Here is a 144,179-nt window from a genome sequence, read left to right on the forward strand (position 1 = left end):
CCCTGGGTTGTCATCTGACTGACAAGGACCACCCAGAGCTGGGGATGCAATCTCTTCCATGGCGTGGTGGTGGCTGGGTTACTTCCCTGGGAGCTGCAAGCGGGCCCCAGCCACTGCCGTTCTCAGGACTCTATGACCAGGTTGGGAGCCCGGGGGACATCATGCAGTCCCCCACAGGGGCACTCCAGCCCCTCCCTGCCCCATGGACTCCCCCTTGCCTCCTCTGTCTTTAGGACACTGCAGATGCCAGGTGTGAAGTGGTTTGGAACAAAAAGGGAGGAAGACACGACAGCCTCACCGAGTCACCTGTGTTCCTACCTCCTCCCCCAGCAGTGGCCAGCAGAGCAAGCGGCATTTTTTATGCCCCCAAACGGAGTCATTCAAATTTGCAAAGCCTCAGTCCCAGCCCTCGGGGGTCCGAAGGTTTTCCCTAACCAAGTGATCTCCCCCAGTACAGAGGTTATTGTTTTAATACAATGAAAAATGCAGTGACATCAAGGGCGCACAATAGCCCCCATCTTTCATCCTTTCAAGCCCTCCTGCTAGTGTATTTAGTAAACGAATAGAGTAATCAGGGATCGCAAGGCAGGCTGCTCTATTTTCAGGCTATTATGGAATCAGCAATGTTTACTTTCTTATTACAGTTTTCCAATTAGCGGGAAAGCAGTGGCAGTAGCCCAGCCCGGGGTCTCCAGGGAGGTGCCTAAAATTTTACATGGGACTGAAAGGGGTGGCGGGAGTTGTCAGGGCTGCAGACTTGTGCTAATCTTCCCTTTTCCCCAAGGGATTAGGGGGGAGGGTTGTGGATTTGAAATTTTAATCAGAGGAGCTGCTGGAAACATGCCTGTGGCTCCTTCCCTCTTTGATGGAACAGGTCACTGGATCCTTTGTGCTCAGGATCCAGGATTATCAAGGGCTTTCTGGAATTGGCAGCCCTGTGGTCAGCTGTTTCTGGCTCTGAGTCTGATGAACCTTTCCTCCACCCCAGGTTCTGTGCCCCGCGTCCCTCCGTGAGTGTGGCGGAGAACACCGTACCTAGCCGGGCGCCTCGGCTGCTCCAGTCAGCCTGGCAGGCCTTACCGCCTGTGTCCATCCTCTTCCTGCAGTGATGTGTCTCCTTCCTGTCAGGCTTCTATTAATCTGTCAATGGATCCGTGCTTCTTTAAAAAAAAGTAGAGCATGTTGAGATCTGATTATAAGAATACTGGAGTGGGTTGCCATTTCCTTCTGCAGGGGATCTTCCTGACCCAGGGATGAAACTCTGGTCTTCTGCATTGCAGGCAGATTCTTTACCTTCTGAACCACCTGAGAATCCAAATTCATTTTAGAAAACGCCGATAACATAGAATATAATATAAACCACCATATAGCTCGCTGGCCTCAAAGGTGATCTTTTTTAGCTCCTTAAGCAAAGATTTTCATATATACATATTCAGTTATTTTCCTCATTTGACAGTGTGCCATGAGCTTTTCTTCACGTCATTAAGTTTTTCTACAGCATTGTTTTAAGTGGCAGAATGCTGCTGCTGCTGCTAAGTCGCTTCAGTTGTGTCCAACTCTGTGCAACGCCATAGACCGCAGCCCACCAGGCTCCAGCAGCTCCTCCGTCCATGGGATTCTCCAGGCAAGAGTACTGGAGTGGGTTGCCATTGCCTTCTCCAAAGAGGCAGAATAGTATTTTATTATATGGATATCTTGTTACTGTTTTATTAGTAAAATCAATTCCGTCTTTTGAGTCATTTTAGAGGCTTCTAAGATTTCTCTCATATAAACTGCAGTGATGAATGTCTTTGCACGTATCTATTATTATTATTAAAAGGAGTGCGTCAAGGCTGTATACTGTCACCCTGCTTATTTAACTTATATGCAGAGTACATAATGAGAAACACTGGACTGGAAGAAACACAAGCTGGAATCAAGATTGCTGGGAGAAATATCAATAACCTCAGATATGCAGATGACACCCCCTTATGACAGAAAGTGAAGAGGAACTAAAACGCCTCTTGATGAAAGTGAAAGAGGAGAGTGAAAAAGTTGGCTTAAAGCTCAACATTCAGAAAACGAATATCATGGCATCCGGTCCCATCACTTCTTGGGAAATAGATGGGGAAACAGTGGAAACAGTGTCAGACTTTATTTCTTTGGGCTCCAAAATCACTGCAGATGGTGATTGCAGCCATGAAATTAAAAGACGCTTACTCCTTGGAAGAAAAGTTATGACCAACTTAGACAGCATATTCAAAAGAAGAGACATTACTTTGCCGACTAAGGTCTGTCTAGTCAAGGCTATGGTTTTTCCAGTGGTCATGTATGGATGTGAGAGTTGGACTGTGAAGAAGGCTGAGCGCCGAAGAATTGATGCTTTTGAACTGTGGTGTTGGAGAAGACTCTTGAGAGTCCCTTGGACTGCAAGGAGATCCAACCAGTCTATTCTGAAGGAGATCAGCCCTGGGTGTTCTTTTGAAGGAATGATGCTAAAGCTGAAACTCCAGTACTTTGGCCACCTTATGCGAAGAGTTGACTCATTGGAAAAGACTTTGATGCTGGGAGGGATTAGGGGCAGGAGGAGAAGGGGATGAGATGGCTGGATGGCATCACTGACTCAATGGACGTGAATCTGAGTGAACTTTGGGAGTCAGTGATGGACAGGGAGGCCTGGCGTGCTGCGATTCATGGGCTCGCAAAGAGTTGGACACGACTGAGCGACTGAACTAAACTGAACTGATTATTATTTCCTTAAGGTAACTTCTTAGAAGCAGAATTGCTGAGTTAAAGTGCATATTTTGGAGAGTTTTGAGTAATATTGACATTTCATTCTCCATAAACATTGTTCAAATTTCCTTTGGTCTGGTAAGCAGTTGTCGGAGAAGGCAATGGCACCCCACTCCAGTACTCTTGCCTGGAAAATCCCATGGACAGCGGAGCCTGGTGGACTGCAGTCGATGGGGTTGCAAACAGTCAGACATGACTGAGTGACTTCACTTTCAATTTTCACTTTCATGCTTTGGAGAAGGAAATGGCAACCCACTCCAGTGTTCTTGCCTGGAGAATCCCAGGGACGGGGAGCATGGCGGGCTGCCGTCTACAGGGTCACACAGAGTCGGACATGACTGAAGTGACTTAGCAGCAGTAGCAGCAGCAATAGGCAGTTGTATGGTTACAACTGCTCCCTAGTTCACCAGGATAAGCCTATAAGTTCCTAAAGGGTGGGAACCACACCTCCTCCTTTGGTCCCTGCACCAGATGTGGGGACTAGGTCTCTTGTCCATGCCTAGATAATCAAGGCTGGGCCAGGTGAGGAACTCAGTCTCAGGGCTGTACAAAGTGTCAGATCACACCTGGTCTTTATTTATGGTACTGATAGTTTTCAGCATGGAATTTGGGGGCTTCAATTTTGATTTTTTTTAATTGCATTAAAATATTATCTCGATTATTAATTTTTGGCACTCCCTTGAGTTCTGTTCCCACAGTGACTGCCTCGGTCTCCTCATCCTATTCCTCCCCTGTGCCGGCTTTCAAGGTCTGCCGCCTGCAGTGGAGGGCCTTGATCGTGCTGTCCTCCATGAGCTGACCGGCAGCTGAGCAGTTAGCTGTGCCTCTCTGGGTCTCTATCTGCAGCTGTCTCTGTGTCCCATCCCTCGTGGATGGAGGTGATGAAAACGGTGGCTCTAAGGTTGAGGTCATCTTTGACCCACGCTTCCCTCATGGGTGTCTGCTGCTTCAGGAGGAAGAATGATTCAGGGCAAGAGAACGAGAGCCATGCTTCTCCATTCCAGGCTTCCCGTGAGCCGAGGTTTAATGCTGGCCAGCAGGCTCAGACACCTCCCAGTCATTCTCCCTTCCTTCCCCTGCTTTCTAAATCCTCAGGCATCCTGCCCCATGGTCTCAATTATTTAATGGCGGGCTTCCCCGTTGGCTCAGTGGTAAAGAATTCGCCTATCAATGCAGGAGATGTGGGTTCAGTCCCTGGGAAGGGAAGATGCCCTGGAGAAGGAAATGGCAACCCACTTCAGTTTTCTCACCTGGAGAATCCAATGGACAGATGAGTCTGGCAGGTGACAGTTCATGGGGTCATAAAGCGTTGGTCACAACTGAGCAACTGAGCATGCATGCAGTAAGTATGATAATGATAATAATAGACACTGTTATCAAGCCTTTACTGTGTACCCAAGCGAATGCAGCCAGGAGGAGATGGGGTCCTCATTTAAATGTGTCACCTGACTACGGCAAAGTGATTGCAGATCATAGTGACTGTAGTTCTGGACTTAGTCCTACTGCATTTAAAATCTAATTTGGCCATTTTCAAGGTGGATGTGTGTGTGTGTGTGTGTGTGCGCGCACACACACACGCATGCGATTAGTTGCTCAGTCATGTCTGACTCTTTGCAACCCCATGGACTGGAGCCCACCAGACTCCTCTGTCCATGGAATTTTCCAGGCAAGAATACCGGAGCAGGTTGCCATTTCCTTCTCCATCAAGGTGAGCGACTTGGGGCAAATGACGTAAACCTCTGAACTCCCCTCCCATCCAGGCTACCGCAAAACATTGAGTAGAGTTTCTGTGCTATCCAGTCGGTACCTGTTGGTTATCCATTTTAAATATAGCAGTGTGTACATGACCATCCCAAACTCCCTAACTGTCTTTTCCCTTCTTCCTTCCCTCTGGTAACCATAAATTCTCTGTGAGACTGTTTCTGTAAATAAGTTAATTTGTATCTTTTCTTTTTGGATTCCACATATTCAGGATCTCACACAATATTTCTCTTTCTCTGTATGACTGAATTCACTCAGTGTGACAGTCTCTAGGTCCAGCTTTTTCAAAGGTTGCACATGTTAATTGAGCTCCTGCTATATGCTGAGCCATGTGCAGACTTGAGGAAAGGATAGTCCTTGCCTTCCTGTTCTCAAATGGGGACAGAGACATTTGTGAATAGCTGGAATCAAAGAGGACCTGAGTTGGAGCTGTGATGTAGACATAAAGAGGACAGGAGAAGTGAGGCCGACGTGGGGAAAGGTGGCCACACCCTGGCTGTCAACCCCTAGGCCATCCGTCTTGCTTCTTCACCACCAACATCGTGCTAATATTGTGCAAGTATGGGGTGATCATGGCCTTTAAGGGAATTGGAACTTAGGTAACTGGCAACCTGAGCAAGTTATAGGAAAGGGAGGATTTTAACTTGCTCAGAAACATCACTGTTGGCAATAATCATATTCCTTTTTCAGCTCTTTAAAAAATCTATCTCCTCCCACTGCAGTGGAAGACTTGTGACAACAGAGATTCTGCCCACCTTGTTCTCCATGGTAGATATTCCCATGAAATCTGCAGACCTATACAGTCAGGCAGCTCATTTCAATTCTGTAAATAAGTATTGATTTTCTGCTATGTGCCAGACCCTGTGTTGGGCCCTGGGGATGCTCTGGTGAACAGACACAGACTGGGGAAGACAAACACAAAGCAAAGCACCACAAGTGTGGTGAGGGTTAGGGAGCGACAGATCGCAGGCTGTGCTAGCGGAGGAGTTTGGTGTAGTGAGAGCCTTACATTCGATCAGAGGTGCCAGGAGAGGCATCCCTGAGGCTCCGAGAGGAGTGAGAATTAACCCAGATAACTGGAGATGAGTGGGCAGGAGGCAGAGCTTTCCAGGCAGAGGCGACAGGGAGGAGACTAAGAAGAGAGGGAGCACCGTGCAGGTTCTAGAGCAGGGAAGATGCTCAGAGCTGTTGGAGGACGGGGTGGGGTCGGGGCGGGGGGGAGAGGGGTGACATGAGGAGGGGCAGGGGGGACCAGGGGGACAGAGCCGACCGAGACAGAGGGGGAAGCAGGCAGCGGAAGGATGGGGACCAGGGCTGGGTGACCTCGGAGGCCCGCCTGGGGGTACCTGGCGCTGCGTGCAGGGCACTACAGGTGCTTGAGTCACAGTGTTGCTTAGACCCGACTGCAGGGCGTGTTTCCCCGGGGGGCCTGGAGCTCACCGTGGAGTGAGGAGTGTGGATTCCATGCTTGGCCACTTGGCTGGAAGAGCCCTGGCGGGAGAATCACCCCGACTCCACAGGACCACCACCGGGAGGGGCTTCTGGGGCAGGAACGGTGGTGGTGGTGGGTCGCTGGGGAGCAGAGCCCTGCACGTTGAAGTGGCCTGCCAGTCTGACTGTAACCAGGAAGGGTTAATTTTGAATTTATGCTGAACCTGCTACTGGGACTTTAACCCTCCTTTCCTCTTTTGTTATTTGAGCATACATAATGGCCTGTGAAACTAACACACCCCCCTGCCTGAGGCTTGCCATTCTAGGGGGCATTTGCAAGGATCCAAAAGTCTTCCTACTTTGTTTCCTCACCTCACCACTCCCCGCCAGTTCTGATCCATAAAAGAATCGGGCAACCAGGCCCTGACAAGATGGTTCTTTTGAGGCGCTAGCCTGCCATCTTCTTGGTCAAAGTCCCTTCTTCGTCCTGACACTTTTGTCTCAGATTCATCGGCTTTTCTCGCGAGACAAGCAGAGAGAGCTTGGACTCGGTAACATGCCCTTTTAAGAAAGCGCTGCATTTATTTCTCTTTGTTTTACTGCTATTTGCCTTTAATTTCAGTTAGAATAGCAGGACAGAAATGTCTGAGGCTTTTCGCTAAGCCCCGTGGACACGTCCCTCCCTCCCTTGGGTCTCTCTCAACAGATGGTCTTTGTCCAGGAATGCTTTGCGTTCTGGCAAGATTTGGCTGTTTCAGCTGAACTCAAGAAGCATTTTGAGTTCTGGAGCACACACTATTCAAAGGGGGGATACCAAGGTATCAATAAATGAGGCGGTCCTGGCCCAGGGGACCACACCTTTGGGGAGAGGTACGTGATTGCCTGAACCGTGTGCAGCAGGGAGGAACTGGGTGCTCTGACGGGTTTGAGTAAAGTGCTTAGAGGAGTGGGGGACCTGGGGGCAGGGAAGGACGCCTTGAGGGGTGACTCCCCTGCTGGTGCTTGGGGGAGGGACAGGCAGTTGGAGCGGAGGGAACAGCATAAGCGAAGGCCCAGAGGAGTCAGCCTGTTGCAGAGAAGAAGCCAGTTCTGACTCCGTGTTGGAACTGCTTGCTGGATTTGCTTTTCCTTGCTTTTGTTATTATAATCATACAGAATGGCCTGCCTCAGCGAACCCTGCCGCTCTGCCTGACTGTAAACTAAAGTGCCTTTGTTCAGAACCCTGTCCACCTGTAGACGGCAGGAAGGAAGAGATTAACACTCTCCCTGCCATTTTATTTGCTAGATTAATGACCTTTCTACTTTGCTTCCTAACCTCCCCCCGTCTCTGATCTATCAAAGAACCTGGCATCCAGACCCCTAAGATGGTTATTTTCAGGCACTAGCCTGCCACGTTCATGGTCAGCAGGCTCCTGATAAAAGTCTTTCCTTGCCTCAACACCTCATCTCTCAGATTCATTGGCCTGTTGTGCATCGAGCAGAGCTAGCTTGGATTTGGTGACAGACACACCCCAGTGTCTGAAGCTCAGAACATGTGGAGGGCCACAGCCTGAGAAGTGGCAGTGACCCCCCCTGTGATAGCTTTACATGCCACGGTCAGGGGTTAGAGTCGCCTCTCATGATGGTGGGGAGGTGTTGAAGGAGGGTAAGGGACTCAGTCTGACTGTATTAACCATCACCTTTCTGATCGAAAGGAGGATTGGAGAGGCAAGAAGTTGGAGATATGATGAGGTAGGGGACGGATGAAAATGTTAGTACCTAGGTAAGCAATTGGAAAGGATCAGTGGGACTGGAACGGAAAGATTAAACACTTGCTCTACAAGAGAGCTGCTGCTGCTGCTGCTGCTGCTGCTGCTGCTGCGAAGTCACTTCAGTCATGTCTGACTCTGTGCAACCCCATAGACGGCAGCCCACCAGGCTCCCCCGTCCCTGGGATTCTCCAGGCAAGAACACTGGAGTGGGTTGCCATTTCCTTCTCCAATGCATGAAAGTGAAATATGAAAGTGAAGTTGCTCAGTCGTGCCTGACTCTTAGCGACCCCATGGACTGCAACCTACCAGGCTCCTCCGTCCATGGGATTTTCCAGGCAAGAGTACTGGAGTGGGGTGCCATTGCCCTCTCCGTCCAAGAGAGCAGTATTTATCAACCCCACCTGAAATGAAGCTCATAAATAGTCTAACCACGCTACTTTCTTAATTTCAGAAATTGTAATGCACTAAGTGTAGTATGAGCGTCCCTGATGGCTCATAAGTAAAGAATCTGCTTGCAGAGCAGGAGACGCAAGAGATGTGGGTTCAATCCCTAGGTCTGGAGGATCCCCTGGAGAAGGAAATGGCAACCCACTCCAGTATTCTTGCCTGGAGAATCCCATTGACGGAGGAGCCTGGCAGGCTACAGCCCATGGGGTCTCAAAGAGTCTGAGACAACAGACTGACTAAACACACACACACACAAGTGTAGTATATGGGAGAAACACCACGACAGTCATTTATATCAAATAACGTGTATTTCAGTGTGAAGTGGTCCAATATCCTCACCCACACTAACATCACTGCAGAGGTAACTGATGTTGCCGACGGCAGATACAACATAATGTAAAGTTGGACCTTTTTATGTGCGATTTGAATCCCTTGAGGGAATGCAGGAAATGCAGGACAGTTCTTGGAGAGCCAGTGATGTAGGGGGAGAATCAAGTGGACACCAAGGTGGACTGAAAAAGTCAGGGGAGGGTAAGGGAAGCTGTTAAGACACCGCTGGGTTTCTAGTCCAGGTGACCGAGAGAGAGAGGTTACAAACTCGGGACTGGAAGGTTCAATGAGGATGCTCCTGTGCAGGTAGAAGAAGCAGGTCGGCATCGACTGCGGGTAAAAGCTCTATGTGAGATGCTGAGTGGACCTCTCTGGCTAGGGCTCAGGAATTTCCCGGAAATCCACGAGCCATCCACCCATGACACCACCTGTGGCAGAGAGTTTGAGTAAAACAAGAGGCCGCGGCGTTTGGCAATAGAGGCAGTTTGTGATGAGAGAGACCTGAGATAGTACAGTGGTGAGGGATGAGGCCAGAACGCACATAAAGGATGACGTGAGTGGTTAAGGAAGTAGCAGCTGCAGCTTTTAAGAACTGTTGCAAGGAGTGCAGAGTGGGAACGTAGTTTGGATACAGAATGTGTGTGTTGTGTGTATGGAGGTTAGAAATGGGTGGGGAAAGAGAGATAGGGATAGATAAGGTGACTTACTATTCATTTAGCATGTGTTGTATTTAGCATTCGGAGAGTTATACCCTAGCCAACATTTTATAAAATTTGTTGAATTAATAAAATACAATATCAAAGCGTTTTTTCCCTTAAGAAATTTCAAAGGCATCTGGCCCAGCCTTCCTGGTACGTATCATTGCCACTTTATCATTGGCAGTTAAATCTAGGCCTTGACTGGCTTTCCAGTGAAACAGAGGTACCTGGTTAAAGGACACATTGGCAATTTAATTATTGCTTTCTAATGACCAGGCCAAGCGCTTCCCTGGTGGCTCAGCAGTAAAGAATCTGCCTGCCAAAGCAGGAGGCTTGGGTTCAATCCCTGGGTCAGGAAGATGCCCTGGAGAAGGAACTGGCAACCCACTCCAGTATTCTTGCCTGGAAAATCCCATGGACAGAGGAGCCAGGTAGGCTACAGTCCATGGGGTGGCAAGGAGTTGGACATGACTTAGTGACGAAACAACAGCAGCAAATGACAGGCCAAGGCATCTCCTGGAATTGGTAGGAGATCTGTTGGGCTAAGGCTCCTTGAGGAGGCAGATCACAGGTAATTTTCCATTTGGACATGGACCAAAAAGAAAAAAAATTGATTTTTTTTAAAAAGGTCATCTGCCTAGTACAAGGGAAAATGCCTGTGTAGGTTTTAGTCATTTGATTCGAATATGTAGAGGCTGATCTTCGAGCTCAGTGAGCCCTCGGTAGGAAAATCCTTATAATTCCCTTTTGCATCTCTGACCTATCAGGCTGATTCCCTGGCTTTTCTCCCAATGGTTTCTATTCACCCAATTGTTTCCTACAACCGAATCAAGCTGTCGTTTTGACAGTAAACTCCAGGATGGGGCGAGTTTTCAAATTTGGTGTCTTCTTCCCTAATGTGCTTTTCACTGATTCCAAGAGTGGCTGGAACAGCAGTGGCTGGTTTATAATTCCCAGGCAGGGACTGAGACGGTCTTGGGAGCTGCTGTGTGAGAACGCTGTCTTCCTTTGTACAAAGATGGCTTAGATTTCTTCACAGCTTCTTTCCCGCGGCAGCTCAGAAAGTGTAAATGGGGTGGGGGATGGGGCGTGTGTCAAATGGAAAGGTTTTGTCATTTCAAGGCAACCTAACAAAACAGATCCTTCAGAATGTGGCAACCTAGTCCCGGGCACAAGAATCGCCTCCTCTTCCTGCATCTGTAGCCTTTTGCAATACCCTGTCACTAGCAGAAAATAGGATTTCTCACCTACAGATGGAGAAGAGAGACGAGGCTAGCCAGAACATTAGGTAGAAATTACTTGTCAAGTTTGATCAATTCAGAGAAAATCCAAATCCCCTTCGAAAACGCACAGTTGATATTCGAAGATGAGCAGGGGATGCCCTTATAGGTCCATTGTTTGGCTAAATTGTCTGCATATGCAGCATGTTTGCTAAATGAATGACGCATTTGCATCTAAATGGTCCATAAGTAATTTGATTCTGCTCCAGACAGGGTAATAAACAAGCCCCTTCCCCACTGTTGGCCTTGTGAGCCGGGTGTGTGCCTGCACTCCTGTCTTATTGCTTGGATTGTGCTATTATTTGACAAGGCACCGGGGAAGAAGTACATGAATCTATTAAGGGGAACCAATCTCCATTATGCGCTGAGATTTGAGGGAATGGGCAGAGAAATCTTTCATGATGTACAGCTTTTGGCCTCCGGCTCTCTGAGCAAAAATTAGAAAAAAAAAAAAAAATCAAAGTTGCTGCCACTGTAGCAAATCCTCTCTGCGCGCTGGGGACAGTGAGGCGTTAATTACCATCCGCATGCTGCTTTTTTATGAGCGCGTTAAGTACCTGTGCTTCCTGTCCAGCACCTGAGTATTTATAGCTCATGTGCAAACGTGGGATCCACAATCTGCGTTTGAGTTGGGATACTCTGAGGACATTAGCTAGATCACAAGCTTTCCCTCCGTGTCCAAGCTGATGAGTTCCAGCTCTTAATATGGGAGGCAGGGGGCTTAACGCCAGTTGCCAGTTTCCGTCTTGCGGTTATGTCATGCCTGTTATGTCAAAACCGTGACTCTTTATGGCCTCTTTTCATGAGATTTGTGACGCTCCATTCTTTTAAAGGCTCCAGGGGGATAGTACACCTTGATTTAAGAAAGCTCAATATATTAATCCAGCTTCACTGGAGAGAAATATAGGAGGATGGTTATTCACTTTGCAGAAGGATCTACAATGGAATTCTTTAAGTTGTAAATATTATATGGGGCGCTTAGCTTGTGATTTAGTTCATCATTTCAGGAAGAGGTTCTACTGGCACAGTGCACTCTACTTCTGGGATTTTGGTGTTTCTTACTTAAGATGATTCACCCCTTGCTTCCCAGCCCACACCAGCTTGGGGACAAGCCAGAACTCAGGCGATCATCCCAGGGGTAGCTGCTTCGAATCCACAGATTTGATCCTAGAACTCTAAGCCTCTCATCCTTTATCGTGACAGGTCGTATAAGTTGGCTCATGTAGTACAGATTCTAATTGCTTTTAGTTTGCTTTGTGGAGCTGCTGCTGCTGCTGCTAAGCCGCTTCAGTCGTGTCCGACTCTGTGCGACCCCATAGATGGCAGCCCATCAGGCTCCCCTGTCCCTGGGATTCTCCAGGCAAGAACACTGGAGTGGGTTGCCATTTCCTTCTCCAATGCATTAAAGTGAAAAGTGAAAGTGAAGTCGCTCAGTCGTGTCCGACTCTTAGTGACCCCATGGACTGCAGCCTACCAGGCTCCTCCGTCCATGGGATTTTCCAGGCAAGAGTACTGGAGTGGGGTGCCATTTCCTTCTCCATTTGTGGAGCTAGAGAGTCTGAAAGCTAAGACCGATTCTGTCCAGTTTCCCTGGCATTAAGACCTTCTCCTATGATTTAGGGATTATATCTCCTGGCAAGTACAGTGGTAGGGATGTCTGACCCTAGTAGGGGAGGAAAATACTGTCCCACTACCATCACTGACTCAATGGATATGAGTTTGAGCAAACTCCAGGAGATGGTGAAGGACAGGGAAGCCTGGTGTGCTGCAGTCCGCAGGGTTGCAAAGAGTCAGAAACGACTTAGCAACTCAATAACTACTGAGTTCTTGGCTTCTGAGTTCTTGGCTAAGACTCCTGTAATAAAACACAGATGTCCACGAGAAACAAACAGGAGTTTGTTAACATGTCTGCCTCGTGTATACATGAGAGACACCTGGAGAAAATGAGTACCTCAGAGAAGTGGCTTAGAATTCAGGCTTGGACTTCCCTGCTAGTCCAGCAGTTAAGAATCTGCCCGCCGATGCAGGGACATGGGTTCGATCCCTGGTCCGGGAAGATTCCACATGCTGTGGGGGCACCTGAGCCCACGCCCTGCAATTCCCGAAGCCCTCAAGCTCCAAAGCTCATGCTCCACAACAAGAGTGGCCCACACGCTGCAACTAGAGAGGAGCCCCTGTTCACCGCAACTAGAGAAAGCCCGTGTGGCAATGAAGACCTAACACAGCCAAAAACTAATTAATTAATTAAAAAAAAAGAATTCAGGCTTAAATATCTTAACAGGGACAGGAGAGGAGGAGGAAGTCCTCCTCTTAATGGGAGGAAAAACTGACTTCTAGGAAAGCTGAACAGACCCTTGGAAGAACAGATAGGAGAGAAGATAGTTTGCGCTGCAGTTTGTCTGAGCGAGATGCCGACTTCTCTCCTGTGATACAGTCCATCTTCCCTGGTTGGTGAAATTCCTAGGGAGATGATTTATGACAGTGGACATCTTCTGGAAAATCTGTCTTTAGGTAGATAAGGGAGTTCAGAAAAAGCCTTCTCCGGGTATTTGCTATTCTCCAAGTGCCCAGGGCTCAATATAATCAATATGTCCAAGTGGCGTGTTTCGGGGTGCTACGTCCTGAACTCCTACAGCCACATTTTGGGGAGCCATATCCTGCTACCCCTGAGGCAGCCGTGGCCGAGTCTCTGACCCCAGCGTCCAGTGTCCTGGCATCAAGGTGCTGAGAAGCAGAAGTCGACACAGTGGTATTTCTGCCAGAAGAATTTCGTCCCATATATAGCTAGGGAGTTTTCGCTGGCTGCTCTGTCCCCGACTGTATGTCTCTCTGGCCCTCCTGTGAACTACCTCACATCTTCTTTGCTTAAACTAGCGACAGTAGATTTATTGGCCACAACCAGAAAGCTTTACTGATATACTCCCCGATTCCTGTGTGTCCTGGGTGGTTCGCACTCTGGGCTGTGGGGCCCTGCTCAGCTCCTGGGCTGTGGGGCCCTGCTCAGCTCCAGAGGACACCATTCACACGGGCTGAACCCTTTTCCTCATGAACTGCTCTGGTCTCGCCAGCCTCTTACTGGTCTCTCAGCTCTGTTTCTCCCATTGTCTTAGTTTGGGCCTTACTGCCCAGCTAGTACTGTAGCCACCCAAGCGTGAAGGGAAAATTTTCTACAGAGATGACAACTCTATCAGCTCTCATGACCTTCTCCAAGGGATTAAAAGTCTTCAAGGCTATAGTTTCTTCTGTCCAGACACTTAGGACAAAATATTCCAGGGACTGGGTGTATTAATCCTGAGTTTTATTTTCAATATTTTATGATGTTTTGACATGTTGGGGACTTGAGGACCCCGGAGAGGGACAGCCCTTCTGATAGTTGGATGAGTCATTCCTCAAGAGAGTAAACAACGTCGCTGAGAGCCCTTGATGTGTAAATCAACCAATCCTGAATCCACAATACTTTGGCTACTTGATGTGAGGAGCGATTCACTGGACTAGACACTGGGAAAGATTGAGGGCAGGAGGAGAGGGGGCAACGGAGGATGAGATGGTTGGCTGGCATCACTGACTCGATAGACATGAGTTTGAGCAAACTCTGGGAGATGCTGAAGGACAGGGAGGCCTGGCGTGCTGCAGTCCATGGGGCCGCAGAGAGTGCAACATGGCTGAGTGGCTGAACAACCACGACCTTCCTCCTTTTATCAGGCATCTGCCCTAAATCACCCCAGGGGACAGTAACCTCGAGGAGGCGGCTGAGATTCAAATACCCAGTCCTCAACCCCTCAGCTGCGTGCTCCGCCTCACCCAGCCCTTCTCAGGAAAAGCACAACAGTGGCTTTTGCCCACGTTGCTTCACCCCCGCTCGTCTCCTGTCCGCCCTGATGTCTCCTTGTGTGGCTCTGGGTAGCGTGGGGACACCCCTCCTCTTGGAAATTTTTACATAGTAAACTTTTCACTCACAGGTATTTGTCCCTGTGTCTACCATCTTATCATATCTGATTAAAACAAATCCTGGGTGGTTGAGAACACTGGGAAAGAAAGTATTTGAGCAGCACTACATAGCGTCACGGGCTTCCCACGGGGCTCAGCGGTAGAGACTCCATCTGGAATCAGGAGACGCAAGAGTGCGTGACTGACTGAAAGTCGCTCGGTCGTGTCTGACTCTTTGCGACCCCGTGGACTATACAGTCCGTGGAATTCTCCAGGCCAGAAGACTGGAGTGGGTAGCCTTTCCCTTCTTCAGGGGATCTTCCCAACCCAGGAATTGAACTGGGGTCTCCTGCATTGCAGGCAGATTCTTTACCAACTGAGCTATCAGGGAAGCTGAGATGAAAGAGACACGGGTGTGATTCTTGGGTCTGGAAGGTCCCTTGGAGGAGGAAATGGCAACCCACTTCAGTGTTCTTGCCTGGAAAATTCCATAGAGAGAGGAGCCTGGTGGGCTACAGTCCATAGGGTTGCAAAGAGTATGACATGACTGAACACACACACACATAGTATCATATTCCAAAGTCTTTATTTCTTATGATGAACTGGACTTCTCAAGACAGAACCCTTGTATTTTGATTGTCTTCTGCTTCAGCGAAGTTACTTGAAGGATTCCCCCTCAGCACATTCCCTCTCATTGTTGGGTCGCCGACCATCAGATGCAAAGTCTCTCTTATCATTTATTTCAGAGAACCTAAGAACTAACATGAGTAAGGCTCTCTGTGACCTAGAATCTCTAGCTCTTCTAGAATTTTGGAGGTGAATGCGTAGATTAAGATTCTAATAGGACTCTACATCTGGAAGAAAGCTCAAAACCCCTGTAGAGTTTATAGTTACTCTACCAAGTCCCTAAACAATTATGGAATCTTAGAGTGATGAAGGACCCTAGGAATTACCTAGTCTAGATTCCTCCTCTGTGACTCTCTTCATCATTCAGTGTTTGCTTATTTATTTTTCGACTGCGCTGGGTTTTCATCGTGGCACGTGGGCTCCTTGTAATATACAGACTCACTGGTTGCAGCTCACAGGCTTAGTTGTCCCACGGCATGTGGGATCTTAGTTCCCTGAACAGGGATCGAACACATGTCCCCTGTGTTGGAAGGTAGATTCTTAATTGCTGGACCACCAAGGAAGTCCCTATTCAGTGCTTCTTCATCCCACATTCTTCCTGTGGAATGAATCCCTTCTGCCATTTCTGATGGTCAGTAACCTGTCCCTTTGATCATCCCATTGCATCTGTGTTAAAGTGAATTGCTGTGTATTCTAGTGCCGAAGTTGATGAACTACAGCCCATCGGACAAATCCAGTCTGCTGCCTGTTTTTGTAAATCGTGTTTTATTGGGGGACAGCCATGCTCCTCCATTCAGCTGTGGTCCAAGGCTGCTTTCACACCACAAGAGCAGAACTAAATAGTTGCCCTAGAGAACATATGGTCCGGAAAATCTCTGGTGTTCACGATCTGGCTCTTGTCCTAGCAGATAGAATGGACTGGAATCTTGGACATTATTTACGAGTTCTTCAGGGACAATGCCAAGTTATTTCTCCATGAAGCATGTTTTAATCATAATAGCTTCCATCAAGTTCCTCCTCAAACCATGTCAGTTAAAGTCCTCATCATTTCGCTAGCTCTTTTTTCTTCAAGGCTGTTGAGAGAGGATGGTCCATGAATTGCTCATGTTTCTATACGTCTAGGCATGAAGAGCCAATTTGCTCTAGAACTGTCTTTTAAGGAATGTTAATGTAAATGTGGAGACAATGACTCCTTCTAGAACAAATTTATTTATGTTCCTGGGTAGTAAAAATAGAAGTATTCCCTCTTCAGAGAGATTTGCTTATATTCCAGGGTAATACGGATTCCCTGGTGGCTCAAATGGTGAAGAATCTTTCTGCAATGCGGGAGACTCAGGTTCAATCCCTGGGTCAGGAAGATCCCCTGGAGAAGGATATGGGAACCCCCACCAGTATTCTTGCCTGGAGAATCCCATGGACAGAAGCGCCTGGCTGGAGGCTACAGTCCTTGGGCTTGCAAAGAGTCAGACATGACTGAAACACACAGGGTAATAAAAATAATCTCTCCAGAAAGGAAGATGGGCAGACTTCCTAAGATCAGAGTCTCCTAATCTCAGGGTTCCTCTCCCTAATGCTCCCCAACTGTGCTCAGGCAGCACCTGTTCATCATCCTATTGGAAATGGGGCTCAGGAAAGTGAAAGTGAAGGCACTCAGTTGTGTCTGACTCTTTGTGACCCCATGGACTATAGCCCACCAGACTCCTCTGTCCATGGAATTTTCCAGGCAAGAGTACTGGAGTGGATTGCCATTTCCTTCTCCAGGGGATCTTCCTGACCCAGGAATCGAACCCAGGTCTCCTGCATTGCAGGCAGACGCTTTACCATCTGAGCCACCAGGGAAGGGGCTCGGCAAACCCGGACTCAAATATTCTTCTTGTTGTAAATAATAAATTGTCTAGGGACTTCCCTCGTGGTCCAGTGGTTAGGAATCTGCCTTCCAATGACAGGGACACGGGTTTGATCCCTCCTCGGAGAACTAAGCTCCCACCTGCCTCGGGGCAACTAAGTCAGCGTGCCACAGCTAGAAAGAAGCCCATGCACTGCAATGTAAGATCCCGCATGTGGCAACTAAGACCCCATGCAGCCAAAGAAAAAAGCCTGTCTGGGCTCATTGTCTTCTTCTGACCAGAACTACGGATGCATGTCATCCAAACCAACCAAATGCCACTGGGCTGCTGCTTAGGAACTTCTGGGCCATTAGACAGTTGCTTGATGCACGTGTAAATGTATTTATTTTGTCTCCTTGAGTTCACTACTAGGTTCCTGAGGGCAGGGCCCAAACTGTTCTTCCCTTTGTATCCTCCAGTAAGCCCAGCACGTGTAGACAATCGCTACTATTTTGGTGCTCTTGCTGTAGGCTCTCGTACATCCTGTCCTGAAGTGCTCTCCCTGATGGCTACCTGAAGACTTGGGACTATTTCTAAATTGCCATGGCTTCCGTGTGCCCAGTTGCCTCAAGACTCTGGGCTCTCAAGACACCCCAGGCTTTGTTAAACAATGGAGGCGAGTTCCAGCCCCACCAGTGCCCACCCAGAGGGCAGCCCACCGTGGATGCAGGAGCAGAGCCTAGGGAATACAGCCCCACCAGCCCTGCAGCCAGAGAGTTGGCCATACACGTGGCTCCCCAGCTTAGGGGCAGAATGAGCGAAGGGCGGCACTGCCCATGAGGGCTTGCTGTGGCTAGTAAACTCACCCATGATAGAACAAACGCACGTTATGGACTCGTTCCTCTTAGGTTTGCCAGATTTAGCAAATACCCTAATATTTTTTATATTACTAAGTGGTCCTACTCTCGGCACTCTCCCCTCTAGAGCCCATTCCCCAACTGAAGCCTTGCCCTCGGGGTGTGGTCATATCACTAAAGCAGACCCAGTGATAACGGTTTTCCTGATTCTCCTTTTTCACAGAGCCTGGCTCCTGGGCTGGTGAAGACGTAGATCTGAATGTTCAGAGGGTGGGCCTAGACCTTCAGCAGACCTTCCCTGAGTTTTGCTGGCCGCCTCGATCTTCTGTCATTGTTTGCAGGAAGCAGGACCACCAGGTAGGTGGTGGGCTCAGCTTTTGAACGATCTGGAAGCGTTTCCATTGCAGGAAGGGGGACCCCTTCCAGGGCCTGAGGGTGGGATCAAACACTCGGAAATGAATGATCAGAGGAGACACATGTGCTGACAAAGCAAAAGACTTTATTGGGAAGGGGTGCCCCGGTGGAGAGCAGTAGGGCAAGGGAACCCAGCTGTCACATGGCTCACTGTCTTGGGGTTTGTGGTAATGCAGTTGGCTTCTGGGTCGTCTCTGGGCAATCATGTTGCTTGTTGCCCCTGTGTGGTCTGAATCAGAGTCCTTCTCAGCCAAGGTGGATTCCAGTGTGAGAGTTTCTGGGAGGTTGGTAGGATGTACCGACTCCTCCTTCCTCCTTTTGACCCTTCTCCAATTCTCTGGTGAGTTTTGGCTGTAGCATCGCATTCTTTATTGGCACCTCCTGTTGTGAGACAACTCAGGCAAGCAGTTTATTTTCATGCCCAGCCAAGGCGGCCAGTTTCACTCAACAGTTCTCTAACATTTCGATGTATTGAGGTGCTCGATTTCCTGTTGAATGTGTTTTGTTTTTTAAATCTGTAATTGCCAGGATTGTGGGTCAAGTCGGATATAGAAATCAAGAAATGTCTATCTCTGTGTGTTAACAAAAGTTGATACAGAACCTAGGACGAGGCAGAGAGAGGGGAAGATGGAATTACCTCCTGGATGGGTGATAATCCACGTCCCCAGCTTTGATCCTTAATAGATGCTTTTTCCATGGGCCCCTTTGCAGAGGGGATACAGAGTACACCCTGTCTACCTCTAGGCTAATAAGAACCTAGTTCAGTGATTTCCTTTCCTCTCGCCCCATAGGCAAGACTTATGTGGGGCTTAGTTCTGAGCCGCTGCTGAGAGTGGCCTGATAATTCCCATCCCCCATGGACGGCTCTGGAACAGTGACACCTGCTCATGCGTCCTGGGGAGAGTCGCAGGATAAATAAATGCCTCCCTGGGGATTTGAGAGGTAACTCCCTGTCAGGGCTAGGGGCAGAGATTTAAATATGAATTACCGTCTCAACCTGGCAGGGGTTTATAGGATGAGCCCCTTATGTGCTCATGGGGAAGATTTACACAGTCCTTTCATCGGCACCAGGCTGCCGGAGTTGTCACTGCGTGACACTCGGCACTGGGGACCCTTCCGTGCTGGCTTCCATCCACCAGCCCCGGTCACGGCTCCGGCATCACGGCTGGTGGCTTCCAGCGTCCTGCCTGCCCAGCTCTCTCCTGTGCCTGCCACCCACCACCTCTGCCTCCAACGGGCAGGAGAGCAGAGCTCCCTCCACTGCTGCTCCAGGGAACCCCCGCCTGACTCCTCTCCTCTCTGGACTCCGTTTGCTCCCTGCTCCTCCATCCGAATGTAACCCGTCCCTTCCCGTTACCTTCTTTCCTGCCTTCCTCCCTCTCCAAGAAGGACCGGCTCGCTTCTCCAGGAGGTTTTATCTGCTCCTTTGCTTTCTGTGGCCCCTGTTACCACCAGTGTACTCGGCTCTGGGTTTGAGAATCCAACCATCGGTCACATAACCCTTGCAGAATCCCGTGGGGGAAAGAGTGTTAAAATCAGAATCCGGGGTTCCACTCTGAGTCTCCTGAATGAGAATCTCTGGTTTCTGGATTTTAGAAATCGAGTTCTGTTGATCACTGTTTATGTACACACACACATACACACACACACACACACATACAGAGATATACACTTAATTTACTTATTTTTGACTCTGTCAGGTCTTCGTTGCTGCTCAGGCTTTTCTCTAGTTGCAGCGATCGGGGGCTTCTCTCTAGCTGCGGTTCAGAGGCTTATCATAGCTGTGGCTTCTCTTCTGTGGAGCATGGGCTCCAGGCGTGAAAGTTTTAGTAACTGTGGCGCGCTGGCTTAGTTGTTCGGCAGCATGTGGGAGCTTCACGGACCAGAGATCAAACCCGTGTTCTGTGCATGGCAGGCGGAATCTATGCCACTGGCCTGCCAAGGAAGCCCTGTTGATCATTCTTAAGCACATTCTTAAGCACACTGAAGTTTGGGAAAGAAAGCTCTGCATCCCAGGGAGGGTTCAGGGCTGGACCTCCCTCCCTGGCTGAATTTCTCGATGGGTGAGTGTCCCCCTTCTTTCAATGGAGTCTCTCTCTGGCACTCAGCAACCTTACTGTGCATCTTTAGTGTACTTTTAGGGCAAGGGAAAGTATTTGGGACACCATAGGGTGTAGAACGGTTGCAAGAGAGGCCATGGCCTGACAACTAACCTGGTTCATGAATATTCATGCTGGTCCTGTGGTCAGTTTTGATCACTCAGCTCAATTTAAGGCACTCTCTATAAGCCTCTGTGAGAGCAGGAAGCAGGTTCTGGGAAGAGGGACATAAGGAAGAAGATGGAGGTTAAGATGAATTGACAGGCAATAGGATTAAAATTCTTGCTCAATCCTGATCTTGTGAGTAACTAACAGTGGCCTGAAATTAAAGAATTAAACCATGAAGGCTCCCTTGACAACTGATCTGATAGGCCCAGAAGTAAATTTCAGGGACCCTTTTTGTCAGACAGAGGCAGGGGAGAGCTCAGATAAGGGGTGCTGGGAGGAAGGGGCTGGGCAGTGATGGCCATCGGGGAAGGCTGTGGTCCCTCTTCTCAAGGCAGCACCAGAGGCTGAAATAGTCCTGGGGGCACATTAGTTGCCAGGGCTTTTAATCACCTTCAGAAATACTTTCCTCCTTGCATCCAACTATGACTTTGAAATGGAGGCAAAAAAATGAAACGGGGAGAAAGATAATGAAACATAGGTCAAATGTGGCAGCTGGTGAATTTCTGATAATTGCACTTTCCCATATAGCATTTCATTTCTATTCCCTGAAGTTGCACAGAACCCTGTGGGGAGGAAAAAACTCCAGCAACAAACAATAACAACAAGCAACTCTGAAGGGTTCAAGGAAACAATATCAAATGCAATTTAATGACATTTTTTATGGGAGACAGGGTAGAGATAAAGTGATATTCTAAGCCTGCTTCTTCTAACATCATAAGAAAGCCTAGAAAATTACATAAACATGAATTTAGGTCAAGTAAAATGATCCTTGATTTCCTTTCTGTCTCTCTCATCTCAGTACCCCCAAGAAAGGTTAAAAAGGGGAGAGGAATATTTATAGTATAGTATTCTATATACTGTACTATATTAGAAAAGGCAAACTCTAAGCCATGTAGATAACCTATGTAGTAATCTGATTTGGGGGGAAAAATCAATGCTTATCTACAACAGATTGTTTGGATCTTGTTACAGTGAAGTATTTCTTGGCTGGCTGTTCTCCAGGTTAACACAATGGAGAGCTCAGCAATTCTTAAGGAAATCTTCAGATAAAATCATCTGAAGGTCTAACAATCTACTAGGAGACTCTGCTCTTGATGCTGTTTGTAGCTGAACTTTAATCAAAACATAATTCTTTGATGTCCCAACCATGATCCTTTCCCCTTCCACCAGAAATTGCATCCAAGTGGAAGCTTCAACAAGCCTCACTTCTTTCCCTTACACTGAAGCCTCTGGGATCAGAGTCACTGATTCACTATTGGCCTTGGAGATTCTGCCTCTTACCAGGTACTCTGGAGTTTCACTGTGACTTTTATCTTAGTGGGAACCAGGCCTTAATGTGAAAAGCGTGCTGGCCTGGGTAGACTGTGAATTGTGAACGGGGTCCTTGTTGGGTTGCAGTGAAGTAGCCAGATTAAGCTAGATTAGCACTGGGCTCCACTCTTCATGTAACATCCTCTGACCTGTTCCCTCTCAGTCCCTCAGCTTCGTGCATGAGGGTCCTGTTTTCGCATTCACACGTGTTATGCCATGTTATAGTCGCTGCCCACTGTGTTATTCTCAGATGGTGGATATTTCCAATCTCTTGTTGCAAAGTGAAGTATTTCTTTAGGCTTTGGTCTACATATGGAGTAAGAGAGATGACCAATAAGAACAAGTAACGAGAGACTGTACTTTTGTAGAGTTGGGTCTTCTCTTTAGGACTGGGATTGCCAACAGGCTGGTTTTGTGAGGCATAATTTTTCCATGAAAGTCATCAGAGAGAACTTTCCACACTAACTACAATAGGGAAGGATCTGGAATAGAGAAGGGAACGCCCTGGAAGCTGCCTTAAAGCCTCAGACTCCCTTCTCCAAAACAATTTGCACCTTCCCAATAATTTGCTATTTGGCTGGCTTGGCTGTCATTTCTGTCCTGTCACTGTGGCCACTGGGATCTGATTTCTCCTTCCAAAATCCCTTTTCCCTATCCTGGTGTATGCATCAGAACTGTCCATGCAGTGATAATGCTGGTAAATGTTTAATGATTAGTTCTTCAAGTGGGAAACACCGTGGCTTACAGCACTGCCAGTTTCCATGATGTAAACACTGCCACTACAGCCAGTTTTAAGCTGTTCCCATGAGATCACCAAACATGGGGATGATAGCACATCATTATATACCATGTTCACCATACATATGTGATCAAGGTAAATAATCTCGAAAGCATGGAAAGTAAGAGTAGTGAAATAATTAGGAAGTGATGAGTTTTGAGTATTTATTACTTTTGTTTTAATAGAACTTAACTGTAAATTTATATACTTTAATTTTTAATCATGGCTATGCTTAACAGTTTGTAAAATTCCTAAAAAATTTAACAACTGTTACACAAGCCAGCTCTAACATACCACTCTGTCTTGGTCTGGGAAAAGATGGAGTAAAGGGAGAAATGAAAGGGTGTATTTTAATACTAAAGTACTAAAAGGCCCCCATGCCATTCAGACCTTATGCCCGGCCCTTCTGAGCCGTGGGTCCAGAAATTCCTAGAAATGTCATAGTTGGTATTGGTCCGAAGCCAGGACTTTGGGGCAAGACACACTGAATTCCAGTCCCCGCTGTACCATTTGCTAGCTCTGTGACCTTAAACAGTCGGGAAGATCCCCTGGAGAAGGAAATGGCAACCCACTCCAGTATTCTTGCCTGGAGAATCCCATGGACAGAGGAGCCTGGTGGGCTACAGTCCACGGGGTCGCAAGAGTCAGACACGACTGAGCGACTTCACTTTCACTTCACTTTCAACCCCTCTTTGCTTAGGTTTCTCATGGGTGAAATAATAGTATCTGCTTTATACGGTTGTGCGTGTGCGTGCTAAATTGCTTCAGTCATGTCTGACTCTTTGCAACCCTATGGACTGTAGCATGCTAGGTTCCTCTGTCCATGGGATTCTCCAGATAAGAATACTGGAGTGGGCTGCCATTTCCTTCTCCAGGGGATCTTCCTGACCCAGGGATTAAACTGGCATCTCTTACCTCTTCTGCATTGGCAGGCGGCTTCTTTACCATAGTGCCACCTGGGAAGTTGTAATGGAGATTAAATAAGATAATATGCTCAAAGTACTTAGCCCACTAAGCTACATAATAAACCCTCAATAAGTGGTAGCCATGAGTACCACTGTGATTAACCTGATCAATTTCTAAAAGGTCCACAGTCTCCACAGGTGGTGATGGGATCTACCCTAGATGCAAGTGCATGCAGAGAAGAATAATTAAGGCAATCTTCCTTGCATGGTCTGACTCCATTGTACACAGACCATTTATGTAAACTCAGCCTCTAGGCTGGGATGTCCTTCTCACCACACTTCCTGCTTGAAGATCACATGCTGGTAACTCATTTCTTGCTGTGAAGGGCTGCTGTCTTCCTAGGCCTACTTTAAAACACAAATAAAACTGGTCCCCCACATCTGTGGGTTCTGACTTGACTGTACTGAGCCATTTTATATGAGGTACTTGAGCATCCATTGATTTTGATATCTGCACGTTGGTGGGGGGCGGGGTGCTTATCCTGACACAGACTCCTGAAGATATAGAGGGCTGACTGTACTGTTTAGACAGTGGGTAATAAGTTTGCACCCAGGTGACCAAGTGGCAGTCAGATCCCAGGGCTCTACATTGAGCTGACTCCTGGGAATCTAAAAACGAGGAGCCTGCAGTGGGTGATGGGATGTGGAGTGGGGCCTGAGGCCACTGAGGACCCCACTCTTTGGTTCCCCCTCGCTGCCATGTCCCTCCCCACACTTCCAGGTCGACCAGTTCTTTGAGCTGAGATGCCTCTAAAATCAAAGCCTCTTCACACTCTGTCTCCCTGCTCCCCCAGGTCCTGGAACTAAGAGCCAGTGGACCCTGGGGCCCACAGTCCACAGATGCGGTGGGAACATGCTGCCTCTCTGGGGTTCATCTTCCTATCGTAAGAACACCAAGTCTCTAGTTAGTGGACCAGGTTCAAGTCATGGTTGTGACCTTGGGAAGGTCATTTCATGTCTTTGAACTTCTATTATTATTATTTTTTTTAAGCATATTAAAGATGCTGATGAGAATTTACCCAAGAATCAAATGAGGGAGCAACTTTGTGATGCTAAAGCTCAACACAGCACACATGTTGGTACCATATTCTGTCCCTGCTCATTGATTTTAGTTTGCTCCTTTTTCTTGCATTCTTAATGCATGGCTATCGAGACAAAGGCCTTCTTGGGACCACCGTAGATGGATAACAATAACACATCTCTACCCTTTAGCCTAAACCGTTTCTGGGAACCAAAAATATCAGTTCCTGTCTGGGCTCACTTATTCATAATACAGTCTTGTATGCACTAATAATAACCTAACGCTATTCTCAGTTTGGCTCACATAACTTGGCACTACAGGAAGGCAGAGATGATGTCTGCAGGAGCCCTAAGGCCCTGTGGACAGTAATTAGACACTTGCTGAGGTTTGGTTTGTTTATCTTGGGCACCTGTGATGCTGCACAAATGTTTCAAAGTGGTGGAGGGCCAGGAACCAGAGAAGGAATGCAGCTTCCGGAGGCAACAGACTTACAGCCAAGCGGGGAGGGTCTTAGGTTCTGGGGAAGGGCCTGGGGGTAAAGGAAGGAGCCAGTCTCTCCCTACATGAGCCAACCAGTCTCGGCTTGTTCTGTTCTTGGCGGGAGATGCTGGCGCCTTGTAGGATGCTGTGACGGTGCTAAGAGAAAGCAACCCACAGCTCTTTCCTTGGGGCTGCAGAGCTGGCGTCTGCCTCCATCAGTAACACGATGTTTATTAGCCTCCTTACGGCTCTTCGAGAATAAAACTCAGCTCCCGGGCCCCAGCGGTTACTGTGTAAGTAACAGGGGCTGTGTTATGCACTCCTCTATGGACTGGCACTGCCCTTTTGGGGCTGGAGCTGGAGGTTGACAGCGCAGGTGACCACAGGATTGTTGGGGGAAGGTTGCTGTTGTGTTTCAGGATCAGTTATTTTTGGCTGAGAAAAGATGGCTGATGCCCAGCCAGGGCAGGCTGCCAGAAACTAAGTCCTCAGTGGGAGGCCTGCCAGGACCCAGCCGAGATGGCCAAGGTGAGGGTATGGGGCTGAGAGCAATGTCTGGTTGGCAAAAGGTCCACTAGTGAGCATCATGTGGGGCTCGGGGGTTCCATGCTTCTGGTGCGGCTGGGGAGTGGCCAAGGAGAGAACAAAAATGATAAGGAGGTAGGAGAGGACCGCCTGGGAAGACTTACAGGTGTTCAGCTTCCATTGGAAGAGACAACATTGACTAAACGCGCTTACTTTCTTCAAAAACCCGAGAGACTTCCACAATGAGACGTTGGCATATTGTTCTGACAGCCGGATTAAGAGACAGCCGCTGCCCCTGCAGGCAATGTGGGTTTTTGTGGCCTCTTCTTTCACCCTGCAGCAGGGTGGTGGGTGCAGACTGGCTGGTGATAGCATCTGTGTGCTGAATGGGGCCCTCAGGATGTTTCATGTATTTATTTTTTCAGCTACATCACGTGGTTTGTGGGAATCTTGGTTTCCCGAGCAGGAATCGAACCCACGCTTCCGACATTGGAAGTGCAGAGTCTTAACCACTGGACCACCGGGGCATTTTAGAAGAAAGGAAAGGAAAGAGGACCCTCTCAGGTGTCTAAGTGATGGGGCCAGGCCTCCGGGCCAGAGGACCAGGTGCACCCTCCGAGTTCCTTGTGTCTGCTGGGCTGCTGAGTCATGATTCTGGTTATAAACTGTCGAGAGCACAGAGGAATCCTTGCTGGATACAAAAGCACTCCACCCCGAGGGAAAACACTGATGGATTTGATAACTTGATAATAAAGCTCCCTCCGGGGAGAATGCCCTCCCAGAGGTAGGAGATTAATTTTATCTTTTGCTCTTTTTGGCTGGTTCTCTTCCCCTGTGTCTTGCCCATTCTTTTCTATGACTTGCTCAACGAAGGGCAAAGAGGTTTTCTAGAAAGCACCAAACCCTTGAGGCCTTTGATTTCAGAGCAGGAAAAAAATGGCCTGAGCTGAGGGCAAGCTCACAGCAGCCTGCCAAAAGAGGGTTCAACCTCTTGCCTGCTCCCCTGAACCCCAGGATCAACCCAGAGGACACATGGCATGATGGTACCTCCAGCCCCGCACCCTGGAGGAGACACCATCTCGTGTCTAAGCAGCGTGGCCCCCGAGGTTCCTGGGAAACCTCGGGGCAGAGTTGTGTCTAGCTGGTCTGCAATACACACCCCTGAGCTGGCCAGGTCCCCTTCCATAATCTGCTATCTCCACGCCTTTCAGAGTTAGCTCAGTCTGAAACAGACTAAAAGGTGGAGGGGAGATGATGTGGACACTCAGACTCCTTTCAGCCCCAAGAGTCTGCCTCGTGACCTCGGTGACTGTTGCTCGTTTGAGAAGCAGGAGAGAAGGGAACTGCGGGTGGTGAGCAATCACCATTCTGATGGAATCCGATTAAGAAGCGTTCTAAAAAACTACACCAACAAATCAGGACAAACGTCACACCAAGGTCTTGCATCACAGGACGTTTACATAATATAATGCCCGTGGCACACAGATACCAGATACCACAAAGTACCTGAGACAAAAAAACAAAAAGGAAGAGGGCAGGAGGGAGAAGAATAGAAAGGAGCCCGAGGCCTGGCACGCGGAGATCTGAGGGCCCAGGCAGAGCTTCTCAGTGGAGGGGTGGCCGCACGCGAGTGTCCGGTGGCCTCTGTCTCACATCTCAGCCTCTGAGGAGCAGATCTCCGTGGCCGCGGAGATGGCGATCCCGATGGCCAGGCTGCCGTTGTCGGAGAAGTGCTGGGCCAGCGAGGTGCCGATGATGAGGCAGTCCCCGTTGGTGATGACCGAGTCCACGCACTCCAGGATAGACCGGGGCGTGGCCTCCCACCTGAGACATCGGTGGTTTCTGTTGAGCTCCAGGCGATAGGTGAAGCTGTCGGCCTGGGTGGGGGTCCCGATCAGCATCATGGTGGCGAAGAACTGGGGGTGCCCTACGTGCCTCTCCTGTTTCCTGAGCACCAGCAGGAAGTGGTGGCCGAAGCAGGAGTGGATGATGAGCCAGTCGGCCGGCGCCGGGAGGTGCATGTCCGTGGCCAGGAAGACAATGTCGGCCCCGTGGAGGATGTCCACCCTGTGCATCTGCCGGAGGTGGGGCACCACCACCTCCAGGTGGCCCTCCCACTGGCAGGAGAACAAGGGGCACAGGCAGGGCATCACCTGCGCGGCGGGCGGCCCCGCCTCCTGGTGGTGCAGGTGGTGGGGCCGGGCGTGGTGGCAGAGGCGGTGTCGGGGCTGGCGGGGGCAGTGGTGGTGGCAGTGGTGGGGGGGGGCATGCGGAGGCGGGTAGCTGCTGGGCTCTGGGGCGCTCTGAGTGACGGCATGTCGGCTGGACACATACTGTAAGAGACGGAGGAGAGCCTTAGTGGGTTCGTGGCCGCGAGATCAGTGTCTCTGGCTGAGGACCACCCCCCGCCGGTGTCCCCCCAACCCGCCACCAACCCGCAGGTTCAGAGTGTGGAAAGCAAATTCACCAACTCAGTCGTGCCTGACTCTTTCAGACCCCATGGACTTTAGCCCACCAGGCTCCTGTGTCCTTGGGATTTTCAGGCAACAATACTGGAGTGGGTTGCCCTTTCCCTCTCCAACCGATACAGGTAGACAAAAGCTTTATTTTGTGAAAAAAAAAAAAAGAGAGAGAGAGAGAACCGCCAGACTGTTTTCTGAAATGGCAGAACATTTTACATTCCCATCAGCCAAGTAAGAGGGTTCCGTTTCTCCATGTCCTTGTCAACACTTGTTATTATCTGTTTTGACAAATAGGTTAATGAGACCGAATTCATTGTTTTGCATATTTTGCCAAATTTAGATGCTGAAACATCTGTACATCTGCATGTCATTTTAGGAGAGAATGTAAATTTACCCAATTGAAAACAGAACCTCCTTCAAAAGATTCCTCCTGCAAGAAGAGACTTTCCAAATGTATTAGTATATTACCAAAAAAAAAAAAAAAAACTAAAAAAAAATGAGGGACATGGTGGATGTCTTGGGTGGTTGAGATTCTAAAAACTCAGTCCAAGAAAATGCAATATTTATTTTTATGCCTTTCTGATTCTTTAATAAGTTACTCAAACAGGCAATTTCCCCCTTCGAATAGGATGCATTATGATGGTCCTAAGTAACAAAGAAATCAATTTTTTTGTTCTTTTTTGATATTGTTGATATTTTTGTGCAGGGACTGGAGGTCAATGGATTTCTCCCCCACCCCATTTTATCATCAGTGTTATTTTTAGAACAAAATTTCGGTAAATACCAATTTGTCCTTCCAGGGCTGCCTGGGATTGGTACTATCTGGGGTGCCCTTCTGGGTTGTAAAACAAGCATGGCATGCAGAGCTGACTGTGTGCAGCTGGACTGTGGTCCCCAGGGCGGGAGTCTCAGCTGTGACTCCTGGGACTTGGCTCTACCAGGCACACTTCTGTCCTGCTTTAGACTCATTGTTAAAGAACAACTTACCAGGGGCTCACTACCAGGCTTCCTAGGTGGCACTAGTGGTAAAGAACCCACCTGCTGATGCAGGGACACATTAAGAGACGCAGATTCGATCCCTGGGTTGGGAAGATCCCCTGGAGGAGGGCATGGCCACCCACTCCAGTCTTCTTGCCTGGAGAATCCCATGGACAGAGGGGCCTGGTGTGCTACCGTCCATAGGGTTACAAAGAGTTGGACACGGCTGGAGCGGCTTAGCAAGCACACACGCAGTATTGATATAAAATCAAAGTAAGGAGGGAGTTAGGAAGAAACACCACGGCCTCCCTTTCCTCCCTCCATCCAGCCTCTTGCTGGTGCCTCCTGTTGGCTGGATGCAATCAGAAGGAAGCCCGGGAGATGCAATCAGCCAGGGTCAGCTCCCCTTGGAAATGTGCTTGTGAAGAGGGACTGTCCACCTGCATGCAGACGCCTCAGTCCCCTTTGTGATGTTCCTTGATCCCACCACACTGGGCTTCCTCGGCTGGGCTTTGATAAGGCTGATGAGGGGGAGGTAGGGAGGGCTGATACCTGTCCACAATCATTAAGCTGTCTGATGAAAATGTATACACAACCAGCTGACACGTGCACCGCCTGGGCATGGGCTGAGAATACTGAACAGGGTACGATCCCTGCTCCCGTCTCAGCGGCTCACTGTGATTAGTGTAACATAACACAGTGCAAGGATGCAGGATGCTGGGAGGGACTCTGCGCGTGCAAAGTGGGGGCGGTAGCTGTTCTGGTCAGTGCGAAGGCTGTCTACTCTCGGTGAAGCAGGAAGGGCGATGCTCTAACAAAACGGGCAAAAGGTTTGTGAGTAACAGGTTCCCAGGAGCTGGATCTGAAAGAACATGGGATGTCTAAGAAATGAGAAGTTCCAAGTGGCTGTTGCTAGGGGATCTGGCAGAGATGGCAAGGAGCAGGGCCGGAGAGCAGTTGGACCATGTTGCCAAAGAGTGGGCACGGAGGTGGCACCCAGCCCTAGGGGCAATCAGTAGGAGGGCCCAAGGGCTTTAGGGAGCCCCCTCGGGCAGTGTGATGCCCCAAGCCCAGCAGTAGAGCTCACACTCAAGATGGGGCCACAGTGGATTCCTGGCACTTGTCCAACCCCTGGACTCGAGCCATGATCGTCCTAGACTCTCCCCTTCCTTCCTTCTGGCCTCATCTTCCCCTGGCCTTCCCATTATTTAATTGCTGCAGGGTAACAAAGCCGCCAGCGGTGTATTCCAGAGTGAATGACTATGCAAATACGTCGTAAACTCACAGAGACCCCTGCACTTGCTTGCTGTGCCCTGGGAAGGTGCTGAGAATAAACACAGCCTTAATCCTTCATTTCTTCCTGCTCCTTCTCCTGATGCAAAATATGTTTCATTTATATACACGATCATCGGGGTGAGCGAGGTCACAGGGCCGCTGGCTGGGAGAAGGGATTCTTTTAATTGGCAAAATGCTAATCGTTTTGGAAAATGAATTCTAATCTTCCCATCTCATACAGTGGATGTGTGAGTAATTACTTTCCTTCACTAAACTGTTAATGCAACATTAGTGATTACACTAATTAAAACTAATGAACTCTTCCAGGCTGATAAACCCCTCAGTCAGTCCGAGGAGGCCTTCCTTCCATTGGCTGTCCTTAACTTGCCATTTGGAAGAGAGATCTTGAATTAACCTTTAGAATAACTCGCAAAATTGGGTTTAGAAATGTTAGGCTTTATGGACTGGGTATAATTCTCTCTGCAAGCATTAGTGAGACCATTTCCACTGAGGGTGTAATTGAATTTAAAGACATCTTCCTTAATTTCATCAGCTATACTCCCATGGTTGGTCATGGCTATCCCTCCAAATCCTGGTGTCCAAAGAGGAAACCTGGCCCTGAAAATACCCCGTGACCCCTTCTCCAGCCTCTGCTCCCTCTGATCTGTGAGCTCATTTGGAGGACTGCTCTGTCCTTCTGCCTGATGCCAGGAACAGTGCCATGCTAATGGAGGCATTTCAGCTGAAGGTGGGTTTTGCACCCAATTTCAAATGACAGTCATGGGTTTTGAGTTTGCTCATGTCCTTATTTATGAGAGTTAATGAAGTGAAGCTTTCAGTACTTTCAGCAATGCTATCGATGTATTTCACACACAGGAGAGAAGATGGGGAGGACGTATATTTCAGGGCAGGTATCAGAACGTTGGAAAAGACCCCGATGCTGGGAAAGAGTGTAGGCAAAAGGAGGAGGGGGTGGCAGAGGATGCGATGGCTAGGTAGTATCGCCAAGTCAGTGAACATGAATTTGAGCAAACTCCGGAAGATAGTGGAGGACAGAGAAGCCTGGTGGGCTGCAGTCTATCGGGTCACAGAGAGTCGGACATGACCTTGAGACCGAACAACAACAACAACCAGGACGTTGGAAAACAGTCAGTCATGGCCAGAACCTAGCCGGGCATCAGGTCTGCAAAGACGGAAGAGTCATTGTATCTGCTCCAGGTCCCACTCTGTAGTGTTTAAAAACTCCCTCTGTTTCTGGGAAGGATGGTCAAGGCTGAAGGTTTAGTGTTTCCCATTCCATTTTCTCACCTCCCCTCCTCTCAAAACCTAACATGAGTGTACATGTGCACACAAAACCCAGGAGGACTCTGGAAAAGCTTCCACCAAACAGTCAAGAAGTAAGTTACGCTGAGATAGAAAACAACGATGGGGCTTTTATTTCCACTAGACTGTCTTCCTTCAAAAATGTGTCTTATGCTGCTTTTTTCCCCAGACTGTTATACTTAGAACACTGAATGAATGAGATCTTCATGTGGGCAGCATGATAATGTCTGTAATTTTCTTTAAAATGCTTCAGTTGAGAGATTGTGATAGAAATGTGTACATTTTTAACCTACACTCCAGGGGCTGTCAATTCCCTAATCAGGAATTCACACTTCGAGGTGATCACCTAACATTTTATCTGAAAGGCCACACTTCAGAGATAATGACTACAATTGCCTTCCTTAGTATCCATATTTCTGATCCACACCAGATGCTGCTAATTAACATTTCCACAGAGGTTTCCATTGGTGAAATTAGTAGTTTGTTAATCAGCATAATAGATGTACTAAGATTGGGTAAAACATTTCAGATTAATTCTGCACTTTAAGGATGAACTCAGGAGTTTGTTCCATAACTATTTCTGAATCTAGCCACTGAGTCAAGGACTTAGCATGGTCTGATGCCATCTCTAAGAATATCAGAATCTTTTTCTTGTTAGATCACTACATACATACAAACTTTTCTTGCTGGCAGTCAAAATTATCTAAATTGAGCAAGGAGACATTGGTTAGCAAATAAACAGAAACTTTGAGTCCTCAGCTATATATGCCATGTGTGAGTGTGTGCTAAATCGCTTCACTCATGTCTGGCTCTTTGCAACTCCACAGACTGCAGCCTTCTGTCCATGGGATTCTCCAGGCAAGAATCCTGGAGTGGGTTGCCATGCTCTTCTCCAGGGGATCTTCCCAACCCAGGGACTGAACTTGCATCTCTTATATCAGCAGATGGGTTCTTTACTACTAGTACCACCAGGAAGCCCCATATATGCCATAACTAATTAGAGAAGAGGGAAATGAGTTATTACTGTGAAAAGAGGAAGATAAAAATTTGGGTGGATAGATTTTAAAAACCAAGGTCTGTGGGTGCAAAGGGGTGAAAGGTATCCATACAGGTGTCTACACAGGTACTGTACCAATGGTCTCAAAAATCTCCTGACCAAGCATATCATCTTATAAATCCAGACCCTGGCTGTGTGAGAGGCTGGGAAGAAATATGTGGACAGCACTGTGAGAGCAAAAATATAACTCAGTCCTCAAGCACCCTGGGCCTTTCTTGAGTTCCTGGATCCTGGCCCGTGGCCGCCCAGCAGGTGTCCACCATGGTCCCAACTGGTCTTGTGTCTTTGAGACCATCAGCCCTAGTAAGACAGAGATGCTCCCTCCCTCCTTGACCTGCGAAGTCAAGCAGCAGTTAAGATCTGTCTATACAGTTCACTACTGCATTTATTTCAACTCATTTGGGAAAATCATAGGGTGGGTGGCTTTCTCTCTTTAGGTAGCTTGGAAGTCAAAGAGGGTAGGGATTGTGTTGACTTTGCTCCCTGTTTGGTCTGGTGATGGGCAAAGCCAACACTGTGCAGTGTCTGGCATCTGCAGACTCTCACTGAGTATTTGCTGCTTGAGTGAATGGATGAATGAGTGGTTCGTATCTGGAGCCGTGTCCTGGAGCGTATCCATGCAAAGGCCACTGGCCTTCGGTCAGAGGCTCTGTCCTCTACCCTTCTTTCCTGTAGAATTATGTGGGTGTGTATGTGTGTGCACATGGGTGAGCATGAGTTGATAGCTATGGGCTCATCAGTTTGGTCTCCTGGTGGTTCCTTCCCCAGAACTCGACAGTGACAGGACACTGGGACCTGATTCATGTCCAGGCACTGGTTCGTGTCCAGCTGCCATCACAGGAAGTACAGTAACAGTGCTGAAGAAGCAACCTGTCCTGCCAGTTAGGCACTCTCTTTGCTTTTACTTTTTACAGCGATTACTCCCCGAGTCTCAGCATCCTCTTTATTCATAGCAGATGATTTCTTACCATCTGGGAAGGATGGTCTGGGGACCGTCGCCCACCTGTTAGACTGATCTGGACCCACTTTCCCCACTAGGACCAGTGACCTAACAGAAGGCTGGATGCCCCCATACCGCCTCATTCGTTTTCTGTCAACAATCACCAAGAAGCAACTTCACCCCAAGATTACAGCCCGCCCCCAGCTGCTCCCTCCCCTTTAAGATGAGGGCCTACTGGCCCTCTCACCCTGAACTGGCCCTTCTAGGCCACACTCCAGATAACAGGGGTCCTAGAATTCCCTACCCAAGGACTCTTGACTCAGCTTCCAGGAGCCTGAGCTATTTCTAGGATCCAGTACCAGAAGGCGGGCAATGGCAGACGTGAGGTGTGGCCAGTGGGGGACTGGCTGGAGCTTGGATGGGTGGGCTGGGGGTGTCCACTTGCCTCTGTCTTGGGACTCATCGCAATGCAAGACGAAACCTCAGTAAGAAGAAAGTGAGACAGGCTGCTGGCCGGTGACTCCGGTCTCCGGATCATCTCAAAGGGCTAATTATTAAAGCAGGCGGGTACGACATATTCAAAGAGTCGCTTCCCTTGATCTCTGGCTTCGAGGTAGCCAGACAGGCAGCGTGTGGGCGTTGGCCGGCTCTTTGACCTCCAGCCCCGCGAGCGTTAGGGGCGGGTCTGCGATCAAACCGCCCAGCGGAGGAATCCCGCACCAGTGGCGGAGGGATCGCTATTTCTTCTCCGACTCCGCCTTTCCTCCGTGGGGTTTTGAGCATACTAATGAGTTTTATGAGTCATATAGATGAAAGACCTTTCCTTAAAAGCAACTTTTGGAGTCATCAGATTTTTATATCTGCAGCCAGCAAGTGAATCCCAGGGCCTCTAGGGAGCCGTTGATAGGTTAAGATTTAATTACCTAAAGACTGTAAGCATCTGTATGGGATGACTTCAGGACCCCGGGGTGACTCAAGGGCAGGGCTTAGCACGCTAGGAGCACAATCTCAGCCAATCTGAACAACCTCAGGTTGTGGGCAACGGTTTTGCTCGTGTGCCTGGTGTCGCTATAGGTAGGATCAGAGCTGTCACCTTAAGGGAGGGGGTGAGCTGCTAAAAACAGTTACACATGTCAAAGCAAACTTGAGCAGCACCCTGCTCAGCAAACTTGCGCAGCACTCAACTTTGGCAGGCTATGCGTGGGTGGCAGTTGGTCCTGGTGGTCTGAGACATGCTGATGGCCAGGCTGCCCCAAGACCTCATGCCACCCTTGTTTGTGTGGTTCTTTAAAGACATCTTGACCAGACATTCCATAAGTTCAGCTCTCTCCAGCTGGGCTCGCTACCCTCCCCATCGCCCACCTACAGTGCACGCTGTGGCCTGGCTAAGTTGTGTTCCTCTTTCCAGTGTTCTGTGCTGACCAGGACAGGTCTGTCTGCCCTGCGTTCCTCTGTCTGTCTGCCCTGTGTTCCTCTGTCTGTCTGCCCTGCGTTCCTCTGTGACACAGGATACACTGAGCATCCAGCTTTGCTGCGGGACTGTGATGTGAACTCAGGTCCCTGAACATTGCATCTTTTCTTCCCTGCTGTATCCTCAGTGCTGGCAGAGCTTGGAACATGGTTGGTACCCAAGAAATATTCCTGGAGATGCTGAGTGAGTGACTCTCCCCCATTGAGCTCTCACCCTAATACAGTCCAGCCACTCACCATCTGGCTGCCGCCAATCTAAGGCAAGTCAGCCTCACTGCCTCTCTGGGCTAAGGTGGCAGCCTCCTAACTAGTTGTATTGAGTTGAAAGGTGACCCCCAAAAGATAGGTCTACATCCTAACCCCTGGAACTGTAAATGTGACTTTCTGTGAGAAAAGGGTCTTTGCAGATCTAAATAAATGAAGGATTTCAAGAGGCGATCACCCTGCATTATCCAGAGAGGCCCTAAATCCAGTGATAAGTGTTCTTGGAAGAGACAGAAGGGAAGAAGACATAGACACAGAGGAGAAAGCTGTGTGAGGATGGTGGTGGAGGCTGGAGTGGGGCTGCCACAAGCCAGGGAACAGCTGGAGCATCAGAACCAGAAGAGGCAAGGGAGGATTCTCTCCTACAGCCTGCAGAGGGAGCATGGGCCTGTTGACAACACGATTTTAGCATTTTGGCCTCTGGAACCATTGAAAATAAAGTTCTAGTATTTTGAGCCACCAAATTTATGGTAATTTGCATGGCAGCCCTAAGAAATGAATACACAAGTCTTCCTGCATCCATTCTTGGCCTCATGCGGACTGTAACTTTTATCACAAAATCTTTTAATGGTCTTCCATCCCTGTCAGGATGAAACACAAACTCCTATGTGTGCCATCAAGAACCAACATACTCTAGAAGACCTACAGGTGGCCAGTAAGCACATGCAAAAATGTTCAGCCTCACAAATTCTTAGAGAAATGCAAATCAAACAGTGAAATCACATTGGTCAGAATGGCCGTCATCAAAAGGGTCTACAAATAATAAATGCTGGAGAGGGTGTGGACAAAAGGGAGCCTCCTACATTCTTAGAATTTAAATTGGTGCAGCCACTACGGAAACAGTATGGAGATTCCTTTAAAAACTAAAAATAGAGCTACCATAGGATTCAGCAATCTTGCTCCAGGGCATATATCCAGAAAAGATGAAAACTCTAATTCACAAACACACCTGTAGCCCAGTGTTCATAGCATCACTGTTTACAATATCCATGACGTAGAAGCAACTTAAATGTCTATAGACAGATGAGTGGATTTAAAAAATGTGGTATGTATATATATATATATATATATATATAAACACATTAAATATATAAGGCAAAATTACTCAGTCATAAAAAATGAAATAATGCCATCTGCAACAATATAGATGGAGCCAGATATTACCATACCAAGGGAAGTCAGACAAATATATGATATCACATATATATGCAATCTAAAAAAGTGATAGAATGAACTTATTTATAAAACAGAAATAGACTCACAGACGTAGAAGACAAACTTATGGTTACCAAAGAGGAAAGAGAGGAGGAGATATAAACTGGGAATCTGGGATTAACAGATATACACGACTGTATATAAAATAGATAAACAGCCAGGACCTGCTATATAGCGCAGGAACTATATTCAATCCTCTCAATAACCTACCATGGAAAAGAATGTGAAAAAGAATATATATATATTCTTCTATGCATAACTGAGTCACTTTGCTGTAAACCTGAAATAAACACATTGTAAATCAACTGTACTTCAAAGAACAAAACCCCACATTCTTTGCATCATCTTTTTTTTTTCTCTGCATCCTATTTGCTACTCAGCCTAAGCACATTGACCTCTTACTGTTTTTTTGAACACGCTATCCACACACTTGCCCCAGGGCTTTTGCACTGTCTATTCCCCTTACTTGAAACAATCCCACATACCCCCGTGGCTCACTGTCACACTTCATTCACATCTCTATCCCACAACTGCCTCTACTCTGAGGCTGTCCTTCACTTAACTGTTAAAGAAACCCTCTCAATCCCCTTACTCTGCTTTAGTTCACTTCCTAGTATTTTTCAGTTCTATACAACTATATAGTATAGTGTATGTAGGTCATACATTTTTTGTATACTGTCAGTCTTCCCTACTGCAATGTAAGTTTCTTGGGACTAGGAATTTGGCTGTGTTCACTATTGTATCTCTAGAACATTATCAGGTACCTTAAAGAGCTCAATAACTGTTTTTGTTTGTTTTTTGTGTTTGAATGAATGGTTACATTCCTTTGGGTCTTAAACTTTTCCCTCTGGGTCGGGAAGATCCCCTGGAGAAAGAAATGGCAACCCACTCCAGTATTCTTGCCTGGGAAATCACATGGACAGAGGAGCCTAGGGGAGTGGTGTGTACAGTCCGTGGGATCACAAAAGAGTCAGACACAACTGAGCGACTAAACGGCAAAAACGATGGCTTTCAGGCCCGTCTCGTCCTGGCTCCCAGTCCGTCTCCAAATCTCCCAGCACTGAGGAATTCATGCCTACACGTCTGCATTCCTCCAAATATTCCAGGTCCAAGATGATAGAAGCAAGGGTTTCCTCTCTGTCTGCTTAGGACCTCTGCTCAAAATTCTGGTTTCCTCCCTGAGGCTTGCTTTAGGATGACTGGGACAGGGAATGGTCTCACTGTCAGGAAATGTCTACAGCCAGATGTGGATGTAGCCTAGTCTTTCCCAGAATGATTGTCAGCTCAGTATCCCTGGGCTAACACCAGCGCTGCATAAATCTAGAGCAGAGAACCAGGTCATTTCACATACCAAAAAAAAAAGAAAAGAAAAGAAAATCCATCTTCCAACAGCACACTTAATTCCCAATAATCATTTTTAGCAAATTGGGCCTTCCGATAAGCCTGCCCCTAAAATAGGAAGTGTGTCGTTTGACCAAGGGTGGATGGAAAGACAGAGCTGCAGGGAAAGAGAAAACACTTTTGAAGGCAGACCCGCCGGGGTATGAATCCTGGCTTTGCTATTAAAAGCTCTGAAACCGTGGGCTCATTAATTAATCTCTCCATTCTTGTTTCTTCCTTTATAAGATGGGAATTGTAATATCTCATAAGGTTGGAGTAAGGACTGAATGAAATACAAAATATTGGGTTGGCCAAAAAGTTCATTCAGGCTTATCCATAAGCTGTTACAGAAAAATCCAAGTGAATTTTCTGGCCAACCCAACATATTGTATAGTGCCTAAGCCAGAGAAAGAAGATATGGTTATCATTATTGCCATCATCACTATTATTATCATGGTTATTGAATAGCTAGCTGCTGAAGATGTAAGCTAAGGAAATTCACTCTACATAATTTCTAGACTCATAACTGAATTGGATGGAATCTTAAAAACACCAAAACCTTTCCAGAGCCCCCTCAAACCTCCCTGACAGCTCTCACTCCAGTCCAATGTTTGCACTTGTAGAAAGCTTCTTACTCAATATTTTCATCTCGTCACTAGCCAATGGATGCTGGCTGCAATGTACAGAGTAACTTAATACATGTAAAGAGCCTAGTTGAGTGCCTGAAACATAGGAGGTACTCAATAACTGATTGTTATTATCTTCATTATCATCATCTACTTGGACAGTAAGGAGATCAAACCAGTCCATCCTAAAGGAAATCCACCCTGAATATTCATTAGAAGGCCTGATGCTGAAGCTGAAGCTCCAATACTTTGGCCACCTGATATGAAGAGCTGACTCGTTGGAAAAGACCACGATGCTGGGAAAGATTGAGGAGGAGAAGACGGGGTGACAGAAGATGAGATGGTTGGATGGCATCACCGACTCAATGGACATGAGTTTCAGTAGACTCTGGGAGATGTTGAAGGACAAGGAAGCCTGGCATGCTGCAGTCAATGGGTTTACAAAGAGTCGGACATGACTGAGCGACTGAACATCACCATCTGCTAGCATTTGGGGCAGTGCAAAGCTGCTGGAAAGTTCAGGCAATTCTATGAGCACATTGGTCCCCCCAGCTTCTTAGAAGCTCATCCCTTTCTCCTCCATTGATTGAGCATTTCTCCTAGGGCCTGTCACCCATGGTGGCCGGGCCTAAGTGGCATTATGTAAGGCAGTGCCCTCCCCTAAGACAGGCTCTCCTTGCTTGAGAGAGCCTCTTCCTCCCTTTCTATGTCTTTTTTTTTTTTTTGGCTGTACCACGAGGCATGTGGGATCTTAGTCCCTCGACCAGGGATCAAACCCACAACCCCTACATTGGAATCGTGGAATCTTAACTACTGGACTGCCAAGGAAGTCCCTTTCTATGTCTTTAAAATATGTTTCCTGAGAGAAGATTGCCCTGTGTGTCTGCTTCCTCGAGCCTCATGCCTGTACTACCCACGGCTTACCTGGTATATGGCTATTAATATATAGTTGACAAATGAAAATTTGGTAAAGGCAATAATATTCATGTTGATCTGAACCATCATTTTAAATGACCTCTAAGCATCTGCTATGTGGAAGAGTTCCTGAATAAACAAAGGCATGGCCACACTGGGATGGCTTAAATGAAACAGATCAACAGTACCATGTGTGGGCAAGGAAGTGGAGCAGGTAAAACCTCAGACACTGCTAATGGGAGTATAAATTGGTACAGTCACATTGGGCCACTTTTGGGGCAGTATCTGCTACAGCTAAATACAAGCCAGCCGCTTTGACTCAGCACCTCGACCCCTCAGCATTCATCTGTTGGGAAACAGTTCTCCGTTGAACTCTTGCGTTTCTGTATGCCTGGCAAGCCAGGCATTCGGTGTCCTTTGTTTCAGACTGTTTTCAAGGATGTTTGTATACTGAACAGCCTTGAGACAGAGAGATATTGTTTTCCTCTGGAGCAAAAGACAGATTTGCTTGCAGCCCTGGGACTCAAATGGGGCTTCCCTGATAGCTCAGTTAGTAAAGAATCCACCTGCAATGTGGGAGACCTGGGTTCAATCCCTGGATTGGGAAGATCCCCTGGAGAAGGGAAAGGCTAGCCACTCTAGTATTCTGGCCTGGAGAATTCCATGGGCTGTATGGTGTATGGGGTCGCAAAGAGTCAGACACCACTGAGTGGCTTTCACGTTCTTTGGGACTCAGATATTGTATCTCCCTCTAGAACTAAGGGCAAGCATACTTACTGTCCATTATAAAAAATTACTTCCTGGTGGTCCAGTAAGACTCTGTGCTCCCAATGCAGGGGGCCTGGGTTTGATCCCTGGTCAGGGAACTGAAAGTTCGTGAGCCGCAACTGAAGATCCTGCACGCGGCAAACAATCAGAGATCCCACGTACCACAACAAAGTCCTGGCACAGCCAAAAAAAATTATTACTTTTAAAAAAATTAGAATTCCCCAAGCATTTGTAATGCACCCTACTGTGGGTGGGTGTCATTTGGCCTTCTCTGTGTTAATTACTCTTTGGGGATTGAGTCTCAAGGAACTGGTGCAAAAATGCAAATATTCTGGCTGCTGCTGTAGCTGTGGGTGAGAAATTGCCTGTCATCTCTGACCCAGGAGTGTTGTGTCTTCTGCCAGCCTCAGTGAAACAGGTAGGCTACTTTGTGAGCCAACCAGTTGAGTAAAATCTCAGGCTCCTTTTGGTTACATTGAGCCCCTGACAGAAGTGAGCAAAGTAAGATCAGCAAACATACATACAGATATTTATAGAAGGATTAATTCACAGTAGCTAGAAATCTAAAAACCACTAAGGGTGCCTTCAATGGATACACTACTGTATAAGCTGGGATGCTGTCTAGCTGTCACAAGACAATGAAAGGCTGCTACAAATATGGGTCCATTTCAGAAGCGTCTTGGTTAACAGAAGCTAGACACAGAAGAGTACATCCTGAATGATCCCATGTGTATGAAGTTCAAAAACATGTACAGTTGACCTATGGTGAGAGGTTTGTGTGGGGGCGCATTGACTAGGAAGAGACGTGAGGGAATCTCTGGGAGGGGGTGGGGCTGGAAATGCTTTAGTGGTCAGCTGGACGCATGTATCTGTCAAAATCTGTCTGGTTATGTACTAGAGATTTGTGTACTTCACTGCCTGCTATACATGAAAAAACATAAACCAAGCAACAAATAGAAAAGAAGAAAAAAGGACTTCCCTGGTAGTCCAGTGGTTAAGAGTCTGCCTGCCAACGCAGGGGACAAGGGTTCCATCCCTGGTCTGGGAAGATCCCACATGCTGCAGAGCCACTAAGCCCGTGTGCCACAACTACTGAGCCTGTGCCCTGGAGCCCAGGCTCTGCAGCAAGGGAAGCCCCCGCTCACTGCCACTAGAGAAAGCCCATGCGCAGCAATGAAGACCCAGCTCACCCAGAAATAAATAAATTAATACATTTTTTTAAAAAAGAATCTTATCGTTAAGATTTTTAATACGGATTTTTAATCCGTATTAAAAAAGAATAAAGAAGGAGCCTGGGGGAATGGGTGTGAATGGCTCTTGTCTCCAGGTCACAGTTAAATGGGCATATTGTACGGTCCTTAAGGCAGAAAACTTTTTTTTATGTTCCCACGTGTTCATTTGCTCCTCTGTGGATCTGGGTGCCTGTGATGCTAGTAACTAGGGCGACTGGAGGACAAGGATGGGAGTTACAGCAGGGCCAGGCGCTGGGCATCCACGGGGAGTGAGAGTCCCTTGGGCTTGGAAGATGGGGTCACGACTGACACCTCCGGGGAGACTGGAAATTAGAGGAAAGGATTAAAGGGATGCACAGCCATGCCTGGAATGGGCAGGGCCAGCCCTTTGGTCCTGGGAGCAGAAGGCACTTTCTTGAGTCTAGATGAGGGGCTAAGGACTGAGACTAACACCGGGGCAGGGCCGAGAACTAGAGGAGACCTGCCCCCGGCTGTGGGCCGAGAGCTCCGTGAGGCCCCCCTCACCCCTGCTGACGGCTCAGACTCAATCCCCTTGAGCAAAGTAGGGGCAGGTGTTTTATTGACTCTAAAGCTCTCCCAGTCGCTGGGTACATATTTAATAAAAATTTCAGGCTTAAGGGGGCTGACATGGGAAGGCAGGAAGGAGAATTGCTGCCTCCTGGGCTTGGAGGGTGAGCAGTCTGGCCAGTCCCTAATAACTTCTTCATCCAATATTCATCTCTGAGTTATTACGGTCACCATGCGTCTCTAAGGAACATGATTATTAGTGTCCACTAAGATAATTAGTCCGATATACTTCAAGGCAGTTGAAAGTGTCCCCATAGTTGTATTTCTTTCTAGAATTCACCGTGGCTGCATTTCAACATTGGTCCCGTTTTGGTCCCATTTCCCTCACTTTCTCCCAGAGTCCCAAACACTCCATCTTCTAAGGGGAAGTTGATCACGGGGCCCCAGACTCCAGCTGGGCCCTCTGTAGGCTACACTGGTTGAACCATGCACAGCACCTGCAGCGTGGGTCTCCTCCAGGGTCACCCCAGGAAGGGGGCTGGGCTGGCTTTCTATCGCTGCATCATTCCCCTCGCTCTCAGGGGATGTTCTAGAAGGGCAAGCACATGCCCTGCACTTGTGTGAACCTCCCATCACATCCCTGGCAGTTCCATCAGCAGAAAAACTCCCCTTTCACTACTCCATTGAGAGGGGGCTGGACCTGTCTAGTTCAGACACTGCAGCACGCATGCGAATCACCTGGACATCTTGGGAGAAAGCAGACTCTGACTCAGCAGGCGTGTGTAGGACTGAGATTCTTGGATTTCAAAGCTGCCGGGTCATGGACCACAGTTTGAGAAGCAAGGGGCTAGACGCACTCTTCCTGTCAGCTTAGATCCTACTGGGCATGTCTTGGACTCAAATAGGTGGTTCTCAATGGTCTCAGACATTTCTCTTAACTCTCTGGTTCTTTAACAAACTTCGAGGGCACCTTCATAATAGGCTCCCCTCTTCTGCAGGATAACGACTTGATCTGTCAGTCATGCAGGGTCCCCAGTATCCAGGCAGAGCCTGGTAACATGGACTTGCTTCCCAGGAGGGGCAGAGGGGGAAGAAGGGAAGGCAGAGCACTGAGGGAATTTTTAAGCACAGAGTGGGAAGTTGGTTTATCTTCTTTATTTTCACAGTATTTAAATTCATTTTTTAGGAGAGAGTTTAGCTTTAATTAATAAATTCTTCACTTTTTTATAGCTGCCTGTAATTTCCCACTATTTAGTTTAATTGGGTTTTCATGGTCAGAATTTAGAAGCAGCTTCCTCCTCCGAGTTTTAAGTAGTAAAACATAAACGAACAAATATCACCCTCTCTAGCAGGCCCGTTGATTTCCATGCTGTTCCGCTGTCACACTTCTTGTTGTTCAGTTGCTAAGTCGTGTCTCACTCTTTGCAGCCTCATAGGCTGCAACACGCCAGGCTTCCCTGTCCATCACCAATTCCCAGAGCTTGCTGCCGTCACATAGTGAATTCATTTCTTCACCCATTCATTCAACAAATCTATATTAAGCAATTAGTATGTGCCGTGGGAGGTACTCAGGGCAATGTAGTCTCCATCTTCTCAGAGCTGACTTCTGAGCAATGGGACCACGTACTCATAGGTGTCAGGCAGGGATTTGTAGAATGATCAGGGTGTTCTCTGTGTGGTGTCTTGTAGAGAGAAAGTGAAAGGTGAAGTTACTCAGTCGTGTCTGACTCTTTGCGACCCCATGGACTGTAGTCTACCACACTCCTCCACTCCATGGATTTTCCAGGCAAGGGTACTGGAGTGGGTTGCCATTTCCTTCTCCAGAGGATCTTCCCGACCCAAGGATCAAACCCAGGTTTCCCGCTTTGTCGGCAGACGCTTTACCATCTGAGCCACCAGGGAAGAGAGAAGCTGAGAGCAAACTGCCCTGTCCTTTCTGCGTCCTCCTCTGGTTAATGTCAAACCCAGTGGTGGGGGTGGGGTGCTTCCCTGATGGCTCAAGCAGTAAAGAATCTCCCTGCAATGCAGGAGATGCAAGAGACATGGGTTCGATCCCTGGGTGGGGAAGATTCCCTGGAGGAAGGCATGGCAACCCACTCCAGTATTCTTGCCTGGAGAATCCCCATGGACAGACAAGCCTGGCAGGCTACATTCCATGGTGGTCGCAAAGAGTCAGACACCACTGAGCTACTGAGCATGCACACGCTGAGAGAACTGGGGGGAAAGAAAAGCAAAGAGGGTAAGGAAGGTGGCTTGGGTGGGATGAGGAAGGAGCTAGAATCCATGTAGACTCTAAGGGTCTGATCTCTGTATAATTCCTTGCAGGAAGCCAGGTTTGGAAGGACTTTATCCTCCTCCCCAGCCCTTCCCCATATACCACCCACGGCCAAAAAAATTCTTCCATGAATCTAACATCCAAGTATATTCAGAAGGGAGATAAGTTGATGATGGCAGGAAGGCCTTCCTTCATAAAACATAGGAATGACAAGTCCTCAATCCTAGCACTGCCAACGTGCCAGCCTCGTGATGAAGAGTCAGCGTGAGCGAAAGTCTCGTCAGTTTCTCCCCATTTCCGGAACTTGGCATATCCACATCACTTGAACTTGGCCAAGCAGTTAGACAGTAATTTCCTGGCTAATCATCGCAAATCTTTGCAGACAGATCTCCAGTGAAACTTAAATGTCTTTGTGAGGGCTTAGAAAGGAACCGAGGTGTAGAGTGGAAACCCCACCCCCACCCCCTCTGCCCACCACGTGTGATGCGGAGGTGGGTAGCCATCAAGACTCCTGCAGAAATGCGATGTACTCCCAATTGTTCCACTCCTTCCAAAACCAGAAGCAACTCTTATGTGTTTTTTTTTTTCGAGGCCTTCATTTCCATGATTGTAAAATGAGAAAGTTTGGCACCTGCCCCTCAACTGGAGGATGTGAAGGAGATGTTATGTTAGAATGTGTTTTAAACAGTGAAATCCATTTGGAAGAAAGTATTATATGGATGCAAATCAGGCAGGGGCATGCCCCACTTAATTGTCTGGCAGACATCTGCCGAGGACCTGTGCAAAGCGCCTTACACGCGTCACTCTCCTCTGGGCTCCAGACGTGAGAACCGTTATCACTAGCAATTTGCATCCCAGGAAACTAGAGCAGCAGAAAAGATAAGGGTCTTTCAAGACTTTGGGGGTTAGCAGTAGTGAAGCTGTGTTTCAATCCTTGGGAATCCGGCTTCCAAGCAGGGGAACTGAGCCCACCCAGGGGTTCCTGCCCCCTCTGTGTGCAACTGAAGCTCAGTTATCTGCCTGTGGATTATCTGCAGCTCATATTTCATTTTATTCCAAGCTGACTCTTTTCTCGCCATCCAGTTCAGCTCATTAGTTGGCAGGGGAGCTCAGGGACTTAGAAGTAATCCTAATATGAAGTAAAGAGCAAAGCCTATTTAGGAAGATAAATCTTCTGGGGAAAAAATGTATGTAACATATTCCAGAGTTAAACCTGGGTGATTTTTCCCATCTTCTAGATGACCTACACCCGCCTCACCACTGTCCTCTTTTTCTAGCCCAGATAACTATGGATCTTTTTTTTTTTATGGATTTTTTTTTTTCTGATTAAAAGGAAATGTATCCTGATCAAAGAAATTTCAGAAAATTCTGCACAGTATAAAGAAGAAAATAGAAAACTCAGAAGACCACCGTCCTGTCAGTAGCACTATTAATGTTTTGGTGGGTGCTTTTTTTCAATGCCTTTTAAACATGAATATCTAAACATTGTATGTATGCCTGGTGGGCTAAAGTTCACTGGATCTCGAAGAGCTGGACATGACTTAGCAACAGAGCACACACAGATTGTGTATGGTCTTGAACACTTTTTTTTTTTTTCCCATTTGAGAGCTCATGGAACAATACATGTCAAAATATGCTGATTGACACCATCATTTTTATTGGCTCCAGTGGTCTCAGAGAACTCATGGAGAACTCATATGGAGGTGGCATAATTGGTTTTGTTCGGATCTGGCTAAGAGAGACACCGTTGCGTGTATTCAATCATTGATTGAGTCATTCATTCAGCAGACCTGCCAGAGACTGGCATGAAAAGAAAACTAAGATTCAGTTCAGATCCTCAAAGAGTTCACTGTCTTGTCTCAGAGTCTCTGGATCTTTCTCTTTTGTGGCCCAACCTGCTTGTCCTCTTGTTGTCCCCTCTGTCCTTGTCCAGAGAGTCCAAGAAGTAGCTTTGTCCCTGGAAGCAGCCAGGCCTTATTCGCTGACCCTCCCCCCACTCCATTCCCTTCCCCCCTTTTGCCTCTGGGTTTAACAGTAGCATAAAACTAATTTATGGCTCTTGCCAGGAAGAGGACAAATTTTCATCTCAGCCCGTCATGCGAAAAGCTCCAGCACAAAATGAATAATTGGTGACCCATGCTACCTATTAGAGATTGTGCTGGGGTCACCTCGTTTGTTGTTTTAACACAAGAAATTAAGGGCCTGGCAAGGGTTTCCACGGGGACTGAATTGGTAATGAGGTAGAACGTTGTCTTTGTGGGTGACCTCTCCCAGTGCCATGATCACAGCGGGGGTGGGGTGGGGAAACTCGGGCCTTGCTTCCGCAACCATCCCACGAGAAGGGCTGACTCTGCCTGTACCCACTTCTGCCTACAGGCTCAGGGCCATTTCCCCCCAGGGTCCTTATCAACCAGCACAGCTAGGATATGCTGGACATGGTGTGATGAGTTGAATGGGACGTAGACAGAGATGTTGCTGTTTCAACCATCAGGGAGTTCGCCAGCACAAGCCATATGTGAAGCCATATGTTTCTATGATATAAGAGAGTGTGGAGTGATGCAGGCTGCCTTCCCTGCAGGATCAAATGGCTTGAGTTGTAGGAAAAGCCTTGTGCACGGGGTGACCCTTAAAATGGGCCAGAAATGAGAGATGAGAGCTGGGTGGTGGAGAGGTGGGAAGAGAGAACTCCTGGAAGCCAGGGAACGGCTTCAGCTTGGTGAGGAGCTAGTCTTTTCATGGGCGGGTGAAGCCTTAGCAGAATAATGAGAAATAAAGGTTTGACAACATTACCAAGAGCTTTGAAAGTAAGTTGGGGCTTGGGAGGTGTGGCATGGGGGTTCATTTTGGATTGGTTCTGTATCCTGGGTACATGATCCGGATACACAGGGTAGACTGAGTGTGCCATGCTTTCTACTATGAGGGACTGGAAATCATGATGGAAATAAACTGTGTGTGTAGGGCTTTTCACCCAGCAGGGGCTCAACAGATATTGAATAACATGTTACATTACTCATTGCTTTGCCACCTCTTCAGTGAAGAACTATCGCCTCGAATCATCACTTTAGCATTTTAAAAGTGTTTTCATACTTAGGGTCTCATGTAATCCTGAATATAGGGAAGGTCAGGTGCACTTGTCAGGCCACTGATGACATTTGCTGGTATTCTGTATGTTCCAGGCATTGGTCTAGACAGCAAGTGTCAGAGAGGCTGAGCTTTGGTGGAGATTCTGCCAGTTTATGCTGACTCTGGAAGAGACGGGGAGCGGGAAGGGGAGAGGCTTTAAATGGGAATTGGGATAAAAGAATCAACCAGAAAATGGGTTTTAAAAAACAAAGAGTTTAAGGTTCAATGAAGTGGCAGAATGACAGGAGTATAGTTTTTTTCCCATGGCCCCATGACGCAGGTGGGGAGTTCACAGAGCGAAGGGGGGTGAGCCAGGGCAGGGACTGGTGAGGAACGTTTGCCTCTTGGATTATGGCCCTTGAGCTAGAAGGAGGGTGGGAAAATCTTCAGGATGATTAGGGTAATTCTCAGCCAAATATTTATACACTAGACTGAGGGGTCACTTCGGCTGCCACCGTTCGTGTTTCAGGAGAGGGAGTGGGGCTGCTCTGGGAGGATGCGCTATTTTAAAACAGAGCAGTGGCCTCGGTGAGCCTCATGCAAGTGCCACGCTAGCTCTAGCTGTGAATTCAGCACATGCTGTCCCAGGTGGCTCAGTGGGTAAAGAATCCACCTGCAGTGAAGGAGATACTAGAGACATGGGTTCAATCCCTGGGTTGGGAAGATCCCCTGGAAGAGGGCATGGCAACCCACTCTAATATTCTTGCCTGGAAAATCCCACGGACAGAGGATCCTGGTGGGTGACAGTCCACAGGGTCGCAGAGTCAGACATGACTGAGCATGCCTGCTGTCCCCAGTTGTTTGTGTTGAAGCAAGCAAAAGAAGGCAGAACCAGGAGTTCTGGGTTGAAGCAGCCTTGCACCAGAAAGCTTGCTCACTGGAGTGTGAGCAACAGTAATGTACTCTCCTAAGTAGTTTGAAAGTGGGGACTGTGCTTTATATAACTCTGACTTGCTTGGGTCACTGATAGGTATGTTCGGTTAAGTTCAGTTGCTCAGTTGTGTCTGACTCTCTGTGACCCCATGGACTGCAGCCGGCCAGGCCTCCCTGTCCATCACCAACTCCCAGAGTTTACTCACACTCATGTCCCTCAGCTTGGTGATGCCATCCAACCATCTCATTCTCTGTCATCCCCTTCTCCTCCCACCTTCAATCTTTCCCAGCATCAGGGTATTTTAAAATGGAGTTTCAGCATCAGCATCAGTCCTTCCAATGAATATTTAGGATTGATTTCCTTTAGGATTGACAGGTTTGATCTCCTTGCAGTCCAAGGGACTCTCAAGAGTCTTCTCCAGCACCACAGTTCAAAAGCATCATTTCTTCGGCACTCAGTTTTCTTTATGGTCCAGTTCTCTTTCCATGCATACTGCTGCTGCTGCTGCTGCTGCTAAGTCACTTCAGTCGTGTCCGACTCTGTGTGACCCCATAGATGGCAGCCCACCAGGCTCCCCTGTCCTTGGGATTCTCCAGGCAAGAACACTGGAGTGGGTTGCCATTTCCTTCTCCATCGCATGAAAGTGAAAAGTGATGTTGCTCAGTCGTGTCTGACCCTCAGCGACTCCATGGACTGCAGCCTACCAGGCTCCTCTGTCCATGGGATTTTCCAGGAGAGAGTACTGGAGTGGGATTCCATTGCCTTCTCCATTACATACATGATCACTGGAAAAACCATAGCTTTGACTAGATGGACCTTTGTTCGCAAAGTAATGTCTCTGCTTTGTAATATGCTGTCTAGGTTGGTCATAGCTTTTCTTCCAAGGAGCAAGCGTCTTTTAATTTCATGGCTGCAGTCACCATCTGCAGTGATTTTGGAGCCCAAGAAAATAAATTGTCACTGTTTCCATTGTTTCCCCATCTATTTGCCATGAAGTGATGGGACAAGGTGCCATGATCTTAGTTTTCTGAATGTTGAGTTTTAAGCCAACTTTTTCACTCTCCTCTTTCACTTTCATCAAGAGGCTCTTTAATTTTTCTTTGCTTTCTGCCATAAGGGTTGTGTCATCGGCATATCTGAGGTTATTGATATTTCTCCCGGCAATCTTGATTCCAGCTTGTGCTTCTTCCAGCCCAGCATTTCTCATGATGTACTCTGCATGTAAGTTAAATAAACAGGGTGACAATGTACAGCCTTGACGTATTCCTTTCCCAACTTGGAACCAGTCTGTTGTTCCATGTTGGGTTCTAATTGTTGCTTCTTGACTTGCATACAGATTTCTCAGAAGGCAGGTCAGGTGGTCTGGTATTCCCATCTCTTGAAGAATTTTCCACAGTTTCTTGTGATTTACACAATCAAAGGTTTTGGCACAATCAATAAAGCAGAAGTAGATGTTTTTCTGGAACTCTCTTGCTTTTTCAATGATCCCAGCGGATGTTGGCAATTTGATCTCTGGCTCCTCTGCCTTTTCTAAATCCAGCTTGAACATCTGGAAGTTCACGGTTCACATACTGTTGAAGTACATGGAGAATTTTGAGCATTACTTTGCTAGCATGTGAGACTAGTGTGATTGTGAAGTAGTTTCAACATTCTTTGGCATTGCCCTTCTTTGGGATTGGAATGAAAACTGACCTTTTCCAGTCCTGTGTCCCCTGTTGAGTCTTCCAAATTTGCTGGCATATTGAGTGCAGCACTTTCATAGCATCATCTTTTAGGATTTGAAATAGCTCCACTGGAATTCCATCATCTCCACTAGCTTTGTTTGTAGTGATGCTTCCTAAGGCCCACTTGACTTTGCATTCCAGGATGTCTGGCTCTAGGTGAGTGATCACACCATCATGATTATCTGGGTCATGAAGATTTTTTTGTATAGTTCTTCTGTGTATTCTTGTCACCTCTTCTTAATATCTTCTGCTTCTGTTAGATCCATGCCATTTCTGTCCTTTATTGAGCCTATCTTGGCATGAAATATTCCCTTGGTATCTCTAATTTTCTTGAAGTGATCTCTAGTCTTTCCCATTCTATTGCTTTCCTCTGTTTCTTTGCACTGATCACTGAGGAAGGCTTTCTTATCTCTCTTTGCTATTCTTTGGAACTCTGTGTTCAAATGGGTATCTCTTTTCTTTTCTCCTTGCCTTTAGCTCCTTTTCTTTTCACAGCTATTTGTAAGGCCTCCTCAGACTGCCATTTTGCCTTTTTGCATTTCTTTTTCTTGGGGATGGTCTTGATCATTGCCTACTTTACAATGTCATGAACCTTCCTCCATAGTTCTTTCGGCACTGTGTCTATCAGATTTAATCCCTTGAATCTATTTGTCATGTCCACTGTAAAAGTGTCAGGGATTTGATTTGATTTAGGTCATTCCTGAATGGTCTAGTTGTTTTTCCCTACTTTCTTAAATATAAATCTGAATTTGACAATAAGGAGTTCATGATCTGAGCCACAGTCAGCTCCTTTTCTTGTTTTTGCTGACTGTATAGAGCTTTCTCCATCTTTGGCTGCAAAGAATATAATCAATCTGATTTCAGTGTTGACCATCTGGTGATGTCCATGTGTAGAGTCTTCTCTTGTGTTGTTGGAAGAGGGTGTTTGCCATGTAGAAGGTATGTAGAAGTGATCAAAGAGTGTCTGTCGATTTGCCTAAAGCTGGAGTGTATGGATTTTGTTTTATTCATTTATTCATCACGCTTTATCAGCCATCTTCCATGAGCTAGGAGCTGTGATATATCCTGATGATATGTCTATCATCATTTAGGTCTGCCCCTAAAGAGAGCACAATCTGATGGAGGGACAGGTTGGAAAACAGACACGGCAATACATCTGTGGGCAGTGCTGTGTTAGAAACAAGCCGAGGGAGGGGTGGGAGCAGAGGGGAGACTGGGAGAGAGGTCCAGCCAGGGAACGTCTCATGGAGGAGGTGACAGCTAAGCCCAGCCTTGACTGACAAATGGGGACTGTCCTGGCAAAGGGCAGGCTATGGGGAGACAGCAAGGACATTCAGGTAGACACGAAGCTAGGACATGTCAACAGAGTTCAAGGCTACAGACAGTTCAGCCAGTCTGGGAGGTGGAGGTGGTCAAGGTGATTGGGGATGGTGAGAAATGACACAGAAGAGTCCTTGGAATACGTGGATGCCCTGCTAAGGAGTTTGGATCTCATCATAAACACTTTAGTAGGGCCACTAAAGGATTTTAAAAGAGAGGCAAAAGGGGCTGACATAAACTAATTTATACTAAAAGTTTGCCAGGTGGGTGGGTTAGGATGTGAAGAGGGATATAAAGTTAGTAGCAGTTAAAAGTGTGTATTTTTATCCAGTTACACACACCCCTTTTTAGAGATGCATATAGTTGGACACTGAAAACAGATGGATTCCTATAAAATAATCTGTGGTTGAAACTTTTACAAATAGAATGGTTTTACATATTACATCTTTAAAAATAAAATCACTTTACATGTTATTTAGGTGAGTTCATTATTACCATTCCTATATTACTATATTAATGTTGTTATAAGTATATATGAATTAAAACAAAGCTATCTCTAAAAAGCAAAGACTCCTTTTCCATTGCATATACTCTAAGGCTGTGATGTCATACATTTAAGTTTTATGTACAATATCAGGTATTTTTTAATAGTTTTTCTTTCAAACTCATTTAATTTTTTTAAAATATTTTTTGTGGGCTTCCCAGTTAGTGCAATTTTTTTCTTTTAAACTCATTTTTAAAAATTTTATTTTTCAGTGGTGGAAAATTGCTTTATTATTTTGTGTTGGTTTCTGCCATACAACAGTGTAATCAGTCATAATTATATATTATTATATATATATATATATAATATATATATGTACATATAATATATATATGTATATATATCCCTTCCCTCCTGAACCTCCCTGCCCTCCTGCCATCCCACCGCACAGGTCATCACGGAGCACTGAGCTGAGCTCCCTATGCTGAATAGCAGCTTTCCACTGGTTATCTTTTTCACACATGGTAGTGTGTATACGTCAATGCCACTTTCTCAATTCACCGAACCTCACCTTCTTCTGCCATGCCCACAAGTCCATTCTCCGCTAGGTTCATCAGTACTATTTCTCTAGATGTAGAGAACCAAGTTGCAAAAAAAAGTCAGAGATTTCCCATGTACCATGAATGCAGCTTCATCTATTGCTAACAACTCATACAACCATCTTGCTGTGATCAAAATCAGGCAAATAAAATTGGTGCAGTGCTCTTAACTATTTACAGATCTTATTCAAATTTAGGAATATGTTATTAATACTTCCTAAGTCTTGATTGCCGTGTGTTTGTTCAGGGAATCACTCACAGGGAATGAGGGGAAATGAGAAGAACATTCACAAGAATGAGAGGAAAATGGCTCTTGACTCATTGGAACATGGATCGTGTCCTGTGTGCAGAGCCTGGGTTGAGCGAGCAGGGTCTAACTTCTTGTTTCACATTCGAATTGATCCACCAGGTCTAGAGTGCAAAGGTGGGACACACAGAGGGGTCTCCTTTCTCCCAGGAATACCTTGAGTCATTACTAAGGACAGTGTACAAATATGAAATGAGAATAAACTCAGACAGAAAGGAAATTTGTAAAAATTATAAAATTACTTCAGCCTAGATGGTGGCTGCAGCCATGAAATTAAAAGACGCTTACTCCTTGGAAGAAAACTTATGACCAACCTAGATAGCATATTCAAAAGCAGAGATATTACTTTGCCAACAAAGGTCCGTCTAGTCAAGGCTATGGTTTTTCCAGTGGTCATGTATGGATGTGAGAGTTGGACTGTGAAGAAGGCTGAGCACCGAAGAATTGATGCTTTTGAACTGTGGTGTTGGAGAAGACTCTTGAGAGTCCCTTGGACTGCAAGGAGATCCAACCAGTCCATTCTGAAGGAGATCAGCCCTGGGATTTCTTTGGAAGGAATGATGCTAAAGCTGAAACTCCAGTACTTTGGCCACCTCGTGCGAAGAGTTGACTCATTGGAAAAGACTCTGATGCTGGGAGGGATTGGAAAAGACTCTGATGCTGGGAGGGATTGGGGGCAGGAGGAGAAGGGGACGGCAGAGGATGAGATGGCTGGATGGCATCATGGACTCGATGGACGTGAGTCTAAGTGAACTCTGGGAGTTGGTGATGGACAGGGAGGCCTGGCGTGCTGCGATTCATGGGGTCACAAAGAATCAGACACGACTGAGCGACTGAACTGAACTGAACTGAATGCAAATATAGAGGAGTTCCAGGTGGCTCATGGTTAAGAATCTGCCTGCCAAGCAGGAGACTCAGGTTTGATCCCTGGGTCAGGAAGATCCCCTGGAGGAGGAAATGGCAACCCACTTCAGTATTTTTGCCTAGGAAATCCCATGGACAGAAGAGCCTGGCAGGCTACAGTCCATGGGGGTCACAGAGAGGCGGACATGACTGAGCAATGCACGTGTACTTTCCCTGGAAGAGATAAGTTCACACAAGTAAACCTCAGAGATGGCAAATCTGAAAAGCAGTAGAGAAAGCTGCTGTTCCTCTCTCACACCCTCCCAAGATATAACCCCCAGGCTCAGATGGCTCCACACATGACTGCCACCAAATCTTAACCAAACAGATGATCCTCAGCATATTTAAGTGGTTAAGCAGTCCAAAAAGAAATCTGATTCTTTTTAAAAAGCCCACCAAAATACTAATTATAAAATTTAATGAAGACAACCTAAAAAGAGAGCTTAGACTAATCTCACTTATGAAAACTGATGTAAAATTGTAATAAAATGATGCAACTCAAGTATGGCAGCAGCATATTGCAAGAATAATATCCCTTGGCTAAATGGGTTCATACCAGAGATGCAAGACTGATTCAATATTAGAAAGCCGTTAATATGATTTACCATATAAGTAGATCACAAGGAATCACGTAATTATATTCCTTGATGTTGCAAAGATATTTGATAAAGCAAAAAAATGAGAGGCACTATCTACAAATCATACATCCAATAAGGGGCTTGTATCCAGAATATGTAAAGAAGTCTTACAACTTAACAAGAAGACAAGTAACCCAACAAAGAAATGGTTTAAGGCTTTGAAGGGTTTCCCTTGCATCTGCAATGCAGGAGGCCTGGGTTCAATCCCTGGGAAGATCCCCTGGAAAAGGGAAAGGCTACCCACTCCAGTATCCTGGCCTGGAGAATTCCATGGACCGTAAAGAGTCGCAAAGAGAATTCCATGGACTGTATAGGGTGGCAAAGAGTCAGACATGACTGAGTGACTTTCACTTTCTTTTGAAGATGCATTTCTCAAAAGAAGATATATAGCCAACAAGCATGTAAAAAGATGTTCAATGTCATGAGCTTTTAGGGAAACTCAGTTCCAAACCACAATGAGATACCTCTTCACACCCCCTAAGATGGCTAAAATTTTAAAAAAATAAATAAATAAAAAAGGTAACAAGAATTGGTGAGGATGTGGAGAAATTGGAATCCTCATACACTGTGGGTGGAAATGTAGAATGGTACAGCTCCTTTGGAAAACATTCTGGCTGCTCCTCAGAGTGTTAAACATACAATAACCACATGACCCAAACACATATGGATTGCTTTAGTGGATTTAGTAGAGCAGAAAGTTACCAGTGCGTGTCCTTAGAGATAGGATCTCCCAACTCTTCTAATGAGTTACGTATCTATCTGGCAGCACGTGGGCTCTTCGTTGGTGGCACACAGACTGTCTCGTTATGAAGGGCAGGCTTAGTTGCACTGGCATGTGGGATCTTAGTTCCCTCACCAGGAATTAAACCCATGGCCCCTGCATTGGCAGGTGGATTCTTAACCACTGGACCACCAGGGAAATCCCCTTGAGGTTTAGATTCTGCATCTGCGTTCATCCACAGAGGCACAGGAGTGAGCTGAGAGCTATGGACCTGGAGAAGACAGCGTGTATAGACAAATCAGGACACGTGGTAGGAGTATTTAGGAAATTCTCAAGTACTGGAAATCAGGGTTTGATTCTCTGTTTTGGTTTTACAAATTTTTTGATTGTCTGGAGGAGATTGAAGAAAATAACGGAGAACATGTTTTTCTTTTTAAATTAGAGTGTAAGGCTTTACGGTGGTGTTAGTGCCTGCTGTACAATAGCATAAACCAGCTCTGTGTATCTATATATCCCCACTCTCTTGGGCCTCCCTCCCACCCCCCGGGTCATCACAGAGCCCCGGGCTGAGCTCCCGGGGCTGTACAGCAGCTTCCTACTAGCTGGCTATTTTATACATGATACTGTACATATGTTAATGCCACTCTCTCGGTTTGTCCCATCCTTTCCTTCCCGAGCAAATATTAATAAGGCAAATTACATTTTAAAATGCATTGGGTATAGAGCCGTTGTTTGTGTTAAATAGTGCAAAAAATTGAGAAAACACTCTTTTAGGGTGTTCTAAAATTGTTATCTGGTTAAGCCAAGGGGTCATTCACACACTGAAGTGTGAGTGATACTCTGACAGGTACCTTTGCTGGTTCACTTTTATCTTGTTAACATGAAAGAAACTCTCGACCAATGCTCACAGGGAAATCACACATCCATCAGCTCGGTGGCGATTTATCATGATAACCTGGTCTTGTCAAGTGATGATCAAATTGTAACTATAGGTTGGCTATGGGTACAAGAGTCCAGCAAAACCTATGAAGGCATTCTGTGTGGCTATATGGAATTTAAGATTGAGAATATCGTGTATTTTACCATTTTTTAGACTGGTCACAGGTAGTTTATTGTCAGTAAAGTTTATAGTAAACTTATGTATGGGTGTATATATACTTTTTACCCCAGAGAGCTGATTGCTAAACTTTGATCAGAACATCATGTCAGGGAATTCCATGGCAGTCTAGTGGTTAGAAGCCCCTGCAGGGGGCATGGTTCAGTCCCTGGTCAGGGATCTAAGATGCCATAAGCCATGCTATGTGGTCAAAAAAAAAGAAAAAAAGAACACCACTTCTTAGGCCCCGCAAAATGTGGACAAAACTCTGAGCAAAAGCGGGGAATCTTCAACTTGGCTAAGACTGTTTCCACTCTTGATGGAATGGGAAGCCAAGATATAAATTCAGTTACAGAGAAAAGAATGTTGTATTTCTTACACTTCCCAAATTATGAACGTGTTTACAATTTGTACCTATTTCTCATCTCAGAGGTCTTAGTTGATTAAGAAGCTTCTGAGACTGCAGTGCCCTATGTTTCTGCCTTCAGGGGCATGTCCCCACATGGGGGATGAGCGGGCTTCCAACCCTGTTGGAACAATATTGATGGTCTGCTCTCGGTCCTGACACATAAGAGAAGTCGATGAGGGTCAGTGAGTCCTGAAGCGGACATAAATCCCGAGGCTGCCTCACATAACCCTTGAACTTTCAGCAGCTGCTGCCTTAAAGTAATTGGCTGAGTTGTTGGGAGTGAGGGTGGAGGGAATTGGGGATGCTGGGGGCTCTATAGAACCGAGACCTTTACATGGACTCCATGATTTCCATTCCACACTTAAGGCTGCCCTGGAAATTTATAGACTATGGTTTGGAAATCATTACAAGTACTGGACATGTTTTTTATGCCTGAAGATCAGTGGAATGAGAATCTCTGAATGTTCTAAGAAATGCCCTAGATAAATCAGATGTGCCTAGTAGAGACAGAGGGCCGTGTCTCTCAGGGGTTTTGCCAGGCATGACTCCTGACTGTGGGCAGTTCAGCTGCTTCAAGACTGCAAGGAAAGTTTCAGCCAAGAGCATCAGTCCTTTGGGGCCATGTTCCTCTAGCCCGGCTGAGACTCAAGTTGGGGGACACTGGACGTAAAAGTGCCCAAGGGGCTTCCCTGAAAAAGACCTACCTTCATACTGACCTTGTAAAATGTTTAAAATATATTAATTTTTTAAAAAGCAAGGTAAGACCATATATGCATAATGCTACTTAATGCTATTCTTGTAAAAATACAGTCAAACATATTGCATTAACATTTTACTGGAAGCACAAATACTAGAACTGTGGTTATCACTGGGTGGGATTGATTATAGGCAATTTTTTTTCTCTTGGTGGTTTTCTATATTTTATAAGCATCCTTACAGAGCATGTGCTGGTTTTGTCATTAGAAAAATCAATGCTATTTTTCAAAAAAGGTATGTAGCAGGGAGAGAAGGAGAAAGAGAAAGAGAGGGAGAGACATGAAACAAAACATAAACAAACAAACAAAAAAAACCCCACTTCCATTTAGAACTCCTTTCAGCAGCTGGGTCCAGGGCGGTCACTTAGCCATGAGCCCCCTGTTGGAGCCAGTCCTGACCCACAGCACCCAAAGTTCCTAAACCACTGCAAAGTCCTGGGGTGACAAACTGAAGGCCCAATTCAGCAAGGGTGGCTAAGAAGCCATCAGCTTGGATCACACTGGCCCACAGCCAGCGTTCTGGACCTCCCAGGAAACCAGGCTCTACAAGGATAGCTGGGAGAGATGCCAGCCCCTCCGGTTGCTCAACTCAACACCCTCCTTTCCACGAAAGAAAGAGACAACCAGCTTCAGCCATGTCCTGTGTCCATTAGGGATGCTCCGCAGTGGCTAGCTGGCTGAATGGATGGATGCACTTCTGTTTTGCACAGGATAGGAGACTGCTTCCACTCAGGGCGTAGGTGAGGAATGGTTTCCACCAGAATCGTACATATATCTCCGCTCTTGCACGTGTCGTCGGGCTGATGTACTGCTGCTGCAAACCACTCTGGATACTTAAAATCCAGGAGGCATTTTTTCAAACTCTGCTTCCAGTGGCTGGTATTTGGGGGCTTAGACACGGGGTATTGATGTGTCCTGGGATCAGAGCAAATCGCTCTCAGAAAATAGAAAAGTACTGCAACCCATGAAGGACTGGAATTTTAGCCCAGCGTTTGCATGGAGCCTGTCAATTTCTCACTTCTAGGCTCAGAGTCGGAGGCGAACATTTAGAGAACTGTATGCTGCTCTGCTCATGTGGATGACAGAAATCTAGAGTTGATGCTCTTCCAAAATGATTATTTTGAACAGATTCTTCTGCTAAAATTTGACTGTGAGTTGTCACTACTGATTCACTTACAGGCATCTCTGGAGATGTGAAGCAACAAACTTTACAAACTTCCCTGGGCTCCCTGGCTCATTGTCTTTAGAATGAGGGTCTCCAAGTACAGCCTGAAAGAGCCCAGAACAGACTCTCCGGAAACCAGGCACAGAGTCGGAAAGAAAGAAAACCCACGGCCCACTTGTCCGGATCTTTCTGCTTGGCTTCCACAGGAATATGGTGAGGAACTATTCCATTATGCTCAGGGGCAGTAAAATAGGGAAGGAAGTTAAGAGCATGAATTTTGAAGACATGGATTTGAGTCCTGGTTTAGCTGTTCATTTGCTGTGCAACCTCCCTGAGCTTCCTATGTAAAACCAAGACAGTAAAAGAATTCTGTCATAGAGTGATTTTAAGAAAAGTCAGTATTGGTAGTGGTGATGATGATAGTGATGGTGGTTGTGGTGAAGGTTTTTGTAACTTAAAGGCAGGACTAATTGGAGGGGGTGAAGGGTGGTGGTAGCTGATACTCTGGCCAGGAGGGAGGCAATGAACAGGAGAGAAATTAACATCTTCAACCTAACTAGATTTTGAAAACTCTGTAATTGTGCTTTGTTTATAGGACAAATAGATGTTCTGGAAGTATTTTTAGAGCCTTCTAAATGACACCTCCTATGGGTGACTTTTCTTTTTTAATTTCAGGAAACCACTCTCAGGGTCTTAGGGCTGTGAAACTGTGGTCCTGGTATACTTCCTGTCCTGAAGTTCCTTGCAGACAGGAAATAACTGCTTCTGTTGTCACCTGCTCCGATTTCTCCTTCCAAGGGTTCCCAGGGCCGTCTATCCTGGAGCTTGCTGCTCTTGGTTTAACTTCTGTTTCTCATGCCCACCAGCCTCTACTTATGTAGGACTCGGAGGTCGTTTAGGGGGAGGTCTTGCAAAGGAAAGGTGCTTCTGTCTGTGGGGAACCAGGGAATGTCTAACCTGGTCCTGCTGTGAGGATGGCTCTGCATTGGGGCCCTATGGGAAGGCTCTGTCTGGACTTTCAGACATTCCTCAGCTGTCAATTTGGGAGAGTTAGATTATTTGGAGACGGACAGCTCACCTGGGAAGGGCTAGATCTCCTGGGAGAGATGGACCATCTGGGCATGGATGCCAGGGACACATTGAGAGAACAGGAGCCAGGCTCATGCTGTGCGCTCTTTTGAGCCCAGAGCCAGTCAACCAGAGCACAGCTCCCAGCACAGGTGGAGATGGAGAAGCAAGTGGGTCACATCGAGCAGACCAAGGACTTTGAGGAGGAGCTGCCAGTGGGCTCCCAAGCTGCTTGATGTAGAAGTGTGACCTGAGGTTGATCATGCAGGCCAGGCTTGGAGATGGGTCCCAAGCTCACTAGTTTTCCCAAGGCGTTCACTTTCAGGATCTCTTTTTGTCCTCACCTACACCCCAGGATCATTGATTCAATGGACATGAGTTTGAGCAAATTCTGGGAGATCGTGGAGGACTGGGAAGCCTGGCATGCTGCAGTCTGAGGGGTTGTGAAGAGTCGGACATGACTGAGCAACTGAACAACAATAACACCCCGGAAGAGAGGACGGACAACCCCCGAGCCCATTTTACACAACTTGGACAGGGAAGAGTGATGGTCCCATTCCTAGTTTATCCTTTTTTTTTTCACCTGGAAGAGGTTAAAAATAGTGCCTGTTGAAGAATTCCTCAAGGACTTTGTTAACTGCATCCCATTACTCTTCACAGTCATTCTGGAGCAGTGGGGTGGCTAATATTACATGATTGCTATGATCATTATCGTGACAAAGAATCCCTGGGAACCTGCGGCACAGCCTTCTTACTGCCATCCTTTTCTGTGGCGCATATTGGGGGCAAGAGTGTGTGTGTGTGTATGTATGCATGCGTGCGTGCTAGGCTGCTCGGTCGCATCCTACGCTTTGTGGCCCTATGGACTGTAGCCCATACAGTCCAGGCTCCTCTGTCCATGGGATTCTCCAGGCAAGAGTACTGGAGTGGGTTGCCATGTCCTCCTCCAGGGGATCTTCCTGACCCGGGGATCGAGCCTGCGTCTCTTCCATCTCCTGCACTGGCAGGCAGGTTCTTTACCACTAGCGCCACCAGGGAAGCCCATGTATATGTATAGGTATATCGATACAGAGATAGGTAGATCCTGTTGGTTCTGCAGGGAGATCCAACCAGTCAGTCCTAAAGGAAATCAGTCCTGAATGTTCACTGGAAGGACTGATGCTGAAGCTGAAACTCCAGTACTTTGGTCACCGGATGTGAAGAACTGACTCACTGAAAAACACCCCGATGCTGGGAAAGATTGAAGGCGGGAGGAGAAGGGGATGGCAGAGGATGAGATGGGTGGATGGCATCACTGACTCGATGGAGATGAGTTTGCTGATGGACAGGGAAGCCTGTGCTGCAGTCCATGGGTTTGCAAAGAGTCGGACATGACTGAGCAACTGGACGGAGCTGACTGGTTCTGTTCTCTGGAGAACCCTGATTAACACATGTGGTGTATTTTTATAATGATAAGATATCATTATCTTTAGGTTCATTTGAAAGTGTTACATCTTATCTACCAGGAAACACCATGCTTTCTGGCTTTTTTTGTTGATCACAGGTGCTCACAGTATGGTCCCAGAGGGCTTGGTAGGAAAAAAAATGTACAGCCCTGAATTCCATGCCTGCCCCAGCCCGCTGAGTCTCTAGAGTCTAGACAAGGCAGTTAGCTTCCTGGGAATCAGTTTCTTCATCTGTCACACAGCTGACAGTGGCAGTTAAGGTGATATGGCAGCCTCATAACAAGAATGACAACAGGTACTACTTAGAGAACTCTTTCCTGGAGCCAGGCCTCCCATGAATCACGCCATACACATCGTCTCATTTCATTCTCACAACAAAGCCACAGGCGAGGAATCATCATCAACCCCATTCTAGAGATGAGGAAACTGAGGCACAGAGAAACGGAGCTGCATCGCCCAGGTTCACGTGGGAGGTTGGAGGCAGGAGTGAAGCCCAGGCAGCTAGACCTGCTTTGAGACCGAGGACCGAGGCTGAAGCCCCCTCTGTGCGAGCTAGGTCGCTTCAGTCATGGACTGTAGCCCGCCAGGCTCCTCTGTCCATGGGATTCCCCAAGCCAGAATACTGGAGTGTGTTGCCATGCCCTCTTCCAGGGGATCTTCCCAACCCAGGGATCGAACCCAGGTCTCCCGCATTGCGGCCGGATTCTTTGCCACCTGAGCCACCAGGGAAACCTGAGGGTACTGCAGTGGGTAGCCTATCCTTTCTCCACTGGAACTTCTCGACCCAGGAATCAAACCCGAGTCTCTTGTCTCCTGCACTGGCAGGCAGGTTCTTTACCACTGCGCCACCTGGGAAGCCCCCTCTGGTTTGTGTCTATTTGCACCACCCCGTCACTCTGCTCCACCCGGTCACTCTGCTCCACCCCGTCACTCTGCTCCAGGGGAAAGAAAGGCCACAGGAAGGGTGCCCTGCAGTCTGGCAACCTGCTGGCCCCTGGTTCTACCAGCCTCTTTATCTCAGGATCCGGGTGACCAGACCAGACTGGCATAAAGACAGTGAAGTGAGGCTTATCTGGTGTTCACATCCCAGCAGAAGGAAGGGAGCCCCGTGTTTCCACTGACATGTGGAGTGGGAAATTATGTGTATGTGTCTATTTTTTGAAGTGTTGTTATAAATTAGAACAGCTGAGTCATAAAATCCCTGCAGGGACAGCATTCATCCGGATGTAAATGTCAACAAAAGCCCCAGGACAGCAGCCCTCTGGGGTAAACCCTCTAATTACCCTTGCTCTGCGGAGCGCCCTCTCACCTTCGCTTGCCTCGCCTCACTGAGATGCTGAAGGCTCACGGGGCTGCTCTCTTCAAAGCACAGAGGTGTGGGATGTGGGCTTCCACCTGCCCCAGGCCCACAGATATTAGGGGCAGGTCTGCTCAATGGCGATGGTGCCTAGTGATTCGTAAGTCCTTCCGGGTAGCCACTTCCCTGCTTCTCACCTCCTTCCCTGAGTAACCTGGGGAGAACAGACTCTCCACCAGGGCCGCTTTTGTGAGAGTCTCTGGGTTCCCTGAGGCTTCTCTTTCCTCTCCTCTCCCAGATCCTGGGGTCCTTGGAGCAGCCTCACCAGGGAATAGCCAGCTGCGGGGCTTCCTCCTAACATGCTGCTGCTGATCCTGTTTCTGGGGGGGCCATCCCTGCCCCCTGGGCCTTTGCACCACACATTCTGTCTTCCTGGAAAGTCCTCTCCTCCCCAAACTCCCAGCCAGGCTCTGTTGCTCCTCCTGTGTGTTCCCCTCTGTGCCTTGTACAGAGATGCGTGCATACGCGTTCAGTCGCTCAGTCGTATCCTGCCGCTTTGTGACCCCATGGACTATAGCCCTCCAGGCTCCTCTGTCCATGGGGATTCTCCAGGCAAGAATACTGGAGTGGGTTGCCTTGCCCTCTTCCAGGGGATTTTCCTGGCCCAGGGATCGAACTCGCTTCTCCTGCATTGGCAGGCGGATTCACCAGGGAAGCCCTCTAATTAATGACACAAAGATGCAAATTACAAGCACGCGTTATGCTATTTTAGTGGCTCCGTAGCCCTCTTAATTTTATCATCACCTAGATAGGGCCCCCAGGAAATACCTGTTTGTGTGATTCGGTTGATAATCAATGAAGTGGGGCAGAAAGGCAATGAATGGGAGGATTTGCAGCTCAGCATGCTGGGTAGGAAGAGAGAGCAGGACAAATGTGCCCTGTGAGATGCCCGGAGGTTCTTCTTCACGTGCCAGATTGATGCCTGGTTCTTATCTTTCAGCACCACCCTTTAGGATGTCAGGCTGAGGGCCTGGGGAGGGGGCAGAGTGATTTATGGGGGCCATCAGCAGCAGTTACAGGGAATGCATCATTCCTGTGTGCTCTTTGCTGGGACTACATGCTTCTGCTCTTGGAGCATCTGTCCCCAACTTCAGGGGACGCGTGCGACCCAGGGCATCTCGAAGCAGTCCGGGTCCTGGAGTTGCCAGGCCAGGCTCCCCGGGGTTAGTCCTAAGAGCCTTCCAGCTACTCACTACTTTGTGAAGACACTGAGGTCTCGACTCAGATCTATTATCCTGCTCCTGTAATTGGGGAACCATGGGCAGAAAAATTGCAGTCTTTTTGGAATGTGACTTGGGGACTTGTTTTTCAACTCTGTTGTAAATTTCTTAGAGGAGAATATGTGCATTTGTGCTAAGTTGCTTCAGTCGTGTCTGACTCTTTGCCACCCTATGGACTGTAGCCCACCAGGTTCCTCTGTCATGGGATTCTCCAGGCAAGAATACTGAAGTGGGTTGCCATGCCCTCCTCCAGGGGATCTTCCCGACCCAGGGATCAACCCACGTCTCTTAAGTCTCCTGCATTGGCAGATGGGTTCTTTGCCAGTAACACCACCTGGGAAGCCCAGAGGTTTTTTAAATATATTACCCTGGTAATCACTCATTACTTTTTCAAAGTGTAGGCCTCAGAGAGATTGCAAGTTCAGTTCCAGGCAGGCGTGATAAGGAGTATATTGCAATAGAGCAAGTCACACACAGTTTTAAATTTCCCAGTGCGTATAAGAGCTTACACTGTACTGTAGTCTATCAAGTGTGCATTAGCACTATGTCTAAAAAAGCAATGTACATACCTTCACTTAAAAATAATTTATTGCCGAAAAAGTACTAACCATCCTCTGATAATTCAGGGTTGCCACAAAGCTTCAAACCTTCCATTTGTAAACAACACAATATCTGTGCAGCATATTAAAATGAGGCATGCCTGTATAGGAGGCAGCATATTGGATCACATGGAAACACCCTGAGTTAAATGGGTTTGTTTTATAACTAAATCAACTGCATTTGAACTTGAATCTTTTCTGACCTAAGCTTTAAATCTGAATTATTACTCAAGAGTGATTAATGCCATGGAAAAGCGAGCTAAAGTTTTCCTTATCAAGTGTGCACACAGAAAGAGAATTGGGGGGAGAAGCAAAATTTATTAATTCATATTTATAAGAATTGCCTCTGGGATGTAAGATTATGGGCCATTTAAATTTTTAATATTTTTATTGCCAAATTTTGAAAACGAACGTGTATTTTTCATACAATCAGGAAAATGTTATTTTTAGAAGAGTCAGTATCCTCAGTACAGTTGACAAATATTTGTTGTGTGAGAGCGGGGTGTGCACAGACATGGGGGATGGACAGTCATCCTTACTCTGAAATAAGATGAGCTGGTCTGAAGGGTACTGTGCTCTCCAGCTCCACCTCCTGCCCCCATGGCCTCTATCCCAGCCTTAAATATGACCTCCGTGCAGTTCTGTTTATTTCCTTTATTAAAGAGCAAATGCAGGCTGCAGGTCACCTGGTCCTTGTGGACGTCTATGCTCGGGTTGCCCTAGAGAGAGAGAAGCCCGCGGGATTCTTTTAATGCTCAGGGCAGACAGCTTCTGCTTTGGTTTAACTGGTCCCTTCTGCTGTTGATGCTCAGTCGATGACTTGTGTCCGACTCTTTGTGACCCCATGGACTGGAGCCCACCAGGCTCCTCTGTCCATGGGATTCCCCAGGCAAGAATCCTGGACTGGGCTGCCATTTCTTCTTCCAGGGGGTCTTCCTGACCTAGGGCTTAAACCCTCATCTCCTGCCTTAGCAGGTGGATTCTTTACCACTGCGCCACCAAAGAAGCCCTGCTGCTGTAGCTTCAAGCTATCAGCTCTTCTTTGAGGCTCAGTTGAAGGTGGGCACCATATTCCATAATGGTGTTGGGTCTACTTGTATAATAACAGAATCACAACTCATATTTGCATGAAGCTTCCGAGTGGCGGTTGCTCTCTGCTCAGATGATTTGCCTGGGGAGCTTCTACTGCCCCACCCACCCCTGCCTGTTGACTTAATCAGTCTGGGGTGGCCCCCCCACTTCTGGAGGCTTGTGAAGGCTCCCTAGGTGATTGTGATAGACAGCCAGCGCTAAGAAGTGCTGCTTGCAAGTTTTTTAAGCACTGGTCTACTATTTTAGCTGATCCTCAGAACCGCTGGAGGCAAGGCAAGTCTGCCCCAGTTTCTGAGGTGAGTCTTTTTATAGCCACTACTTTAGAAACCTTAAGTCTCATGTTCTACCTCTGGAGTTTTTCCAGTTTTTTTCTTTTCTTTCGTGAAACCTACGGTTGATATGCCTTCAGCTTTAAAATACTCCAATTACCTAAATGTTAACTCTCGGCTCTAGAGACCTTGATCTGCTCTGTGATCCCCTCAAGCACTGGCAAGACTCTAGCCTCAGTCTTTTACTATCCATGAAATTAAAAGGTGCTTACTCCTTGGAAGAAAAGCTATGACAAACCTAGATAACGTATTCAAAAGCAGAGACATCACTTTGCCAACAGAGGTTTTTCTAATAGTCATGTACAGATGTGAGAGTTGGACCATAAAGAAGGCTGAGTGACGCTGTTTTCAAATTGTGGTGCTGGAGAAGACTCTTGAGAGTCCCTTGGACTGAAAGGAGATCCAACCAGTCCATCCTAAAAGGAATCAACCCTGAATATTCATTGGAAGAGCTGATGCTGAAGTTGAAGCTCCAAAACTTTGGCCACCTGATGCGAAGAGCTGGCTCACGGGGAAAGACCCTGGCGCTGGGAAAGATTGAAAGAGGGAGGAGAAGGGAGCAAAGGATGAAATGGTTGGATGGCATCACCAACTCGGTGAACATGAATTTGAGCAAACTCAGAGAGACAGTGAAGGACAAGGAAGCCTGGTGTGCTGCAGTCCATGGGATCACAGAGAGTCAGATATGACTTAGCAACTGAAAAACAACTTTTACTATCCAAAGACACCAGGAAGCTTTTCCTTCTTCCCTCCACCCACATTATCCTTCCCTACCCTTAAGACAAGAGGGCCTCAGAGGCACATGCATTCAGCACAAGCAGATACTGTGAAAACGTTTACTTGGTGGTTTAATCCCATTTGGTGGGGAGGGGGAGAGGGGTGGGTGACACTGCTTTGTATCAGGAGTGTATCCGCCCCACCTGTCACCTTGGATGCCTTGCTTCCTGCTCTGAGCCTCAGTCTATCCGTCTGTAATGTCATCAAGACGTTGTTTTGCCAGCCTACATGGTAGACCCTGCAAAGTTCAAAGACAGGTTTTCTTCCATTTCATCTCTACTCGCCGTAACTTAGGGCAATTTTTACATCCCAGTTTACGAACCAGGCAAATTTGACTTAAAGAGGTTCAAGTGACTTGTTCAAAATCACACAAATAGAAACCGGCAGAACTTGGTTTTGAAGTCAATTCCTATTAGGTCCAAGCCCTTCATTCATCTCACTGTGCCATATTAAGTTCCCTGAACATGTCAGTTATGTTCTCCACCCCCGAGGGTTGTCAGTGGGATTGAGTATGATAAGGCCCAGGAGCAGGCAGGGCACCTGGCCCTTCTTGCAGTCACTAAAGCGTTGTTATTAATAAAAAGAGTAACCAGTGACCACAGCCCCCGCCATGCATTGTCTTTCCCACATCTTCCTTCTCTCCCATCTCTGTATGGTCAAAGGTTCTGGGCCTGATCTCATCTAATTAAAGTGGAATCTCTGGGGGGTGGTGCCCAGGTTTGGGTATTTTTCCCCCCTTCTTTTAAAGGTTGTTAGCTGAGTCTACCATGCAGGCAGGGTTGGAAACCACTTGATAAAATCTCTCTGGACCCCTAGACTACATCACACAGAGCCTGGAATGTAAAGAAAGTGGGGTCATGGATTTATAAAAATAGTATGCTGGAACTGGAAAATCCAGCTTTAAATCCTGCTCTACCACTTATTAGAGAAAAGGACTTATTCTCTCTGAGCCTCAGATTCCTCACTTTAAAAAAACAAAAATAGAAAACAGGCTGTCCTCTCGTGTCTGTAGGGCTGGGCTGAGAAATTGGGAGACAGCCTGTGCAGGTGTGCTCACGTCCTTGAGTGCCAGTATGCGGTACCTGGTTGGGCGCTAGGATAGCATCACTAAATATTTAGTGATTTCACAAGATCTTGCCTACCCATCTATTCTTCACCCTTAAAGATGAAGCCAGGAGAAATAAATAAGAAATATAATTGCATCTCACACTTCAGGACTCCCCAGGCAGCTCGCATTAATAGGTCTCTTCAGCTGTCGTCTAAGTGCTAATAATTCCTGGGCGTTTTGATGGTAGCACTTTCTCCCAGAGATGAATTGACCCCAGCTAAGAGCCCAGCTCCTTCCCAAATCTCATTACAATCAGCCTTGATGGCAGACAGGCTTCAGAATGTAACAAAATTAGAGCTTTTAAATCATTATCTCAACTCTAGGAGCATCACATTAATAAATGGGAAGGAAGATGATGGAGAAAGGCAGAGGAGGGATTGCAGCCTCCATAACAGCCTCACATCACACTGCCCATCATTAAACACAGGAAGGGGAACTGATTTCACCAAAGCCAGGAGCCTCGCTCCCAGCCAAGTCACAGTGATGTGCTCAGCGCTAAATCTGAACTGACCTTTTCACATCTTTGTAAATTAGTGCTGTAGCTGACTCGCTTCTCCCAGTTCACTTTCCTACTCAAGGTAATGGTGTGTGCGTGCTAAATCACTTGTTATGTCCGACTCTGTGCAACCCCATGGACTGTAGCCCACCGGGCTCCTCTGTGCATGGGATTCTCCAGGCAAGACTACTGGAGTGGGTTACCACGCCCTCCTCCAGGGGATCTTCCCAACCCAGGCATCGGACCCTAGTCTCTGTCTCCTGCATTGTCAGGCAGGTTCTTTATCGCTAGCGCCACCTGGGAAGGTAATGGTAAGGGGAAAAGAAAAAGTCAGTGTCTTTTATGAAACATCTTGGTGAACAGTAAGTGACTTAGGAGGCAACCCTTTCTGTTGCTGCAATGACTTTCCCTGTCGCTGCTTTCTGGAGCTTCTGAGCCTCTCATCACCTGTCCATTCATTCCACTACCATCAGTGCACACCTGTCACAGGTGAAGTACCAGGTAAACCCTGTGGAGCATCTGGAGATGAAAACCGGGTCATGTTTCTACTTCCTACTTCCTCCCAGGTAGACTGAGTTTCCCACCACCCAGCCCCCTCCCAAGTATGTATCCTTGACATTTCTTTTCTGGATATTTTTGATGCTTCTAGAGGGCCTTCTGCCAGCATTCTCTTTCCTGAGTTGAAGACACCTCTTTGCATTCCTGGCCCCCTACCCAGAGACAGTTATTGGAGAACCTTCTTCTTCCCCCGGTCACACCTGCCCCAGCCACACACAGCCTCTGGGCTTTGTCATTATCCTGGTTTGTCCACAGGATGGCCCTCCCCGCTGCTCCCTCCTCACTCCTCGACTCATCCTCTAAGACTCAGCTTTCCTCCAGAGGCTCCCCACACACAGAGACAAAACCCAGGACACTCAGGGGTCCCTGCCTTCCTCGCTCAGACTCCTAACACCCCAGCCCTGAGCTTTCTTTCTTGGTTTCATCTTAGCCATTCCCCCAAAGATGTTTCCCCCCAAGCCTTGCAGGGCTGGTTCTGGAAACTTTCTCTTCATTTAAATTTGAACTCAATGCTATTTGTTTCGGAGAAGGCAATGGCACCATCCCTAAGTCGTGTCTGACTCTGTGACCCTATGGACTGCTGCACACCAGGCTTCCCTGTTCCTCACTATCTCCTGGAGTTTGTTCAGACTCATGTTCATTGAGTTTATGATGCCATCCTATCATCTTATCCTCTGTCACCCCCTTCTGTTCTTGCCCTTAATCTTTCCCAGCATCAAGGTCTTTTCCAGTGAGTCAACTCTCCATATCGGTGGCTAAAAGTATTGGAGCTTCAGCTTCAGCATCAGTCCTTCCAATGAACATTCAGGGTTGATTTCCTCTAGGATGGACTGGTTTGATCCCCTTGCTGCTCAAGTTAATACATTTGTTTATTTACTTGAATTTTATTTTTCTTCCTCCCTGGACTAGATTGAGATCAGCCCCGTGAGATGAAGAACCTGTTTATCTTATTCATTAATATGTCCACAGAGCCTAGGACAATGCTTGGTACATTCTATGTGTTAAATAAATATTTTAATGAATGGATGGATGGCTCAATCAACCGCCTTCTCTGCAAGCCCTCCGTGGCTCTCCAAGTTATGTTATTATAGGAACTCGATGCTTTCTCTTATCACTCTCCTCCTGTCTGTTTTGCAGCCTTTATTAGCCATTAGTGGACTGTACCAAATCAGAGTTCTTAGCCGTCCACATCCTTAAATACATTTGCTCAAATTGGAACAATGGATTTGCCTTCCACAAGTTTACAAGTTTACCGTCCCACAGGAGGGGAGAGGCATCCTCAGAAAGACCTCAGTCCTCTGTGTGAGTTGTAAGTGCCCTAAAGGGAAGAGGTGAGGTGACACAGGGCCACAGGCCATGCCTGGGCTTCAAAGTCTGCCTAGCTGCCCACAGTCCTGGGGTAACAGACACCCCCAGATTGATACCCAGGCCAATCATAGCCTCAAGATTCCCTCAAACTGTTTCTGGGAGACATACATGTGGTTTGGGATGAACTCCAGGCACTAGCTTTGTCCATGGAGTAACCAGCAGCCTTAAGACATAATACCAGTTTGTTTTCTTCATGGTTAATAGTAACTCATGGCAGCTTAATGGCCATTTACAGCTCTGAGCCAAGCATTGTCCTTTGTCTCCATGCCTGGCCATTCTGGGGGGCTGTGTGGCCAGCTCTGGTCAATGAAGTTCAAGGGCCACTGTTTGGAGGGGGCATTCTGAGAAAGCTTTCACTTTCCCTTCTTGTTGCACTGTCAGCCCTTCTCCTTCTATTTGTCGTGAATGAAGTCAAGATGGCTGGAGCTACAGCAAGCATATTGCAACTATGAGGCGACACCCTGACACAAAGGGCAAGAGAATCACAGAGAGACCAAAACTAATCCTGCAAACTACCTACTCGTAGGCTTTGTTTTGTGAGAAAAACAGACCTATGTTTCTTCAAGCTACTTCCGTTCAGTTCAGTCGCTCAGTTGTGTCTGACTCTTTGCGACCCCATGGGCTGCAGCACACCAGGCTTCCCTGCCCATCACCAACTCCTGGAGCCTGCTCAAACTCATGTCCATCAAGTCAGTGATGCTATCCAACCATCTCATCCTCTGTCACCCACCTTCTCCTGCCTTCAGTCTTTCCTAGCATCAGGGTTTTTTTTTTTCAATGAGTCAGTTCTTCGCATCAGGTGGCCAAAGTACTAGAGCTTCAGCTTCAGCATCAGTCCTTCCAAAGAATATTCAGGACTGATTGCCTTTACAATTGACTGGTTTGAGAGTCCCCTGGACTGCAAGGTGATCAAACCAGTCAGGCTACTTACTGATGCTTAATTATTCTGTTATTTGTTAATGGGTAGGGAACTATACAGACATGTCTAGTCCAGGCCTGGAGCTGATCCAGAAGGTCTCCAAATTCTCAGAGGGATTGGGAAAAGTACTAGACAGCAGAGGATGAAACCAAAAACTGGCAGCTTGCTCCTGGGACAGATACCTAAGTCCCGACGGCTTCAGGAGATACCTGAGCTCCTGGCTACATCTTGCTCTGGTTTAAAAGCACCAGTAGGGTGCTCTCGGGTCTGACTACATGAAACCAAAGTGATATTCCCCTTCCAACTCATTGCCACCTCTCTAAATACAACTTTTTGTTTTATCAGTTTTTCCAACCATGATAAAGCCCGCTTTCCTTCCACAGTTCTTTGCCACTCCTTCCCTCAAGGCTGGCTCCATGGGCATCAGAAATGTCCACGTACACAGGGCTCTGTGCTTAAAATGGTCTCAGCCTTGATTTAATGCACTACTGTCACTGCTGCGGAATTCTTAAGTTAAAAAAAATTTTTTTTCTGTTAATATTTATTTTACAAGTATGGTTTATTTACAATATAATATTGGTTTCATGTGTAGCGCATAGTGCTCCAGTGGTTTTTTTTTTTTTTTTTTTTTACAGATTATACTTGATTAAAATCTATTACAAGATAATGGCTATAATTCCCCCTCTTATAAATCTTTGTTGCTTGTGTGGGAGGGAGGCACAGGAGAGAGGGACTGTACATACACCTAGAGCTGATTCACTTTGTTGCACATCAGAAACTAACAGAACATGGTAAAGCAGCTACACTCCAATAATAAAATGCAAACAATAGAAATTCTTAATTTTTTAACACAGGGTTCTAGATTTTGACTTTGATCTGTGCCTCGAAAGTGATGTAACCAGTCCTGCCTCCGCTTACAGACTTGGACTTTGGGCCATGTCTTAGCTTCTCTGAACCTCAGTTTCCTCATCTGTAAAATGAGAATAATCCTACCTCCTTCGCCTGGTTGTTGGTGGACTTCATGAACCTCAGTTTCCTCATCTGTAAAATGAGAATAATCCTAACCCCTTCGCCTGGTTGTTGGTGGACTTCATGAGACGTGAGCGGAGCAGCTCCACCTTGCCTGGCCTGCTCGAGTGCCCCGTTCTATGTCCTTGTCTTCCTGACTCCTACTGTGGTTGACTGCACCCGTGTCCATCTCCAATGATGAAGTTCACTTTCCTGGTTCGTCATTTAGGAGTGTGATGCCAGGTAAGCTCTTTGAGGGTTGAGACCCTCTTTATTTTCTCCGTGGCACCTGGGATGGTCCCTTGTCCTTGGCATCACCGGGTAAAGTTTTGATGATGTATAGGTGCCGTTCTGGAAGCTTCTAGGACTCTAGGAGAAGCCTACTTCTCCTTTAGAAGTTGAATTTAGAGAAGAGCAGAATTTAACAGCAGTATTACAAAGAAGTGGCTTCCCTGGTGGCTCAGTGGTAAAGAATCGACACGCCAATGGAGGAGACGTGGGTTCAGTCTCTGGGTCGGGAAGATCCCCTGAAGAAGGAAATGGCAACCCACTCCAGCACTCTTGCCTGGGGAATTCCAGGGACAGAGGAGCCTGGTGGGCTATAGTCCGTGGGGTCACAGAGTCGGACACAACTTAGTGACTGAGTACACACATAACAAAGAGGGCATAGCTGATATTTTGTGAGACTCCAGTTGCTATCCTCGCTTGGCTGACCTAATATAAAACAGTCAGAATCTCCTCTCTGCCTCCTCTGAGCTTCTGAATGGAATTAGATCAGAGCTGAGACATTACCATAAGGAATGAAATGCAGCCAGGACCAGGCCTCTTTCGGGCCGGGGTGAATTCCACCACGAGAGCAATAAAGGTCTTTGTCAATAAGCCCATTTCCATAGCCGGCTCTAGTTTCCCTGAGGATTGAACTCCAGTCGTGTCCCAGATGCCTGATGGCCAAGGGGCAACCTGCTTGCCAGGCAGAAGAGTTGGCACCTAGCCCCAAGTGTGGTTTCCAAGAACTCAGTCAGTGAAAATGAGTGGTATTGACAGACTAGTTAGACGAAGGAGAGTTTTGGACAGAAATAACTCATTTTGTTGCATTTAGAAAAAATATACCTTCAACAAATCTGTTTAAAGTTTTAAGCATTTTAATAAGCACCAGCTGACATAGCTGATGCACAGGCAGTTAATGTAGCTGATATAATTTGATAACCACCAGTGATGAAGCACTCTTGAGGTGCACCTCCGCCCTCCCCCGCAGTGTCGTGAGGTAAGGAGTTGACCTTACCCACTACGCAGTGAGTAAATTAAGGTTTTTGTTTTTGTATGTGTTACTTTTCCCATTAAATTTTTTTAAAGTTGATGTGCCTTATTTTGATTTTTAGTCAATAAATTTTCTTTTCCTCTTTTTGGCTGCATAACAAGCAGGATCTTAGTTCCCCAACCAGGGATCGAACCCATGCCCCCTGCAGTGGGGGCATACAGTCTTAACCTCTGGACTACCAGGGAAAGAAAGTCGCTCAGTCGTGTCCGACTCTTTGCAACCCCATGGACTGTAGCCTACCAGGCTCTTCCATCCATGGGATTTTCCAGGCAAGAATACTGGAGTGCGTTACCATTTCTTTCTCCGGGAGATCTTCGTGACCCAAGGATTGAACCCCATTCTCCCCCATTGTAGGCAGACGCTTTACCATCTAAGCCACGAGGGAAGCCCCAGTAAACTCAGATTTAAGAGGATAAGTAAATTGCCCGAGGGCATGGAGCCGGCCAGCCCCAGGCTGCCTGACTCCCCAACTGCTCCTGTGTGAAGTACATTCATCTCAGGTGCAAAGCTTGGAGAATGTTAATATGCGCATGACCCAGTAACTACCACTCTAATCAAGATGTGGAACACTTCTTGCATTCTGGAAGCTTCTGTCAATACCCCCCACCCCCAACCCTCCCAGTAATTCCTCCTCTGACATAAATTAGTTGGAGGCAAAACAGTCTTGCTGATTTCTTTGCCTGCATTTGTTCCTCAGACAAGACAAGAGGTGCTTCTGTCTCTCAGCCCTGCTAATAAAATCCATACGTATCATGTGTGTCCGTGCTAAGCCACTTCAGTCTGTCTGACTCTCTGCAACCCTATGGACTGTAGCCCTCTAGGCTCCTCTGTCCATGGGTTCCTCTCTCCAGGCAAGATTACTGGAGTGGGTTACCATGCCCTCCTCCAGAGGATCTTCCCAACTCAGGGTCACATGTGTTCAGTTATATGTAAAATCCCCAGAGTAAAAAGTACCTTGTATTTCTAGAGGCTTCTGTGTCCAAGTCATGAGCCCCGCACTTCATGATACCCATATCCCGGTGGTAAGGACTTCCTTCCTGTCTCGCTGAGGCACAGGCCTACCTTGACATCAGGGAGACCCTGGGCAAGGGTCAAGGAGAGGCCCACAGACCTTTCGCTTTTGGCTGTGTTGGGGCTTAGTTGCCTCTTGGGCTCAGTAGTTTCAGCGTGCAGGCTTAGTTGCCCTGCAGCATGTGGCATCTAGTTCTCCAACCAGGGATCAAACCCGAATCCCCTGCATTTCAAGGTGGATTCTTAACCACTGGACCACCACAGAAGTCCCAGTCATTTGACTAGATGTTTCAGAGTTGCAACTAAGCCTGTTAGAGTACTCCCTGCACCCCCCCCCCCCCACCCCCCGTCTTCATAAGTAAAACTTTCTATAACACCAGGCTTGAATTTAGAGTACCCAGACTCCCTGGAATTCTGAAACATGGCAGTAGAGTGTCAGCTGTGACTAGGCTGGGCAGCCTGCCAGCTCTTTTCCTATTTCTGGCTCCATCCCATATCTGATGTATGGATGTGGCCACCCCAGCCGGTCCATCTAAGTTCTGTCCACAAAAAGGGAGGCTTGACCAGCTGCCCGGCCTACCCTCAAGCATGCTGGTGGCATGGGCCATCTTTGGAAAGACAGATCTGTGAGAGACCAGCTCTGGATGTCCAGAGAGAGGCCTGGAAGGGAAGATAGGAGCTTCAGGGAGGAGCGTTCATTTGGGGCTGTGACTCCCTCACCCCCACAGGTCTGGACACAGCCTGGGGAGGGCCAGGTGGGACCTGCGGAACTCAGAGCTTAACATGCCCTTTGGTCTAGCCCCAGGGTGGTTCTACAAAATTAAGGCTGTTTGTCTCAATCAAGAGACAGTTCTTGTCATTCTCAAATTCACTCTGCATAGTTGGGTTTGTAGCCACTGGACCACCAGGGAAGTCCCTGAAATGGATATCGATAGCAGGCACGGTGGACAAGTGCTTCCCTGGTAGCTCAGCTGGTAAAGAATCTGCCTGCAATGCAGGAGACCCCGGTTTGATTCCTGGGGGACAGGCTACCCACTCCAGTATTCTCAGGCTTCCCTGGAGGCTCAGACAGCAAAGAATCTGCTTGTAGTGCGGGAGACCTGGGTTCGATCCCTGGGTTGGGACGATCCCTTGGAGGAGGGCATGACAGCCCACTCTAGTATTCTTGCCTGGAGAATCCTCATGGACAGAGAAGCCTGGCGGGCTACAGTCCATGAGGTCATGAAGAGTCGGACGTGACTGAGGGACTAAGCACAGCACAGCAGCAGTGGACAGGGCAGAAAAAGTCCCTTCTCTCAGGGGGTTTACATTCTAACCATAAGGTAGGGACACCATAGAGACATAAAGAAATAAATACTTCAAATTGTTTCAGACAGACCTAAGTGCTGTGGATGATGAATCATGAGCTAGAGATGAAGGAGGGAGTGGGGCGTGCGTTCGAGGCTCTGAAGACCTGCCAAGGGTTCCACTCCCACCAGGGCCCTCAGGCTCTTGTCCAGTGGGTCCAGCAAACCATCCTGGGTCTTTTCTGGAACTGAACATTGCCTGTCATGACCATGATTCTACAGGGTGCTTATAGCTCTGCAAGAAATTAGGACAAAATACGTAGGTGGCCTTGAGTCCTTTTTAAAACAAAGAGGGCTAAGCAGACAAATAAAAGGATGAGGACGGGGCTGATTCATCCCAATAATACTGTCCACCCACATTGTGATTTAAAGATCAAAAAACACTTTGCCAGGTATTTTCTTGTTTGATCCTCACCTAAGCCATTGAGTTTGGAGGGGTAAGTACTGCAGTCCATCCCAAGATTTGCAGGAAGGGACAGATTGAGGAAAAAAAGAGACCCGCTGAAGGTCAAGTTGAAGTACCAGGGATGGGCCTGTCTGCGGGCCAGGCGCCCCGCTCCCTCTTCCCCCACACGGTGGTGACTCTCCCCTGCCTTGCTGCCCTGAACCTGCTCAGGGCTTCAGGAAGGAGCTCAGCCAGGCTTTTAATAATCAGTCAAGAGTTTTCCTGAGGCATCCACACAGACTTTTGGCTAGTCTTCTCAGAAGCTGTTCTCGCAAAATGCTTTCTGATTTTTCGCCCAATCAGTAGTGAGGTTTAAAAAAAAAAAAAAAAAAAAAGTCCTTCCATTCTCTTTTTCTGCACCAGCCAGCCTGGCAAGGCCTATTTCATTTCTGAGATTCAAATTGGAAACTGCCTTCTGTTCTCATTAGTTTGGGTTGTAGTGGTCATTACATCCTAAACAATTAATCCCTGAATGCCAATTTCTTACTAGAATTATCCTGGACTCAACAACTGGTTTTCTTAGCAGCAAGGCAGAAGCAATTATTCCTGGCTTTTGTAACTAAACATGCTGCGCTCGGCACTTTACAATGTTTGCATCGTCAGTGAGCTATCAACATTTATCTCTATCAGGGGAAAGGGAAGGCTGTCCAGGTCTGGCTATCACGTAGACCTGTTTACCGGTATCCGTGGGGCTCCCTTCACTTGCTCAGATGAGGGAGGAAGCCCCGCAGGCCCTAGGCCCTGTGTCTGAGTCTGGGCCCATCTGAGAGGTAATAGAAAACCAAGGGGGAGAGGTGGTCTACCTCTAAGACCTCAGGTTCCAGGGCTGTCCTCTCAGGTTACGGGGGAACTCAGGGCCCATGGCTGGTAGACAGTGTCCTTGAGCTTGTGGGGACTGTCTGCTTGGGTTCTCAGGTTCTTTTCTGGGGAAGCTTCCCTTCTAAAGCTGGGCGACTTGGAGTCAAACCTGGGGAGTCTGATGGGGTCTGTGGGATTCCCCTCTCCAGCAGGACGGACAGGGCTATACCAGGACCGTCAGGCAGCTCAGCCCACCCTGGACTGGGAGAGGCCTGCTTACCTTCCTGTGCACTGACCCAAACTTAGGTCTTCTGGAGGTGGCATGATGGGAGATGCTGGGGCAGCTCTGGGGCCAGGTCCTGAGCTCATGCCCCTGGCTCCCCCCCCTCACTGCTGGGTGACTGCGGGCACACTGCTCACCCTCTGCCTGCCTCACTCCTCATCTGTTAAGCAGCGATGGTCATCACCGTATTTCACAGGGTAATTCTGCAGATTAAGTGAGTTAATATTTGTCATTAGAATAACATGCCTGGCTCATAGGAAATAGCTATTAAGTGTGCATTTAAAACCGAAAAGGAATTTTCCTTTAACATCTAAAGGAGATTTTTAATGTTCTTTTGTCCCCTTTAGGTAGAATATAAAGACAGACAGCCTAAGCCACAAAGCCCACTGGTTTCATTTGAATACACCAACAAACCGACCCTCCACTTATGGTCTTTTTTTTTTTTTCAATTGGAGTGTAATTGCTTTACAAAGTTGTATTAGTTTCTGCTGCACAAAGAAGTGCGTCGGTTCTATGTGCACAGACACCCCCTCCGTCAGGGGCCTCCCCCGCCCCCATCTGGGTCCTCACAGAGCACTGCGCTGCGCGCCCTGTGCTGTGTCGCGGGCTCCCAGCTGTCTCACACGGTGTGTATGTATGTCAGTGATTCCCTCCCACTCCATCCCACCCTCCCCTTCCCTGCCACGTCCACATGTCTCTTTTCTGCATGTGCATCTCTATTCCTGCCCTGCAAATAGGTTCCTCTGTACCATTTTTTTTCTAGATTCCACCTATATGCGTTAATACACGGTATTTCTTTTTCTTTTCCTGACTTACTTCACTCTGTATGACAGACTCGAGGTCCATCCACATCTCTACAACTAACCCACTTTCATTCCTTCGTATGGCTGAGTAATAATCCATTGTATACCAGTGAGGTGGATGAGGCAGGTTCGACTCTCCCTGGGGAGAGGTGGCATGGGCTGCTCCCTGCTGCTGTGTGTTCCTGATACCAGCCAGTTGCCTGGAGTTTTGCTGGTTGTCTCTTTGCCTGCCTGCATATACCCACATGACCTCAGAGAGCAAGAAAAGATTGCATTTGTCATCTTCCCTTTTTAATTGGTTAGTGGAAAACGTGCAGACATCTGCCGTTCCAAGGGTCTTCCCAGTTGGCACAGTGGTAAAGAATCTGCCTGCCGATGCAGGAGACGCAAGAGATGCAGGTTTGATTCCTGGGTCGGGAAGATCCCCTGGGGAAGGGCATGGCAACCCACTCCAGTATTCTTGCCTGGAGAATCCCATGGACAGAGAAGCCTGGCAGACTACAGTCTGTGGGGTCACAAAGAGTCAGACGTGACTAAGCACACACACACACACGCACGCACACACACACACACACACACACACACACACACACACACTGCTGTCCCAGTGCCTGCTTCAGGAACAGAGGAACAGCAGATTCTAGTGCCCCCCTGGACCACCCAGGCGTCCTGATGTTTCGAAGCTTCATGTCTGTGCGGAGCTGTGCCCCTTGCGCTCCTAATAGTGGCTCTGCCCTGGGTCTTCCTGCTTCAGTGTGGAAAAAAACATCCTCCCAGCGTTCCCTGTTCTGCGCCCACAAACCCTTGGGAGCTCTCAGGTGTCAGAGAACGCATCGTAATAATGCCATACCCAGATAACAAAATGGAGATGCAGAGAATGTGAAGGACTCATCGGTTGACTTTGGATAAGTTAGCTGAGTCATTCCCATCTTGAAAATTCCTGCTTTCCCTGCAGGACAAGTCTCTCCCTTTCATAATCTCAAGCTCTTTCTCAATCCTAGAGAGTTCTCTCTAACCTATTATTCAAATATGGACTATTTCCATGTTAAATACATAGAAAAACATGAAAAGAAGAAGGAAAGAAGGCAAAAGAAATCAACCTCCAAGAGGACACGCCTATGTGTTGGGCACTGATTTAGGTGCTTTTGCGTGTTTTTGACACGCAGATTCTAGTGCCCCCCTGGACCACCCAGGCATCCTGATGTTGCGAAGCTTCATGTCTGTGTGGAGCTGTGCCCCTTGCCCCCCTAATAGTGGGGCAATCCTCCACCAGCTTCACATTGTTCGTCTTCTTACAGTCGCTTGCCTAGGGTCACGTAGGTATGAATAATGGAACTAAATTTGAAGCCATATCTGAGTCCAAAGGCCATGATCTCTCTAGCACACTGAGAGGTGCTTCAGACACATCAGTAGAATCTCACTTTTCTACTAAATTTCTGTCACGATAAATGGGTTAAGCTTGTACGGTTAACTATTCACATCCTCCATTTTTTTCCTGTCTTACTCACCTGTTCACGCTGTCATTTGGCTTAAACTGTGTCAAGCCCCTTGGAAAGAGGCCACGTGTGGATGAGGTCAGCGGTACAGAGCCGTCGCTGCACACCAGGGTCGCCCAGCAGGGAGGCACCGGGCAAGCGTCACCTCTCCCCTGCCAGATGGCGATGCCAAGGTTAAGTGACTCTCTCAAGACCCCACGGGCGCGGAGCCCGACTGCTAGCGCAGCCTCTTGGCTCTGAGGAAACCTCGGCCGAGCCTCTTCAGGAGCCCTGGTGAGTGCCTGGGAGCGCCCCTTTATGCTCTCATTTCTTGTGGGTTCTTGGAGAGCCTTGGGTGTCTGGCACTGGCTTCGTCAGGCGCACTGAGAAGGGTCCAATTGGCATTTCTTTAATTACCATAAACAGATGTAGCTCTTGGGCCTCACGAGGCAGCTTCTGGCTTTTTTTTTTTGTCTTTTATTATTTATTTGTTTGTTTGAACTGTAATTGATTTATAGTATTGTGTTAGCTTCAGGTATACAGCAAAGGGATTCAGTCACATATATATATATATATTCTTTTTCAAATTCTTTTTCAATTGTGGCTTATTACAAGGTAATGCATATAGTTTCCTGTGCTATACAGTAAATCCTTGTTCTTTATCTATTTTATATACAGTAGTGTGTTTGTGTTAATCCCATGCATGCTTATGTGCTAAGTCGATTCAGTCATGATTGACTCTTTGCGACCCCATGGACTGTAGCCTGCCAGGCTTCTCTGGAAGGAATCCAGGAATCCAGTCCATGCGGATTCTCCAGGCAAGAACACTGGGGTGAGCTGCCATGCCCTCCTCCAGGGGATATTCCTGACCCAGGGATCCAGTCTGTGTCTCTTATGTCTCCTGCGTTGGCAGGCAAGTTCTTTCCCATTGGTGCTGCCTGGGAAGCCCTGTTAATTCCATACTCCTAATTTATCCCTACCCATCTCCTTTCCCCTTTGGTTACCATAAGTTTGCTTGTTATCTTTGGCTGAGTCTATTGCCCTTTTATAAATACATTTGTTTCTATTACTTTTTAGATTCTACATATCAGTTCAGTTCAGTCACTCAGTCGTGTCTCTTTGCTACCCCAAGGACTACAGCACACCAGGCCTCCCTGTCCATTGCCACCTCCCAGAGTTTACCCAAACTCATGTCCATTCAGTTGGTGACGCCATCCAACCATCTCATCCTCTGTCGTCCCCTTCTCCTCCTGCCTTCAATCTTTCTCAGCATCAGGGTCTTATCAAATGACTCGGTTCTTCGAATCAGGTCGAATCAAGTATTGGAGTTTCAGCTTCAGCATCAGTCGTTCCAATGACTATTCAGGACTGATTTCCTTTAGGATGGACTGGTTGGGTCTCCTTGCAGTCCAAGGGACTCTCAAGGGTCTTTTCCAAAATTGCAGTTCAAAAGCATCAATTCTTTAAAACTCAGCTTTCTTTATAGTCCAACTCTCACATCCATACATGACTACTGGAAAAAACTTAGCTTTGATTACATGGACCTTTGTTGGCAAAGCAATGTCTCTGCTTTTTAATATGCTGTCTAGGTTGGTCATAACTTTTCTTCCAAGGAACAAGCATCTTTTAATTTCATGGCTGCAATCACCATCTGCAGTGATTTTGGAGCCCAAAAAAATAAAGGCAGCCACTGTTTCCACTGTTTCCTCATCTATTTGTCATGAAGTGGTGGAATAAGATGCCATGATCTTAGTTTTCTGAATGTTGAGTTTTAAGCCAAGTTTTCACTCTCCTCTCTCACTTTCATCAAGAGGCTCTTTAGTTCTTCATTTTTTGCCATAGGGTGGTGTCATCTGCATGTCTGAGCCCAGTGTTTCTCATGATGTACTCTGCATAGAAGTTAAATAAGCAGAGTGGCAGTATACAGCCTTGACGTACTCCTTTTCCTATTTGGAACCAGTTTGTTTTCCCATGTCCAGTTCTAACTGTTGCTTCTTGACCTGCATACAGATTTCTCAAGAGGCAGGTCAGATGGTCTGGGATTCCCATCTCTTTCAGAATTTTCCAGAGTTTGTTGTGGTCCACACAGTCAAAGGCTGTGGCATAGTCAGTAAAGCAGTAGATATTTTCCTGGAACTCTCTTGCTTTTTCAGTGATCCAACAGATGTTGGCAATTTGACCTCTGGTTCCTCTGCCTTTTCTAAAACCAACTTGAACACCTGGAAGTTCACAGTTCATGTATTGTTGAAGCCTGGCTTGGAGAATTTTGAGCATTACTTTATTAGCATGTGAGATGAGTGCAATTGTGCGGTAGTTTGAGCATTCTTTGGCATTGCCTTTCTTTGGGATTGGAATGAAAACTGACCTTTTCCAGTTCTGTGGCCACTGCTGAGTTTTCCAAATTTGCTGGCATATTGAGTGCAGCACTTCCACAGCATCATCTTTTAGGATTTGAAATAGCTCAACTGGAATTCCATCACCTCCACTAGCTTTGTTTGTAGTGATGCTTCCTAAGGCCCACTTGACTTCGCATTCCAGAATGTCTGGCTCTAGGTTGGTGATCACACCATCATGATTATCTGGATTGTGAAGATCTTTTTTGTACAGTTCTTCTGTGTATTCTTGCCACCTCTTCTTAATATCTTCTGCTTCTGTTAGGTCCATACCATTTCTGTCCTTTATCGAGCCCATCTTTGCATGAAATCTTCCCTTGGTATCTCTAATTTTCTTGAAGAGATCTCTAGTCTTTCCCATTCTGTTGTTTTCCTTTATTTCTTTGCATTGATCACTGAGGAAGGCTTTCTTATCTCTCCTTGCTATTCTTTGGAACTCTGCATTCAAATGGGTATACCTTTCCTTTGCTCCTTTGCTTTTCCCTTCTCTTCTTTTCACAGCATTTATAAGGCCTCCTCAGACAGCTATTTTGCCGTTTTGCATTTCTTTTTCTTGGGGATGGTCTTGATCCCTGTCTCCTGTACAATGTCACGAACCTCCGTCCGTAGTTCTTCAGGCACTCTGTCTATCAGATCTAATCCCTTGAATCTATTTGTCACTTCCACTGTATAATAGTGAGGGATTTGATTTAGGTCATACCTGAATGGTCTAGTGGTTTTCCCTACTTTCTTCAATTTGAGTCTGAATTTGGCAATAAGGAGCTCATGATCTGAGCCACTGTCAACTCAGAGTTTTTGCTGACTGTACAGAGCTTTTCCGTCTTTGGCTGCAAAGAATATAATCCATCTGATTTCGGTATTGACCATCTGGTGATGTCCATGTGTAGAATCTTCTCTTGTTTTGTTGGAAGAGGGTGTTTGCTAGATTCCACATGAATGATACCATCTAATGGCATAAATGATATAAATTTAAGGATAAATGATAGCATATAGTAGTAATATTCGTCTTTGTCTGAGTTGGCATTCAGTATGATCACCTCTAGGTCCCTCCGTGTTGCTGTGAATGGTAATATTTCATTGTTCTTTTATGGCTGAGCAACATTCCACTGCCTATATATACCACATCTGCTTTGTCCATTTATCTGTTGATGGACACAGGTTGCTTACATGTCTTGGATCCTGTAAACAGTGCCTCTCTGAACATTGGGGTGCATATATCTTTTCAAATTAGAGTTTTTGTCTTTTCCAGGTACTATATATTCAGGAGTGGGATTGCTGGATTCTATGGTAGTTCTGGTTTTAGTTTTTAAGGAGCGTCCATACTATTCTCTATAGTAGTTGTACCAATTTATATTCGTATCAACAGTGTAAGAGAGTGCCCTTTTTCCCACACCCTGTCTGGCATTTATTGATCTAGACTTTTCCATGGTGGCCGTTCTGACTGGTGTGACATCGTGCCTCATGGTAGTTTTGATTTCCGTTTCTCTAATGAATAGCATTATGGATCTTTTCATGTGCCTCTTGGCTGTCTGTATGTCTGTTTTGGAGAAATGTCTATTTAGGTCATCTGCCTACTTTTTGATTGGGTTATTTGTTTTTTTTTGATACAGTTGTATGAACTGTTTATATATTGTAGAAATTAAGCCCTTGTCAGTTACATTGTTTGCAAATATTTTCTCCCCATCCATGAGATGCCTTTTTGTTTTGTGGATGGTTTCCTTTGCTATGCAAAAGCTTTTAAGTTTGATTAGGTCCCATTTGTGTATTTTTGCTTTTACTTTTGCCTTGAGAGACTTATGTAAGAAAATATTGGTACAATTTATGTCAGAGAAAGCTGTGTGTTCTAGGACTTTTAAGATGCCATGGCTTAAATGTAGGCCACTTTGAGTTTATCTGTGTATAGCATGTGGGTTATTCTAACCTCATTGAGCTGCATGAGGATGTCTAGGTCTCCCAGCATCACTTGGTGAAGAAACTGTCTTTTTTTGGCTCCACTATGCAGCTTGTGGGATCTTAGTTCTCCGACTAGGGATCAAACCTGTGCCCTGCAGTGGAAGCGCAGAGTCTGAACCACTGGGGGACGTCCTGAAGAGAGCTGACTTTTCAGTGGGACAGCTTCTTCATGTGCTCATCAGCCCTCCTGCTTACGGGGGGTGGGGGTGGGGGCGTGCAGGGCTGGGGCCAGCAGAGGTGCTTCAGGGCCAGGCCCCTGGCCCCTGTGGTTCTCCAGGTGGTCAGCCCGAGGGCCACAGAGACGAGTAGGCATCCCGGGGGCTGGGAATGGCGGGGAGGGCACATGGCTCCAGTCTGAGGCACTCTCCTCCCAGAATTCCTTTAGCCCCTCATGTCAGCATCCCCCGTGAGCCCTCTGCAGCCTCTGTGAATTTCCCCAGATGCCAGGGCTGCTGCTTGAGGTGACTCTGGGGATTGACTACCTTGGTGACTTCCCTCTACGGCGCCTGGCTGAGCATGTTCCTCAGAAGTCAGTATAGACGCTGCCTTGCACGGCTCCAGCTTGTACACCGGGAACAAAGACCACAAGCATCATTCTGCCCTTCTGCCATAAGCTCACCTCTAACCCGGATGCCTCCCTCAGCTCAGTTCTCACGGCAGCTTTGGAAAGAAGAAACGTTTGAAGAGCATTAGGAGAAGGGCTGACCAGAAGTCAAGGTAGGGGCTGAGTTAAATTAGGTAGAAAATGGTCATTAAAAGTTTGCTCCTCTTTGATGTGAGTTTAAAAAAATAAATTTGATAATAAAGTATGGCTGCTAATGGGAAAGAAAATTTCAAAGTTCTGTGGATCTCTGAGAGAGCAGGTGTGACAGGGTAAGAACCTCATTCTCTTGAAGTATGTTTTTGATTTTGAATAAAAAGATTTCTTTCTTTTCTTCTCAGAGAAAAAGTGCCCTGTTTAATGACATCTGAGTGCTTAGAGAGTGTTTGCATTCTGACATGGTCGACTAGTTCCCGTTGTCATTGAGAAGCAAGTGAGGTATTGACAAGACAGTCACGTGGCCCAGATTTAGGGGTCAGAGCTAGGGCTCAGTGGTAAAGGAAGCTGCCTGCCAGTGCAGGAGATGTAAGAGACACGGGTTCAATCCCTGTGTTGGAGAAGATCCCCTGGAGAAGGAAATGGCAATCGATTCCAGTATTCTTGCCTGGAAAATCCCACGGACAGAGGAGCCTGGTGGGCTACAGTCTATGGGATTGCAGAGTCAGACACGACTTAGTGGCTGAGCACACAAATGCACACACCACAAAGAAAGCATAGTCGTTATTTTGTGAGACTCAAATTGCTATCCTGATTTGTCTGACCTAATATAAAACAGTCCATAGGGTCAGGAAGTGTCCGACAAGACTGGGGCACTGAGCATGCCCGCTAGTTTCAGACACTGTCCTCTTCCAGTCATGTGATCCATTTGATAAAAATGATCATGGGACACGAACTTCCTTTTCTGCAGATAATTTTGAGTTGAGCACTTAGGTAAAGTTGTTGGCAAGGTTTCCTTCAAGTATTTTATGCAAATCGTAATTTTAAAAAATATGTGTAGATGTATTATTTATTTGGCTGCGTGGAGTCTTAGCTGCAGTGAGCTCCATCTTCACTGCGTCATGCGGAATCTTCTGAGGCAGCGCATGGACTCTCTAGCCGTGGCGCTCGGGCTTCAGGAGTTGAAGATGCTGAGGCTTAGTTGTTCCTCGGCATGTGGGATCTTAGTTTCCTGACCAGGGACTGAACCTGCATCTCCTGCATTGGAAGGCAGATTCTTAACCACTGGACCACCAGGGAAGTCCCCCAAAGTCATAGTTGTTATCAAGCCTGATTTGGAAGGCTAGGCTCTTTGTAGAAGCTTCCAAGCAGGCGGTCTATGATGGAGCGGGAGAGACAGCTTAACACAGAGGATAAAAGCACCAATTAAACTCTACCACTCATTGGATGCACCCCTGGACAAGTTACTTAATGTCTCTGTACCTCAGCTTCCCCCCATGTGATTTGGAGATAGACTGCCAGCATTGTTCTGAGAATTTTTAAAAAGGCAATTTGGGTAAATCACTTAGCATGGCACTTGGCACTTAGGAAATGCTCAATAAATATGTTAATTAGGAAACATATACACATACATGGACTTCCCTGTGGCTCAGACAGAGAATCTGCCTGCAATGCCAGAGAATCTGCCTGCAATGCCAGAGACCCAGGTTTGGTCTTCCCAGGGTGGGGAAGATCCTCTGGAGAAGGGAATGGCAACCCATGGCAGTATTCTTGCCTGGAGAATCCCATGGACAGAGCACCCTGGCAGGCTACAGTCCATGGGGTCACAAAGAGTTGGACACGACTGAGCGACTAACACTACTACACATATGTAGTTTTAACTTGGGTTCCCAAAGAAGAGCCTGAGAGAAGGACTTCATACAGCAGTTTTTTTGGGAAGAGATTCCAGGAGGCAGGAGGAAGAGACAAAGTCGCTGCCATTGGCCACAGGGTCCATCCCACGGGGCAGCCCAGGGAATCCTAGAGCAAGCCTCCCGGGATCGTCCCCCAAGAGCTGGGGCATCTGTGTGTGTTTCATGTATGTACCTACAGAGTGAATGAGCCAGGATCTCAGCTCAATATTTCTAAATGAAATATAATACACTCAACATTAGTCTTATGGCCAGTTGTTTGTTGTGAAATAGGAATGCTGAGGGATGACATACGAAGAAATTTTTTAAAGCACAGGATTTTTTAAAAAGGATTTCTTTTTTTAACAATTGCTTTTATTTTTGACTGAGCTGGGTCTTCGCTGTGCAGGCTTTTCTCCAGTTGCAGTGAGTGGGGGCTACTCTCTAGTTGACGTGCGAGGGCTTCTCATTGCGGTGGCTTCTCTTGCTGCAAAGCACGGGCCCTGGGCCTCTTCAGCTTCAGTAGCTGCAGCACATGGGCGCACGAGTTGTGGCTCCCAGCCTCTAGAGCACAGGCTCAACAGTTGTGGTGCACGGGCTTAGTTGTTCCATGGCCTGTCGGATCTTCCCTGATCAGGGATCAAACCCGAGCCTCCTGTCTTGGCAGGTGGATTCTTTACCACTGAACCACCAGGGAAGCCCCCAAGCACAGGATTTTAATTTTAAATGGTTTCACTGCACAGAGTTGTGTATCATTGAGCAAGCTTTTTTCCTTTCCTCTGCTTTGATGGAATGATAATAATACACTACTTCCTAGGGAGAATTAAATGCATAGCATTTAACACAGTTCCTGGACATAGCATGCCTTCCATAAATGGTAGCTATTTTGTGGTTGTTCTGATCATTATTGTTATTATTGTGTGCCTAACTGGGACAGCAGAAAAGCACAGCCTGTGGGTTTCAGGATATGTAGCCAGCTTAGCCTAAGTCACAATATACCTGTAATTTATAGAAAGGGAACGCGAGGTTCTGAGTGGCTTTCTGCCTTGGGCTTCCTGGCACATCCTTGGCGAAGTCGTAGGAATTAGATCTGAGGGACCATGGCGTTTGGCTATAAAGCTGGGCAGATGGCTAGACTAGCTGGCCCATCTTTTGTAAAATCTTGTATCGACCCGGATTCGGTTCAGTCTCTGTGGAGCCTTCCTAATGCCATGCTCACCCTCCCCAAAATGGTCTGCCGTGGCCTTTCCCCTCCATAGAGGACACTCTCCAGTTTTGTCCTGGGGGCCCTGCCCCTTCCACAGTCCAGTCTCTTCCAGCTGGAGTTCCTGGTACTGCCTGGAGACAGCCCTGCAGCACACAGCTCCCTCCTAATCACAGGTTCGTGATTAAAAATACATTAAAGGACCGAGAAATGATTAAGAGATACAGCGGCTTGCAAGTAAAACTGACATTTCCAGTTAGACCACAATTCTAAATGATCCACAGGGACCCTATTCATCTGCTAAAAACATTGGGCTGATCACAGATTGGTTTCTGATGGTGCTTTCATCCTGAGTCCCAGGTCAAGATGAAAACATTGCCTTTTGTAGCAGAACTTGACCCACCCTGCTATCTGAAAGTCTGGGGTTATGGCTTTGTGGCTTGGGTGATTTCACTTACAGCATCATCCCAGTCCTTTGCTATGTATTTGTGCCAGCAGTAGAGATGAGAGGAACATTGCCTTTTCAATGCCCCACGTTTACCTGGCTAGTTGTTACCTTGCCAAGGTCCTAAAGACAAGGACCCCCTGGGAAGATGCCCCGCACGTGTGGCTCACATTAGAGAGGCAGCATCTTTATCCAATGCCCCAGGCCCCAGCAGTGTGGTAGCATAGATAGAGCAGTGGGCTCTGCCCTGCCTCAGTTGTGACCCTGGACATCACCCCTTTGGGTCTCATCTGTTTGAACCAGGACCTGGACTCTGGTTCCCCGAGCTTGGACCCATTGTTGTTTAGTTGCTAAGTCATGTCTGACTCTCTTCGACTCCATGGATTGTAGCCTGCCAGGCTCCTCTGTCCATGGACTTCTCCAGGCAAAAATACTGGAGTGGGTTGCCATGCCCTCCTCCAGGGGATCTTCCCGACCCAGGGGTCAAAGCATGTCTCCTGCATTGGCAGGCGGATTCTTCACCCCTGAGCCACCTGGGAAGCCCGAGCTTGAACCTACTATGCTTCAAAATCTTGGTCAGTCAACAGACAGGTCCTTTTACTGCTGACCCTTCCCTCTCTTTCCCCCAACATCCAGTCTGAGAAGTTTGATCACTTGTCCAAGTTGGGCAGAAGAATCTTGGTACATTTTGTGCACCAGGAACATCTCTAAGGAGCTCCACTTACTAGTGATGACAGCTACCATTTATGGACTATGTCCAAGGCGCTGGGTGCTGTACTAAGCAGTTTATCTACATTATATTTCACCTTCATGATAAGCATGTTAATAGTTGAGGAAATGCGGGTTCTGGGAGGTCAAAGCGGTTACTCAGGGGAACTGACATCACTGGATCCAAGCCCAGCTAGGTCTGAGTCCAAAGCCTGTACTCCATGGCCTCAGCTAGAACGTTCCTCTTTTCTCTCCCATCTCTCCTTTTACCTCTTTCCTGAGGCTGGAGGTCAGTGACAGTTTGGATGGGGAAGAAAGATCCATTCTCTCCTCTGCGGTGGTGCTGGGGACCCCGTCCACTGGGCTTTACACTCTCTGATCTTGCACTGCTATTCAGAAACCACTCAGGGTCCAAAAAGGTTGGCATCTCAGAATCGCCATGGACTCTGTGTGTGTGTGTGTGTAGAGTAGAACTCAGGGGGAGTAAGGAAGAGCCCAGCCCTGTGGCCTTTCTTGGTGCTTTTTATAGACTTGCCTGATGATAGGATCCAGGAAATTCTTTCCTGGCTTAGAAAGGCCAGAGCCTCTCTCTCCCTAGATTTCAGGGGCTACAGGTGGCTCAGTGGTAACTCAGCTTGCCAGTGGTGGCTCCATGGTGGCTGGTGGCTCAGCCTGCCAATGCAGGAGACTCAGTTTCCATCCCTGGGTCAGGAAGATCCCCTGGAAGAGGAAATGACAACCCACTCCAGTATCCTTGCCTGGAGAATCCCATGGACAGAGGAGCCTGGCGGGCTACAAGTCCACGGGATCTCAAAGAGCTGGACACGACTTAGCAACTCAATAAGAACACCAAGCTTCCGTTAAGCATCAACCATCCCACCTGGCTCAGAGGCAAGGGGCTTCCTCAAGGCAGAATGAACTGCAGGCAGAGAGAAAATGAGTGTCCAGTTTCCCAGGGAGCCTGCAGGTTTTGCCCGCTTACCTCTCCCGCCCTGTTGCATCTCTCAATGGTGTCACTCAGCCTCACACCCTCACCCATCAGATGTCCTTCACAGACCTGCTGGCCCTTGAGTTCACCCGGCTGCCGCTAATGAAAAGAAAGCACGCATAAGTCATGAGGCCCCTTCTCCAGCGCGAGGAGAGGGAACCTGTGGCAGGGCTCCTGGCTCTGCGGATGCTGGGCACCAGGGCACACGTGCCAGCCCCTGTCCCACCTGGCACGCCCATCCTCCCCAAGTCCAGCCCCTCGCCCGCTGCACTTCCAGGCTCGGAACTCAAGCAGGGCTCAGGGTTTTCTTTGAAGTTAGGCAATAAGGACAAACCTGACTTTTACATAAGGCAAGAAATTGTTCTATCCAAAACTCTCTTGAAGGCCAAGGGCAATTCACAAGTACTAAGGAACAGCAGGACCTGAGGCCCGAAAGAAGGGAGGGGAGGTGGAGGAAAACAGAAGGTGGAGTGGTGGGGAGACTGACTCCAGCTTCCGAGGAGCGGCTTTTAGCTTTTATCGTAATGACCCGTGTTGACAATAACGGCTGCTATTTACCAACTCTCTCCTCCATGGCAGACGTTTTCCTTCTGTGAGCTCATTTACTCCTTGCAGCCCCATCGAAGGTGGGCGTTCTTTCCTGCTTTTTATAGAGAAGGAAATGAAGCCTCTGAGAGGCAAAGTCATTTGTTCAAAGTCACCCATCAGCCAATGGAACAGTCTGGATTTGAGCTCAGCTCTTTCTACCCCAAAGCCTGTGTGTTTTCCCTACACCCACTGCTTCACCCCCGTATTGATCTGGTGGATTTACAAACTGTGTGCCAAGGGCAAGATCTAATGCTCTATGCTTCTGACAATGTGTCTCTTTATCATTTGATTTTTAAAATATGATGTGCAGGCATCCACGTAGATTATATTATTTTTAAAAGAATTTGAAACAGGAAAGAAAATTTATGGAAATGATAGGGGAATAAGGAAGGATTGTGATAAAGAGGGCTTCCCAGGTGGTGCTATTGGTAAAGAACCTGCCTGCCGATGCAGGAAACCTAATGAGATATGGGTTTGATCCCTGGATCGGGAAGATCTCCTGGGGAAGGGAATGGCAATCCACTCCAGTATTCTTGCCCGGAGAATCTTATGGACAGAGGAGCATGGTGGGCTGCAGTCCTTGGGGTCGCACAGAGTTGAACACAAATGAACTGACTTAGCACTCCATGCGGTGATGAAGAGGGCCTGATTTGCTAAGGAAATGTGGGTCTGATAAAGGGGAGACGACAGGGTGTACGGTGCGGCCCATGGGGTCACACTGGCTGGGCTAGGGCTGATGGGGTGCAGGAAGGGGATCCCTGCAATTTCCTGCTCCCACAGCATGCACTCAAGCAAGGGGTGTTTAGTTTGAACTAACTGGAAGGCAGCCTGGGGCAGCTGGGCATCTAGGTCTGACTTTTGGCAACCTAACTTCCGGTTCCAATTCTGTCACAAAATAAATTAAGTCTGCAAGAGGGAAGTAGTGGGTTGAATAAAGATATTCACATCTTAGTGCCTGGAACTTCTGAATTTCCTTAAAGAGCAACAGACTGAATATTATATGACCAAAGGTGTGATTAGCCTTGCCTTGTGGCTCAGATGGCAAAGAATCCGCCTGCAATATAGGAGACCCAGGTTTGATCCCTGGGTCAAGAAAGATTCGCTAAAGAAGGAAATGGCAACCCATTCCACTATTCTTGCCTGGGGAATTCCATGGACAGAGGAGCATGGCAGGCTACAGTCCATGGGGTTGGATATGACTGAAGGACTAAAGCTTTCAAAGTGTGATTAAGGATCTTGCAATGAAAGCTTATCCTGGATTGTCCAGGTAGGGACAATCCAGAGAGGCCCTCAGTACAGTCGCCTGTGTCCTTATGATATGGACACACAGAGGTGAGAAGGAGGCCATGTGACCCCAGAGGCAGAGGTGGAGAGATGAGGCCACAAGCCAAGGAACACAGGGAACCCTCAGAAGCCGGATGAGCCAGGAACAGATTGTTCCCTGGAAGCTTGGAGGGAGCCTGGCCTTGCTGGCACCTTGATTTTGGACCTGCAGCCTCCTGATTTCTCTGATTTTGTGCCTCCCCATTTGTGGTAATTTGTTGCAGCAGCTGTAGGAAATACAAGTCATTTCCCCTCTCACCTCAGTTTCCTTGACTGTACACTAAGAAGATTCAGCCTCCCAGTTCTGACATTCTCCCCATCATTCTCTGAGCTGGCGATCCCCATGGGAGGGTGGGGCTCCATTCTCTGGGGTGGGACCCTTTCCATGTGACACCTTGTGTCTAAAAAGGCCAGCTTTCCCCTCTGGGGAGCACAGCTGGTTGAGTCCAGGATGACCTTTTTGTTGTTGCTCAGCCACCAAGTCATGGCCAACTCTGCGACCCCAAGGACTGCACCATGCCAGGCCTCCCAGTCCCTCACCATCTCTGGGAGTTTTGCCCAAGTTCATGTCCATTGAATCGGTGATGCCATCCAACCTTCTCATCCTCTGTGACTTTGCCAAGAGTCAAATACCACACCAAGACTGTTTTTTTCTTATTATTAATTGCTAGAAAAATATTCTGCCTTACCCCAGGGAAACCATCCAAATAATTCTGACCTCTCTGGATTTCAAAGAAAGCGTTCAGTCCCTGTTTTCTCCTTGCTTCCAAACAGTCCCTGCCACTTGAGGGACTGTGGTGAAGGGAGGGCCACAAAATTTGCTCCAGGGGGCTACCAGAGAAAGGCAGTGCCGAGGTTGTGGGCTCACCTCACCTCCACACCGGCTTCAGCCTCCCCTGCCCTCCCCATCACAGCACACCGCTACCCGAATGGCCGCCCGGAGCCTCCAGTTATGTGACTCGGGAGCCTCATTTACAATCACCATTAACCAGAAAAGCCGCATGACTGCTCTGTGCCTGCAGAGCCAAGCGTCATACAGTATTCACAGAAACCAGGGGGCTGGAGGAAGCCTTTAGACCGAAGCTCAGAGACTGACTCAGGGACCAGCTTCAGTCCCCCCCACCCTCCTCCTCTGGTCTCCCCCATCCCCTCATCCCCTCCCTACCACCCCCATCTAAGGCGCTAATACAGCCTCCAGCCTGGACAGCAAAGGAAGATGATGACATGTTCAGGGGATGGGGGATGGGACCCTCAGAGGTGGCTGTGTCAGGAAGGGCAGAGAAACCCACACCATCTTAACTGCCGGAAACTAGGCATTCAGGCTGACCGCTCCAAGGCCGCCTTTACATCTCTAAAAACAACATTCAGGTCTTTAGCTTCCCTTCAGCTGCCTGCCGTGCTGGGTCAGTTGGTGAAAGCCCTGGGGCCGGAACGGATTTCTAAAGGTTAGCCCCTGAACAGTCGAGTACAAGGTACTCGAGGTGAGGTTTGCCTTGGTTCTCCCTTGATGATCCCCTCCCCCAACTCCATGCAGCCCCTACCCCATCCCCACCATCACTCAGCACACATCCATCCATATGGCTTGGTCTCAGAGTGAGAGGCAGGTGGATGCTGCCAGTCCTGGTACTAAAATGCCCTAATTTTAGATTTAGTGTCTGCTAGGCTTCCCAGGCGGCGCCAGCGGTAAAGGGTCCACATGCTAGTGCAGGAGATACAAGAGATCTGGTTTGATCCCTGGGTCGGAAAGATCCCCAGGAGGAGGGCATGACAACCCACTCCAGTATTCTTGTCTGGAGAATCCCATGGGCAGAGGAGCCTGGTGGGGTCACAAAAGAGTAGGACACAACTGAAGCAACTTAGCACACACGGGCACTTAAAGCCCACACTGTCCTGTATCTCCCTCCCACTGTGTGTGCGCATGGCTCTGAGTGTGTGTGTGTGTGTGTGTGTGTGTGTGTGTGTGTGTGTGTCTATAGACTCAAGGTTAACAGGTTACAACAAAAAGGGCTCTGGGAATTGGACCCACTGGATGGAGGCATGAATAGCCTCCCAGGAGCGGTAGGGAGGTTAGGGCCTTTTGGAAGTTTGCCAGAAAGCCTTTTGCAAGACTTGTTTCAGAACCTGGTTTATCAAGCGCTGTGGTTACAGGGAGGAAGTCTCCTAGCCAGCCCCGGCTCAGCGCCAGTCTGCTTGGGAAGTGCTGAGCTCTGACCCCAGAGGGGCTCCGGCGGCCACTTCAGACCCTTCCCTGGAGAGGCCGGGGTGCACAGACTGGCCAGTCCACTCTTCAAAGGGCATTGCTGGAGACGGGCAGGAGCAGAGAGGGCTGCCTGGGGCAGGGCATTGTCCAAGCAGCGAGTGTGGATGGGAGAGGAGCCAGGAGAGAAAGGCTTTCTTGGTTTGGAAACAAGCGAAGGGCAGGAGGGAGAAAGTGGTGCTAAATCAGGACATGGGCCTGCGCCCTGCTTGGTGCCAGCCTGCAGCCCCTGGGCCACATTTCAGTGACCTCCATGAGCGAGGAAGCAGACAGCCGCCAGGCAAGATCACCAGCTCCTTGGCGGTCACTTTCTGCGGTCTGGGACGGAGAACTGGGGGGCCTGATCCCTTCAAGGAGCCACCTCTACAGGCAGAGACAGACAGACACAGGGCAACAGAGAGTGCCATCTGCAGTCCACGGAGCTGGCTCTGCAGTGGATTCTTCTTGAAGCAGGAGAACCTCTTATTTCAGGCCAGCGACTCTGAACACCCCTTTTAAGTAGAATGGGCTTAAGAAGTGTAATGGGTTTAACTGGGTTGGCCTTTGCCTTCCACTTAGAAGCAAGCTTCTAGAACAAGCTTGCTTGAAGGAATCCCAGGTTGCTGAGTAAATCGCCATAATAAGATTGAGAATGAAGGTGACCTATAGAAGCATGGTAAATACACAGTTTTCTCTGCTCAGTAAGTGATTTTTTATTATAACTCAGCACTTGCCTCAGGTCCCGAAGTACTAGCATTCTCAGGAAAGCACAGGAAAGGAAAAGTGCAAAAATGCTTCCAGAAAGAAAAACGCAGGCTTCCCAGTTCCTCTTGGAAGCAACACACAACCTAGAAACTTGAAAGCAAGGTTGCGGTCTCTGTGTCCTTGGTCACTGCGTCACGTACCGGCCTGTTATACAAAGTTGCGGGGAAGCGCCGTAGATCAATAGCCATCTGGTTTAACATTGCCGCAACTTTTTTTTTCTTTTAAAAAAAGACTTTTTCTTCCTACATGGATTGCAGCTTTTTACATCCAAGGCATATTTCCGTGGCCTGTCTGTGGAAAGGAATGGTTGGAAGGAGCACTTTCTTCTGAGGTTTTATGCAGTTCTTAATATCCAGGATGGAGCAGCAGTGTTTCTAGAGAATTGTGCCTTTAAAAGCTCCAAAAAAAGCTCCAAGCTGTTAGCTCTTAGGTTGGAGAAGCAGGTAGAACTTATCTGCTGGGCCACCTGGAGCATGGATGAGACTGTCACAGAGGCGTCCTGGGCTGATCCTGCCACAGCCTCTGTAAATGCTGCGTGTCCCGTCGCACCCCCTGGTGACATGAGCATCCCTCAGTTTGATTTGTTTATCTGTGAGGACACTCATCTGAGCAAAATCTCTAAGTGGCTTTTTATGGGAAATGAAAAGTCAAATGAATATGTACGTGACAAAGTGAGCCACGGAAAATAGCCTCTCAAAGCACATGTCATCTATTTTTATATTAGTGCTTATATAGTTTCTAACTTGGCTGAAGGCTTTAAATGACAACTTTTGAAATTCTGAATGCAACCCTACAAATGATGTGCAATAATATAATTTGGGGGGTGGAGGGGAGTATTAATAAAGCCCTTCACAGCCTCACAGAGCCATGGAGGAGGCAGGCTAGAGATTCATTGGCTCATTTTGAAGATGAAGAAGCGAAGGCTCAGAGACACTGAGTCATTCAAGGTCACAGAGCTGGTCAGCACTGACCTCAGGTCTCCAACCCTGACTCTGGACTCCTGGGTTTGGGCAGCAGGACTGCCTGTCAAAATCCAGGCTGACATCACTGAAACAAGCACAGATGATTTTCAGTCCATCCCCTACCAAAATCTTAGCACCCTGTTCCCCCTCCATCATCAGCTGCAGCTAACGAACCATATAAATCGAAACTTTGGAAACGCTCAGTCTCATAAACAATTTGTAAAGGTTTTAAAATGCAAAGCAGGGATAAACAGAATTTCTTGCCACAGGGAAGTAACAAATGTAAAGTGACGAAATAATGGGAGTTTGAAGGCGGTCCCAAAAGTAGTCATAAAATGGAATTCAGAATCATATTTTAATATGTACATCATGCACTCACTTTGCAGAGGATGACTGGGGGTGAATTCCCATTTATAGAAGTAAGTAAGCCATGAAGGGAAAAAGAAATAGGGGAATGAGGGGAAGAGGGGAGGGTGGAGGGAGAGAGGGGGAGAGAGAGCAGAGCAGTTGAGATGGTGTTCAGCGCAGCTTGGATCCTGCAGAAAATCACTTCTAGGTCCGGAGCACGATAGTGCTCTCAAGGTAGTCCATCCCCCTTCCATCCAGGACGGGCCTTGGCATACGGCCCCAGGGGCGCCAGGCAGCTGTCCCTCCTGGGGACTTCCGGGAATTGTTGGGGGCGGGGGTGCGAGGAGGTACCCATTAGCACTGGCCTGCAGGGCTCCAGCGGAAGAGAGTCTGACTGCAGGAGTTTATAAAGTGATGAGCAACAAGCACCAAGGCCTGCCCCAGGCAGCGGTCGGAATGACAGATCGGTGCTCGCAGAGACTGCTCCTTTGCTTAGCGGCAGAGATGCCCTCCCCCCGACCTCCCCCACTTCGCTCAGCCTCGGGTATAATGAGAGCAACTCCCAAACGAGTCCATCGTTTATTCTGGGACGGAGCCCAGGCGGCTGCGACTTACGCACTGGGGTGCGGGGGAGTTCAGCTGCGTCCTCGCACCGCCCCCTACCGCCCCGCGGGCCCATCTTCCCTCCTCCCCTAGCCTAGCGGCTCTCGGTTCATTTCCCCCTCGGCTTGGCGGGGGGGATGTGGCGCGGTCCCTCGAGCCCATGTTGAGGCTGTCCTCTTAAAGGGCGCTGACCTGAAGAGATGTGAGGGCCGCAGCGCCTGCGGTGATCCCGGCAGTGGCGGCTCCGAGCGGGGTTCATTACAATGCTACTGAAACAATCTGCCTGCTCCCGTCTTCGATACACCAGGCGCATCCAGCGCCCAGGAAGCAAAGAAGACTAACTCCTACCTACACCCCCGCCCCGCGCCCCCCAGGCTGAGTCTGAGCACAGGGAAAGCACAGTTTGCAGAAAGCGCCCTCTCCCCAGCTCCCAGACCCCTCTCTGGTGCGGGGCGGGGGAGGTTGGGTCCTGTCTCGCGACCCCCCAGCCCAGCTACTTCAGGAGCAACCAGAGGGGCCTCAGAAATCCGTGTGCTTGCCTGTCTGCCTTTCCAGCACACTGGACAGCATGCAATGTGGGTAACTTTTCAAACCCTCTCTCCTAAACACTTGCCCACAAATATTTGGGAGAGGGAGGGGGACGCCCCCTGCTCCCTCCAACACCCTCACTTCTGACACACACACACACCCCCACCTCCGACTCCTACCTAGGCTGACAGCGTGGGGTAAAAGAAATAGACGCTGACTCCGGTCGCCCCTGCCAGGCAGGGAAACACACACCGTCTCGAGAGCATCCGCACACCCAGAGAGGGAGAAGGAGCCGAGCGCAGGCTCGGGTACCCAACACCGTCCTGTGTAGCAGAGGGATGACCTTTGCCTGGAGCGCCCCGGGCTCCGTGGGAGGGTCCCTGACGCCACTCCCTGCCCCCCCACCCCCCCCCCCCCCCCCCGTCCCCGCCGAGGAAGGACTTGAACCCGAGCCACGGGAACATCAAACGGTAGCCAGCCACTCACCTTTAGGTTGTGCGTGGGGTTTACAACGCAGACAAGTTGCCCGGCAGCGGAGAACACTCGTTTAGCCTTGTTGTGCTGAAAGCGGAGGTGAATGAGATCTAACACAGCCCCAAAGCACTGGGTGAAGAAAAGCATCACAACTTTTTGGGGGGGATGATTGGCACAGGAAGGTGGCGAAGGAAGCCGTTAAGTCCTTGGGCTCTGGAAGGCGCGCAGCCTCTGAGATAGTCGCTCCAGCGCGGCTTAGCATGCCTTCATATTCATCATCAAAATAAGACGGTTAGAATCTTGCAGCAGTGAGGCGGCCAATCAAAAGGACAGAAATGTTATCCTTGAGGTGCAGAGACAGCCAATAACAAATGCCTCCTCTACCGAAACTCCCTGATGAATTGAGCCTGGCGGAGAATGTATTATTGAACATTGCCATAGATCAGCACACTGCATTTATCTTGTGATTACAGCCAACCATACATAGTGCCGGGGAGATAGGCTGACAAAATTGATTGCTTAATGTGTCTCATTTATTAATTGACTTAATTTAACATGAGAGCCTTTCTTAATGCGCTGGCAAAAACGTGAAGCATTTAAACCGCCAAATAGTAAAACACCCCGCTCCAAAGTAGGCAGATGGATAAGGCAGATCGTGGCTCCAATTCACCAGAGCTGCTTGGGAGAAAATCAAATATTACAAGACTCCTCCGATTCCAGATAAGGATTTGGCAGCGGCAGAATCGTGCATCTTTCAATCTTGAGCTCTTGCTCTCTCTGCGATTTGGATTTCAGCCACTTGATAAATCTTACTCTCCAGTCTTTATCAAAGAGAAAAGCATTCCTGACAAATGCGTTTGGAGTTGGAGGGGGGAAAATGTGTGTGTATATCCGTAATACTGTAATTACTGAAGCCTGAAAGTATTAAAGCATAAAAGTGTACAGTGTATGCTTCTAAAAATAATGAAATCCCTGGTGCATGAATGCACACACAGAGGAAAAAGCTACACGGAGAGGACAGCGGCTTGTAAATCAGCAAAATAATTACAGATGCGGAGGGCTTTTGCTTGTCATTCATTTGCATACTGGTGGGCAGCAAATTGCTAATTAACCACTAGATTGTTGGAGACATTAAAATAGAGATTAAGAGCACACATACCACAATACCACATCGTTTGCTTGTCTCTGTGAGTGCCAGCAGCGCATTTCTGTGCTGGAGCAGGCAGAGGGCATTCCAGTCCTCAGACTGCACTCCGTCTCTCTTCAGAACCGGGCTGGTGGGGATGCTTAAGCCCACCGACTTGTTCTGGAAGAAGGCTGTGAGCAGTGCATGAGGAGTCTTAGAGTTTGGGGCGGACAAGCTCTGATGACTTAGTCGTTCTTTGGGGCTCACGCAGGAGAGGCGTGTGTTGTGTTTCCCATCCTCTTTGGCTGTTTCTCTGGTGGGAAGTCAGCCTACACCCAGCGAGCCTGGGTGAGTATCAGGCTTGGGTGTGAATTACACCCAGAGTGTGAGAGCACATTGCTTCTTCCTGAATGGCTCTCGCTCCACTCGAGCTGCTGTGCTTGAGTTGTGATGTAGGCAAAGCTTACACACAGCTGGGACAGTGACGTCTGTAATCTGGTAAGGCAATTAAACCAGCTACTGATTAAAGTATATAGAGAAAAAAAAATGCACGGGTTTCCTGAAACCAGGACAAAGCCCAGGTGTTCATTTTCAATTGAGTTTAAAACCAAACCAATGTTTTCAGAAACGGATAAGCCAAGCGCCCGTTAAAATGGAAACTGTATTTTCTAAAGTAACTGCACTGGCGCAAAGTTAGAAGATGACAACATTTGAACTGATTAGAACCGCATCAGTGTGATACTTTTATAGGATATGAGTCCCTGGACCAATGTGTTCATTGTATGCTCAGTTGCTTCAGTCATGTCTGACTCTGGGACTCCATGGACTGTAGCCTGCCGGACTTCTCTGTCCCTGGGATTTTCCCGGCAAGAGTACTGGAGTGGTTTGCCATGCCCTCTTCCAGGAAATCTTCCTGACCCAGGGATTGAACCTGCATCTCCTGAATTGCAGGCAAATTCTTTCCTGCTGAGCCACAGGGGAAGCCCCGTTCATTGTACGATTCATAAATAAGAGTTGCTGGTCTATACTGCTGGAGTTCTTTTTCTTTGGTTTTCATTTTCCAGAATAAGCTTTTAGCAGGAAAACCTTCAGTATTCTTTTATTGTCTTCCTTAAAAATATAAAAATAAAAGTTAGTATATACTCCCATAGATTCCTTAAAGACACAGTTCATAATTCGGAAGGTCCAAACGTTTCCTCTTTCTACATCCTTTGTTAGAATGGAACTATTATACAGTTTGTTTCTCCCTTTTTGTAACCTCAGACAGGTTTCTTGAAACCTCACTGAAGCTCAGTCTCCACTCCTGTAGCATAGGGATAATAGCAACTTATTTCTCTCTCAAGGTTACCGGGAAGACTAAGATATGATGTATCTGGAAGAACCCAGCCCAATGCCTGATTCAAAGCAGCCTCTCAATTCTTGAGCCTGCTGCTGCTTGAGTGTCTTTAGTGGAAGAGTGATTATTTCCAGAATGCTTTTCCTTCCTGCTCTGTGAGTTATTTTCCCCGAGGGATGTTCACCCTACCATCCAGTGCCGTGGATAAGAACAGACTTGACTCTTGCTGTTTTTTTTCCTCTAGCTGGGTCTTGGTTGCTGCACACAGACTTTCTCTAGTTGCGGCGAGCGGGGTCTCCTCTCCAGTTGTGCTGAGTGGGCTTCCCATTGCTGTGACTTCTCTTGTTGTGCAGCACAGTCCCTAGAGGGCGGGCTTAGCTGTTGCGGAGCATGGACTTGGTTGCTTGGAGGCAGGTGGGATCTTCCTAGATCAGGGATTGAACTGGTGTCCCCTGCATTGCAAGACAGATTCTTAACCACTGGACCACCAGGGAAGCCCTTGCTAGGTTCTTAAGTGTATTACTTGATATCAGCTGGACACTGGGCTTGGGAATGAGGCCTGAAGGGCTAAGGAGTGCATATTGACATCAGTGACTGACTAAGCAGTGTCACAGATCTGCTAGTAAGGATGCTTTTTCTTAACCCCAGACCTGACCTCTTGTTCTAACTCTACCCCCAAACTGGTTTGCATCACTCTATTTTCGAATATTAAGCTTATCCATCTGTTCTCAGAATCAGTCCTCAAAATAATCATCCATGGGGAAATGTCTGAAGCTAACCCTGGTAACAGATTCTCATGGTTGATGTGCCCAAAATACGTTGGCACAAACAAGCTTTCAAGTACAGATTTAAAACTGTTTTGTCTCTTGCCACTAAGTTGGCCCCTTGGCGGTAGCCACACCAACCCTCTCCTGCTGTACCGCAATGCCTAAGGTTTCCCCTTCACCTCCTTAGCAACCAGATTTACATTTTATCTGGACCAGAAAGTCTCAGAGATTGGTAATTAGACAAATTTGACTTGGAAGCCTACATTGCTACTTACTGCTACTTTGGGCAGATTATGTGATCTCACTGATGCTTAGTTTTGTTTGTCTGTAAAAGTGAAGCTAATGACTCCCTTGAAAAGTAGTTTAAAGATGAAGCAAGATAATATAAGTAAAATAATCAGCCCAATGACTGGTTTTAATAATAACTTTAGTGAGAAGGTATTATCATTATTATCATCTTCCCATCAAAATTATTTTTGTCCAAGTCAACCCAAAGTTCTGGTGAGCATGTGGAACGACCAAAATTCTCATGCCCTGCTGGAAACCACTTTGGAAAACTGCTTGGAAGCATCTAGTAAAGCCAAATATATGGCTACCCTACAATCCTGAAAGGTGAAAAGGTTAGTCGCTCAGTTAGTAAAAGAGTTGGTCTGACTCTTTGCGACCCCGTGGACTATAGCCTGCCAGGTTTCTCTGTCCATGGGATTCTCCAGGAAAGAATACTGGAGTGGGCTGCCATGCCCTACTCCAGGGGAACTTCCTGACCCAGGGATCGAACCCAGGTCTCCTGCACTGTGGGCAGACTCTACCGCCTGAGCCACCAGGGAATCCGAGGACGACCAGCAAACCCCCAGAAGCCAAGGAGGAGGCATGGAACAGATTCTCCCTCACAGACTCCAGGAGGAACCGACCCTGAAGGCACGTCGACCTCAGACTTCTCAGACATTCCAGAACTGTCCTATAGACGCCTGCCGTGAAAGCCAGTCAGATTGTGATACTTTGTTATGCAGCCCAAGAGAACAATACAATGGGTTGTATTGTATTGTATCCATTTGGTGGAAATTCTTTAGGCTGTGAACTTAAAAAAATATATATATAAATTTATTTATTTTGGGCGGTGCTGGTCTTTGTTGTGGCCTTTCTCCAGCTGTGGCCGGGGGGACTGCTCTTCGTTGGGGCGCGAGGGCTTCTCACTGTGGCGGCTTCTCTTGTTTCAGAGCTCAGGCTCCGGGGCGCGGGCTTCAGTAGTTGCAACGTGGGGCTCAGTAGTTGTCGTGCATGTCATGCTCCACAGCGTGTGGGATCTTCCAGGACCAGGGATCGAACTATTGTCCCCGGCATTCGCAGGCAGATTCTTATCCACTGTACCACCGGGGAAGTGTGGCTATGAACTAATGATCAGTGCATTTTTCTGTATGTGAGATATTTGCCCCAGATATATTGAAATAACATGTGGATGAGCAAAAATCGAATTTTGAAGTACTGGAATATTCATAAAGATTTAAAAAGTCTATTGAAGTAATCACAAAGGAAAATACTTGATTACATAAAATACTAAACTCTACATCAAAAATAATGTCTAACAACTAACATTGAAAAAAACTCAAAATATTGAGGGATATATTTGTAGCAGTTATAACAACAACAGATTCATAAATGAATGATAAATGTTCAGTAGAACTAGAAATCAGAGACGTGCATGAAGCAAGGTAGCATCTTTTATGTGTCAAATTGGCACTTCTTATTTTTAAACAGTCATACTCAGGGCTGGTAAATCTTTACTGAGATTGACATTCTCCTCTGCGGCTGATGAGACTAATAATGACAAACATTTGAATTCGTGATGGGGGCTTCCCTGGTGGCTCAGTGGGAAAGAGCCCACCTGCCAATGTGGGAGGCATGGGTTCAAGCCCTAGTTGCGGAAGATCCCACATATCCACATACCAGGGGACAAATAAGCGCGTGCACCACTATTGAGCCTGTGTCCTAGACCCTGGCACTGCGGCTACTGAAGCCCGCCTGCCCTGGAGCCTGTGCTCTGCAACAAGAGGGGCCACCGGAGGGAGAAGCCTCCTCACTGCGACAAAGAGGAGCCCCCACTTGCTCTAACTAGAGAAAATCCCACACAGCAACGAAGCCCCAGCACAACCGAAATTAAACAAGTAAAATGGTTAAAAAACTAGTTAAATGCTTGGTAGACATCAGGCAGTATGCTAAATAGTTGGCCTGTGAGTTCAAGTACATCTACAGTGAAATATCTTATTTTCCTCTCCTCAACAACCCCATCAGACATTTTAAGAGAAGTAAATTGGCAGAAGTACCACATAGAAGTACCACACAGAAGTACCAAAAAAGATGTCCTTTTCATCGCAGGGGACTGGAATGCAAAAGTAGGAAGTCAAGAGATACCTGGAGTAACAGGCAAATTTGGCCTTGAGTACAAAATGAAGCAGGGCAAAGGCTAACAGAGTTTTGCCAAGAGAACACACTGGTCATAGCTAACACCCTCTTCCAACAAAGCAAGAGAAGACTCTACACATGGACATCACCAAATGGTCAATACTGAAATCGGATTGATTATATTCCTTGGAGCTAAAAGATGGAGAAGCTCTATATAGTCAGCAAAAATAAGACCAGGAGCTGACTGGCTCAGATAATGAGCTCCTTATTGCCAAATTCAGACTCAAATTGAAGAAAGTAGGGAAAACTACTAGACCATTCAGGTATGACCTAAATCAAATCCCTCACTATTATACAGTGGAAGTGACAAATAGATTCAAGGGATTAGACCTGATAGACAGAGTGCCAGAAGAACTACGGACGGAGGTTCGTGACATTGTACAGGAGGCAGGGATCAAGACCATCCCCAAGAAAAAAAAATGCAAAACGGCAAAATGGTTGTCTGAGGAGGCCTTACAAATAGCTGTGAAAAGAAGAGAAGGGAAAAGCAAAGGAGAAAAGGAAGGTATACCCATTTGAATGCAGAGTTCCAAAGAATAGCAAGGAGAGATAAGAAAGCCTTCCTCAGCGATCTGTGCAAAGAAATAGAAGGAAACAATAGAATGGGAAAGACTAGAGATCTTTTCAAGAAAAATTAGAGATACCAAGGGAACATTTCATGCAAAGATGAGCTCAATAAAGGACAGAAATGGTATGGACCTAACAGAAGCAGAAGATATTAAGAAGAGGTGGCAAGAATACACAGAAGAACTATACGAAAAAGATCTTCATGACCCAGATAATCATGATGGTGTGATCACTCGCCTAGAGCCAGACATCCTGGAATGCGAAGTCAAGTGGGCGTTAGGAAGCATCACTATAAACAAAGCTAGTGGAGGTGATGGAATTCCAGTGGAGCTATTTCAAATCCTGAAAGATGATGCTGTGAAAGTGCTGCACTCAATATGCCAGCAAATTTGGAAAACTCAGCAGTGGCCACAGGACCGGAAAAGGTCAGTTTTAATTCCAATTCCAAAGAAAGGCAATGCCAAAAAATGCTCAAACTACTGCACAATTGCTAATAAAGTCTCACTATAATAAATAATAAATAAATAATAAATAAACAATCTCACAAGCTAATAAAGTAATACTCAAAATTCTCCAAGTCAGGTTTCAGCAGTATGTGAACTGAGAACATCCAGGTGTTCAAGTTGGTTTTAGAAAAGGCAGAGGAACCAGAGATCAAATTGCTAACATCCGTTGGGATCATTGAAAAATCAAGAGAGTTCCAGAAAAATATCTATTTCTGCTTTATTGACAATGCCAAAGCCTTTGACTGTGTGGATCACAATAAACTGTGGAAAATTCTTCAAGAGATAGGAATATCAGACCACCTGATCTGCCTCCTGAGAAATCTGTATGCAGGTCAAGAAGCAACAGTTCAAACTGAACATGGAAAAACAGACTGGTTCTAAATTGGGAAAGGAGTACATCAAGGCTGTATATTGTCACCCTGCTTATTTAACTTATATGCAGAGTACATCATGCGAAATGCCAGACTGGGTAAAGCACAAGCTAGAATCAAGGTTGCCGGGAGAAATATCAATAATCTCAGATATGCAGATGACACCAATGTTATGGCAGAAAGCAAAGAAGAACTAAAGAGCCTCTTGAGGAAAGTGAAAAAGGAGAGTGAAAAAGTTGGCTTAAAACTCAATATTCAGAAAATTAAGATCATGGCACCAGTTTCATCACTTCATGGCAAATAGATGGGGAAACAATGGAAACAGCAACAGACTTCATTTTCTTGGGCTCCAAAATCACTGTAGATGGTGACTGCAACTGTGAGATTAAAAGACGCTTCCTCCCTGGAAGGAAAGTTATGACCAACCTAGACAGCATATTACAAAGCAGAGACATTACTTTGCCAACAAAGATCCATCTAGTCGAGGCTATGGTTTTCCCAGTGGTCATGTATGGATGTGAGAGTTGGACTATAAAGAAAGCTGAGCGCTGAAGAATTGATGCTTTTGAACTGTGGTGTTGGAGAAGACTCTTGAGAGTCCCTTGGACTGCAAGGAGATCCAAACAGGCCATCCTAAAGGAAATCAGTCCTGAATATTCATTGAAGGACTGATGCTGAAGCTGAAACTCCAATACTTTGGCCACCTGATGTGAAGAACTGATTCATTTGAAAAGACCTTGATGCTGGGAAAGATTGAAGGTTGGAGGATGAGATGCTTGGATGGCATCACCGATTCAATGGGCATGAGTTTGAGCAAACTTTGAGAGTTGGTGATGGACATGAAGCTTGGTGTGCCGCAGTCCATGGGGTCACAAAGAGCTGGACACAACTGAGCAGCCGGACTGAACTGAACCACATGGATTAGATTGAAAGGGGCCAAATTAGTATAAAATTGATAAGAAGCCTTTGGACCATGAGCTCCTATTGGTAGGAAGCAAACTGAGAAACTTTTGAGCAGAAAACATGGGCTACCTTTTATGAAAAAGAAAAGATGACCTCCAGGGTGGAAACAAGAGCTCAGAGGCTGGAGTTGAAAGTTGTGGAGACTCATTTTCAGACCTGGAGTCCTAGACGAGGAACTTTCAACATAGAAAGTGAGAGCCATGACTCTGTATGATTTTTGAGGCTTCATTACCCAAGGCATTGCCATTCATACCTTGCATTTTTTAACAGCTCACTTTGAGAGAAGCCAGAAAGCATGCTTTCTGGACCCTCCAGACCCTGAGAAACTTAGACCCAGACCCTGCAGCTAAGCTACTTATGATTTGCTAATTCACAGATACTGTGATACATATTTGTGTTTGTGGTGGCTTTGAACCATTAGTTTTGGGGTAATTCAATGCGTGTGTATTGTTGATGAAGCAAATGACTAATTCTGGTGGTGTCATTGATGTAAGAGAAAGGAACCACAGGTATAAGATTGATGAGGTTAAAAAAATACTGTAATCTTGAATTCAAATGGCAGTCATTGCAATGGTGTATTTTATGTTAAGGAACAGGCACAGCAGAAGGGGGAGAGAAAGATGAGGAGGGGGAGGGGAAAGCCAAAGCAAAGTTCCTTAATTCTGTCCACAGAAAAGGCCTTGAAAATGAATACCTTAAAACCCAGCTTCTATATAAAATTTCCCACTTAAAAGCAAACAAACTGCATCTGTTTAAAGAAATGGCCAGCTCTAGATCTGAAAGAGCAAATGTTTAAGATGAGCCTGGATCATCTGATAACAACAGGAAGCAAGGATGCAGCTTGTAAAAAGCATTAGGAAAAAAAGCTAGGATCTGTTTAAGGATTTAGAAAGCAAAGTGAAGAGGCTCCCACTGGCTGAAGATGGGACTGTTGACACATGATTAAGAATAATAACTGCAATGGACTGAAACACATCAAATATGTTTAAATCCACGCATTCATAATGATGCTAGAAAAACTAATTAGTTCCATTTGCATGGTGCTTGGCACTTAATTCATTATTTTGATAACTGGCAAATAAAGGGAATAAATTACACATTTATCCTGCCTTCTATGAGCTATGCCTCAATATAATTAGAGTCAATGAAGAGAAGTTTCTCTTTATAACTTCAGTTAATGAATGTAGAAATAGTGGTAAAGTGAGAATATTCACCTGTTTGAAATTCCTAATGAAATAATGAATCTGGGCAGTGATCATCTTTGGCTTCTGACATCACGGAAGGACAACCAGGTATTGGGTACCTCCTGGGAAGTGTCAACAAAGCAGTCCTACCAAGGTAACAACATGAATCTGATCAAACTTTGTGATGTAGCTAACATTTTTTACAGAATATAGGGGACAGAGGAATATGATCAATGACAAAACAGAATATGATAAATGACAAAATGGGGAGATCCTATTAGCAAAATCCAGGTCATTGGAAACTCTACAGGAAAAATGACCAGTTTATTTAATAAATAAAACAGTGCTTAGAGAGAGAAGGATGGTGGAAAGGAGAGAGAGAGAGAGACATCATGTTTCAAATAGTTTTTTAAATGTGCAAAAATGCCCAGTGTATATTAAATTGGGAAATCAAGATATAAAACTGTAAAACAAAGCCATCTGATTTTTAAAGAAAAATACAGCATGAGAGAAAAAATGTTCAGAAAACAAAGTGTTTTATAGCCGGATTATTGGTAATTTTGGAATATTGTTCTGTATTTTTCCAATCTGTTTTAAGACACAAGTATAATTTTCTAATCACTGACCTTCTTGGAATAAGGACAAATAGATAAATTAGTGAAAGCATGTCTATAGAGAGGGAAGGGGAAAGCGTATTAACACTTGTTTTTTTCACGTGGTGGCCCTATGCTGTCCATTGAGATCCTCTTCTTCTGTAAGAAAAAACACTGGATTAGAATCCCATTGGATTCTAATGTGTTGGTGGGCCCCCTCTCACCAGTAACAGGTATATATTTTATTAAGGGTCCTTTGGGAAAGACTTGAACTCAGATGAACCACCAGCCCTTCTAACTCTGAGATGGGCGTGAGAAGTAAGCTCTCATGTGATCGTTGAGGAAGGTCAGTATCTGAATTATGAAGCCTGACTTTCAGCAGATGATGAACAGGAAAAGGAAACAAACTGCCTTGACACAACCCGGGTTGGGTACAGCTGGTTCAAAAGCAACAAGTTTATTCTATAATGTTGCCAAGGCAACAGCATCTGCTTCTGACATTGCCGAGGGTGGGAGGAGGGAGCAAAGAGGAGCAATAAAGAGGCAGAATGATTCTGTACATCTTTCCTAGGAAAACAGGAAAGAAGGATGTAAGATATTGACTATTTTCTGGGTGAATGTGCTTCCATAATGCTTAAAGTGTCATCAGGGAAAGGCAAATGGTGTTTTTCATGTTACAATCTGCCTTGAACCAAATAGGAGCCCCGTGCCTCTTGTCATATTGTCATTTTCCCTTCTGTGACTCCTAACAGCAGTGGACAGGGCTTTCTTACAGCTCTGTCCCCTTGAGTGTGAAAGCACATTGATGCTTTCTTGTGACAGTTACTGCAGCATCTGTTCACACGGCTGAAAGATGATTATTATGTTTCGACTGTGTCTGGATTTGCAAGGGAAGAAGAGAGGAAAGGAATGGTTTTGGTTTGCCTCCTTCTCTTCTCCCCTTGGCTCCTGCCTCCAGATCTTTCTACCTGTAAAGGAGGAGGATGAAGCAAGGAGAACATGGCAATGAGGAGGGAAAGGGAGCAGCAGGTCTGGGAAGTGTGCTAGAGATATTTTTAGCTGAGGGCAAAACAGACAACAGGCTACCTGGCCACGAGGCAGCTCACATGGGGACACCGGGAGCCTGGGAAGAGCTAAGTCAGGGGCAAGGTAAGGGGGCTGGAGCCCAGCTCCGCATGTAATGGCCTTAGAGGGAGATCGGAGCTGGAGATGAAGACAGAGCTCTGGAGACGATCAGTGGCATATGTTGAGCATCAAAATTGTTCTCAAACTGGAGAAACACTCAGCTCGGTTGCCCGGGCTCAGGGAAAGTTGCTCTTTCCTGCCTGAACCTCATTTCATGTGTTTAGAACCTGAAGCAAACAGTCTCTGGGTAGTTCTCACTGGCTCAGAAACAAAGAGAATTTAGACCCCTGCCTGTGCCTAGTTGGTGCTGATTTTTTTTTTTTTTCAAATGCCAACTGCTTTAATGACATGGGAGGATGTTCCAGAGGTCAAAAGCCTGAACTTGAGAGTCAGGCAAATCAGGGGAACCTGAATCTGACCCTCCAGGCCTGCCGCTTTCAGCTGCTTATACATTACTCATTATGCATTATTTCACTGGAGTCACATTTACAAGGTAAATGCAGGTAACCCAGCCTCCCCAGGCCTTAGCTTCCTCTCTTTTGGTGGGCCACCAGGGCCAACTTCCTAGTGGTAGGCTGTGAATTTGAGGGCACAGCACTTGGGACTTTCCTGTTATTATCATTCTCATTTGGCTTTGAACATATCTTTGAAAAGTGGGAAGGAATGGAGTTCACCTGTGTTTGCTTCTTGGATTTGAAAGTGACACTAGATTAGGTAGAAACCCTGATCAGAAATTTCTGTCCCTGGACTTCCCTGATGGTCAAGTGGTTAGGAATCTGCCTTCCAATGCAGGGGATGCAGGTTCGATCCCTAGTGGGGAACTAAGATCCCATGTGCTGTGGGGCAACTATGCCTGCACAGCGCAACTAGAGAGAAGCCTGTGCCAGGACTAAGACCTGATGAAAAGCAACAGTGAAAGTTGCTCAGTTGTGTCCGACTCTTTGCAACCCCATGGACTATACAGTCTATGGAATTCTCCAGGCCAGAATGCTGGAGTGGGTAGCCATTCCCTTCTCCAGGGGATCTTCCCGACCCAGGAGTTGAACCAGGGACTCCTGCATTGCAGGTGGATTCTTTACCAGCTGAGCTACCAGGGAAGCCCTGATGCAGCCAAATAAATAAATAATTCAAAAAAGGAAAAAAGAAAGTTCTGTTACAAGTTGGCAATGGACTTGTATTAAAGTTCTCTAGAGAAACAGAATCAGCAGATTATATATATATATATATAAATATATATATATATATATACATATAATAATGTAATAGTATGGATGTGAGAGCTGGACTCTGAAGAAGGCTGAGCGCCGAAGAATTGATGCTTTTGAAGTGTGGTGTTGGAGAAGACTCTTGAGAGTCCCTTGGACTGCAAGGAGATCCAACCTGTCCATTCTGAAGGAGATCAACCCTGGGATTTCTTTGGAAGGAATGATGCTAAAGCTGAAACTCCAGTACTTTGGCCACCTCATGCGAAGAGTTGACTCATTGGAAAAGACTCTGATGCTGGGAGGGATTGGGGGTAGGAGGAGAAGGGGACGACAGAGGATGAGATGGATGGATGGCATCACTGACTCGACGGATGCGAGTCTGAGTGAACTCCGGGATTTGGTGATGGACAGGCAGGCCTGGCGTGCTGCGATTCATGGGGTCGCAAAGAGTCAGACACGACTGAGCAACTGAACTGAACTGAACTGAATGTAATATTATATATATATATTACTTATTCTGTCTCATATATAGCTATAATTATATAATATGTATCTATAATCTCTATGTATTATATAGAGAGAGAGACAGCAAGGGGCTGGGGGTGGGATTTGAAGAACTGGCTCATACATCGTGGATGCAGGCAAGTTCAAAATCTTCAGGCAGGCCAGCAGACTAGAACCCAGGAAAGAGCCGATCCTACGGTTTTAAGTCCACAGGCAGAATTTCCCTCTTCGTCAAGGAGATCAGTTTTTTCTATTAAGGACTTCACCTAATTGGATGAAGCCTGCCCACATTATAGAGGGTAATTTGCTTTACTCAAAGTCTGCTGATTTAAATGTGAAACTCATCAAAAAATACTTTCACAGAATTATCTAGAGCTATGTTTGACCAAATATCTGAGTACCATGACCTAGCCAAGTTGACAGATAAAATTGACCATGCCAGGGCCCCCTTTTGCCCTGTCCAAACATGGCTACCTCCTCACAAGCCAGTAACCATGACCCCAAAGAGTCACTCACACAATAAGTAAGTTCCACTAAGGTAGCTAATTTCATGGCATCTGCAGAAGAGCTGGGACCAGCTATTTTATTTTTTCTTTATTTGTGCTGCACCCTTCTTTAGGAGAGAAAAAATCAAAACACAGCAAAATTGATAGCAGGAATTATATCAAAAAGGTAATTTTCACCGCAGGTCCTGGGGTTAATATGTGTTTATTCCAAATATCTTAAACATTAAAGGAAAGAGGTAAATATTTAAAGGGAGCTCTAGACTGGGGACCAGGGATTCAACACTCTACCCTACCATTTAGGCAAATATCCTAATTCACAGTGAGGTGGATAATTACACCTGCGCCAAATCAGGGAGCAGAGAGGCCTTACCACGATCATCTATACCGAAATGCACAGATATCAATTATACTTGAGTCTGGAAAGGGTTGAAAGCTGAAACCTTGCTGTATGAACAGAAAGTGTTGCTGCTTTTAACACTGCAAGTAAGGGAAGAGGGAACCAAGCCACCTATCTCTGAGGCTGACACCTCACTCTTTTCTCTCGAGTGAAACCCCACTGTGTCCTGACAGCACTCTCAGCTGTTTGTTCCTCTTGTGGCTGCCAGCCCATCTCTCTTCGTTTGGTGCCCACGAGTGGCACAGAGCTCTTTCTGTAAGCTGCTGTCAGGAAGGGCGCATGTCCTAGTTGGGAGTTCAGGGGCTAAGGTTTTAAACAGGATTTTCAAGGTGCCTCTCATGCACTGAGGGGAAAGGACTCTTAGACACTTGCTAAAAGTGTAAATTGGTACAAATCCTGGAGTACAGTTTGGAAAGTCTAGCAAGTGCCTCAAAAATGTGTATGTGCCTAGTAATCCATTCTAAGGACTTTATCCTTAAGAATGTAACAGACAGGTATGCAAATATAAGCACAGGGATACTCATTAGTATCATACTCATTGTATCATAGCTCAGTCGTCTGTGACTCTTTGCAACTTCGTGGACTGTAGCCTACCAGGCTTAGGCGACTTAGCAGCAGCAGTGGCAGCATTACTTTTAAAAGTGAAATACTGCAAGCAACCTAAATGTCCAGTGATATCCGGGGGTCCTCAGAAGGCACTAGTGGTAAAGAATCCACTTGACAGTGCAGGACACGCAAGAGATGTGGGTTTGATCCCTGAGTTGGGAAGGTCCCCTGGAGTAGGAAATGGCACCACCCACTCCGGTATTCTTGTTTAGAAAATTCCATGGACAGGGGAGCCTGGTGGGCTGTGGTTCAGGGGATCACAAAGAACTGGACACAGCTGAGTGACTGAACACCACCATCCAGGACTGCATAGATGAATTACCATCCATTTTGAGAGTAGAATACTGTTTAACCATTAAAAATAATAAAATGATGATGGGCATGTATATATAAAAATATTCATGATACATTAAGGGGAAAAGTAGGTTATAAAATATTAACTATAGATTTAATTCCATTAAAATAAATAGGTATATGAAAAAAGTTTTGATGATGTCTTAGTTCATTTGGGCTACTATAACAAAATACCATAGGCAAGGTGGCTTATAGCAACAGAACTTTTTTTTTCTCATAGTTCTGGAGGCTGGGAAATCCAAGGTAAAGGCATGGGCATGGTCAGTGTCTGCTAAGGACCCACTTCCTGATTTGTAGATGGGAATCTTTTACATACTGTTCCCTTACACGATGGAAGGGAGGAGGGAGCTCTGTGAGGTCTCTTTTATAACGACACTGAACCCATTCATTGGTCTTCCCTGGTGGCTCAGAGGTTAAAGCGTCTGCCTGCAATGCGGGAGACCCAGGTTCGATTCCTGGGTCAGGAAGATCCCCTGGAGAAGGAAATGGCAACCCACTCCAGTATTCTTGCCTGGAGAATCCCATGGATGGAGGAGCCTGGTAGGCTACAGTCCACGAGGCTGCAAAGAGTCACACACGACTGAGCGACTTCACTTCAGTGGAAACCCATTCATGAGGGCTCCACCCTCATGACCTAATCACTTCCCAAAGGTCCTGCCTCCTAATCCTATGACATTGGAGGTTAGCATTTCACTGTATTTGGGGGGAGACATACACATTCAATCTGTAGCAATGGATATATACCAAAATATTTACTGTCATTTTCTGTAAATAGAATGTTGAATTAATAGAATTCAACCAATAGAATGGTTGATTAACTCTTTTTAATATCTGTATTTTCTGTATTGAGTGTATCAGTTCAGTTCAGTCGCTCAGTTATGTCTGACTCTTTGTGACCCCATGGGCTGCAGCACATGAGGCTTCCTTGTCTTTCAACAACTCCTGGAGCTTGCTCAAACTCATGTCCATTGAGTCAGTGATGCCATGCAGTCATCTCATCCTCTGTCGTTCCCTTCTTCTCCTGACTTCAATCTTTCCCAGCATTAGGGTCTTTTCCAGTGAGTCAGTTCTTTGCATCAGGTGGCCAAAGTATTGGAGGTTCAGCTTCAGCATCAACCCTTCCCAAGAATATTCAGAGTTGATTTCCTCTAGGATTGACTAGTTTGATCTCCTTGCAGTCCAAGGGACTCTCAAGAGTCTTCTCCAGTTCAAAAGCATCATTCTTCAGTGCTCAGCTTTCTTTATGGTCCAACTCTTACATCCATACATGACTACTGGAGAAATCATAGCCTTGACTAGATGGACCTTTGTTGGCAAAGTAATGTCTCTGCTTTGTAATATGCTGTCTAGGTTGGTCATAACTTTTCTTCCAAGGAGCAAGCGTCTTTTAATTTCATGGTTGCAGTCACCATCTGCAGTGATTTTGGAGCCCAAGAAAATAAAGTCTGTTGCTGTTTCCATCGTTTCCCCATCTATTTGCCATGAAGTGATGGGACTGGATGCCATGATCTTTGTTTTTTTTAGGTTAGCCTTTTCACTTTCTTCTTTCACTTTCGTCAAGAGGCTCTTTAGTTACTCTTCGCTTTCTGCCGTAAGGGTGGTGTTATCTGCATATCTGAGATTACTGATATTTCTCTTGGCAATCTTGATTCCAGCTTGTGCTTCATCCAGCCCAGCGTTTCTCCTGATGTACTCTGCATATAAGTTAAATAAGCTGGGTGACAATATACAGCCTTGACGTACTGCTTTCCCAATTGGAACCACTTTGTTGTTCCATGTCCAGTTCTAACTGTTGCTTCTTGACCCACATACAGATTTCTCAGGAGACAGGTCAGGTGGTCTGGTATTCCTATCTATTTAAGAATTTTCCACAGTCTGTTGTGATCCACACAGTAGAAGTCTTTAGCCTAGTCAATGAAGCAGAAGTAGGTGTTTTTCTGGAATTCTCTTGCTTTTTCTATGACCTAACAGATGTTGGCAGATTGAGCTCTGGTTCCTCTGCCTTTTCTAAATATTGAGTATATGGTTACTTATGTAACTAAGAAAATAAAGGGGGAAAATGCCTTTCCTATGTGCCCTCTGGTCTGCTCATCCTTGATTAGAAGGGTGAGTGCTGTGTATTCCTAGGCCCATCAGGACATCTGGGGAGGAAAATTGTTCTTGGCATTATTTGTTATTTTTCACCATCCACTGGCATTTTAACATCAATGTTGATAATAACCTCTCAGACTGATATTCTCTGTGCTGTCAGAAAGAAAATTCTAGCAGACACCAACACTACATAGCTCTTTCTAACAAGTCTAGATCACGAACCATTTCAAGGCAAAGCAGTCGTTTAATTCCATAAGAGAACCATCTTGTCATAAAGCCTGCAGTTCCTTGAGGTTGTTAACAAAAGTTCATCAAGAAGTTTCTGGGTAAATGGGAAAAACCAGAAGTCAGGAACATAAACAAGGGTGACACTGAGGAGCCTTGATAGGGGTGTGTGTGTGTGTGTGTGTGTGTGTGTGTGTGTGTGTGCGCGCGCGCGTGTGTTTCTGTGAGCAGGGTTGATAATCTTTCTTCTGCTTGCCCAACCATGGGAGCTGATATTTTAAGTGTATGTAATGGCAGCACTTGAAAGGATGCTATTTCTTGATAACACTGGAGCATTTCACTCTGAGTGCTCTTTTACCTTGAGATGTGCAGATAACCCAGAAAACAGCCAGCACTCTTCAGACTGGACACTGCAGAAATGCCAGCGTATAATCATATTACCCTGTTCTCCTTTTACACTGTTGACCTGTAATCAGAGATTTAGTCTCCTGACTGCATGTATGTTAGGACACTTGAAGTAGTTTCAGGCTTTGAGATCCTGAAACACCAAGAAGAAGTCTCAAATCATTCTGTTTCTTACAGACGGAGCAAGTAATGAGTCAAGATGGAGGGAGAAGAGGGTTGCAGGTAAGAAGACGTGTGTACACCCCTGGATCTCCATGAGATCAGCTCAGGAGGCAGGTGCTCAGTGTTCTGAATGGCCTCTTGCCTGTCCCCATCCTCATGCACCCACAGAGATGACAGATTCTTCTCTTGCCACAGCTCTACCACCTCAGAACTCCTGCTAGTCTTCATTTACATTTCTCTCAGGGTATGTACCTTATCCTGCCTTGTGTTCTAGTAAAATATGAAGACTTCGTAGACTCTTACTAAATTGCAAGCTCCCTGAGAGCACTGACAGTTTCTACATTGGCTTACTGTTGATGATGTCCAGTACCTAGCAGATAACTCAGTGAAAAAAAAAAATGAATGAATGAATAGATAGTAGTCCTCAAAATTTATTCACTTCCATTGACAGAAAGAACATGAAGTTGATGCTCTTTAGGAAAAATGAAAGCTGACTTTTCAATCTCCTAATGGTTCGGTGGTTGTGTGTGATTCTTCCTTCTCAGAGAAGACTTGGCTCTGATATCCCTGACGTCACCACTTTGATGCTTTCTTACACTTCCCCTTCCAGCAGAGAAGGTGAATTTATTCATAGCAATGCAATCCAAGGGGTTCACTATTCAAGAGTCTGTTCTCTATCTGGGACTCAGCCTGGTCACTTTCTTTTTGAATGCCACTGGTGACAAGCTGTCCAATGGTGGATCAGGCTTAGTCTTTCCACCTACAGTCTAGGAAGTAGGTTCATAAAACTATTCCATAGGTATTTATTATTTAACTATTACATGCACTTCATGGCAAATAGTTGGGTAAAAGGTGGAAACACTGACAGGTTTTATTTTCTTGGACTCCAAAATCACTCTGGACAGTGACTGCAGCCATGAAATTATAAAACATAGCTCCTTGGAAGAAAAGCTATGACCAACCTAGACAGCACACTAAAAAGCAGAGACATTACTTTGCCGACAGGTCTGTCTAGTCAAAGCTATGGTTTTTCCAGTAGTCATGTACGAATGTGAGAGTGGGACCATAAGGATGCTGAGTGTGGAAGAATTGATGCTTTCAAATTGTGGTGTTGGAGAAGACTCTTGAGAGTCCCTTAGACTGCAAGAAGATCAAAACAGTCAATCTTATAGGAAATCAATTCTGAATATTCATTGGAAGGACTGCTGCTGAAGTTGGAGCTCCAACCCCTTGGCCACCTCATGAGAAGAGCTGATTCACTGGAAAAAAAGCCTGACGCTGGGAAAGATTGAGGGAAAGAGAAGAAGGGGGCAACAGAAGATAAGATGGTTGGATGGCATCTCCAACTCGGTGAACATGAGTTTGAGCAAATTCCGGGAGATAGTGAAAGACGAGGAAGCCTGGTGTGCTGCAGTCCATGGGGTCACAGAGAGTCAGACATGACTTAGCAACTGAACTACAACTTTTACTTTCCAAAGACACCAGGAAGCTTTTTCTGCTCCTCTCCACCCACATTATCCTTCCCTACCCTTAAGACGAGAGGGCCTCAGAGGCACATGCCTTCAGCACAAGCAGACACCGTGAAAATGTTCCTCTGGTGGTTTAATCCCGTCGACCCACAGTGGCAAGGGGAGAGGGGTGGGTGACAACAGAGGAAAAGATGGTTGGACAGCATGTCTGAATCAATGGACATAAGTTTGAGCTAACTTCAGGAGTTAGTCAAGAACAAGGGAGACCGGTGTGCTGCAGTCCATGGGGTCGCAAAGAGTTGGACACGACTTAGTGACTGAACAACAGTTACATGCACAACCCTGAGAGATACAATACTCATATTTATAGAATTTTTGGACTGCGTGGGAAAGTAAGGTGGCTTTTCATAGAGTACATGGAGTAGTCTAAACCACTTAGTCCAACCCTGTCACAGAAAAGACTGTACCAAACCATTCCAAGGCATCCTCATCACCAACATCCTCTCTTCTTCCTTCTCCTTTCTCCCCCTTCCCCTCCCCCCTCCTTCCCTTCCTCCTCCTCCCCTCCCCCCTCCTCCTCCCCTCCCCCCTCCTCCTCCCCTCCCCCCTCCTCCTCCCCTCCCCCCTCCTCCTCCCCTCCCCCCTCCTCCTCCCCTCCCCCCTCCTCCTCCCCTCCCCCCTCCTCCTCCCCTCCCCCCTCCTCCTCCCCTCCCCCCTCCTCCTCCCCTCCCCCCTCCTCCTCCCCTCCCCCCTCCTCCTCCCCTCCTTCCCCTCCTCCTCCACTCCTCCCCCTCCTCCTCCTCCTCTTCCAATCATCAGCCACAACCTTCACCAAAGGCCCTGTGTGCTAAGTATTATGCTCGGTGCATAAAATGAAGCCCGGGGACCACTGGATCAATATATATGCATTCGTAGAACTGTCTTGCATGGTGTCATTTTACATGGTGGACTGAAAGAGACTTCATCTTCCCTTTCTAAAGGTATCCTAGGATCCTGTCACTTCTTTGAAGGAGGTGCTAATAATGGTAATAAGCATGTACAGTGATTTGCTGGCCCCAAGCCCCTCTCCCTGTCTCCAGGTTCACAGGAGCATGGCCAGAAGCCAACTCTGGGTGTTTCTGTTAAAGGTGCCCACAGCCTCCCCACTGAGAGCTCCCGGGAGAGGGAGGCTGCCTCTGTATCAGGCAGCTGCCCCGACTTGAGCTCCTCCAGGAAATATGAGCTGCAAATTTTAGTATACGCATTAGCCCGTCCTTCCTTACGCCTATGGTACCTGTAGGTCTTTCTTCAGTGAGGGAGCTCCACTCTCCCTCACCTCAGAGTTAAATGGAGCCTTGTGCTTGCTGCATGCTAAGTCACTTCAGTCATGCCCAACTCTTTGGGACCCCATGGGCTGTAGCCCTTCAGGCTCCTCTGTGCATGGGATTCTCCAGGCAAGAAAACTCGAGTGGGTTGCCATGCCCTTCCTCCAGGGCATCTTCCCAATCCAGGGATTGAAACTGTGTCTCTTATGTCTCCTGAATTGGCAGGTGGGTTCTTTACCACTAGCGCCACCTGGGAAGCCCATAATGGAGCCTCAAGTGCCCCCAAATCATTGGGTCAAATCCTCCAGGAATAATTAAAAAAAAAAATGTTTCCAGGAGTGAGTGCTATCTGGGAAGGAATTCATACACTTTCTGGAGCTCCTCATTTCCTTCCATTATGTTAATTCTCCCAACTCAATAGCCTCATCCCCTGCCCAGTCCCTGCATGCATTTCTCTCTCCTCCCCACCCCAGGGAAGAAACTGATTGATGCTGAAGTCAGAATCCATCCAATTTTGTGATGGTCTCAGTACTCCAGACAATTGCCCTGTAGCAGCCACTGGCCATCCTCAGCCTGTGCCAGAACAACCACAGTTTCAGCAGGCTCATTTAGAGCTGCAAGGAGGTCGGAGGTATGTGCTAGCTGTGCGTTTAGGAGTTTGCGCCATGTGTCTTGGATAAATGCCAAGGTCAGGAAGTCTATAGAGGGTTTTCCTCATACTTCTTCCTCTTTGATCTGTTTCAATCTGCCTTTGTACCACCTACAGAGGGGCTGCTCCAGCCTGTTGGCATCACTCCCTTGCACAGTCTGTCTTCACTCAATGCTTATTTATTATTCAATTATTAGAGTTATTGGATGTGCTCATGGCTTATTACCCTCTGGGTGCATTTACAAGTGGGATAGGAAAAACCCACTGCAGTTTAATTTCTGTTGTTACCAAGAAGGCTGTACTTACTGCAAAACCTCATCTTCATGTCATAAAGCTTTTATGGCAGATTTATCTCCTCAAACCTTGATTTTCCTTTTAGGGGCTACCTAAAATGTATATATGTGTTCTCCATACAAAGTAGGTTAGAAGCAAGCTCTGCTGATCAACAAGCTGGGCAAAGAGCCAAGAGCCCCAGCTATTGGGGAGAGGAGCCCGTGAGCTAAAACCTGCTCCCTGAAGGTGATACCTGGTTCTTGATCATGTCAACATTTGCTTCACAGACTGTGTTTCCATCCCTTTCTGGTCTTTCTCCAAAGCTTGTTCTCTCTCTTCTCTGTGATGTGTGGACAAACACCTGTGCATACAAGCACGTGTACACGCGCGCGCACACACACACAGAGCAGTCTCCTATCTACAACACAAACAAAGATGTGTCAACAGTTTTCTGGGGACAGTGGGGACACATTTGATGTCATCATAGCAGACCTCCGTTGTGGATTCTTTCAGAGGAGAGAAGGTTCCTAATTTTCTGCCTTCCTGTAAACCCTTTTGCAGAAGCAAGGCCAAGAATATATGGACTATACCCGGGGCTGGTCTGCTTCTCTGCACATGATAAAGGATTCATAAAGCGCCAAGAATGCAGACCATTTCTTCCCAGGTGGCTCAGTGGTAAAGACTCCACCTGCCAATGCAGGAGAGGCCGTTTCGATCTCTGAGTCGGGAAGATTCCCTTAGAGGAAAGGGCAACCCACACAAGTATTCTTGCCTGGAGACTCCCAGGGACAGAGGAGCCTGGCAGGCTACAGTCCATGGCGTCACAAAAGAGTCGGCCACAACTGAGCAGCTGAGCCCACGTGCCAGAGTGCGGACCGCTTCTGCTTCCTGCCGCGGAAGACGCTAGAGTGAAAGGGGCCTGGGAATCAAGGTTTATTATTCTGGCTATAACTGTTCAGTGATTGTCAAGAGCACACGGGAACATGAGAGTCCTGTCATTCCTTCTTTCTCATTTTCTCTCATTCATGTCTTTGTCTTAGGGTAGCCCATCCCAATGGTTAGGCAGGACACCCCTATGACTAGGTGCCCTGGCATCACTGCAGGACCATCTGGAGCCCATGTGATGTCTTTGCCTCCCGACAGCTCATGTCACAGGTCCAGACCCTGTCTCCCCACCGGGTATTCACCAGAATCTGTGCTCCACCTTCTCAGGTTCCCTGCGGGACCAGGGCAGCACGTAGCTCTGACCTCGCCTGGCAGTAACATGTGGACACTTTATCCAGCCAGCTTTTCAAGGCTTGAAAGGTATGTGTCCCAAAGTACTTACAAGCAACCAGAGCCTGACATGCTCTGGTCAGTCTCTGGAGAACAACCTGGGACCAGCCAAGGCAGTTTCTGTTGTTGTTGAGTCACGAAGTTGTGTCTGACTCTGAAATCCCATGGACTGCAGCACACCGGGCTTCCCTGTCCTTCACTCTCTCTCAGAGTTTGCTCAAACTCACGTCCATTGAATCAGTGATGCTATCAAACCATCTCATCCTCTGTCACTCCCTTCTCCTCCTGCCCTCAACCTTTCCCTGCATCAGAGTTTTTTCCAGTGTGTTGGCTTTTCGCATCAGGTGGCCAAAGGATTGGAGCTTCAGATTCAACATCAGTCCTTCCAATGAATATTTAGGGTTGATTTCCTTTAGTATTGACTGGTCTGATCTCCCTGCTGTCCGAGGGACTCTCAAGAGTCTTCTCCAGCACCACAGTTCAAAAGCATCAATTCTTTGGTGCTCAGCCTTCTTTATGGTCCAACTCGCACATCTGTACATGACTACTGGAAAAACCATAGTTTTGAGTATACAGACCTTAGTCAGCAAGTGATGTCTCTGCTTTAACTAGAGGCCATCTGAAATAGTCCATATGTTGGGCTTGGCTGCATGGGCTGGAGTCCCCGGAGATAGCATTACATAGGCTTCCATTCTGGCCTGTGAAGGAATCACCGTGTCTGAACCTGGGAGCTATAGGAAAATCAGAGGGCAGCAGGGCCTTCACTCCAGTGATCCCCAAAGCCGTAAGCTCAGAGGCATCTGGTCTCCTTAAAGCAAATGTGCAGTTCACATGGATCTGAGTTAGGGGGTTTGGCTTGTTCTGCCTGGGGTCCTGCTCAGCCAGCAAAAGCAACACTAGCTCTGAAGCCCTGAAGAGGAACATTCAGAGTAATTTAGACACTAAAAGAGTGTTTGTTGGTTGTCCATTGATTTCCTACCGCTGCTCTGTTATCTGGGGAGCCAGAAGCGCTTTCTCCCCCAAAGCCCTCCCTCCATATAATTTGCCAACCTCAACAGGACAGCACCTGAACAAAATGCTATTCTGCGGGAGGCTGTGTTAGCGCGTCATTTTCATCTCAGCATCCCTCTTCCTTTAGAGGTGCCCACAGCAATTCTCACTCCCTCCTGCCTCTCTAAATAGTTTCCATCGCCCATTTCCTGATGCTACACTTAGGTTTGTCTCTTGAAAAACACTGTTATTCCACCCCAGAAATACAGCCCCCAAACTGTTGCATCTGGTCCTTTTTTTATTCTTTTTTTGCATCCAGTCTTTTTTTTTTCCTTCACTGTTCGAATCAGAGGTCAAGGGTGTCTGATGCTGCAGTACAATAACCAGCAATCACTTATTGGACTAGCTCCCTGGGAGAAAAGCTTTGTCCGTTGAATTGCAAATGGCTGATCAAAAGCAGTAAATCTTTTCCAAGAACAAGGTCTGGCTTTGCCACGTTGGGCTTTGCCAGATATTTCAAACAGCCTTTCTGGTCTAAGCCAGGTAGGGTATTGGTATTTATCATTAGTCAAAGGCAGTGTTCATAAACTATAGGTCATGATCCACTCCCTGCATGCTCAGTGACTTCAGTCGTGTCTGACTCTTTACCTACAGTCCCTGCCAGGATCCTCTGTCCATGGGATTTCCCAAGCAAGAGTACTGGAGTCCTTCAGGAGATCTTCCCGACCCAAGGACTGAACCCTCATCTCCTGCATTGGCAGGTGAATTCTTTACAACTAAACCACCAGGGAAGCCCTATGATCCTCTAGGGGGATCTAAAATCAGTTGAGTAGCTTACAGTGGCAACCCACTCCAGTATTCTTGCCTGGAAAATCCCATGGACAGCAGAGCCTGGCAGGCTAAAGTTCATGGAGTCACAAAAGAGTTGGACACAATTGAGGGACTAAACAGCAACATTTTACAATGAGCATCACAAAATAGAACTGAGGGGATTCGCTGGTGGTCTGTGGTTTTTATTCCACACTTCCATTGCAGAGGGCATGGGTCAGTCCCTGGTCAGAGAACTAAGATCTCTCAAGCCATGTGGTACAACCAAAAAAAAAAAAAAAAAGAGAGAGAGAGAGAGAAAGAATTGAACCAAGTAGAATAAAATAAACATATGAATACACCTCATGTAATATGTAATAAAAGTAGAGTTCTCTGGAAATTTTTTGTTCTAGTATATGTTTATACACACCTAGGTCTATAAATGTGTGTACTGAAAAGTCAAAGTGAAAGTCACTCAGTTGTGTCCAGCTCTTTGCAACGCCATGGACTGTATAGGTCAGAATACTGGAATGGGTAGCCTTTCCCCTCTCCAGGGGATCTTCCCAACCCATGATCAAACCCAGATCTTCTGCACTGCAGGCAGATTCTTTACCAGCTGAGCCACAAGGGAAGCCCAAGAATACTGGAGTGGGTAGCCTACCCCTTCTCCAGCAGATCTTCCTGACCCAGGAATTGAACTGGTGTCTCCTGTGTAGCAGGCAGGTTCTTTACCAACCGAACTATCAGGGAAGCCTGGGGTAGGACCTAAAATGTATTCCCTTTTAAAAAAAAATTAATTTATTGTATTTCTTATTTGACTGTGTGAAGTCTTCGTTGTAGCACTTGGAATCTTCATTGGCAGCACACGGACTCTCTAGCTGTGGTTCGAAAGCTTAGTTTCTCCCAATCATGTGGGATCTTCGTTTCCCCACCAGGGATCAAATTAGTGTCCCCTGCATTGCAAGGCAGATTCTCAACCACTGAACCACCAGGGAAGTCCCCTATTTCTGTTTTTATTGTGAAATATATAAAACTCCCAGCTACATATATACAATTCGTATTTTTTAATTTATTTTTTATTGAAGGAAAATTGCTTTACAGAATTTTATTGTTTTCTGTCAAACCTCTACCTGAATCAGCCACAGGTATACATATATCCCCTCCCTTTTGAACTTCCCTCCCATCTCCCTCCCCATCCCACCCTTCTAGGTGGATACAGAGCCCCTGTTTGAGTTTCCTGAGCCATACAGCAAATTCCCATTGGCTATCTATTCTACATATGGTAATGTAAGTTTCCATGTTACTCTTTCCATACATCTCACCCTCTCCTCCCCTCTCCCCATGCCCATAAGTCTATTCTCTATGTTTCTCCATTGCTGCCCTGTAAATAAAATCTTCAGAACCATTTTTCTAAATTCTGTATATGTGCGTTAGAATATGATATTTATCTTTCTTTTTCTGACTCACTTCACTCTGTGTAACATATTCTAAGTTCAACCACCTCATCAGAACTGACTCACATGTGTTCCTTTGCCTGCAATGCAGGAGACCCGAGTTCGATCCCTGGATCGGGAAGATCCCCTGGAAAAGGAAATGGCAACCCACTCCAGTACTCTTGCCTGGAAAATCCCATGGATGGAGGAGCCTGGTAGGCTACCGTCCACAGGATTGCAGAGAGTCAGACACGACTGAGCGATGACCCGAATATTCCATTGTGTATCTGTACCACAATTTCTTTATCCATTCATCTGTCGATGAACATCTAGGTTGCTTCCATGTTCTAGCTATTGTAAATAGTGCTGCAATGAACAATGGGGTACTTGTGACTTTTTCAACCCTGGTTTCCTCAGGGGTGGGGAATCCCTAGGAGTGGGATTGCTGGGTCATATGGTGGTTTTGTTCCTAGTTTTTTAAGGAATCTCCATACAGTCTTCTCTAGTGGCTATATCAATTTACATTCCCACCAAGAGTGCAAGAGTGTTCCCTTTTCTCCACACACTATCCAGCATTTATTGTTTGTAGACTGTCTGATGATGGCCATTCTGACCGGTATGAGATGATATCTCATTGTGGTTTTCATTTGCATTTCTTTAATAAGGAGCGATGCTGAGCATCTTTTCATGTGCTTGTTAGTCATCTGTATGTCTTCTTTGGAGAAATGTCTGTTTAGGTCTTTTCCCCACTTTTTGATTGGGTTGTTTGTTTTCCTGGTATTGAGTTGTATGAGCTGCTTATATATTTTGGAAATTAATCCTTGGTCAGTTGTTTCATTTGCTATTATTTTCTCCCATTCTGAGGGTTATCTTTTCATCTTGCTTATAGTTTCCTTTGCTGTGCAAAAGCTTTTAAGTTTAATCAGGTCCCACTAGTTTACTTTTGTTTTTATTTCCATTACTCTAGGAGGTGGGTCATAGACGATCTTGCTTTGATTTATGTCATCGAGTGTTCTGTCTATGTTTTCCTCTAAGAGTTTTATAGTTTCTGTCTTACATTTATGTCTTTAATCCATTCTGAGCTTATCTTTGTGTATGGTGTTAGGAAGTGTTCTAATTTCTTTCTTTTACGTGTAGCTGTCCACTTTTCCCAGCACCATTTATTGAAGAGGCTCTCTTTGCCCCATTGTATATTCTTGCATCCTTTGTCAAAAATAAGGTACCCATAGGTGCATGGGTTTATTTTGGGGCTTTCTATCTTGTTCCATTGGTCTATATTTCTTTTTTTGTGCCAGTACCATACTGTCTTGATGACTGTAGCTTTGTAGTATAATCTGAAGTCAGGAAGGTTTATTCCTCCAGCTCCATTCTTCTTTCTCAAGACTGCTTTGGCTATTCGGGGTCTTTTGTGTTTCCATATGAATTGTAGAATTTTTTGCTCTAGTTCTGTGAAAAATGTTATTGGTAATTTGATAGGGATTGCATTGAATCTGTAGATTACATTTGGTAGTATAGTCATTTTCACAATATTGATTGTTCCTACCCAGGAACATGGAATATCTCCCCATCTGTTTATGTCATCTTTGATTTCTTTCACTAATGTCTTATAATTTTCTGTATATAGTTATTTTGTCTCCTTAGATAAGTTTATTCCTAGGTATTTAATTCTTTTTGTTACAATAGTGAATGGGATTGATTCCTTAATTTCTCTGTCTGATTTTTCATTGTTAGTATATAGAAATGCAAGTGATTTCTGTGTATTGATTTTGTATCCTGCAAGTTTGCTAAATTCACTGATTAGCTCTAGTAATTTTCTGATACTATCTTTAGGGTTTTCTAGGTACAGTATCATATCATCTGCATACAGTGAGAGCTTTACTTCTTTTCCGATCTAGATTCCTTTTGCTTCTTTTTCTTTTCTGATTGCTGAAGCTAGGACTTCCAGAACTGTGTTGAATAATAGTGGGGAAAGTGGGCACCCTTGTCTTAAACCTGATCTTAGGGGGATTATTTGCAGTTTTTTACCATTGAGAATAATGTTTGCTGTAGGCTTATCATATATGGCCTTTACTATGTTGAGGTCGGGTCCTTCTATGCCCATTTTTGAAGAGGTTTAATCATCAGTTCAGTTCAGTTCAGTTCATTTCAGTCACTCAGTCATGTCTGACTCTTTGCGACCCCATGAATTGCAGCACGCCAGGCCTCCCTGTCCATCACCAACTCCTGGAGTTCACTCAAACTCACGTCCATCGAGTCAGTGAGGCCATCCAGCCATCTCATCCTCAGTCGTCCCCTTTTCCTCCTGCCCCCAATCCCTCCCAGCATCAGAGTTTTTCCCAGTGAGTCAACTCTTCGCATGAGGTGGCCAAAGTACTGGAGTTTCAGTTTTAGCATCATTCCTTCCAAAGAACACCCAAGGCTGATCTCCTGTAGAATGGACTGGTTGGATCTCCTTGCAGTCCAAGGGACTCTCAAGAGTCTTCTCCAGCACCACAGTTCAAAAGCATCAGTTCTTCGGTGCTCAGCTTTCTTCACAGTCCAACTCTCACATCCATACAAGACCACTGGAAAAACCATAGCCTTGACTAGAAGGACCTTTGTTGGCAAAGTAATGTCCCTGCTTTTCAATATGCTATCTGGGTTGGTCATAACTTTCCTTCCAAGGAGTAAGCGTCTTTTAATTTCATGGCTGCACTCACCATCTGCAGTGATTTTGGAGCCCCCCAAAATAAAGTCTGACACTGTTTCCACTGTTTCCCCATCTATTTCCCATGAAGTGATGGGACCAGATGCCATGATCTTCGTTTTCTGAATGTTGAGTTTTAAGCCAACTTTTTCACTCTCCTCTTTCACTTCCTTCAAGAGGCTTGTTAGTTCCTCTTCACTTTCTGCCATAAGAGTGGTGTCATCTGCATATCTGAGGTTATTGATATTTCTCCCAGCAATCTTGATTCCAGCTTGTGCTTCTTCCAGCCCAGCATTTCTCATGATGTACTCTGCGTATAAGTTAAATAAGCAGGGTGACTATATACAGCCTTGACGTACTCCTTTTCCTATTTGGAACCAGTCTGTTGTTCCATGTCCAGTTCTAACTGTTGCTTCCTGGCCTGCATATAGGTTTCCCAAGAGGCAGGTCAGGTGGTTTGGGATTCCCATCTCTTTCAGAATTTTCCACAGTTTATTGTGATCCACACAGTCAAAGGCTTTGACATAGTCAATAAAGCAGAAATAGATATTTTTCTGGAACTCTCTTGCTTTTTCGATGATCCAGCGGATGTTGGCAATTTGACCTCTGGTTCCTCTGCCTTTTCTAAAAACCAGCTTGAACATCTGAAAGTTCACAGTTCAGGTATTGCTGAAGCCTGGCTTGGAGAATTTTGAGCATTACTTTACTAGTGTGTGAGATGAGTGCAATTGTGCGGTAGTTTGAGCATTCTTTGGCATTGCCTTTCTTTGGGATTGGAATGAAAACTGATCTTTTCCAGTCCTGTGGCCACTGCTGAGTTTTCCAAATTTGCTGGCATATTGAGTGCAGCACTTTCACAGCATCATCTTTCAGGATTTGAAATAGCTCTACTGGAATTCCATCACCTCCACTAGCTATGTTTGTAGTGATGCTTTCTAAGGCCCACTTGACTTCACATTCCAGAATGTCTGGCTCTAGGTGAGTGATCACACCACTGTGACTATCTTGGTCGTGAAGATCTTTTTTGTACAGTTCTTCTGTGTATTCTTGCCACCTTTTCTTAGTATCTTCTGCTTCTGTTAGGTCCATACCATTTCTGTCCTTTATCGAGCCCATCTTTGCATGAAATGTTTCCTTGGTATCTCTTGATTTTCTTGAAGAGATCTCTAGTCTTTCCCATTCTGTTGTTTTCCTCTATTTCTTTGCATTGATCTCTGAGGAAGGCTTTCTTATCTCTTCTTGCTATTCTCTGGAACTCTGCATTCAGATGCTTATATCTTTCCTTTTCTCCTTTGCTTTTCGCTTCTCTTCCTCACAGCTATTTGTAAGGCCTCCTCAGACAGCCATTTTGCTTTTTTGCATTTCTTTTCCATGGGGATGGTCTTGATCCCTGTCTCCTGTACAATGTCACGAACCTCAGTCCATAGTTCATCAGGCACTCTATCTATCAGATCTAGACTCTTAAATCTATTTGTCACTTCCACTTTATAATAGTGAGGGATTTGATTTAGGTCATACCTGAATGGTCTAGCAGTTTTCCCTACTTTCTTCAATTTGAGTCTGAATTTGGTAATAAGGAGTTCATGATCTGAGCCACAGTCAGCTCCCGGTCTTGTTTTTGTTGACTGTATAGAGCTTCTCCATCTTTGGCTGCAAAGAATATAATCAATCTGATTTTGGTGTTGACCATCTGGTGATGTCCATGTGTAGAGTCTTCTCTTGTGTTGTTGGAAGAGGGTGTTTGCTATGACCAGTGCGTTCTCTTCACAAAACTCTATTAGCCTTTGCCCTGCTTCATTCTGCATTCCAAGGCCAAATTTGCCGTTACTCCAGGTGTTTCTTGACTTCCTACTTTTGCATTCCAGTCCCCTATAATGAAAAGGACATCGTTTTTGGGTGTTTGTTAGTTCTAAAAGGTCTTGTAGGTCTTCATAGAACTGTTCACCTTCAGCTTTTTCAGCATTGCTGGTTAGGGCATAGACTTGGATTTCTGTGATATTGAATGGTTTGCCTTGGAAACGAACAGAGATCATTCTGTCATTTTTGAGGTTGCATCCAAGAACTGCATTTCAGACTCTTTTGTTGCCCATGATGGCTACTCCATTTCTTCTAAGGGATTCCTGCCCGCAGTAGTAGATATAATGGTCATCTGAGTTAAAGTCACCCATTCCAGTCCATTTTCGTTTGCTGATTCCTAGAATGTCGACGTTCACACTTGCCATCTCCTGTCTGACCACTTCCAATTTGCCTTGATTCATGGACCTGACATTCCAGGTTCCTATGCAATATTGCTCTTTACAGCATCGGACCTTGCTTCTATCACCAGCCACATCCACAGCTGGGTATTGTTTTTGCTTTGGCTCCATCCCTTCTTTCTTTCTGGAGTTATTTCTCTACTGATCTCCCAAGTAGCCTGTTGGGCACCTACTGACCTGGGGAGTTCCTCTTTCAGTATCCTATCATTTTGCCTTTTCATACTGTTCATGGGGTTCTCAAGGCAAGAATACTGAAGTGGTTTGCCATTCCCTTCTCCAGTGGACCACATTCTGTCAGACCTCTCCACCATGACCCACCCATCTTGGGTGGCCCCACAGGGCATGGCTTAGTTTCATTGAGTTAGACAAGCCTGTGGTCCTAGTGTGATTAGATTTGACTAGTTTTCTGTGATTATGGTTTCAGTGTGTCTGCCCTCTGATGCCCTCTTGCAACACCTACTGTCTTACTTGGGTTTCTCTTACCTTGGACGAGGGGTATCTCCTCACCGCTGCTCCTCCTGACCTTGAATGTGGAGTAGCTCCTCTAGGCCCTCCTGCGCCCGCGCAGCCACCGCTCCTTGGACGTGGGGTAGCTCCTCCCGGCCGCTGCCCCTGGCCTCGGGTGTGGGGTAGCTCCTCTCAGTCGTTCCTGTGCCGTCGCAGCCTGGCACTCTCGGCTGCTGCCCCTGACCTCGGACGTGGGGTAGCTCCTCTAGGCTGCGCTTGTGCGCCTTCGCATAAGCATTGTTTTAATCATAAATGGGTGCTGAATTTTGTCAAAGGCTTTTTCTGCATCTATTGAGATTATCATATGGTTTTTATTTTTCAATTTGTTAATATGGTATATCACATTGATTGATTTGGGTATATTGAAGAATCATTGCATTCCTGGAATAAACCCAATTTGATCATGGTGTATGAGCTTTTTGATGTGTTGCTGAATTCTGTTTGTTAAAATTTTGTTGAGGATTTTTGCACTGATGTTCATCAGTGATATTGGTCTGTAGTTTTCTTTTTTTGTGTAGTCTTTGTCTGGTTTTGGTATCAGGGTGATGGTAGCCTTATAGAATGAGTTTTGAAGTGTTCCTTCCTCTGCAATTTTTTGAAAGAGTTTTAGAAGGATAGGCATTAGCTCTTCTCTAAATGTTTGATAGAATTATCCTGTGCAGCCATCTGGCCCTGGGCTTTTGTTTTTTGGGAGATTTTTGATCACAGCTTCAATTTCAGTGCTTGTAATTGGGTTGCTCATAATTTCTATTTCTTCCTGGTCCAGTCTTGGAAGATTGAACTTTTCTAAGCATTGGTCCATTTCTTCCAGGTTATCCATTTTATTGCCATATAGTTGTTCATAACAGCCTCTTATAATCCTTTGTATTTCTGCATTGCCTGTTGTAACCTCTCCTTTCTGATTTCTAATTTTGTTGATTTGATTCTTCTCTGTTTTTTTCTGGATGAGTCTGCCCAAAGGCTTGTCAATTTTGTTTCTCTTCTCAAAGAACCAGCTTTTAGTTTTATTAATCTTTACTGTTGTTTCTTTCATTTCTTTTTCATTTATTTCTCCTCTGATCTTTATGATTTCTTTCCTTCTACTAATTTTTTTGTTGTTGTTGTTCTTTTTCCAGTTGTTTTGGGTGTAAAGTTAGGCTGTCTATTCGATGTTTTTCTTGTTTCTTGAGGTAGGATTGTATTGCTATAAGCTTCCCTCTTAGAACTGCCTTTTCTGCATCCCATAGGTTTTGAGTTGTGTTTACATTGTCATTTGTTACTAGATATTTTTTTATTTTCCTTTTGATTTCTTCTGTAACCTGTTGGTTATTTAGAAACGTATTGTTTAATCTCCATGTTTTTTTGTTTCTTACAGTTTTTTTCTTGTAATTGATATCTAGTCTCATAGCATTGTGGTTGGAGATGATGCTTGCTATGATTTCAACTTTCTTAAATTTATTGAGGTTTATTTGTGACCCAAGATGTGGTCTATTCTGGAGAATGTTCCATGTGCACTTGAGAAGAAAGTGTATTCTTCTGCATTTGTGTGGAATGTCCTGAAGATATCAGTGAGATCCATTTCATCTAATGTATCACTTAAGACTTGTGTTTCCTTATTAATTTTCTGTTTTGATGATCTGTCCATTGGTGTGAGTGGGGTGTTAAGTCTCCTACTATTATTGTGTTACTGTCAATTTTTGTTTTTATGTCTGTTAGTGTTTGTCTTATGTATTGAGGTACTCCTATGTTGGGTGCACAGATATTTACAATTGCTATGTCTTCCTCTTGGACTGATCCCTTGATCACTTGTAGTGTCCTTCCTTATCTCTTGTAATCTTCTTCATTTTAAGGTCTATTTTGTCTGATATGAAGATTCCTACTCCAGCTTTCTTTTGCTTCCCATTTGCATGGAATATATTTTTCCATCATCTCACTTTCAGTCTACATGTGTCTTTAGGTCTGAAGTGGGTTTCTTGTAGACAGCATATATATGGGTCTTGTTTTTGTACCCATTCAGCCAGTCTGTGTCTTTTGGTTGGAGCATATAATCCATTTACATTTAAGCTAATTATTGTTATATATGCTCCTATTGCCATTTTCTCAACTGTTTGGGGTTGGGTTTGTGGATCTTTCTCCTCTTGTATTTCTTGACTATATAAGTCCCTTTAACAATTGTTGTGAAGCTGGTGTGGTGGTACTGAGTTCTCCTAACTTTTGTTTGTCAGAAATGCTTTTTATTTCTCCATCAGTTCTGAATGAGGTCCTTGCGGGGTACAATAATCTCAGTTGTAGATGTTTCCCTTTCAGTACTTTAAATGCATCCTGCCATTCCCTTCTGGCCTGCAGTTTCTGCTGAAAGATAACGTATGGGGTTTTCCTTGTATGTTACCTGTTGCTTTTCCCTTGCTGCTTTTAATATTCTTTCTTTGTGTTTAGTGTTTGTTAGTTTGATTAGTATGTGTCTTGGCATGTGTCTCCTTGGGTTTATCCTGTATGGGACTCTGCACCTCTTGGACTTGATCGACTATTTCCTTTTCCATGTTGGGGAAATTTTCAACTATAATCTCTTCAAAAATTTTCTGATACCCTTTCTTTTTCTCCTCTTCTTCTGGGACCCCTATAATTCAAATGTTGGTGCATTTAATATTGTCCCAGAGGTCTCTGAAACTATCCTCAGTTGTTCTTTTCATTCTTTTTACTTTATTCTGCTCTTGGGAAGTTATTTCCACCACTTAATCTTCCAGGTCACTGATTCATTCTTCTGCTTCAGATATTCTGCTATTGATTCCTTCTAGAGTATTTTAATTTCAGTAATTGCATTGCTTGTCTCTGCATGTTTACTCTTTAATTCTTCTAGGTCTTTGTTAATTGATTCTTGCATTTTCTCCATTTTGTTTTCAAGGGTTTTGATCATCTTTTCTATCATTATTCTGAATTCTTTTTCAGGTTGTTTGTCTATTTCCTCTTCATTTATTTGAACTTCTGTGTTTCTCATGTGTTCCTTCATTTGTGTAGTATTTCTCTGCCTTTTCATTATTTTTTTTTAACTTACTGTGTTTGAGGTCTCCTTTTCCCAGGCTTCAAGGTTGATTTCTTTCTTCCTTTTGGTTTCTGCCCTCCTAAGGTTCGTTCAGTGGTTTGTGTGAGCTTCGTATAGGATGAGATTTGTGCTGCGTTTTTGTTTGTTTGCTTGCTTGTTTGTTTTTTCTCTGATGGGCAAGGCTGAGTGAGGTGGTAATCCTGTCTACTACTGATTGGGTTTGTATTTTTGTTTTGTTTGTTGTTTAGATGAGGTGTCCAGCACAGGGGGCTACTGGTGGTTGTGTGATGTCGGGTCTTGTGTTCAGGAGGTTTTCTTAGTGTGAGTGCTCACTGTCTGATACTCCCTAGGGTTAGTTCTCTGGTGGCCTAGGGTCTTGGAGTCTGTGCTCCCACTCCAGAGGCTCAGGGCTTGATCTACTTGCATTCTTCTTTCCACGTACTGAGCGCCACACCCCCTCAGCACCTAGAGAATGTGAGAATTCTGCTGCCACAAATCCCCCTCCAGGGGCCTTCCAGCCAGGCAGGAGGACCGTTCGCACTAGCACCTTTTTTTTCCTCTTTTCCTTTGTGTTTAGTTCCTAATAAAGGGGTGCATGCAGAGGTCACACATCTGGCGCTTCAGACCTGAGTTCCTGGTATGAACCGGCTAGGCAGCACGTCACCTCAGGACATGTGCAAAAGTGCCTAAAACACAATTCATATTTTTTAAAGACTAAGCAAAATCCTGAATTCCCATCACTCTGGTTAAGAACTAGGACAGAACCAATACCTTCTAGAAAACATCTGAATGAGACTCCTCACTTCATTCCCCTCCCTGTCCCAAGAGGTAGCCCCTGTCCTGACTTTTATGATAATTACCCCTTTGCTTTCTTTATAATTTCACCACCTATGTATATATCAGAAAAAACAGAGTTTAGTTTGGTCTGTCTTTGATCTCCTCATAACAGTTTTCCCGGATCTGCTGCTTTCACTCCATGTTATATTTGGGAGATTTATTCCCGTCAGTGGAGTTCTTTTGTTTTCAGTGCTGCATGCTTTTCTTCCTATGATTGTATCATGATCCATGTTCTGCCCCAGAACTAGGGGACATGGAGATGGTTCCAGATTGTAAACAAATAGTGCTACTATGAACCTTCTCTTTCATTTCCTTGGCATACTTGCAAAGGAGTTTCTCTGGCTACACAAGAGACAGGCGTTGCGTTTGTGATTCTTGCATGTTCTACCTGGTGAGGTGCAGTGCATGCTTGCACCTGTTTCCTGCTACCAGCTCATACATGATTTTATGCAAATATTTTTCTGACTGGGTGTTGTGATTTTTGAGAGTTGGAAAGCATGAGCCTAAAGACTCATAAGGTCAGGGGCAGGGGCAGGAGACATTGGGACGAACTGAGACAGTAGCCTTGACTTATACACACCGCCATGTGTGAAATAGCTAGTAGGAGGCTGCTGTATAGCACGAGGAGCTGAGCTCATTGCTCTGCGATGACCTAGAGGGGTGAGATGGGAGGTGGGAGGGAGGGGGGCACAAGAGAGAGCGGATTTACGTAGACTTATATCTGATCCACACTGCTGTACAGCAGAAACTAACACAACTTTGTAAAGCCGTTATACTGCAAGTAAAAAGTAAATTAAAAAAAAGATGAAGATTCCTAAGGTAACAATTTTTTAAAAAAATAAAACTTAGGATTTTCCCATTGCCCGGTGATGGTGTTGATCCTATGTGTGTATAGATGGGCTCGGAGGAAATTGGAGCAGCAGAAAGGATGCTTACGTTGACTGAGTGCTTGTCTCCTGCCATGCATGGAACTCAATGCTTTTCCGCTTTCCAAGTATCATCTCCTAAATGTTCACATCAGCCTTAAGACATGCGATTGATCCCACTGGATAGGAAAACTGAGGTTCAGAGGAAATGCAGGACATGCCCAAGGTCACGTGCAGGGATGTGCTGGGGCTGGAACTTGAACCTGAACCTGTCTGTCTCTCAAGGTCCTCTTCCCAGTGCTTCAGGCTGTGCTCCTCTGCCTCACTGGCACACGACCTTGACCCACAGCTGCCCTGATGTGACTGAAGGAGGCATAATTCGCGCCGGTGCATTCCTCCCAATACCAGGGTGACCCAGACATGGCCCCTAGGATAAATAGCACGAACAAGAGAGAAACTTGTTTTTAGCTGCTGAGTTGGGCAGCTGTTTTACTGCAGTAAACCTGGCCAGTCCTTGTGGATAAAAATATACAAGCACATTCACATGGTCTCCATTTTTCAGTACTTGTTTTGAGTTCTTGTTTGAATGCCTACCACAGGTGGAGGCTTTTCCCTTGATGTGAGATACTCTCCTGACTACCCAGAGGTGAATCACGGAGGAGAGACATTTCATTATCAAGGTATTCTTAGAATGTTCTTAAGACGTTCTCAAAGCTCTTAATAGTTCATGCAGTATTTAATATATTCTGATGGATTAGTAACTTACCAGCAAAACCCTCAATTTCCATAGCACCACTGGAGGCAGAAAACTCACAGTGTTTAACTGACTTAATTAGTAGCTCAGGGTCACAACTAAGATCATTTATAAGGAAAATGGATAAGATGAGGCGACAAGAAGGACCGATCACTAAAGACTGAGAGAATATGTTATTTGTGGCAATGAAATGAAAGGGTTTCCAGTTCACTGAGTGGGGCTCACATTCAAAGGGCCCTACAGGATAAGGACATTTATTCAGCGAGATACTCGGGAGAACCTCCGTTGCCCTTACCTTCTCTTCAGTCCTACTTCATGCCAGGAATGTGCCTGGAGGCCTCAGCTGCCAGATAATATGGCCCGAGGAGTCCTGACGGAGAGGCTAGAAGGCAGGCATGCATGGCGCTGACCCTTTATATACCACATATGATATATGTATCCTTTTCTAGATCATATTTTCTTAAGCTAAAGTATAGGTGATTTACAGTATTGCGTTAGTTTCAGGTATAAGCAAAGAGATTCAGTTACACATACACGTAGATATTCTTTTTCTTATTCTTTTACATTGTAGGTTATTATAAGATATTGAATATGATTCCCTGTGCTAATACAGTAGGACCTTGTTGTTTATCTATTTTATATACGGTAGCTTATATCTGCGAATCCCAAACTCCTAATTTATCCCTCTCTACCTTTCCCCTTTGGAAACCATAAGTTTGTTTTCTATGTCTGAGTCTGCTTCTGTTCTGTAAATAAGTCCATTTGTATCATATTTTAGATTCCATACACAAGTGATAGCATATATTTATCTTTCTCTGATTTACTTCATTTAAAATGATGATTTCTAGGTTCATCCGCATTGCTACAAATGGCATTATTTCATTCCTTTTTATGACTGAGTAACACTCCATTGTGTATGTGTGCATAAGTACATATATATCATGTCTTCTTTATCCATTCTAGATCATGAATTATATACTACATATATATGAAATGTATAGACGTTTGATATAAGGAATTGGTTTACATGATTGGCAAGTCCGAAACCCATAGGGCAGGACAGAGGCTGGGAACTGAGGCAGGATTTCTATGTTACAGTCTGGAGGCAAAATTTCTACTTCTCCAGGAAATCTAGGTCTTTTCTTCTAAGGCCTTCAGTTCGTTGAATGAGACCATCATGGACTGAATTATGTCCTCCCAGAATGTGTACGTGAAAATCCTAACCTCCAATGCGATATTTGGAGATACGTCTGTGTGTGTGTATGTGTGTGTGTGTGTGTGCACATGCTTATTCACTCAATCATGAAATGAGGTCACAGAGCGGGGCCCTAAACCCCAGGACTGGTCCTTATAAGAAGAGGAAGTGACACCAGTGAGGAGCACACAGAGGGAAAAGCCAGGTGAGGACACAGAGAGAAGGTCTCCAGGTTAAGGAGAGAGACCTAGGAAAAAACCAGACCTAGTAGCACCTTGGTCTTGGACTCGCAGCCCCCAGAACTGTGAGAAGTCAATGTCTGTTGTTTAAGCCACCCTCTCCCCATTCCAGCCTATGATGCAATATTTTCTTATGGCAGCATGAGCAAATACAGAGGCCCACCAACATTTGAGAGGAATGTTTTATTTAAAAGCAGTCAATCCTAAAGGAAACTGACTCTGAATATTCATTCAAAGAACCGGTGCTGAAGCTCCAATACTTTGGCCACTTGATGCAAAAGAGCCGACTCACTGGAAAAGACCGTGATGCTGGGAAAGATTGAGGGCAGGTGGAGAAGAGGGCAACAGAGAATGAGATGTTTGGATGGCATCATTGATTTCAATGGACATGAGTTTGAGCGAAGTCCAGGAGATACTGAAGGACAAGGAAGCTGGGGTGTTGCAGGCCATGGGGTTGCAAAGAGTCAGACACGACTGAGCGGCTGGACAGCAACAGTGGGGCTTTCCTGGTGGCTCAGCGGTGAAGAATCCGTCTGCCAGTGCAGGAGATGTGGGTTCAATCCCTGGTCCAGGAAAATCCTACATGCCGTGGAAGCTTCATTTTGTTGCAAATGGCGTCATTTCATTCTTTTTAACGACTGAGTATTAGTCCATTGTATCTATGTATCACATCTTCTTTATCCATTCATCTGTTGATGGACATCTAGGTTGCTTCCATGTCTTGGCTATTGTAAACAGTACTGCAACGAACACTGAGGTGCATGTATCATTTGGGGCCATGTTTTTCTCCACATTTTTGCCCAGGAGTGGGATTGCAGGATCATATGGTAGCTCTGTTGTTAATTTTTTAAGGAAACTCCATACTCTTCTCCCCAGTGGCTATACCAATGTACATTTCCGCCCTTTCTGTAGCCATTGAGCAGCCTCGCACCTCTTTTAGCCCCCTTTGCTCCCAGAACAGCAGAAGCCATACCCTGATGGCAGACACCTGTCCCTGGGCCTCACATCAGAGCTTCCTGAAAAGCTCTTCTTCTTTTCAACTCCATGATTGACATGGTGATTGAGCTGGAAATGAAATTCCACAGGCTTGAAAAACTGTCAAGCAGAGTCTCATTGAAATTGCTTTTTTTTTTTTTTTTTCATTTTTAATTTGAAGAAAACAAAAGCCCAAAACCCTGCAGTGGAAGAGTCATTAAATAATCGACTGCACTTGCCATTCTACGAGGTAATTCAATACACCCCATCAAGCCACCTTTACAACGGAACTTTTCGGAGGCCCTCACTAGAGCCCACCCAGCAGGGGAGAAGCAGCTTTCTTGGGAGGAGGAGGCTGTGTTCCCTGGACTGGGAGCCTGGGGAGCAGAAGCAGGCAGACACCCTCAAAAGGACTGCAGCCCTGACAGAAACCAACTACATCACAGATGGGGTTGTTTAAAACTTGGCAATTTCATATCAATTTCTGTTCAGGGTAGAACATGAAGACACTTAGGAAAGTAGATGCATTTAAAGGCGGCCTAAAGACTTAAAGAAATGGCAACCCACTCCAATACTCTTGCCTGGAAAATTCCATGGGTGGAAGAGCCTGGTAGGCTACAGTCATGGGATCTCAAAGAGTCGGACACGACTGAGCACCTTCACTTTCACTTAAAGACTTACCAGGGTTGTGTGTGCCTCAGATCCTAAATCAAGGGGATCTGAAAGGTGGTTTGGAATCTTTGGGATTTAACAACTCTTCATTCTCTCATTGGCGTTCAAATTTTACAGCCTTTTTTCTGTTTGCTGAGTTCAGCTTAGTTAAGGATGCCTTGGTTGTTATTAACAAATAAATCCCAGATGGACTTCTTTCTTAGTTTAATGCATTAATTGCATTATTTTTTTCCAGTCTGGAATAAAATCCTCAGGAAATCACTAGTGATGCTTTTAAAAAAAAAATTGTGATAAAATACACAAAACATGAAATTGATCATCATGACTATTTCTTGGGTCCAATTTAGTGGCATTAAGTACATTCACGGTGTGCTTCTGGGGACACTTTTTCCTACCCTCATCCCCAGCAGTCTGGACTCACTAGAAGTGGCAGAGCAAGATTTTGATGATTAATTGCCATTTCTGCTTGTCCCATTGCATCTCTCTTGGAATATTGTGCCTTTATCCTGTGAGGGTCTCTCCTCCACTTGAACAGTTGTTGTTCAGTTGCTAAGTCATGTCTGACTCTTTTGCGACCCCATGGACTGCAGCTCGCCAAGCTCTAACTATTTTCAAACAAATGCTTTCACCTTAGCCAAACACCCACAGAACTGAGGAATGGTATCTGCCTCTGATTCTAACTCATGGTCACTCTTCTTCACACAAAGACTGCAGAGAAAAGGAAAAGTTATGAGTGGAAGGAACCAGTGTTTTTTGGGTAGCTCTGTGCTGCTTTTGTGCTAACCCAGGTCCAGATGTCACCCCATTCGCTGTTTACAAGCATCTTCCACCTCCTAGTTCCATTTAACAGACGAGGATGCTGTGGCTCAGAGAGGTTAAGGAACAAGGTCACACAGCTGGGACTGAACTCCAGGTTCAAATGAATTACAAATCAAATATGGGCTGTGGCCTAAGAGAAATGGAACCCAGAAAGGCAGGAAGATTCTAGGAGGATGATGCAGACGGTGAATAAGTGCATAGGAGAGTAAAAGAAGAACACGCCCATCACCCTTTCCAGGAGGAATCACCACCATTGACTTCTGCTCTCAGCAGCGCTCACAGGGTCTCTCACTAGCTGGGCCTCCTATGGAGAGACCTCCCAGTAAGGGCTTCCAGGCCATGCGCTTCCCTGCTGGGAGTCTGATTACAGACATTTCAGATTACTTTGATCACTTGCATTCTCCTGCGCATAGGGTCACTCACAGCTGCGGGCAGAATTTCTGACTCTGCCTTCAAATTAAAACGCTAACTATTTGTCAAGATGGATTTTCTTAACCAACCGTTCTCTCGTGTTGGAATGTCTCTGGTTGAAAATGCCCCTGGAGAGTTACCATGGCAACACCTGTCTGCAGAATGGCGGGAAGGAATCCTTAAAAGAGATTCCAAATTGCTGTGGCCACTTCCAGCCACAGACAAGCACTGGGTTTTGTTCTGGAGGTATCTATCTGATGACTCTGGACCGGGGATGAAAGACCAGGAGGAAAACTCCAAGGTTCCAAAGATGTGTATGAAGCGTCTCCCCAGCCTCAGGAGGAGGCTCACAGTGTCTTTATCAGGCTGTGCTGATTTTCTTCCGTCCTTCCTCCATCTTCAGGGCTCAAGGTCAAACACTTAAGCAGATTTATTTCTAACAGGAAAGGACTGAATGCAAGTTAAGGAAGAGGCAGCTGGCTCAATAAAGGTGGATAAAAGAAGACAGAAACAGTTGAAGGTTTGAAGCCTGGAATTGGGTTTTGATAAAGGATTAAAATAATTTCCAAAACAGATCAATGATTTCTTTTTTCTTTCTTTTTCTCTTTCTTTCTTCCTTCTTCCCTGCCTCCCTCACTCTCTCCCTCCCCCCTTTCCTTCTTTCATTCTTTCCTTGGAAATGGAATAGAAATGTAAACAATCCAGAGATTTGAACTGTAGGGTCTGACATAAGCAAGTTTTACAGTTATATGAACTCCCCTGCCAATATTTAATTAGTGCTATGATCTTTCTAAAGATGGCAAACAGCATACTTTAGTATTTAAAAGCTATACAAACTCAGCTACATATGAGTGTAGGGTTTTGTGGGTGTGTGTAGAAAAGATCTGCAAATGTTCTAGACAGTGAAAGTCGCTCAGTCGTGTCCAACTCTGCAACCCCATGGACTATACAGTCCATGGAATTCTCCAGGCCAGAATACTAGAGTGGGTAGCCTTTCCCATCTCCAGGGGATCTTCCCAACCCAGGGATCAAACCCAGGTCTCCTGCATTGCAGGTGGATTCTTTACCAACTGAGCTATCAGGGAAGCCCCACAGGTCGGGGAGGGAAGGCTAAAGCTTCCTCCTGTCTTTTGGGGAGGCACGGTTCAACCTGCAACAGTTGGGTTCCTCCTGAAACAGACCCTGAGACAAAGTTGTGAATGTAAATATTTAGTTTCTTTGGGAGATAATCGCAGGAAGCAGGTGGAGAAGTGAGGAAGGGAAGGGAGGCAGACAGAGGACGTGACTGAGTGGGACGCTCTCGGGGAAAGATGGGGCCTAATCCTGCTGGGGGCTGCAGAGGACCATGCAGAATATCCTACTGGAGGAGCTTCGGGTGTGGATGCTGTAACCTCTGTAGGGCCTCGGGCTGCTGGGGTATCACCTCCCAGCTTGTCCATTCCCTGGGAAAGCCCTCAGGCAGACCCGTGGCCATGGCAGGGGGAGGTGGCTGCCTGCAGGAACCCCAAGGACCATGGAGACACCGCCAACAGCATCTGCTCCGACCTCATGTAGTGGGTCTTCCTCTCACATTGAGAATAAGGAATTTGTATTGTCAATCACTTCAGTTTCTTTTGGAACATTGGCAGGTAATTACTGTCTGATAAACTATGAGCGAAAAAGATATTTTACTCCAAAATCACTTCCTTTAGCTATTGTCCGATGATAGATCATTCCAAAGATTTTCAAATTGATAACTGCATTATCTGAGCTTGAAAAAACCTTGTCCCTGGGACATATTTTTTTAATCTTCCTCAAAGTTTGATTTGCAGGCCTATGCCTTCCCCTCCCCAGTCTGTGCCCATCTGATAAATTCCTGCTGCTGCCAAGTCACTTCAGTCGTGTCCGACTCTATGCGACCCCATAGACGGCAGCCCACCAGGCTCCCCTGTCCCTGGGATTCTCCAGGCAAGAACACTGGAGTGGGTTGCCATTTCTTTCTATGGGCATGCTAAGTCACTTAAGGTGTGTCCAGCTCTGTGCGACGCTATGGGCCATAGCCTGCCAGGCTCCTGTCTCCATGGGATTCTCCAGGCAAGAATACTGGAGTGTGTTGCCATACCCTCCTCCAGGGGATCTTCCCAACTCAGGGATCGAACTTGCGTCTCCTGCATCTCCTGCATTGCACACAGATTCTTTACCGCTGAGCCACCGGGGAAGCCTGGTAAATCCCTCTCCAATCTTTAAGACTGAATCACATCTCTGCATCGACGATGAGCTCCTGTCAGTCATCCTGTAGGGCCGAGCACAGTGCCCTGTAGGAGGACGTTATGCCATAAATGTTTGCTGAATGCATGAAGGAGTGAATGAAAGAATGTATGAATGAATGAATGTGGCTGCTGCTGCTGCTGCTAAGTCGCTTCAGTCGTGTCCAACTCTGTGTGACCCCATAGACGGCAGCCCACCAGGCTCCCCTGTCCCTGGGATTCTCTAGGCAAGAACGCTGGAGTGGGTTGCCATTTCCTTCTCCAATGCAGGCAAGTGAAAAGTGAAAGTGAAGTCACTCAGTCGTGCCCGACTCTTGGTGACCCCATGGACTGCAGCCTACCAGGCTCCTCCACACATGAGATTTTCCAGCCAAGAGTACTGGAGTGGGGCGCCATTGCCTTCTCCAGATGAATGTGGGATCATTGGTTATTTCAGGCTCTCCCTACCACACAATTGGGAAGTGGCACCCTAACAACAAAACTGTAAACTCATTATTCTTCCCAGTGTGCCATAACCCAGGACACTTTATGTTCACATAAACACCTTGAAAATAGTTACTGACAAATTGTTCAGGTGTCACTGACAAGGCCCGCATATGACCGGTTTTTCTCCCCACGATTTGATTGCTCTTTGATGCGCAGCCACGTGACTCTTCTCCCAGGCCTGGCAGTATCCTCCTCACGGCCTTTTCTCTCGAGCTTACGGTCAGCTTGCTGTCCTCCCGGAAAGGAGGCAGCTCCAGGCCACCATCCCACTCCAGGCCTGTCCCTGCGTCACCCTAGTGTCCTGGTGCGTCACCGTTCCTCTCTCGAGACAGCGCTACCGCTGCTCCTTGGTGCAGACATGGGCCAGTGCAAAGGTTTTGTCTAATCTCAGAGCGTTTGATTTCCTTCTCTGAATTTCGGTAGCAGCTGAGGGACATCTGAAACACTGGCCAATTGTCTTTAAATCAGTTATTCACTTTGCCGTCGTGAATTCCTCTACAAGTCCACGAAACCCAGAGCTGCTACCAGGACAGTTCCAGAACAGCCATCATCCTCAGCTTGCTCTTCAGTTACTGCCTGTCTTGTTGTCATGGTCAGCATGCATTTGTCAAGCGCTGAGCAGTGTGAGCTCTTTTCCTTGGAGCTGGAGGTGAGGTAACAGAACCCTTAGAGCTTCTACCTTAACTTCTGTTATTACATTGGCATATTTTTTTTCACAACAATGTTTGAACATCCATCCAATTATTTAATAAATATTTATGGCAGCACCATTGCACTGAGAATACAATGGTTTAAAAGACCCAGTTCCCCACAAATATTCATAGCAGTGTTAGTCATCATAGCCAAAACAATTAAACAGACTAAACATCGAAAGAACGTTTAGTTGAAACATTGAAAATAATGTTGAAAACAACCAAAATATCTTCAACAAATGGATGGATAAACAATATGTGGTATATATAACAGAACATTTCTCAGCTATAAAAAGAAATAAAGGGCTGATGCCTGCTACAACATGGATGAACCTTGAAAACCTTATGCTAAATGAAAGAAGCCAGACACAAAAGGCTGCATTGAAATGAAATATCCAGAATAGGGAAGTCTGCTATAGAGATGGAATGCACACTGGTTGTCGCTGGGGGCTGGGGGAGGGGGTACAGGGTGTGACTGCTTGACGAGTTCAGGATTTCCTTTCAGATGATGAAAATATTTTAGAACTAGATAGAGGTGGTGGTTACACAACAATGTGAACGTACAGAATGCCACTGAATTGTATGCTTTAAGTGGCTAATTTTATGTTATGTGAATTTTGTCTCAATTAAAAATAATTGTTTTAAAGACCTGGTTGCTATTCCTCAGAGTCCATGAGTTCCAAAGTTTCACATACAGGCCCCAGAGAATCTGCAAAGGGGAAAAGAGACCACAGTCTGGTGTGGAGGCAATCACTGACGTCACTGAGAACTTTAAAGTAGAAAAGGACATGAAAGCCATCAAAAGACAAAGGCTAAGATGGGATTAGCAGACAAGTTGGGCCCTGCGGCTGTGCTGTTCTTGGTTCAGTCCTGAATTAGCAGAGTAGCCTTGTTTTGTTTTGTTTTAACACTGCTTGGCAGCCACTGGGCAAGCTGGTAGAGGAAGAGGAGATACAAGGATGAGTGAGATGGAGACTCAGCCCACTGTCCAGCCTGCCCGGGGGCTTGCATCCTAACAGAAGAGATCTGCCCACAGACAGTGAGAAATGGGGTAAGATAAATAATAAATGCTGTGGGAGGGTCACATGGAACTCCCTGGGATAAGCCCAGGAGGAGGAGGGAGATAGACTTCATCCAAGAGAAGGAGTCGCTTTCTACCCCACAGGGCTGAGGGCAAGTGCCGAGGGCTTAAGAGAACTCCACGCCCAGGACTCTGCCCTGCAAGCTTATGTTTCCATCAGTAAAGGAAACAATTGGGTGAGTGGCAGATTGTTTCTCAGTTAGATCAGCAACCCAAGGGAATTAAGGAAGTACCCCCAATGCTGGCTGATTTTGATTCTCTCCCCAAGAGATGCCCACTTGACTCTCCATTTCCCCTGCGTTCTCCACTGGCAGCAAGAGGCATTAACGGGCAGGGAACCTCCTCTCTGGGATTTTGCTCTGCTAGAAAGAGTGCTCTGGGCTTGACCTGTAGTATCTTTCACAGTCATCCTTTGAAACAGGGATTATGAACACTTCTTTATTTAATTCTTTTTAAAATGCTTATTTATATTTATTTGGCTGCATGAGGTCTTAGTTAGGCTTCCCAGGTGGTGTTAGTGGTAAAGAACCTGCCTGCCAAGGCAGGAGACATAAGAGAAGCAGGTTCGACTCCTGGGTCAGGAAAATCCCCTGGAGGAGGAAAGGGCAACCCAGTCTAGTATTCTTGCCTGGAGAATCCCATGGACAGAGGATCCTGGTGGGCTGCAGTCCATAGGATCGCAGAGTCGGAGACGACTGAAGTGACTTAGCAGGCATGCGTTGGGTCTTAGCTGTGGCATCCGGGATCTTTAGCTGCATACAGACTCCTTAGTTGCGGCATGTGGGACCAAGTTCCCTGTCCAGGGATGGAACCCAGGCCGCCTGCGTTGAGAGTGTGGACTCTCAGCCACTGGACCACTGGGGAAGCCCTAAATGTTCCTTTTTTGCAGATGAGGCTCAGAAACATGAAATGATTTGCCAAAATCAGACAGCCAAAAAGTGACGGAATCGGGATGTGAACTGGTGTGATGTCATGGGCTCTGCTCCGTGTACCTCCAGTCCTGTTTGGCTAAAAGCTGGTGCCGTAGGGCATCAACCTTCATTAGGACAAGTCCTCCAATTGGAAACATTAAAGGAAAACTAAGACAAGGCTGAAAAACGTTGACAAGCTATTGCTGGACCTATACCACTGAACCTTCCTAGGGTAGCTGTGCTTCAGCTGGGCAGGCTCCATCTCTCAGGGGCCTCCCTGGCTCCCCTGAGCATCAGAGGCCTTGAGCACTGTCAAGAGTCATGTCCTCAGCCCAGAGCTGAGACCTGCGAGGTTTCTGATGAAGAAAAAGCAAAGTGCCTGGAAACTTGAGTTGCACTCTGTCACAGTGAAAAGGCCAGAACTGGCATTTAAAAAATTCATTGTCTTCTAATAATAAAACTGTGTTTACAGAGAGCTGGGCGTCTGAGAGCATCAAGCTTGTGCAAACATCACTTCTGGAATGTTCACAACACAGGCTCAGGGAAGTGAGAAGGTGACTCTGACTCGGGTCTCTGTAGTTAAAAGAAACGGGCTCAGGGGAAAAGCGTCCTGCTTCAGGCGGGCAGAAAGTGGCCAGAGGGAGGTGATGTGAGTTCCAAGAACAAACACTTGCGGAGCGCCCACGCGTGCCAGGTGCTGTCACAGACCCACAAGCAAGCCTGTCTTTGCCCTGTGGAGCATCTGCCTCCTGCGTCCTGTGCTCAATTCCTTATTCCTTGAATGCAAAATCCATGGAGGCAGAGAAAGCTGGT

At 46.4% G+C, this 144,179-nt stretch overlaps 1 protein-coding gene across 1 annotated transcript; it reads right to left on the bottom strand.

Annotated features, from left to right (window-relative positions):
• Window positions 1-27,117: 27,117 nt before the first annotated feature.
• SIAH3 (siah E3 ubiquitin protein ligase family member 3) lies at window positions 27,118-97,227 on the bottom strand. The gene is made up of 2 exons (XM_052650332.1): window positions 97,075-97,227; window positions 27,118-27,801 (listed from the first exon to the last, which is right to left on the bottom strand). Exons 1-2 carry the CDS (start codon window positions 97,207-97,209, stop codon window positions 27,118-27,120), a joined length of 819 nt encoding a protein of 272 aa, XP_052506292.1. The 5' UTR covers window positions 97,210-97,227.
• Window positions 97,228-144,179: the final 46,952 nt, after the last annotated feature.

The sequence above is a fragment of the Budorcas taxicolor genome, chromosome 12 (genome assembly GCF_023091745.1).
Source record: "Budorcas taxicolor isolate Tak-1 chromosome 12, Takin1.1, whole genome shotgun sequence".
NCBI classification, from domain to species: Eukaryota; Metazoa; Chordata; class Mammalia; order Artiodactyla; family Bovidae; genus Budorcas; species Budorcas taxicolor.

Coding starts and splice junctions, on each gene's coding strand:
- SIAH3 (XM_052650332.1), bottom strand. CDS start 97,209: ATGCTTTTCTTCACCCAGTGCTTTGGGGCTGTGTTAGATCTCATTCAC. Junction 27,802..97,074: donor ACCCCACGCACAACCTAAAG/GTGAGTGGCTGG, acceptor CGTCTCTTACAG/TATGTGTCCAGCCGACATGC.